This window comes from Pomacea canaliculata, linkage group LG8 (assembly GCF_003073045.1).
Source record: "Pomacea canaliculata isolate SZHN2017 linkage group LG8, ASM307304v1, whole genome shotgun sequence".
Classification (NCBI taxonomy): domain Eukaryota; kingdom Metazoa; phylum Mollusca; class Gastropoda; order Architaenioglossa; family Ampullariidae; genus Pomacea; species Pomacea canaliculata.
The window spans coordinates 27,718,474-27,840,369 of NC_037597.1; the positions used below are offsets into that span (position 1 = coordinate 27,718,474).

Genomic DNA, 121,896 nt, shown 5'->3' on the forward strand with positions numbered 1-121,896 from the left:
CAGATGTAAGCTGTGGGGGGACTCACCCAACACACGCACTGGTAACACTTAGTGATGTGGTCTTCGTCTACACCGTCTGCTGACTGGCACAAAACATCTCAAAGATCTCACGAAAGTCGTTGCGTGTCAACTCCACGCTGACTGGCTGCGGAAGTGGGGGTCAGCCAGTGGGGTCTTGTGAGGTCGCAGTGTGACCTGTGCAGACTGAGGCAAGATGTCGTCTCTCGCTGGTTCTCGCTTGTCCCTCCATTTGTCGTCTCTGTGTGCTGGTGGAGAAAATCTCTTTGTTGGACCATCTACCCGCCATGATCCATTCAGCAGCTGGAAGCCCCCATGATTGTTGTAAATGTAGACATGTTGTCAAGTTTACTACATGTAAACATCTTGTCTTTTTTGAAGGTGAGACATAGAAGGTGAGACATGGATAAGTGTAGCAGACATCGGAAACACGATCTCCACTGGAGCTGGTGTACCGACAGGGTTCGAACTCTCCACACACCGAACATGTCCCGACATTGAGGTGAGGGTGTTCGATAAGTGCACCACGAGCTTCACCGAATTCCTGCCACTGTTGTCAGAGACGAGTGGCACTACAGACAAGCATGACAACACTGACATCGAGACCCCAAGCTTCTCAACTCTTCAACTATGACCTATGACATGACCATAAAGCAATGGCGTCTCTGCCTCGACGGTCCTTCTGACACCGACGCCGACTATTACAGGGCTTTCTACTTTATTTTATTTTTATCTCCCAACTTTTATGGTGGTGGTGACATCTACTACGATGTCATAAATACTGGCCACCACAGCAGGCAAGTCTCAAGGTTTACTTTTCCTATTTCATCACCTCAAGTGTTCAACTGTCATCGCACCTTCATCGCGATTTTGGCCGGATGGACCTGAACAAACATAAACTGGACAACAAATGGACTGGTGGTTGACTAACTTTCTTTTTCTTTGTGTACAGTTTTAATTGTATTTCTACCGAGGGTTCAGAAGTTGGGTATAAAAGGATGATAGCTAAACCTTTAATGATAAGCAAAGCGTGAAGCGTCCTGCGCCGGCTATAAAAATGTGAAATAAATCCATCATCTTTCTCTTTACAGTTTCCACAAAAGATTTCTCCAAGCAGAGAAGGAAAGAAAAACGAAAAGCAGTTTCATAAAGACCTGTATTTGGTATACTCATTTGCAATTCGCCTGTCGTCATGAATTTTAAAAAGAAAACCTCAAGACATATCTGTGGCTGTCTCAGCCTCGCCCGAGGTCTCAGTCCAACTGTTCTCCTTCTCTAAGCCCCTTTGACAGCCAGAGAGACGAAGATCATTCCAAACTCGGGAAGGGAAAATAGCAGACGGGGTATCCCTTACAGGAAACCCACCCGGGAAGGAATATTACCGGACTGGGTATTGTGTTGCAAATTTCGCCTCTTCGTGATCTGAACAACCGTCACACTTGGCCATAATACCGAGCTCGTGTAATCCTTTAATCCTCTACCACCCCACAAAAACATTCCTATAAAATAGTCTCCAAGCCACGGCACTGCTCGTTTGCCTCTGACGTAATTCGATCTCCTTCGCCTACCCCGGGTACAGGAGCTCGCGAGACTACGACGAGAGATTGATAAGTGTTGGACAAACAACAGGCCCTCACCCTGTCTTCGTCCATCTTCACTCCAACACACACACACGCACACACACACACACACTGACGGCTGGATGTGCACGCAGACCGCTCTTCCCCTTGAGAAGTGTGGAGAATGTTGCTGATGGTCTGCCTACTCACCTTCTCACCAACAGACCGGCAACAACAGAACTCAAGAGGAGACACGCAGACTTAAAACCTCAGCAAATCGTTCAATATTTGTTTTTCTAATGCACTAAGTTAGCACAGCCATTAGGCTTTTGTCGAGGGTACAAGCGAGGGTGGGTTCGCTTCCACCTTTTTCTTCTCCTGCCAAAGGTCCAGGGCCACCAGTGAGGAGCGCCACCTACCTGAGATGGTCTTGGTCTCCTGACTACCTGGACACATGGACGGTCGCTTCTCTGTCAGAAGTTTGTGTTTGTTCTTCTGTGAGTTTACTTCTGAGAAGCTGCAAACACTTCTTGTAGAGGGAGGAAAGCATATGGAAACCAGTCTGTGCGGACTTGCTGAGGTCATCTTGATGAACTGTGAAAGGAACAAATTGTTAGCGCTGTGTGCGGCATCATGAAGATATAAAATGTTTTAAAGAGATTTTAGAGAACGTGAAGTACAGATCGACAGGCTTGTGTATTTCTTTCTGTCGTTCCGCATTCATTCCCTCTTTCTTTCTTTTCTTTCCTTTCATTATTTTCCTTGAGTTAGTCATTGGATGCTGATTTTTGTTTGTTCGTTTATTAGTGTCGGGTATATCAAACAAAAAGTCCAATAATACATACACTAAAGTACACAATAATTTATATTTGTATGCACACACAAAAAGAGAAATAGAAGAAATCCCGCTAAGCGTAAAATAAGAGAAGGAAGAGCGAGCGCAGACGAGAACTTTGAGAAATCAGTGAACTCATTAACCTCTTGATTAATTAACTATACACAGGATTCCACAACATCCCATCAGCCTGAATGACAGACAAAGCAAACATTCAAATTTAGAACATAATCACTATACAAGCAAGACATCTCATCAAACATGCAGCAGTTTCACAAAAGGCGGCCATGCTGGTTGTCTACGGGAACATTCGTGACTGAAATACTTGCAGACAGACAGGGGGACGGACAGGGGGACGGACAGTCTCCTGCTGTTTGCCGGCAAAGGCCGCAGCAAAAATCTCTTTTGCAAATTGTTTTCCCTAGTGACTAGCGGAGCAAGCACAGAGTGATTTAAAGCTTTCAATAAAGCCGCTAAGTCCACTCACAGTGAGCCACTCACAGCCTCACCTCGTCTAACCCCGCGTCGTGCTGGCGGCCACATGCACAACTGTGCTCTAGCGCTAAGTCCGTCTTAAACTGGCTTGACACTTGTTGAAGTCCTCCGACTGCCCTCGTCATGTCTGTGCAACACCGGGGCGATGTGGGCAAGCAGCTTTGTGTTGCTTAATGTACAGAAACAGCTGGAACACTCAGTCGCCTGTGACACAGCTGGGCAATTATACTAGTTTGACCACAGTTACAGCTGGAGAATTATACTAGCTTGATCACAGCTACAGCTGGGCAATTAGTGGCGAATTATATTAGTTAGACCACTGTTACATAATAAACAAAATAAACAAAAAGGAATCGGGCTAAGTATGTGGAGCAAACATTAAGACTACATTAAGACTACTTCATGCAGCCCCTGTGCCCCCCGCAATACATCTTTGCCCACATTGGTGAGTGAGTTCCTCTGTAGAGGTCGCCAGATGGAGGTCAATCTGTCGGCCGGCACCGGAATGTCCCGCGCTTCGACCTCAGACCCCAGGGGTCAGCTCGAGCCGCGGGGGTCAGAGTGAAGTGAGGCTGCTGGCTGTCGGTGTTTGCTTCAAGTCGGTGGCAGTGTTTGACGAGTTGTGTCAGTCTTGACTGTCGTCAAACAAGCAGCGCTTGTCAAAGGTGATATTAAGCATTTGTTTTCTTTTCTCGTTCTGTTTTCATTTTTCATTTTATTCTTTTCATTTTTTTCTTTTCTTTCTTTCTTTTTTCTTATTACTATTCTCCGGATTTATAAAAAAAAAACATTTCTTTATCTTGACATTTCCGTGAAGAACTTACATCATCATCGATGTCTTTGACCTTGTCAGTCAGTCCACCAGTGATGTCAGTCCAGCAGCTGTCAGACCTCACCTCAGCTCCAGATGCAGTCACTTTAACCCCAAGTTGCCTAACCCAGCAGCCCTGGTTCTCAAGTCTCTAAACCCTCAGTAAACATTGGTTTATTTGTCAACCGTTTAGTCTCAAATTCAGACCTACTTGACAAGGAAGTAGGATGGCACACAACTCCTGTCAACAGTCTTGTCCTGCTCCTATTTGCAGTTCTACACGCTCCCACAATGCCGCGCGACTGCCAGGGTTAATCTGGGCTTTAGGGGTCAAGTAAAAAACATGGGTTTTCACTTTCTTGTTTAAACAAATCTTCACGGACCACCACCACCCTTCCCTGTCATAGTCCACCGCCACGACTACTGGAGAGTACGACATGCCCCCTGCCCCTGCCCCCTGCCCCTGCCCCTGTCCCCTGCCCTCTGTGAGCACTGTTGTGCTCACCCCGCCCCTGGCTCCATGCTGTGGTTGGCCATGTCTGAGACATCACCGCTACATGGTAGCCGCATGGAGACCTGGTCTTCTGCTGGACGGGAGGACAGTTCGAAATTATTCCTCAGTGACATGACAGCTTACATCCTCTCAGTCGTCTGGTCATCCATTCCCCTCGGGTAGCATCCTCCATTTCTTGCCTCACCCTCCCCACACCTCTCTCCATCTCCATTTCTGTAGCTCAGTGTCGTCCACTTCAGCACGACGATATCAACGATAACAGAGGTCGCTAACCTTGTTGGGATGTCCTCTGACCCTCGCTGCCACTTGCATGTTTCGTCACGTAGGCAGCTGTGACGTGCCGCGACCTTCGTGCTTTATCACGTGACCTCAGTGCCTTACCACTCTACCTGGGAGCTGCTACCCCGGGACCTCCATGATAACCTCCTCCAGCCACAACTCAGCCACGAGTTTCTCCATTCACGCAACTGAAACCACGAGCTTAGCCGCTGACCCTCGACCTCCCCGCCGCTTCTTTGTGCGTCAACCGACGAAGATATTATCTGACGCGGTGTCTTTCATCTCATTTGCATGCTGCTGAACATTCATCGTCTTCACCTCAGTGTAGGTCTTCATAGACGATCTTCAGGGCTGAGCTGAAGTTCATCTTCCTCACCTCAGTTTATGTCTTTACAGAAGGTCTTCAGGGCGGAGCTGAAGCTGCAGTGATGCATGGAAGTGAAAACACCTTATCTGGTGTCTACATCTCGACCTCTTTCTTCATGCAGAACGGAAGTGCTTATGACCATCTACTTTGTCTACTGGGTCCACTGGAGCTGCTCGCGAGACAACAGGGACCTGGGTTTGCATCAGGGGTTTGCTACATCCATGCTGGGCAGTGGTGACGAAATGACATTTGTGACATACCCGTGAAGGCTCATGGATGTGCTGTGTGTGGGTGTCCATGTGTTTGTCTTTCCTCATTCGCTCTGTCTGCTGCTGTCGGTTTGATTCTGTCTGTAGTCTGCATGCGATGATGATGGATGACCCAGGGTTTCCATTTCCTGGAGTACAGCAAAGTCCATGATCCCCTCTTTTATCTTTTTAATTATTGTTATATTTTTGTTATTAGGCGGTCAAACTTCTGGAGGGTGAGCTTCTTGCCGCGTATTAAAGGTACCCGCTCGGATGTGGCTAGCTCATCGGGGTGTCAGATACTGTCTCTGGGTCATCTGAGGATCCTATTACTGGTATCCGTTACTGACCTGCTGGTCACTACACAACTGTCTGCCGGGTGTTGAATGAAGCTCACCAGGTGATACGAGAGGACTGTCAGGGTTCATGGTGGGATGATGAATACCCAGACACTGGGTCTAGCAATCTGTCCACCGGTTGTCCACAGGAGGGGACAGCATGTACTCGGGGTCATCGCTGGAAGCTGAAGTGACCTTTTGTGACCTCATGCAGCGCCCCCTGTTGTTGTGGTTGGCGTGTTTGATATGTCAGTAGTTACACCGGCGCACCCGGCTATTAGCTGTTGGTTTGTTTGATGTCAGTGTGTCCACCTTCTGGCGATTTCACCATAGGGGAGAGGAGTAGGGAATATTCCCCCACACACCAGATAACACCATCAGCTGCAGCGTGCGGCGTCGTCCCTCCCCCAGGTCCCCATGCGCCTGCGCTGCCCCCAGAAGGACAGGGTGTAGGAGGGGGAGCAGCCATTATTTGACAGAAATGCATATGAGGAAATGAACACCACTGACAATACTGTGTATTCTGTCACAGTGTTTACCTGCGGGGGCAGCTCCTGATCCAGGTGAGCTGTTGGCCCCAGAACAAACACCTGAAGCCCCTGCAGGACAAGAAAAGCTCTTGTGCAAACGTCTGCACGGGACCGGGGGGCAGGGCCCGCTCCCTGACTTCATTCAAACCCACATGAATCCCATAAGCCACCTCGGGCTCCTCTTGTTCTCGATACATGTCAGGGTGTCGTCTGCTGCCGTGCTGGGTACACACACCATTTTGGGGGTATGTTGATTGAATATTTCTGCCGGCCTGTAGAAATTAATAAGCTGGCTTTCCCTCCGGTCCTTTAAAAACTTCTTTCTGTGGCGCGCGCAATGTTCCGGTGGGATTCAATTTGGACAGACGGACACCTAAGCCCATGTAATGCTTGTTATTAGACAGTTCAACACGCGGGACCACAGGAATTTCTCAGTTATTCTGAATTAGTTTTAAATCAAATGCTTACATCAACATTGTGCGGCAATATTTCATACCAGGAGTAAAACAGTATCACAGAAAAAATACAGTATCATGGCTACGGTGACCACACTGAACAGGTTAAAAACACAATACAGCAAATAAATAAAATTATTATAAGTTAATTTCTAATAAAGGAACACAGAAGTCATATATCAAAAGCAAGTGACAGTATAAAATAAAATTAAAAAGAAACAAAAAGTGGACAGAGAGGAGTAACCAGTCAGGTAAAATCTCAGGTGACTGCCGTCTCCTAGGAAACCCAGAGCTGAACATTATCTGACTTGGAGAACTGAGGACAACGGGGAAACATTGTTCGACAACTGGGAAGATTCCAAAATAACTGTGCAAACACGGGTAACGATCCCAGAATTTCAACGATTTCACGAATGACTAATTTTCCTGTTCAAGGGCGGATAACTGCATTGGAGAACATCTGCACAAGGGCCGATAATTCAAGAAATTTCGGACTAAACATTTTTGTGGTGCAGAAGTTGTCTAACTTATTTGAGAATAATCCAACATAATCTGATGCTTTACGATTTGGGAGGCAGGTTAGAGAAGGATGGGGTTTGGACAGGAAGAAAAGCCAGGAGGATCAACTGGAACTCGACCACAGATGGTGTGAGAGCTCGACCCTGTTGTAGTCGTCGTCTGACTCTGTCCACGCTTGGTGAGTGTGAGGTCTCACCTTCTTGCACTCTTGGCAACTGACTTTACATTTACCTAACGCGCGCGCACGCACACACACTACATCGAGATTCTTTTCAGCGCCGTTCGCAATTTTTTCTTTTTTTCCTTTTGCAGACCTTGGAACAATTATTTTCCCTCCTGAGAACTCCAGTGCCAAAAATAGATGAGTGGAGATAGCTTTGTGCCCATCAGCACGGGGATCACTAAATCACAAGGAACTGAAAACCTTTTCTTGTTCTGTGCCTTTGCCATCGGCAGTCAGGCGTGAAGAGCTTTTTGTTCGCTTGGTTGGTCTCGGGGGGGCATTCACATGACCTCTGATCTCTGTGCGACGGGACTAAGCTCCCCTGACTCCCTCATAATCTGTCTGGCACCAGCCAAGGGTTGTGTGTGTGTGGGGGGGGGGGTGAGGGCACCACTCACTCTGCTACACACGTGACTGCTGCTATAATTAGACCTACACAAGATGAAGAACACACGTGTCCAGCACGTGTAAAGAGCTACACACATTTTATGCCAGAAAAACTTTTGCTGTTTGTATATTAGTGAAGTGCTGCTCAGATTTTCCCGAGTAAATAAGCAGAAACCATGACAACAATATTACTGGTACTTGAATAAGCGGGTCGTCCGTGCGCTGGTCTGTCTGACAATATTCCTCCACACATCACCGCTCAGGAATCCTCATCTCGGTCTCTGGACTGCCAGTGGGGTGGGACTGGACCTCGAGTCTGTGGGTTGTGGTCGAGTCGTCTGGTCAGTCACCGACACCCATCGTCTGTGATTCTGCTGCGGGTACTTATGTACTTAGGTTATCTTCGCTGGACGAATCCTTGACATCCCAGAGGACTGTAGGCGCAGTGGTCAGCTCGACACACGCACGATGATAATCCAGTGTTTTCTCAACGATGAATTCTTGGCGAACGTATGAAGAATTTTTCTGTCGCTATGGTTTCCAACAAAATAATAGCTTATATTTCTGCTCTGAGGCTTTGGAGATTGGGTATTTTGTGGGTAAGTTGTGTCAGCCATGTGGTCAGCCATCTTGCCACCGGTACTGACGTCACATGACCTCAGTGGAGGTTTGGACAGGCCAAGAAATCACTTTTATTTCATTTCTCTAGAGTCATGTTTCTCTTCGCGAATTCCGATGGAGGCCACAATAAATGACAGTAAGGAGTCTTTTGAGTGTTTTAGTGTCAGCAGGCGGGCAGGCCCCTAGGGGCAGGCTACCCTGTGGGCACAGCAACAAACATAATGCAAGCAGCACAACATGTACAGTTCGTTCCTGTGTGTAGCTTCCTTTGATACTCTTAATGTTAACATTTACTGCCGTTCCCTTGTGCACACCCTTAATACCGAGGGGTGGCGTTGTTTCCAACAGTTTGGGGCTGTGACGGCCCCAATGGAAGCCTTGCTGCACCCCGTGAACGCCCACCCTGCACAGAAATCACAATAATTGTTGTTTCGGATCTTTTTTTGAAGCCGTAAATCTTGTAACAGGAATAAAAAATAGCATTGAGTTGGAGCGGGTATTCACAGACGAATGCACGAGCACGCCGGGTGGGTATCTCGGGTACTAGACCCCGATCTCGGTTCCTCACAGGGTATCGGTACGGAGGGTAGGGGTCTCGCTCGCAGTCGTCGATCCTAAACTCAGCATCATTTGTCTCGCTCATTGTTTACTGTCGACAAGCCAGTGACTTGTCCTTTGATTTATCTTCTCCACCCGATAAGACCTTAAAACAGCTGAGTGCACGGCGATTTTTCACCTGTAACCTGTCGTGTGTATTTGCTCTTTCTCTTCACAACCTGTTTTCACAATATGTTTCTCTCACGTGTTTCAACAGGTCTCGACAAAGCTCCGACAATAAGACAACATTTCCCGATAACACTTTTATTTCTGGACTCTCTCTCTCTACTAAACTCTCTCCCCCTGTCCACCCCTCGTGGGCCAACATTTCTCCTTGACAACCTCTGACACCGCTTCCCTCCTCGACCATCTGATAGTCTTATTTCTTGGTGTTACTGTCTTACTCCCGAGGTCTGTAGTCCTATTGCCGACGGTATGTCGATGTGTTTCTAGATGTGTCTGTGTCCTCAATCTGTCTCTCTTTTCTCAACTGACATTCTTCGTACCAGAACTTGTTTTCTTAACTTCCTTTCGTGACATCGCGGCAACCAAAAAAACCTCCAGCGGTTGTCTCCCCCAGCCCGCCTTACACAATGCTGATGTCATAAAAGATGCATTCATTTACTTGTTCCCTGGTATCTTCCTTCCTTCAACTGCTCATCAGCACTGTCTCCGTATATAATCAGCGTATTGTGCGCGCTCTCCCCCTCCCTGTCATTCCCAGCATTGCTCGCGCACATAAACGGAGCGCTCCACGTGCGAGTTGAATAAACATGAGAGTGGAAATCACCCGAGTGTGGCATTGAAGCCTCTCTTTGCTGTCCCTCCGGTGTCTGGACCCCCAGTGGAGCAACTCTCGCAACGGTTGCGTCCAACAGACGTTACAACGTGTGTGTGTAGCTAGACACAGGGGTAGGGTAGACATAGGGGTAGGGTGGACATAGGGGTAGACATAGTGGTAGTTGTAGACATAGGAGTAGGGTAGACATAGTAGGTAGACACAGGGGTAGGAGTAGACATAGAAATAGGGTAGATATAGGGGTAAAAGTAGACTTGGGGGTAGGGGCTAGACATGGGGGTAGGGGCTAGACATAGGGGTAGGGGCTTTGCAGGAACTGGCAGGGCCCACCGGATCCCTGGAACACGACGCGGGGCGACGAGGGAAATAAAAGTGTTTGCGAGTCGCCGCGCCCCCTAAGGTCACAGGCACAAAACATTCCTCTTGTATCAAAAAGATATCATCTTGCCTTAGTGAATATTTCATACACGTGGTTGCCGCACCCTGACACTGCAACACTTCAGGAGTGGGTGAGAGACGCTCCAATAAAATGTTTCTCAAAAAAGTAAAGCTTTTGGAAGTAGGGGTAAGAGAACAGATAAAAGGGAAGTGACAAATAACAGGCAATAAAAAATAAAGGTACAAAGGTAAGGTGCAGGTCGTCCCCGAACGTTTGTCGGGTGGGAGTGATGCGGTGGAGACCTCGCTTTTCTCGGGGCCATCTTCACGTGAGGGCGGTGCCCGTCTCCTCCCTCTCTCTCTCTCTGTGCCTTACCTTCCCCAGCTCACAGCAGTCAGGAACCCATACCCGCCATGGGTCGACTGGGGAAGTGAGCCGCGCTACACGGGTATCGAACCTGATGCCTTTCGATTTGGATGCCGGTGCTCTGATCACTCAAGTAGCCAGCATCAGAGACGGATGGCACCCAGGTACCCATACACAGCTCAGTGGATCGAACGACTTTTACAATCACCGGCCCGAGTAAGTAAGCCTCGAGTCTACTATTGACCCCAAGTCGAGTGCAATGACCCCAGGGCTCGGAATTTCTGATTACATGATTGTTAATTACGCTTGTCCACGTGATTGTGAATTGAACTGATTCACGTGATTATGAACAAGACCAGCATACATGGTTATGGTCTGTCCTGCTCGACTTGCGAGCAGCTCTTAAGTCTTGTTTTGTTTTTGTTGGTTTGTTGTTGTTCTTGTTTTCTTGTTTGTTTGTTTGTTTGTTTGTTTGTTTGTTTGTTTATTTGTTTGTTTGTTTGTTTGGTGTTTTTGTTTTGTTTTGTTTTGTTTTGTTTTTTGCCAGCAGTCGTCCACTCCCACTCCGCCATCACAAAAGGGAGATTTTACTTACTTTTGAATGATACTCTGTCATACTCTGTCTACACGCCGCAATATATTTCAAAACGATACATTAATTTCTTTTCACCCTCTCTCCCTCTCTCACTCCCTCCCCCTCCCTCTCTCTCTCACGCTCATAAGAATGGCTGAAACAAAGAAGAAGACCTTCGCAGGTTCTCTCCTATTTCTCCATCCTTTGTTTTAAGATAACGAGCAGCTTCCTTGTGTCGTGAAGTGTTGTAACAATGGCCTCCTGGCACTAACTGAAGTGAACGAGGCACCTGGTGCACCTTCACCTCTCCTCCAGCAGACGGGAGGGGCAGACACATCCGACTAGAAAAAACAAACAAAAAAACAAACACGACACTTGTCGTCTGGCTTCTTATCTCACCTGCTCGCCTTCCCGCTTCTGTGGCCGCGTGGGTATCCGTGTGGCAGGTAGGTAGGAGACTGTGATCACTGTGGTAGGTAGGTAGGAGACTGTGATCACTGTGGCAGGTAGGTAGGAGACTGTGATCACTGTGGCAGGTAGGTAGAAGACTGTGATCACTGTGGCAGGTAGGCACTAGGCGGCTTTTCTTGTGTGGGGTATTTCCAAGGGTATGTGTAACACCCTGACTCCTTGATTGTACATGACAAAAGTCTCCACGCGCATGCCCGAGAGGACCATAGGAGATGCTGGCGACATGTTTGTTCCTGTGATTTCAGGTTGTTTGTTTACAAATACAACCATTCTTCATCCCTCCTGATTTTCTGATGTACATGGTTGCTAATTACTCTTGGACACATGAGAATGAAACTGATAGAGTAGATATGTAGATACTGAGAGGTACATGTGGGACTACAGATGTGTAAGTGCAAGAGTACGCCGGTGGGGTGGGGGAAGGGTGGCCGAGGGCAGTGTAACACCCGGGGTGCGCTGTGCGCGCTCTGTACTCGTGTGATGATTTAATTCGGGGTTGCGGACAGCAGGCTGCCATTTACAGGCAGGAGCTTGCTTGCTTTGGACTACTTTTTTTGTAACAGAAAATAAAGCCACTCTCGCAAGCACTCACGCTCACACGCACAGTTGATTACACACACACGTATGCATGAACACACGCGCGCACACTTACACACACACACACACGTGAAGAGGAGGTGAAGAAAGGTGCGACCCTACAACCTCTGACCTGTCCTCCTGTCCTCCTGTCCTCGTGTCCTGTCATCAGTGTCTTGTGTCTTGTGTCTCGCTGACACCACAGACACACGCACCACCCGACACACAAGCCTTCACCTGCTGTCAAGGTCGTGTGAAGTAGGTCGAAGTTTGTAGACATGCAATTTAGGGTGGGGCTGAGCTCCTCTGCCCTTTTTTTAATTTGTACTTCCCCTTACTTACCCTCAATCTGGAAAGTAAGTCAACCTCCGCCCCAGCTGCGAGAGGAGGAGAAGAAGATGTGTGTGCGTGTGTGTGTGAGAGAGAGAAGGAGGTTCAAGGATGAGTGTCACAAAGCTCTGAGAATCCATCTTGACAGGTGAGAACTGTGAGATTTTTGTGAGGTCTGGTCTCGCGAACTGAGACATTGGATGATGTTATACAAAATAAACAGCCATGACCATCAGAGTAAAACAACAAACCAGAAAGAGAGAAAGAAGGACGAGAAGAGAAGTGTTGAAGCTGGCCAGCAAAGTGGTGCAAGAGGTTGTTGGACTGGTTGGGAGTGGTTCACTGTGCCCGGTATTTGCCTCAAACATGCGAGTGGAACTGTGGGGCACAGCGCGCGTGGCGGGTCCAGTTGAACCAGTCGAACACCGTGGTACAGCTCACCTGGGGATTACCTTTATGACACTTGGCTTCCACTAGCGGGGGGACTGCCAGGCCTCAGTCTCTTTCTCTCTCTGCTCCCCGTGTGTCACTCGATATTTTATATATAAATAATCTCGCAAAATCTCTCGCTCCGCAATATCTCGAGCTCTGTCACTTTGTATGTTGCTCCCATTTTTTCTCTTCTTTTATCGACAGCCGTCTGCTCTCCGGTTGAAGACCTTTGACCTGTGTAGGTTGTTTTGTTTGTTTGTTTTTGTGTTAGCGGTGTTTTTTGTGGCTACGTGGAGCCCCCCACTTCCCCTAGCGGGCCTCGCTATCAGCCAAATCGCCGTCCATCACTGGAGAAGGAGGAATGAGACAGATTACCTGCTACAGCCTTATGACAAATCCCCGATCTTGTTTTTAAGTGAATCTGATGAAGTGCGATAAGCCACAGGGCGGGCAGGTAGCTACACGCGGGTCTGGGAGGGGAGCTATAGACACTAGTCCTCAGTTCTGGCCCTCCTTCCCAACCTCAAGTGCTATCATGTTCTTTCTTTCGTTCTCATCAAATTAATCAGTGCCAGACCACTCAGCCACTGTCTGTCTCGGGTGGTCCCATCGCGAGCATCCAGAGTTTGAATCCTGCAGAACACTACACCTGGAGGGAGAGATAAAGAAAAGACATTGCAAAAGGACTTCCATAATCGAATGCAGGTGTCAAGTGGTGTCTCATGCTGCTGCTGCTGCTGAGGATGATGATGATGCTTGATGATGAAGAAGAAAAACAACAACAGCAACAACAACGACATCAAGAACAAGACCATTGAACACTCGCACCTGTACACTCAGGTGTGCTGTGAACATGCCTTTGCCCTCAAAGATTTGAGCAGAGCTCCACCCTCGGTCTTAACACCTAGTGAACTGGAGGGCGTGTTCATCTGACGATGTGTCTGCTGCCAGCCAATATCGTCCCTGCAGTCGCCCATTGCCGTCTGGTGAAGACATGAAAGTGGGCTGAAATGAAAACCCGGTCTTGGAGTGTCACGTGACATCCTCCTCGCCACTGGATATGACACCATGCAGGACTATTGTGCGCACAATGGGGCCTGTCCTCATCTGACTCCAGGTGGGGGGAGGACAACATGCTTAATCATTTGTAATGACAAGACAGCCAGACGACCGTTTCACAAAAGTCGGCAGAGCCAGGACATGGCAGATGACTGTCGTTGAACTGTGCAGCTCGGCGACTACAAAAAAAAGAAAAAAAGTTTTGCTGCTGAATGAAGTGAAATTAATCTCTGATTATCGATAATGGCGCTGACAAGAAACGCTGAACAATTCCAGCGTTTCTTCGTTCCGCGATCGTCTCCCTTGACGAGTCTGATTATCTGCCCATCTCCGGCCTTTGACCTTTTGCTGCGCTCTTCTCTCAGCCGAGGGACGCTGCGCCGGAGGTTTGTTCATGCCAGTCCGTCCGCATGCGCGTCCATCCAGAAATGCAGGCACAAGAACTCAATGAGAGAAAAAACATTGCTAAAGTCGTGAAGGGGGGTAGAGGAAGTGAATCCAGCAGACCAGGACGGGTGTTCTTTACGATTCTCACATTTCCACAGGCAGCAGAAGTCACCGGATACCAGATGTTCTAAAAATAGTGCGAGGTATAAACTAAACAATGGCATCCAATGTTCCCCCGTCCTACATACATGACATGTGATTAAATTACAGCAAACTGAGAAGTGACAGTGTTTTTATAGACTACCACATTAGTCGTTGCTTCCGACATCTAACGAGCCTTATCGGTGACACCACAACTACAGAGTTGAAGGTCAGGTTACAAGTTTGGGGAAGTCGGTCGTTAGGGGCCTCGTCAGCACGTCACCCTTCCTCTAACAACGATGTCGACACCAATGTTCACCCTAAGGAAAGAGGGTGGGAAGACACTGAACGGACCTCTGTGAGGACAAACGTTGATGCAATCAGTGTGTCCACATAGATACAGACATACATGTGTACACACATACATACAGTCTGTATGTCCACACACTTACAGACACACATACATGTACAGGCGTACCTACAAACACACATACACACGGCCCATGATGTGTGAGTGAGAGAGAGAACTGTTCGTCCGCTAATGTAAAGCACGAAAGCCAGATCTTACAAAGGGATTCCGCGCTGTGCAATCATCTTTATCAACATCATCATCTTCGTCATCATCATCATCATCAACATCAACAAGCTCACCCAGTTTCACACACACACCAGACGGTGTCTGCACAAAGGTCTGTCAGGCCATAAATCAAGGTCGGGTGTTGCCGAGGGCCTATGCGAAACACGTTCAAGCAAACCGCGTTCGTGTTTTGAGAAACATGTTTCGTGCGACACGTCGATGTATCTCGCAAACCGTGCGCTCGTCTGTAGATGAACAAGGTGACAGCCCCTACTGCCTCTGCCCCCTTCTCGCCAACAGCCCCGAGTGTTCATGGACACAGTGCTGCTTGTCTCACAATCCACCTGCACCGTCGGTTTCTGTACTACAACCCCACTCTCCAGATTCATAACATCAGGTCGTCCAAAAGTAGCAGTTACAAAGGACATGAAGAAAAATGTGGGAAAATAAATCCCCCCCTCGATGGCCTTGCGCATCAAAGTCGTCTGGAACGTGCGTCCGGGACAAAATAAGGGGACAGAAACCAGACACAAGGCCTCTTACGTCCCCTTGTGCATGACGAGGGTCTCACGAACTTGTATGACTGGACTGCTGGCAGACGACTTTTATTCCAGTGAACTACTGAAACGAGGCAGGAGACTACAAAGCTTCCGGTCTGGTCACATTCGTTGTTTCGGCTCGCCGAGACTAGCAGCGGAGAAGTTGGCAAGAGGCTAAGCGTTGGTCTCGGCAGACAGACAGCAATCCACCTATATAGTATATACATTTATATAGTATCCCTAGAGCATGTTCAGATAGGTGACATCTGAAATGTGTCGAGAGATATCTATATATCTATGTGTTGAGCTGTGAACAGTTGCCTGCTGTCATGTAGGGAGAGATATCATCTGTGTATTACCTGAAGAATGTAAAGAGGAATACAATCTGTGACATTGTACCTGACCAGGCTAGCCCCTGTTACTGTGTGTATATATATATAAAGCCTAAGTCTAATGGCCGTGGACAGAAACAGATGGCTCACCGTCTCCAGGCCATAGTCGCATGGCAGTTGGAATGCCGACCTCAACCTTCTCCTTCCGCCTCCTGCACTTCCCTGCTAAGTACCTCCGTGTGCCAAGCAACTGCTGGGTGGACAGCAAGCATGTGGCAGTCTGTAGTCACAGGCACGAGCTGGCCTCCATCTGGGACAGGTGTGGGGGAGGTTTCTCTACACACGGAAAGGTTCAAGCTGGTCGTGAACCTCGAGTAGTAACGTCTTGGATCGCCTTTGAAATGTTTCCTGGCATTTTTTTTTCGTGTGCCTTTTTTCTAAATATAAACATCATTTTCTGCTGCCCACAAAAACTGGATGGAAGTCTTGAAGTGGACCCTCGATGTGGTTATTGCCAAAATGAGGTCAGCTGAACCAGAGGCGAAGTCTGTGATGGAACTTTTTTCACTTTTTAAGAAACTAGTGCATACTTCCAGTTCACCCTTACATCACCATCTTTTCTATTTAAAAAAAAGTTTAAATGTGCATAATCTCGCTCCTCTCTTTCTCATTCACACATACACATCACAGAGAGAGAGAGAGAGAAAGAGAGAGAAACACACAGGACTTACAGTTGCTTACACTTGGCGCTGTTTACTGTTCATTATTAATGACAAAATGTAATATTTCCTCTGTTCCATTTCCTACTAAAAACAAAATATTTCTCCTCCAAGACTCCTTCTGCTGTCTATTTATTTATCTTTCCTCCCATCAATGATTGTACAGCTTTCATCGCTGACCCCCGTCTTTCTTTCTTCCCTCTCCCCTTGCCCACCCCTGCCCCCTCTAATGACGGGATATTTACGGCGTGTTTACGGCATGTTTACGGCATATTTACGGCGTGTTTACGACATGATTTTTATCGCCGAGTGTGTCGTCGCCATACATCTTGTGTTGTCAGAAGATATGTCCGACTAGTCAGCGGCAGGTAATTCGCCCGGCTCACCTCTCCGGACTGGCCGGAGATGGAAGGAAGGAGGGGGCAGAGGTCGAAGGTGGGTGAGGTCACAGTGGCAGGAGGACTTGTCTGTCATGACAGCACATTGGTGTCTTTGCTACCAGACAGGCGGAGCTGACGGAGGATCTTCATCTTGCGGTTTCCTCCCTAGCATTTATTCCTTTCCTCCCTTTTCCTGACAGAAGCCAGCTTTTCTCGCCAATCAAACTCAGATATTGAGCAAGTGTTAAAGGTCAACTCAGGATAAAAGTTATCTTAAGATGACAGCGGGTTAAAGTTCATTATTAATTTACCATCAACATGGTATTGAAGAACTACTCATGATTTAGTGGATTAATTATCAGTTATTGTTTCCCTTCTGCAGACAATAGAAGTTTCAACAATAAACATCCTCCCCCAGAACCAACACGTGGAAGTACACGTGGCTGTCATGTTTAAAGCGAGACTGTAGTCTTACCATCGGCCACATTCATACAACATACAATGTATTTTATTCATACAACATGCTTTATCAAATTTATGACAGTCTCGTGAATCTGTTGTCCACGAGAGATAATTGCAAAACTCTATTTTCGTTACATTTTTATCACATGTACCCCACCCAAGCTTTGTGAAATAAAGTTTGTGTGAGTAGTGTTCAGCTCAGTATCCATGGAGACTGTGATGCGGACTGTTTCGCCATTTACCCAAGAAGCATTTGTCTACCTCACCTACCTTTATTCCCAAATATCTCTTTGTTGGTTGTCACAAAATACACGGAGCTGCCGAGGGCCTGGCGACACTGGCTGCCCGCCATGTCTACAGCGCATGCGCCCTGACGACAAGCGATCCAAAGTCGTAAACAGGGATTAAGTGGAAGGCATTTCTCTCCACCCGATCTTCATCAGCAAGCAGGTCGGGGTAGGCCATATGTTAAGTTGGTGACGGTACCCGACCGCATGAAAGACAGAGGACAAAGAGCTTTTTTTTCACTCTCTCTGTTGGGGGGACATTAGTGCTAAGAGTTCACACCATGCCTTGACCTCCTCAACTTTTAAGTCCATCTGGCATGTTGTGGTGTTCATTAGGTGCACATGGCTGCACAGGTCTGTGTGAATTGTGAACTAATCACAGACGACATGTTGCTGAGTCGTGTGTGGCTGTGTGGCGAGCTCCACAATATGTTAGGAGGTGACAACAGGTTGACAACAATGTGGAGCTTGAGACTCGTTATTACCTGTGTCCTCTTACAGGACAGCTGTATACAGGTTGTACATGGCAAGGAGGTGTAGATGCTGTGAATTGTAAGTGGTTCATCTTGTGTAGACACATCGTGTGAAAGGTGGACCTCATCCTTCTCCTTCTGTGGCTTTTTTCTTCCCTGAAAAAAAAAATCAGTTACAGTATACACGAAGAGAGGGTTAGTGGCTGCCTGTGGGCAACATGGAGAAACTGTGATTACTGTGACTACTGCTGTCATACTTGCCGCTGCCCTGTGAAATTCCAAACACTGTTTATGGCCAAAATAAATAAATAAATAAACAAATAAATAAATAAATAAACTCAACTAACAGGGAGACACCTTTATCCGCCGATGGCGCAGGGATAAAAGCATGTATCGCCGAGACAAGACTGTGGGTGTGAACCCAGCCTCCACCACCCGTGATTTGACTAGTAGTTCAGTTAAGGTCTCCGTCGTTTAACGGTCAGATTATTTTTTAATGGATGTTCTTGTATAATTTAAATCCCTCGTCCTCTTAGCACAGCCACGCGAGAAAATACTGGTTGAGAAGACGGCCTTACCTTAATCTGCCAGGTACAGGTGAGTAGTCACGGGGATAGTAGTCACAGAGGAGAATGGCGCCTTTCAACCTACCTGTGTCTGTGTGAGATTGTTGTCACCAAAAAAATCTCATTTTGTAGCCGCAGGACTGCGAACTTCTTATAGACATACCGAGGTTAGTCGACCAAATCATCTTCTCCTCCAAAACTACAAGCTAGACATAGTCCCAGGCTCAACATTCGCTGGCAGACTGTGGTAGACGAGAATTCCTACCCCGGGTACGATATGAAATCATAGGCGCCATTCTCATCTCGACAGTCTTTATGTGTTCACTCATGCGTGACGACAGCAGATTACATAACCTCATAGAAACTACATTGCAACATGCCGGCTTCTCGGGTGTCAGGCCAGTAAACATTTCATGACATCTTGCTTCAGCTGCTGCCATTAAAGCCATTCATCATGTCGACACAACATTTCGTGTTTAGAAAAAAACTCTTTCATTTACGATAAAAAACTGAAATTGTTGGCGCAGTGAAGTTTGTTTTATTCTCAGCAAATGTACTGAGTGTTGCTGCGGCCGGTAGGTGCTTGGTGGGTGTCACGTGGCTAGAGATGTAGAGGACAGAGATGTAGAGGACAGAGATGTAGAGGACAGAGATGTAGAAGATAGAAATGTAAAAGATAGAAATGTAGAAGATAGAGTCATAGAGATGTAGAAGAGCAGCAGCTTGGGTGACCCTCGCCGCGCTGTGACAGTCTGAGCTCACAGAGACGAGTGGACTCTGAAGCCGGGTAGCGGACGATCATCGTGACCTCAGCCCGGGTACTGCGCTGTGCCAACCACCGGACCGTGGCATTTGTGGTAGGACATCTTGCCCGGCACGACCTCCAACCTTGTGACCTCCAGGGAAGCATCACCACCTTGGTCACGTGACTACCGGGGGAAACCCCAGCAAGGGGGGGGGGACTTGTTTCCTTACAAAGAAAGTGTGACTGGTGACACAAGGATACAAGAGAAGAAGTGTTGTGGGAATAACAATCAAGAACTGTGAGTATGAACTTTGCTACCAGGGTTGTGACAAGGCAACTGTGTGATCTTGATGTGATTGACAGGTCAAGACACAGAGTGGGCGTGGCCCGAATTTTTTTTTTTTTTTTCAAGTGGAAGATGTATACATCGATGTTATTGAGTGTTAGTGTACATGTATGTTTTATACAGCATTTTTGTATTGGTTTTATAGTTACATCGTTTGTTTGTTTATTTGTTTGTTTTGATTTTGATTTTGAAATTATTGGTTTGTGGCTATTACAATGTCTTGTCTTGCTTTCTTACAGATGTATCTCCCTTCGTCCAGACGACTGCTACAGCTGCCATCTTTACATCAGCATCGACAACAACCACTCGAGCCTCACCATCAGTTAATGCCACGTCCCCCTCCTTCAGCCCACCCCACCTCCACCCTCACGGTCGTGTCAGCAAACTGTCAGCTGGCAAAGTTCACGTCACGGGTGCCATCCTACCCGTCCGCACCGGTGCCGGAGCGGTGCCACACGTGACCCTGGCACGTGACGTCTCAACTGGCTGACGTTCAAAGCCGGGTGGCGCCGCGGCTGCGCGGTCCTGGCCATGCAGCACAGCACGACACCTGCCAGCCCTATAGCGGAGCCTGCAAAAGCCTTGTCACGCCAGTCACCTGCCACCAGACAGCATCAAACCTTCTCCCCCGCCCCCTGCTGCGCCACCTGAAGGCCGCCATTTTGGTAGTCATGATGAGAAAACACTCGAGGCTGAGTGCGGGGCAAGTAGACAGCACGCGCCTCTCACTCCAGGACAGGTACCAACAAAGTCTCGTCAGTGTCATGTCATCATCACGTGATGTCAGCGATGTCACACGTCGACAATAACTACTGTAGATGAGCAGCCCGTGGGAGAAATCGTCTGCAATTATCGCTGATGAAAGCGTGAGTAGACCCGATACAATGCCCACGTACGGTTGGCTGGACCCTTGACAAAGCTCGGGGTTGAAATGAATCTGAGAAACGCGATCCAGAAAACAGGCCACGAGAAGGAAGCACAAGAAGAGGACAGGGACCTCACTGTACAGAACCAGACCCTGTATAGCAGGTTGGTTATGTTTACAGTTGGGGTAAAGGTTTAAATTCTGGTGTAGCTTCAGTTTTTAAACTGAATAACCGAGCAAGAAAATAAAACTTGGATGTGGAGGTTCGTTAGGATGCTAATCACGTTCAGCTGCTCACGCATGCGTAGAATAAGTCAGCGGTAGAAGTCAGCATCAAACAAATAAGGGCAAGCCGGTGTTCTGGAGAGATGGAAGGAGGAGAGAGGGAGGACTAACACTTGTCGTGGAGCCGCGAGATTCACCGAGGGCTTGTTTGACGGCCAAACAGTTCAGATTCTCTCCCTTTGTGTCGCTCTTTTTGATGTCGGAGCAGTTTGATACTGAGGACGGCGACTGTAATTTCTTCATTTCCTGACAACGCCAGGGCGTTTCTATAAAAGGAAAATAGAAGACAAGAGAGAAAGAGAAAGGGAAGGAGAGAGTGAGGAAAGCCGAAAGACAACTTTTCCTCAGCGACCCGACCTGCTCCTCCCTCTACAGGGGCAATAACCCTGAGTTCATCAAGGACTACGCTGCTTTCTCAAGCGTCGCGAGCTTTGTGTATTATTTCTGAGAACTACTACACCTGTTCACTTTTCTCTATGGTCTGTCTTCCGAGAACTGTGAGTATCCTGATAACTACTACATTCTTCTCTCCTTTCTGTGGCTTCCGAGAACTGCGGTATTTTCATTATTCGCGGACACCTCATTCTCTCCCTTGAATCCCAACGTCGAGTGCGATGGGAGGGTGTCACGTGAGGGTGGAGGGTGCGTGTGTACCTGTGTGATTATGTCTGTGCCGGTGTAAGCAAGCAGACGTCGGATTACACAAATAATAAACGGCCTTTGTGTTTAGAGATTATCACACAACACTGTCTCGCTGTGTGAGAACAACAAACGAGAGAAACAAACTTCCTGGGAGACAATCAGAGCGAGTTCGATGACTTCGATCAACCTGCAGACGAAGTCCTCGGACAGTTGTCTTCCCTTTCCCCGTCTGTCATCACCTGGCCTTACCTGGGGGAGACTTTTAGTGCGCGTGTTGCGTCCTCCAGGCCTTGTGTCAGCCAATCGCGGCTCTCGCCTGGGATTATGTCCGGGTCATCACAGCTTTATAACAGCTTCTACGTGGGTGGCTTCCCTTGATGTCCTATGTCTGGTCCTTGCCTTGCATAACAGAAACTTCGCAAAACCGCCGATAGCACAGTAATTAGACATTCTCGCGAGATCTGTCGCCATGACGACGGGAAAAGCCGTTACAGCTAAATCCTCAGCCACAGAAAGTGCATGAAATGCGGTTCAAGTCTTAATCACCGACTGCAGTATTCATGCAGACAAGCGGACAAACGCACATACAAGTACTTTAGTGGAACAGTAAACTACAAGCGATGTGACCCCTTGTGGGGTCTTTCTACACAAGCACCTTTGTTCTCCCCCCGTCCTGGGGTCTGTTGGCACGTGCTGGACACGCAACGTTGCCTTCATGGGAGCTTTTCATCTTTGTATTTGTTTTGTATTCATAAAACAGCTTTTGAATCAATGCAGAGAAAAACATATTTGAAAACTGTTCACACAGATTTGAAACAAAAACCCGTTTTTTTTCTCCTTTTTTTCTCTCTGTTTTTTTCTCTTGCTGTGTCCATCCTTCTTTGTGCATCTTTGTCATCCTTTTTTTTTTTTGTTTTTTAGTATTTCCTTCTCATTTTACAGGGAGCATTAACAAAACTATAAGCGGAACTTCCCATGGTGTCCCTGCTGACCACAGGTAAGCAAAGGTCGCCTGGTGGACCTCATCAACCGCCGCATCCTCCCAGTCCCGCCCCACCCTCGCCCGACGACCACTTGAGGTGAAGAAGGGGGAAGTGGGTTGAAGAAAGACGAGCGCAGACGCTGACAGGCAAACACTTTGATTCAGCCCTCCACCCTTCATATTCTGTGTACTTTCTCTCCTTCACTAAGCTGCTGAACATGCAGTAGCATCGCTTGTTATGTCAACAGGACAGGTAAGATGTTCACAGCCAGCCTTTCGTTTCACTCAAAAACCACAGGGTTGCCCCAGATGTGTTTTCTCTCGGCAAACAGACGACAGACAAACGATAAGCCTGAAATGTCTTCTCTGTACTTAGTATTTTATTTTCAGTATTTTTGTGATCAAAACCCAAGAATCTTTTTCAATTTATTCAATTGTTTGTTGGCTAGCGATTATTTTAGTTACTTTGGTCAACTTGTCACAACTGTGATTGTGACAAGGCAATGATGGCCAGTGAGCTGACATAAAGTAAACATGGCACAAGTAATGCATATTAATATTAATTAACTAATAAATATTAATTATCCTGAACCCAGACCCTCGCAAGTGACAGGCAGCTCGCTGTCAGCTCACCTTGTGCGCATGACGGAAGTGGATTAGCCTCGATGTCTCCAAACGACTCAGGGACAGAATTATTTGTGAGAACCTCACAGTCAACATGTCCAAGTATGTAAAGACAGCGATGAAAATATTCACAAAAAGACGAGGATACCCGTAAACATGGAGGTGATAGTTCAGCCTGATAAACACTCACCTGTCCTGCTATTTCTTTTTTAGTCTTTCTCTATTTCTAGACTCGGGGAGATATAAATAGCTGTGTGTGAGAGAGAGAGAGACATCACGTGATTATGCATCCATGATGAAACATTCAAGACAGAATGACAAATGCTAATTTATTTCAGGCTGTGTCGCTCATTATTTGACTTGCAAAACATGTGCAAGCTTCCAGTTCATCGCCAGCACGATGAGGACGAGGAGGAAGAGGAGAGGAGGAAAGTATGATGAGGCTGGAGCTGAGAATCGTCCACAGGATGATGATGATGATGATGATGTAGTTTTATAGCGCGCCAGTATCCGCATCACAAAGATGCGCTCAATCCAGGAGCAGGGAGGGACCGTTAGTGACAGCCGCCTGGGGAGGGAAAGTCGTCTCTTCTCTCAGATACTTCCTTTGTAATGATGAGGATGCTGTACAACAGCAATGTGTCGGTGTAATGCTGTGGATGGCGAAGATATGTTAGAAAACAAACTTATTTCCTACGTTTACATTACAAAACATTATCAAGGTAAGCCCAAACGTTGGTTAGAAAACATGAGAAGACAAAATACTGAGGTGGGTGCCGAGAAAAGTGTGAAGAGAATCATGACATACATCTTTAGAAAACAAACTGCAAATAAATACTGAAAGACAGAAAAACAAACTGACAAATAAATACTGAAAGACAGAAAAACAAACTGACAAACACTCGTGCAAATAGAGAGACAGATCTTGTGGCTAAATATAAAACTGTATTATAACAAATAACATCTTCACCCGTTCTTAATTTATTTGCAGTCTGTTAAGATATCAAACAACATGAACAATATGAACAATGTATGAACAATGTATAAACAATGTATGAACACTGTATTGCTGCCTGGGACTAATGACACTAACGCCTCAAACAGCTTTTCACAGATGACCAGATGTCCTTGTCTCACAAGAAATGTTCGATGTTTCACAAGATGTTAGACAATTGTAGAATACAATCAACCTTCGCTAATTAGGATGACGACATGAGTGTACCTCTACACCGACACTACACCGACAGCTTCACGACTGGTACCAGTCCTGTGTTTGGTGGTAAGGTTGGCACTGCTTCTACTTGTGAAATATCTGTAAACAACTGTCAACACTACTTGTGAAATATCTGTAAACAACTGTCAACACTACTTGTGAAATATCTGTAAACAACTGTCAACACTACTTCTGAAATATCTGTCAACAACTGTCAATAGTCGCAGGTTTCTCGCCCTCGCAGTAAGTTTACCATTTTTGAGTCTCGCACCGCAGATCACGTGCATGACGTCACTGGAGTGTGCGACACGGGACACGATTGGTGGTTGTCATCGCCCCTCGGTCACGTGTCATACTTAGCACGTGCCCATCACACCTGCTCTCATTGCTGGCACAAACCCTTTGTCTTTCAGCCGCAGTCTGCTTGATATTTGGCGATTTTTGTAACAGAGAATCGTGGAGCTGTGGGACGTTCTGTACACGACACCCGTATACTTCACACCGGCGGAAAACGTATTATACATCCGGGACATTACTGCCCCATAGAAAAGTAGTTTTAGTTTTTTCAAGCACATGAAGGCTGAACTCAAACATACACTTTTTGTTTAAATCAAATTTTTATCAGTTGTTGCAGGAACTAGTCTTCCTCCCCAGCCACAGATGCAGGGTGAAGGGGACGACTCGGGGTCATTCGGGTCATGGCATGTCACGTGGTATCACACAGTCGAACTGAAACTTGCAGCAGTGTCTTTACCGACTTTACGCCAGGACCCCAGTCAGGGTTGACATTTCTTGCCGAGTCTTTAGCGAAGCACCTCTGAATGTCCCTACAGGTGACGTATGTAGAAATCCTCAGAAACACTCCAAAAATGTTAGACGATGTTGTTGAGGGTCCATCACAAGACATCGGCCACAAGCTCCAAGCAAAGCTCCTCTTCTGGGCTGAGAGTCAAGGTCAGGTCGGGTTCCAGGAGGTCAGGGGTCAGGTCAGGAGACAGGAAGTTAGCGACGCCATAGTACTCCGTCAGGTCCGACACCGTAGCTTCCATGTCCGACGACAGCAACGACTCTTCGTCCCCAGACGTGCCTGTCGTGCTGGCCGCGCTGGTGGAGGCAGCGTCAGAACCGAGGTCGTCGCTGCAAAGGTTGTGGCTGGTGCTGCTGTTGTTGTCGTCGTATCCCAGCAGCCCCCTCAGCGCCGCGATGTAGTTGATGGCGACCCGGAGCACCGCGACTTTTGTAGGTTTGTTGTTGCTGCTGTCGGTCTGTCTGCTGCTGCTTGTCCCGGAGTCCCATGTGCTGCTCTCGCACGTGCCCAGCGCCAAATGCGGCAAAACCTTCTTCAGCTCCTCGTAAGCTTCATTCATCTCCTTCATCCGACATCGCTCTCGAGCGTTGGCCGAGCGGCGGCGATACTTACTGAGGGGCGGGGGCCTGCTCTTCGGTTTCTTCTGTCGGGGCTGCTGCTGCTTCCGCTCCACCTCCACTCGGATTCTCAGAGAACTCTTCCGCAGATTGTATTTGTCGCCTCTCAGTGTCCCTACCTGGATACCGGTGTCGCAGGGTGAGGAGGCACTGTTCCCCCCCGCAGCCCTAGTCTCCGTTGCTGACCCCAGCGATGTGCTGGAACCTTCGTCGCCTCCCCCAGAACTGCTGGACTCCATGGCCTGTGGAAATATCTCAGTGAATGTTGAGGCTGTGGTAGGGTCTTTGATGCAAGTCCAAACTAACTATAAGAGCGAGGCTGATGGCCCCTCTGGTACATCACAAAGATGGCAAAGCCTGTCTGGGGGATAGTTGCACGAGGACTCGTGGTGACAGTCCAATGTTTCCAGTCTGCTGACAAAGCGAGAGAGGAATGCCGCCTGCACTTTGAAGAACTGGCCTCACAGGTACACTGGCCCGTCCGTGCAGCCTGCGGTGTTTCTGTCCGTCCACCTGACTACCTGGTGGTGAACCCCACAGCTTCTTGCTCGACTTGTTCACAGCTGTGTGCAGCGTGGTTCACTGGCCCAGTTGTCACAATTCTGTGGGGGTGAGGGAGGGACCATCCAATGCCGAGGCTTCTTGCCGTCACTGTCCTCGCTAGTAAAGGTGGGCCAAGCCGTTTAGGGACGGAGAGAGAGAGTTGTGAGTGTATGTACGGAGAGGAGGGAAGGGGTCGGGGCTTTTATCTACGAGAAACTTAAGGGAGGGAGGAGAGAATGTGAGGGTCACTCGTGAAGGGAGGGTTGTCGGGGGGGGGGGGGGATAACAGTGAACTGTGTGTCGCCACCGTCACCGCCAGCCACAAGCCCGCTGTCCTCACCAGGTAATGCGCTGGCGAGAGGCGGGAAGGCTACAGGTAGATATGACAGGGGGAAGGGCTGAGAGAGAGAATGAGAGAGGATGGGGGTGGACGAAGCACGGGAATGGCTGTTAGAGTAGTGACACGCATTTGTTTTTAAAGGTTCACATTAGAAAGGAGAGCAACAAGCAAACAGGGGTGGGCGAGGCGGCGATGAGGAGAGTGGAGTGTGGGGATGAGGGGGGGGAGGGAAGGTGTGTGGAGGAAAGTCGGTAACTATCGCACGAAATTTGTAAACCACCTCCTTCCCCTCTCATTCCCCCCTCTCCTCGCGTGACCCACTTTCTTTCATTCATGACTTCGCGTCAGTGGAGGCTTGGCACGAGGGTCGTATCCACCCAAAACACGGCCAGACGCACGTGGCTGTCTCCCCATCCACCCTCTAACATCCTCCCCACCATTGTCTCCCACTGGCCCCGAGCTCCCAGAGCTCACCCGAGCAGGAGGTGAGCTGTGTGCGTCCCTCAGTCGACAAGCTCTCTAGTCTCTGAACTGATCCTAGAATAGTCTGACATTAACTAACCCTGGAATAACACGTGGAGGTTTGACATCCATCGGTCGCTTGTTAGTTGTTTCGAGATAATTGTTCGATGCCTGTGGTTATCGTTTGACTACAATGTCGATGTCTAAAGTCACCTGAACTGCATGTCGATGTTTGATGATGTCGCTGTTAGTCGAGCCCTCGCCTACATAAAACAAACATCAGAACCCGTGTGGTTCCACAAATGACTCAGTAAATAGAAACGGAGGTGAGCGCAGGGTGTGTCGGGAATAGGAGGGCAATGCCCGCTGTCTCTACGTGATTCCAATACCAACCATGGCTAGGAGAAAATCACGTCATCTGATCGTGTTTGTGGGTGTGGTAGTGGTGGTGTGGTGGTAGTGGTGGTGGTAGTGGTGGTGTGGTGGTGGTGGTGTGGTGTGGTGGTGGTGGTGGTGGTGGTGGTGTGGGCAACAGACAGCTCACAGCTCTGTGTAGAACAAGGAAAGAACAACCCTTGCCGTGCTGACGAGTGCTGACGAGTCATTTCAAGTGAAGAGTTCTACTACAGGTTGCTTGTCACTCAGTGTTTCCGTGTGTTCACACCCACGTGTTCACATTTCCATTGTCCACATCCCGCTGCTAGTATCTTCTACAAATCCACGATTCGACAAAAGTTTCACTTTACTGAGTTAAGTACGAAACGGGGACATCCTGACACACGGACTAGGTGGCAGCAAGTGACTGACAAAAGTACCCGAGCAAGCGAGACACTGAGAGAGAGACAGAGACGTCACACCGCTAGTAGCACGATACCCCTGAGCTATCGGGAGTCCTGGACAGGTTGTGCCGCGCCGCGCCGCGCCGCCCACCGTGCAGCGAGAACTCCGCTCGGCGACAGACGACAGTCACGTGCACATTCTGACCAACTCCATCAGGACCTGCAGTCGAGCTCTCTAGCAATATATCTGAAGTGCAGGTCACAGCTCGGCCAGCATGTGTGAGAGTGAGAGAGTGTGTGAGTGTGTGAGAGAGTGTGTGAAAGACAGAGTGAAAGAGAGAGTGAGTGTTTTCCACTGACCTACAATTTGTCTGTGTTTATTTTTATTGTCCTTTTCCTTTCCGCTTTGTGAACAGACACGCCTTCTATTCATGCTGTGCATCTGTGCAGGCGTGAGTTTGTTGTTTGTGTGTCTGTGCGCACGTGTTGATTGTCCCCTCCTGTGTGTTACCTGCTCTCTCCGCGGCGGTGGACAGGTGGCGCGAGCTTACCTGGAGCTCAGGTAGGCAGTTGCACCCTGCCCCTTTAAGTGCCGGGACGACCAGCAAAGCGCATGTACCCGGGACGGCGATGTGAGCGACCTTCGGGTGGCTCGCCTGCACGAGGTCTGTGCGGAAACGGGTGGAAGTGTCCACACCTCGCTGTGATTGCTTCCCTTTGTTTGTATTTACCCGTGACGCTCGTGTCCTCATTGTTGACTGTCGGTCCATGTCTTCTACTTCTTATGGCGACATCTGTCATCTCTGTCTCTCTTCTACGGGTGGCAGTCAATGGCAGCTGAGACGATAACAATAATCGTCACCATTACTGATTATCATCAACATCATCATGGCGACGACGGCGTTGTAAGAACTTTCGAAAATAAACATTGTAAACAGAAGTCATGCAAGTTGGTCTTAAGTAGAAGACAATGACAACCAATGACCGTTATTAACGGGTACAGGCGACAGACGTTGTAGAGGGGTACACGAGATTACAATCACTGCCCACGACATTGTCACTAGAGGTCGCCATCGTCTTCTGACTCAGAAAACCTAAAAATCTTCCGTCATTGTATTCCTTCCGGGACACGTCAACCTCACGAAGTGATGGATGTTGCAATGTGGTTTCCTGACAACTGTTGGCCTCTAATCGAAGAAGTTCACGTCGATTCGATGAAAAACGAACTACAGGCTGATGAACAAAACACATACCACGGCCCACGACTAGGTGAGGGGTGAGGGTTCATCATCTGACCTCTTGTACACCAGTCTACGTCTTTCTTGAGCATAGCGGTTCACCTGAAAATGAGTTTCCCTCAAATTTTTTTCTTTCTGTTTTTCCTTCCCACTCGGTGCGTCTTCTCAAAGCTCGTGATTCGCTGCACGTTCTTCAGCTCCTCTCCAGAACTCCCCCCCGGGGTCTGACCTCGTCGTCCACGAGAAAGCAGGTTCTGTCCCCTGCAATAGTCATGCCTCCTCCCCACACTCCCTCCCCCTCCAGCCGTTGGCGATGATAAAGTTGAGGAAGAAGTGGCCTGGAGTGTAACTCGTGCACAGGACCCAGGGAAGATATGTCACGTGACGTTCTTGCCCTCGCAATGTGAGCAGCTTATTACACTGTGAACGTTCCTCCTGGACGTCACCGGGGGCTCCCCACCCCACAAAAGACTCGTTATATGCGCATGAACTGTTTCACAAGATATTAACTCCATTTTAAAGCACTTCTTTATTCTCCTGCTTTTGAAACTATTTTCAAGACGATCTTTTCAAACTGTGAACAACAGCCACACATGGCTGCTCGCTGGAAGCGAACTCGTCCCAGGCTGATACTAGGAGCGGAAAAATCGTCTTCAGTCGATAACATGGACCGTGAGGGGTGGGGAGGGTCGGGGTGTGCTCGTCTGATATTACCGAAAGTTGTAAGTCGACCAGCCTCTAGGATTACAACTGAAATCTCGCCTCCTGCTGTTACTGGAGACAACAGAGTTCTGTTGGTGTCCTGCTCTGTGTCCACAGTGTGTTCTAGTAGTGTTCTGCTTGTAACCAGTTGTGGGCATTCCTCTCAGCCCACGTCAGACTTCCTGTGGCAACAGCGCCCTCTTTCTCATCGTCTTTATCGTCAAATGTTTGCCCCACCCAAGGACCGAGAACAGGATACCGTTGGGTAACCACGTGGACCGTTTTACACTTTTCACCACACAGCTCTATCTCCGCGGCCTGACAATGACACCCGCCTTACCTCACCCACCCGCTTTACCTCACCCACCCGCTAATCAACTGTTGTTCCGTTGGTAGGTTCACTTCACGTCACGGTGCGTTGTTTAACCGTCACTGAGCAGTTCATTTCCACGAGTTCACAAACACAAACACAAACACGCGCGCGAACCTCGTCCATCAGAGGTCGTATCATCTTTCTCCTCACCAAACCTAAAAGTCCTCCGTCAATGTGTTCCCTCCGGAACACCTCACTCCCCCAGTCGATGATGTTCAACTGTTGTTTCCCATAAATTCTTGCATCTGAACTAGTATTCACTTCGATTCGACCAAAAACGAAATACAGGCTGATGAGCAAAAACAAAAAAGAAAAGAAAGCTGAAAGGTTGGAAGGAAGGCCGGGTGTCTGTCTACAAAGACCAGGGGTGGATACAGGCTTACGGGTGACGACGCAGTGGATGATACAACGTAATCTCGGGGAATTACGCTGAACCCGAGAGGTTCGCGCGACCTGACAGGTGTGATTTATGGCGACACCTGTGAATCCTCTCAGGCCTCCAGCGATTGTCTCCAATCCCCTCAGCAATGGCTTCCTTTGTTTTGTCGACTCGCTCCTTGCTGCGCGATTGTTCCTCTGCGCAGTGACGTCACTGGTTCCGCTATGTGCCACGTGACTGGCTCCGTTCTTGAGGAAGGCAACCCAGGTTGTGTTTTCCTTGGTCTAAGGAAAATGGCTTGAGTTCTGGAATGTGCGTTGAAATGTGACTAAGGGTCTTAACTGTTGCAGGGTGACTGGGCAAAGAAGGTTAGAGGACAACAAAACCCAACAACTGGTCATCGCCGAGGTCATCAACAAATACACAAGTGCAGACAGTTTAACCCCCTAACCCCTTTTCTCGTGTCAGTCGTGTGCCACAGGGGGATCCTTCACCATCTCTGCTCTCCCTTGGCGTGCGATGTCAGAACATCACATGTACACCTGTCGGATGACCGTCTGACAAACAGTCTTACAGTGCAAACTGGGAAACGGAGGACTGCCATCCAACACGACCACAAACAGTCTTTTTCGTGGGGGAGAGGGAGGGAAGCAAAAGAAACACGATCGCCTTTAAGAAAGAAATAGTACAAACAGACGATACCCCACTCCCTCACATACCCACACACACACTGACACTTACTCTGTCTACCCTGATCTCGAACCCTCTCCACCCGGAGGTCAAGGGAGTTTTCTAAAGGCACGCGAGCGTGATGGGGCTATCCGTTACAATCTCATTCTACTAATGTTGAGGTTGTTTTTCTTCCACACACAACCAAATGTTTGTCGGTGACGCAGGAGGATGTGAAGGATGTTGGGTGCTAGAGCGGTGTCAGGTAAATACTGTCTTCACCCTACACCTTCCTGCAGTCACCTGCATTGCTGACTCGAGACTAAGACATTCTTTCCTTCCAGGGACTGCATTCTTCGCTACTTGGGTGGAGTTGCTCTTACTACTTGTGCCACCCGATGCCCTCAGATGCTGGTTCACCTGTGGCGACATCTCCCTGGCTGACTCTCAGAATAATAACTAGAATCTTTGGTCCTGTGGGTGTTGCTACCTATTAGTCTCATGGACAGGCCTTGTGTCTGGCATTAGTTTGGAGTGTTCATGCCTAGCAAACAATTCCAATCCACGCAGGACTCACAGAGACAATCTACATATCGGACTGTTTACACGTGTCAGTGCCAGTCCGGAGTCGTGGCATCAGGTGCCGACTTGTATAGTTTTCCTGTTTATACATCACGTGACATCACACAACTACCTTCCTCAGCCCCTAGGGACTCGGTGTCTACAGAGGTAGGATGCTTGACCACAGCGCAGGATGTTGTCCTCGGGGTACACTGGGAGTTGACAGCAGCAAGAGTCGAGAACTGCACACAGGCATCGAGAGGTCACCAGGTCGCAGATGCTGACTGGTGGTGGTGGTGGTCCAGTCTACTACACACACCCTCCTTCTCCTCATTCTAAACATCGTCCTCTCTTCCTTCCCTGTTCATTAATAAGAAATCTCGGTAAACAACAATCGTCTTAAAGTAAACATTGTGGCAAACATGTGACCAGTGATTCAGTAAACAAGCGCTAGGACATTCCTTGCCCGGTCCTACACTGCGACTGTAACAAACAAGTCAACAATGAGGTGATTACAAATAAACAAAAAGCGGAAACATTCCACGTGGCTTTTGTCGCGGCACCCTGCCGTTCATGTCAAGTGCACGAGGACAGCGCGATGCGCAGTAGATCACTTCCGGTGTCGCCACTTGCGTCCTGCTGGTGACCGTCGGAGGGGGGAGGAGACGTGGAGGTGAGCCATGGCTGACACTCTCATCCCCCCCCCATCCCATCACCCCCCCCCCACCTCAATGCCCCCCAGACTCCCCCTCCCTCACCTGCGCCTCGTACCTGTGCAGGCGGCGCACCTTGCAGGTAGGAGGCGCGACAACATTCTTGACTCGCCTTCGACGCCAGCGCCATGTTGCAAGAGGAATGCACTCCTGCTGGCTTTACTCTTCCACTTCACAATTGTCGGTCTTGTCCACAAGGTTTTATTGCTCACTGGAGCTTTCTTACTTTCTCTCTCTCACACACTCACTCACTCAAACAACGCGCATCTCGCAGTCGTTTAAATGCGGGCAAACATACACTGTAAAAGCTGGTCGTGGAATTCCCAGTTTATTGCCAAGTTTATTGGTAAACCTGTGAGTTATTGCCACTGCTGAAACACTCGTAAAAGTGAAATCACTATGAGGCAGGTAGCAAGGTGGTCAAACCTCCAAACTGTGGCAGAAAAGAGAAGTTTGTGAACACGCCGAGCAGGGAGGTGTGGACTGGGATGCTCTGAGAAGACAACATGAACATGGCTCCTCGTGTTTAGAGAGTCGAGATGCAGAGTTGGTGACCAGACTTGATTGCTGTGTTCCTGGGCCATCTTCTTATACAAATACCTGTGTGGCCTGTTGTATGTGTGGTTTTGAGTGAATTCTATGCAAATTCGCTGTCTGACTCTCACCAAATATTCCTGAGGTGTGTAGCAAGGTTGTGGACTATGTCTGTATCTGTATGTTGATTAGGAACATGTTTATTTTCTTTGTCTTTGCTGACACCTGCCCTGATTATTTCTCTGACCTGCTCTTTCCTTACATCTCAGCTACACAACTCCGCTCCTCGTCTGATGATCGTCTCCTGACTCTTGCTGTCACCACAGCACAACGATGTATTGAGAGCATCCTACGAGAGAGCGAAGGACAGAGAAAGAGTTCAGGAGAAGAAGGGGTCGAATGGGTGACTGAGCGGTTCCACAAGAAAAGTCAAGTTAGGAAAGGAAGATGAAGAGGTTTATTATTTTCTAAGCTCAGTGACTAAGCTGACTTCAGGGAAGACACGAAGGTGGACAACAACATCGCAGGTGGAAGAGCGGCAGACGTCAGGTCAAGCGAAGCCGGTCACCAGGCTGTGACGACTCGAACTCTGTGACTAAGACGAAGTTTGGCAACATGGGTGAGGTGGGTCCCTGTGGCGGGGAGGTGGCAGAGACGGTGGCCTAACGAGAGAGAGAGACCACCACCACGGAGTTATCTCCTCCGTGACTGCCACGGTTGTCTGCGCTTTGCCCCAAACCCTTTGATGTGACCACAGATGGCACCGACTGCTGACAGCAACACAAGCGACCGGACAGGCATCCTCCCTGGTAATAAGCACGACAAACACATTCTTGGAGGGTTAAATAAATAAATAATTAAATGAGGCCGTTACGAACTGTTTACCTACATCAGCAGCTGACGATCCAGTGTGGACTGGAATCTTTATAAAGGATTTGAAAACACTTCGTTATCCTTTTCAATCTTTCTTCTAGAAAAAGAGAGTATTTAGGGGGACTGACGACGAAAGGGCCTTGACCCCAAAGCCACTGCATGACATCTTGACAGGTCAAGGTCGGGTGCACCCCAGAGGGAAAAGATATATTGTTCTTGTTCTCTCTAGATGAGTCTAGATGGTCGGCATTCAGTTTGGCTGTAAACATGTTCTGTGGAGCCCAGCGCCTGTGTTTGCTCTGCCTGCGCCACTTAATCACGAGAAAAACAAAAGTTGACCTGACATTTGTGTGGCCGCACACTTACTCCTGCTGACGGAACACGGTGGGTGAGCCTGTCCGCCGCCACCCGAGTGCTGCCCACCTCCTACCCCTCCTTCCTTCCTCAGTTCCCGAGGTGGGAAGAGGAGGGGCGGGCATGTTCCCCAGCGTCGTCTGCTGCAGCTGGGATGTTGTAGCTGGAGTAAGGCAGCTCCTCATTGACGGATCTCATTTCTCTCGCCGCGTGCCACATCGTCCGGAGGTGAGGCCGACAGGTACTGAGTCCGCACTGCTTGCTCTGGCGGTCTGATAACATAGGACATCCACCCTGCACCCTAACCCTAACCCTTACCCTAACCCTGGACTGAAAGAACCAGTCAAATGCCGGGAAAGAGGTAATGACCGAGAAACTGTGAGATACAACGTTGAATAAAACTTGATGACATCTACGTATGTGGTTATTTCCTGTAAAAAAAAAAAAAATAGTTTTACAATTGTAAGCCGTTGTCAGACTTTCCACGTACACTCGAGTTTCTCACAGCCAAGCGAGGGTTAAAAAGCTGGAAGGATATGCCGTGGGACAGTACTCTCAGTTCCTATCAATCCCTCTCCAGGCCAGTCGCCATTACTTTGTTCTCGGAATCACTTTCTTGTGTCTCCTGTTTGCACTCTGATCGGGGTGTACAGAACGTGTAGCAAGTGCCTCCTACCCCACCCAATGTCATCAAGGTGGAGTCGATCCCACGGCCAGGGCAAAGCGTTGAAGTTGGACTGGAGCTTGGTCACGTGTCTCGACTTGCTTCCGGTCTGCACTTACAGCCCTTTGTCGAGTTCATGGTTGTTTGTGGTGAGAAAGGTGGGTGGGGGAAGAAGCTGAAAAGATTGCTTATTCCGGGTGTACGTACGACAAGCAGACATACTTCAGTTGGTGCGTCAACGATCTGAAACTCCTTCCTCGTGAGACTGAAGGTTTTGTCTGGATGTTTGTGGGTGTGTACAACATGCAAATGCTGAGTGAATTTTCTCTGACTTCTGTCTGAGTGCCTGACCTCGCTGATCTGTGTTGAGTAGAAAGGCCGGTCGACATCTTGCTGGCTTCATCGACATTTCCTGCTTGTCACCTGCTTCGCTACGCTCACTTCTCCAAGTCCTCCGCCCTCGGAGCGAGCCCAAGGACTTTGGTTTTCCTCCATTTTTTCCCTTAATTTGCATACTCCAACAGCTGATTATGTAACTAATTTATCCTGTGAGACAGGAGCTCTCAGTAACTAAGGTCAGCATGCCACTCGTGTCCACAACAGACACAAACTGACACAACCTCATGAGCCTCCCTCTGACTCATGACCTTTGGCCTCCCGTCTGGTGAGTGCAAGGATGGCATGGTCACTCTAGCGGCACAGGGATTTCCAGCACAGGGTCTGGCACAGAGAGCACCTGTGATGGCCGCCACAGTCCAAGTCTGTGGTGAGAGCCACGGCACTTAAACTAAAAACAACCAGCGGCCCGTTACTTCCAGCGCCACTGTGTGTCTAACGAGTGGGGGGCTGAGGGCTCGGGGCTCGGGACAGGGCGGCTGTTGACGGATGGACATGGGGGACAGGACGCGGGCGTGAAGATGGCGGTATTGTACTTGTTATCGCCTGCAGTGTTTCACGAGCAGCACCCATTGTAGCCTCCCTTGTCTCAGTGTAGGCATCCCATCAATTGCAGGCAGGTGGCGGCCTGGGCTGAGGTGGAATCCGTGGCCGACGTCCTGCTGATGGTAGGAGAGAGTCAGGGCTGTGTAAGATGGTCAGAGTGACAGGACGAGTAATGCCATGTAACACTGTCTTCATGATCTTGGCCCAGTGTACCTGTCTAAACTACCGACACCCTGTCCACCCGAGTCGGTCTGCTTGTGTTGCCCTCGTCACGGAGCCAAGGCATCAGACAGGAGAAGCTCACCACACGCTCCTTCTTCTCTCGCCCCGCCACTGACACACGCTGGAAGTTGTGCCACCCGGACTCACAACCCGGCTCTTTTAAAAATATCTTTGTCTCCTCGGTCTTCTTCGTCCGCAAACGTCACCTATGTTTGTCAGGGGGTTATCCTACCTGCTTGTCACCTGTTGGTTCGTTGGCACCCAACATTGTCCTTGTCCATGCTGTCCTCGCTGTTCCTGTCGTCCTCGCTCTTCTCGCCATCTTGCTGTCCTTGTGCTCAAAGGGAAAAAGAGGAGTGGGGCGCGAGGTGGAGAAAAGGAAGAGAGGTCAGAGGTCGCATCAAAGCCTTCATTTCTCTCTGATTTCTGTGTGTTCTCCAACGCGTGTATAAACACGACCTACCCGTTAAAAACACTTCTGTGGTGTTTAGGATTAACACTCTAATCTCGTGACACCATCCTTAAGGGGAACAGACCAACACACACACACGTATATGCGCGGTACGTACATAGAAAGAAGGGAGCACAGAGTTATCAAATAGAGCGAGGACACACACACACAGACACACAGAACTGAAGGAAGTAATGGAGGGAGAGAGAGAAGGAAGCGGGACGGACATGGCCGACTCAAAAGCATTGTGTGCGGAGTTTGTCGGTAAATATATCACTGAAGGTAAAAAAGCCATTGACGACCCTCCCTGTACCCGTGTACCCGTATCAAGTCTGACTGGTGCTGTCAGCAGAATATTGTCAACACGCACAGCAAGGGACGTCACTTGCCTTCACACTTGCCTGCGCCTCTACCCGGGGTAGCTTGGGAAAGGCATCGAGGATCAACTGCGCTTTGTATATTCCTGAATACTTTCAGGAAGTAATGAAAGTAATGAGTTATGTGTCGCTGAATGCTGTAAGAAAGTAATGAAAGTAATGAGTTATGTGTCGCTGAATGCTGTAAGAAAGTAATGAAAGTAATGAGTTATGTGTCGCTGAATGCTTTAAGAAAGTAAGGACAATAATGAGTTATCCCCGCCAAAAGCAATTCATTTTATAGAACCTCCAAAACTGACTTCAAACAAACATTGCTAACCTTTGCCTTCCTCCCAATAACGTTCTGATGTAGGGAGAGACGAGACAGAGGGACTAGGGAGGGACATAGAGAAGGCAGAGGGGCAAGGGAAGGACATACAGAGGGACAATATAAGGACGTAGACAGAGGGACTAGGGAAGGACATAGAGAAGACAGAGGGACTAGGGAGGGACATAGAGAAGACAGAGGGGCAAGGGAAGGAAATAGAGAGGAGGAGAAGATCGTGCGAATGTTTCCCAAGTTCCGCCATCTGCAAGCTGCACGACGGGAAGTGGAAACACATCTGTCGCTGTCAAGGACAGTTCGGGTCGTTCACGCCACCCGCTTGTCATTCATCCTTTTTCTCGCACTTTTGACGTCTGCTCCAGAAATTATGTAGATGTGACGATAAATCATCGCCCCTGCACTCAGGACTGTGACCTTTGCCATCAAATCTCATTCAGGTGCTGCAAGCTCTCGCCACAAGCTGCGGCGGGGGGACCCGTTGTCTCATGGACCACGCATCACATGGAACACTTGTAACTTGGACAACTCATCACATGGACCTCTTGTCACATGGACAACTCATCACATGGACCTCTTGTCACATGGACCACTTGTGCGGCTTCTCATTGACCCAGGATCAGGTCTCTGGACCACACAGAACCAGACGTCTGGATTACCTCCAAGGACACGCTCTGTGTATCGTCACTTCTTTTGCAGATATGTTTGTACTGACCTCATCTTGACCTCAAAGGTCGCTCCATATTTATGCTAAACTGCACGACAGTCACACACACAGATGGGCATTCACGAATCACGATGTGTAACCTTAACACAAATCATACAATGGTACAGAGGATACCTTGCCTGACGAGGCAGTGCCAGACTGTCACGTGTGTTGGTTCACCTTCGAAACCAAAGTCGGAATCCAAGACAAACACACGAGCAAGATTAGCTCAAAGTATTCAATTATAATGATTGAATTATCTGAGGTCTGAGGGGAAGTTTGACTTACAGGACATTAAATGCAGATTGCACCTTCTATTTACACTATATCTCTCCTGTTTCTCTCCGTTCTTTTTCTTTCTCTCCCACTTTGCGTCTCTCCCTCTGTCTGTGGGTGAGTGAACGTGTGTGTGTGTGTCCCTTCAGTCCTCCACCCGTCACTAAACAGATCTTGTTGTTGACTTTGAAGCCTGTGACAAGACCTGTGATACCTGCACACAGCCCTCTGTGTCTGTAACAACCCGTCTACCCGTGGCAGAACCTTCTTACCTCTGGTTTACCGTAGAAGCCCGGGTGCTGGCGGTTTCTTTGAGCGAGCTCAGCGTGCGACAAATGGAGGTGGAAGATAAGCAGAGAGTTCTTACAACCTCCAGCAGGGGTCTTTATTTGACTACACCCTTCACGTCTTTTCAAGCAAAAGAATGCTGCTAATGAAAGAGGAAACTAGAGCGCAAAGTCAGCTCCGACCCGGGCTACTCGAGCTGAAACAAAAATGAGATGCTAGCTTTCTGTGGCAAGTGGAGCTGACTTGTTTTCGTATCGCCACCTACAAAGGGTGGATACTCCATGGCACGCCCAGACCCGCGACGAGAGAGAAGTAACTCTAGTTGCTGGTGATCACGTGAATGGCGGCATCGCGACAGGGGTTGGCGAGAGGAAATGAAGTTCTTTCACTTAGATGTGTGCACCCGGGGTAGCAGCAGCCACTCGTGTTCCTCACGTCGTGACGGCGGATGACTAGGCAACGCGACACCCTGGGTGAACGAGACTCCGACATCAGACGATGACGATGTCTGCGATAATGATGATGTCGACTTGATGCTAGCCTACAATTATCTATCACGTGCAGGTGTGTGCTGTCGGCGATGTCGAGCGCACGTCACGCCAGTGCTACGTAACACATCGGATCCCCGTAGTTTGTGTAGGTGAGGAAGACATGCGGGAATAGAAGGTGTAATCACTTGTGGACTTTGGCTGGACAAGGTCTGAAGGAAGGTAACCATAGCAACCGTTCCTCTTCTCAAAATTCTCGTTGTGACGTCGCAAAACGTCTGAGGTTCCGCGCACCATCTGACGTCACATCAACGGCTTCTTGCACCACACAGAAACGACAGACAATAATTTTACTTGCACCACACAGAAACCCAGACACAGACATGCACGACAACGTCCTCCACGATCGCTCTACACCGATGGAAGAGCAAAAACTTATTTTAACAATTTTTGTCTGAGTCTGTTTCTGACACTGAGTCGCGTAGTGTCCATGGCTGAGGTCGCGTCAATGGCGCGAGGCCCACATCTGCGGTCGACCACCGGTCAAGTCGACCGACCGAGAAAGTCAGTGGCTGTATCCTAACAAACTAAAAGCATTTTAAAGCGCATTTACCCACTTTTTATAGGGGTGGGAGGTGAGAGGGGCGGTGGCTGTTTGGAGACTGCGCTGCTTGTGTTTACACTCAGCCCCGCGCAGCCGCCAGTCTGTGCCACCCGTTGGTCATGCATGATTATTTTTCTCTAGCCTCTCGTCAACCTTAATGAAACTATATCTTCATACAAAACGAAACTTTATCCGTCTTGCCTGTAGTTCACCTTACACCCGGCATTCTTTCTCTCACCCATCGCTCTCCTTACCCCCACCACCACCCCACGTGTACCACCACCCGACTACCACTACACAACTGGTTGACGCCCACCCCCTCAGCCTTTTACTCTCACACCTCGCTGCATGAAACCATGTTCCCTCCCCTCTCTCAAAAGACTTTTCCTTATCATATAATGGAGCAGAAGTACGTGTGGAAAAACTACCCGAGTTTTAGCGCCGGGAGGCTCATCTCACACACCAACGGTTCCAAGCTTCACGTGTGGTTTTCAGGACAAAAGTTCGAGATATTTCGAGTTTGTGACAAGCAGGAAACGGGTGAGCCTGCTAGCAAGCCTTGAAAACTGTTGCAAATGCATTCTGTTCTATTATTTGTAGACGCTCCGGGTGGCTCCCCCCTTTTCTTCTACAAATGGTTACGTACGTTAAAAATGTCTTCTCCTCAGTCAAATGGGGTGAGCACTACAACCTGCTGCAAGTAATTGATGCAGGTGAATAACAACAGCGATGACAATCCGGGAGAACAAGGTGACCAGACGCTGAGGGACGCATGTCATCGACAAAGAGCCCTGAAAAAAAGACGAAAAGCGGGGGGGGGGGGGGTCCTTTGAAAGGCAGTAAACTAGGAGACACATTTCTAACTTATTAATCAAATTTACTAATTGTAGGCAGTCAGTGTCTACACCTGTCTTGTCGTCACCCTCGTCGAGTGGTGAAAACTTCTCCCACCGCCAACCGCCATGGTCAGGAAGTCTTCTGCTATTCTCAGATTCTTCGGTCTCTCGAGGTAGAATTTAAGTCTGGTGAGTTTTGTCTTGATAGTCATTTTTAAGCTACAAAAGACATAAACGATGAATGTTGTGTTTTTGCTTACTAAATCCGATTGATAACCTTTACATAAGCCTGTACTGAGTTGGAAGAGGGGTGAAAGGTTAGCTGATTGGTTGACTTATCAATCAGTAGGTTGGCTGGGAAGAAGTCGGTCATCTCGGGGTGTGCTACTTGTATCCGTGGTATCCCATCACACTCTCTGCACATCTACACCCGCATCCGAAACAAAGGTGTCGCCACCTGCACTCAGACTGTGAGGTGTGCACGACGGTGTTCCTGGTGGTGTCGTCAGTCACCACTTGTCTGCATATTTACGACTGGAGTTTCCATTGAGGTTCCCCAGGATAAGTGTTTACCCGGGGGCAAGATTATCAATGTTGTCTTAGCGGCATCGTGGCACACCCGGGGTACGTGTTGATGATTTACGACCTACCCGTTCGTGCCGGTCAGTCAGAGTAACCCGGCGCCTGCGGTGCTTAGGGGAAACTGGCCTTGACCTCAGGGGTCAAGAGGACGGAGGGACTCGCGTGACCCTGACACAACATCAACAAGGACAACATACAGTTGATGCCACAGGAGGGAGATGAACACAGCAGCCTGCCATTGCGAGATAAACACACAACAGAAGGGAAACACCAAGTCTGGCACAAACCTCAGGCTGGACAAATTCGAAACAGTTTCAAAGTAAATGAAAGATGAAGAGACGAGCATGTAGATAAACACATGATGATGCTGACACAAGAAAGAGACACAAGAAAATGAAGATTACAACCACAAAAGTGTTTTTTAGTAAGTGATTTAGTCAACAAAACTTAATGCTTATTGAGGCAAAGTTTACTTCTGAATAAAATTGAGTTCCAAACTCAAAAACTAATTGGTGGAAGAGCTCTGTCCCTAAAGCAAAGTGGGTAAAGGTCCAGGAAAAGAGGTTTGATTGTCAACACATCTTGCTAGTCAAGAGTAAGGGCTTTGTTCTGATGGCGGGTACATAGCAACACAAATATGGAGAGGCCGCCACAAAGTGCGAAATAAAACTACGGAAGTAGAGTTGTTGATGAGCTGACCATCAAATGCGCAATAACAGGTCAAGACTGGCACAGGTGGGTGTGGGTGGATGTTTTACACCGAGCCAGCAAGACTACATCATGACAAGGCAGTCATCCCTGTAAGCAGATGCCACATGCAGAGAAATAACAGAATGCCCAAGACGAGATCTGAACCCAGGACAGCCAACCCTCACTGTGTACGTGAGGGGCGCCAACCGTTGCGCCACCAGACAGCCAACCAGGTGCGAGCAGGTAAACTGTTAATATTACAGAGAAGTTTTCAACCTGGACCAGTCTCGGTCCACTGCACCGCGTTTGTTGAGTGGGTGGCTTGCCTAGCTGTCATGGCAGCTAGAGTAAACATGCATTTCCATTCCCAGCTCAGAATATAATGTAGGGGTAATGATCAACAATAACAATAATAACAATAATCCTCAATAAAAAGTGCACAGAAGATTCAGAGTGCAAGCACTGACCCGTGTGGACAACAATGAGTGAGGTTAGGGATGGAGATAGTTTGGACGGGTGGCAGGGTAGGGTGTGTAGATGGGGCACGGGGGATCGTGCTCATGGCCAGGGGGAAACTAGTGTTGACTTTGACAGCTTGCAGGTCACCACCACAATGGCGGCCCAATCTGTGAACAAATACATCACAGTCGTCATTAATGTAACAAAGCGCTGCGGAGCTGTGTTCAAAATCCGATCCACCTTTTGCTTTTTTCTTGCTGTGGAGCGTTGGGGTGGCGGAGGGCGGGGGAGATGGGTTTCCCATAGGAAATATTAAGGATATTTGAGATGTTCGCCGTTCTCGGCTTGTCGGGGTTTGTCCTCACGGGGGGCGATCTGCCACTTGACCGTGTCCCTGTGTCAACAGAGTTTCCTCCTTCGGCATGAATAAATAACTTGTAGAAGGGGAGTTGTATTTCACAGCAGGCGTCTGTAGGTTTGCAGGGGAAGGGATTTCTGCGAAATTAAATTCTCTAATCCTTTCTACCGCCGTGGTGATGTGACCTACTCCAAAGTGGCCAACTGAAGTGATTTGAAGATCGTGTCAATCCCGATTGTCAGCCTCACAGACGAGAATGTGCACCTCGCGCACAATGTCGGCCCCGCATTTCCCGGCGCTCTGGGAGGTGGGTAGACCAGTCTTCTTTCATGCACAAGTCGTCAGAAAGATCAGTTGTCCGCTTCAAAGACTTCCACGATTCGAATTTCAACTGACCCACTTCTGTCGTTATTCATTTCTTTTCTCTCGCTCTGTCTTTCGGGACATATATCACATATTAATTGTTTAGATGTTACCAATGGCCATGACAACTTTTCAGATGTAATATTGCGCGCGATAGTCTGTGGGGCTTGAGAGAAGTAGGGAAAGAGAGAGAAAGAAAAGTGATGAGTGGGAGGTTTGTTTATGGTGTACAGGAATTTGTGTATGTGTGGATGGTAGGCGGTGACAGTTTGTATGCCTTGGGTTTTGTGACTGTGGGTGAATGGGGGACGTAGTTTGAAAACGTTTATTTGAAGAGCTTTGTGCACATGTATAGATAGAAATTGATGTTTACTGGTCTTGTTTTATAATTGAATTGTGTGTACAGAGGTTTTGTGATGTTTGAATTTGTTTAGATACAACCTTGCTGAACCTAAGCTATTGAAGCAGTAAAGAATCTGTCAGTTAATCAGTCAACCAATCAATAATTCAATCAATAATGCACACAGCCAATCATTTAATTAATCTCTCTTTTTTTTGACAGGTGGTATGTGTTAAATTAACTGTTTCCATTACTCAAGATTTGGCTAAATTTTAAAATTTTTAAATATTATTATGCAAACATTTTTCGATCTGCGTATTTTGTGGAGGTTACGAGCGAAGGAATGTAAAATATACTGTGTATGCATGTTTCTGTGCATGCGCCAACATGTGATGCGGGCCTGTGTGTAAAGCGCTTTGAGTCCGGTTGATGTTGGGAGTCCGACTGATGCTGGAGATATATAAATATGGTGTTGAGAAGCGAAATGTAAACTGTTTCCGTTTACACGTTCAAACACGCACATGCAGGCTCATTCACTCTGGCGGACAATCAGGAGTCGCTGAACCTGTGTAATTATCAGGATGAATGTTACGGCATCTTGTCGATAACCCTCTGGTGGTGGAAATCCTGCAGACACCTATTGAAGGGAGACTATACCGAATCTGTGCGATTCCTTTGATTGGTTAACTCCCCTGATTGGATTCTGTATTTCCTCAGAGGTAAAATTAATTAAATTATCGTTATAAATACAATATTTACTGATTTCAAATGTACGAATATTTTTGATATATTTACTTTAGCCTCAAAATATACAATAAGGGTATTTTTAATAAAACTATAAATCTAATGAAAAATGTATATTTGGCAGAGGCTTACGATGTCCTTCAATGTTACGTTGATATATTACTAATTTTTTTTCCATTTTTGATCTGCTTATCGTTACTATAACGCTTAGCCTTTTTATGGCCAAAAGTTTTTCTTTTGTGTGTGTGTCATCAAGATCGGAAGAGCACCGATGTGTAAGTGATGATCAGCATTCATACAGGGAAGTGGCACCTGCTTATTTCCCTTGAACTGTACGTGTGGGAGTAACGTCCCTTGTATGTGGTAACTTCTCGCTTTCAACTTGTTTTTATTTTTGTTTTTGGTGGTGCTTGTTGGCTGGAAGGTTTAAGTAAATAATTTATTAGTACCTATATGATTGAATTGGTGCACAGTGTATGTGTCGGAGTAGCGTTACCTGAATCATGCTGTGAATAAAAATTAGACAGCAAGCCGGAATTGGCACGTCGTCTGGACCTGTGGTCGTGTAAGGGTTAAATGCCAATGCTATTTTCGGAAACTGTTGAATTGTTTTGGCTTTGTCATAATTAACTTAATAGTCTATTCAATTATATTCTGCTGTCCTAGAGATTATGTCATAATTCTGTCACTCCAACTCAGTCATAAAATGCAGCATATGCAAAAATTAGTCGTTTAAATTCGTAGTAAGTATAGTACGATTAAAGCTTACTTCTTAGTGACATAGTATTGGCTCATATTGTATCGTTCCATTCAGCATTTTGAGTGCTTTGGCGTGAATACTAATGGCGAGTAACATGATTCAAGGTATCTGGTCAATAAAGATAGAAACAACTAAAGGATTGTCAATTGGCACATTGATAAAGCTATGATGTTACAGTTCGCTGCCGCACTGTATAGGTGAATAGCTTAGAAAGAGCTAGTTGATATGTTTATACATATCAGGATCTTTAAGAATGCAGATACCTTATACAGCATATGACTGTCAGTAGGGGTGGTGGGGTGAATAAAGCCTGTCATGTACATTTTGTGTGCCCTCTTGCAACTCTTAACACTGTTAGGCTGACAATAATGCTTTCTAGTAGAAGTGGCATGTGCTTCTTTATACAAATCTTGTGTAGGATTAGAATTGAGTATAAATATTAAAGTTTATCTGTGCGGTCTTATATCATACAAAAACTTAAATGGTTATATTACAAGATATTAAAATAACTAGTTTTAAAGTATACATTCATTTTTAAAGTATACATTGTGAATAAGATACTCATTTATGGGAATGTCTTATATAACTCTTTTTCTTATTCAGCTTTCAGTTGACCACACTTTCCACAAACACCTGTTACAAAAAAAAAAAAAAAAAAAGGCAATGCCCCGCAACCCTGAAGAGGAAAGCTCTGGTTATAAGAAAGGTTTGCATAATATCCTGAAATTAAAGGCTGGATATTTGTCGCATTGATGCATTTGTCACTTTGATGTATCATTCAAAATGATACCGAAGTTGTACTTTTATTTTGCAGATGGTACATAATGTTTGTGGCCTTTTAACTAATGTTATTTAACTTACATTTTTACCAAAAAACAAGGTAGAAAAGATTTGTAGTTTTTAAGAGCATCAGCAAAAGTCCGTTGCATATTTAATCAAGTGCCATAAACTATACCTTAAGCCCTAGACTGATGAGTTTTCCTAAACTTTGCACTCTACGTTGTCTCTTTTTTTAGTCAAATTGCCATTGGCAATCCTTTTTGCAGCATTTCAAAGCTGATATTGTTTAAATGTTGTGCCTGTGTATCTGATTACTGCTAGCATAGTGTTCACTGATGGTGAATGTTTTAGTGGTCAACTTTTACATTTATGTTCTAGATTATTCAGTCTTATCCAAACAGAAACAAGTTGACTGTCTCTGCAAGATTGTATGTTGAATAACTTCACAGTTTATAAAAAAAAGACCTGTTTGTTACAAATGTGAGGCTACGCAAAGAGCAGGACAATGTGTTGGATTTTTCTCCTTACAATCGTTTTTGTGTACAGGCAACAGGAAGCGATCACATAATGAAAGCTCCTCTTCAGAATCAGAGTCCAGTTTAAGAGATGAGATCAAACATCGCAGAAGCCAGGATGGTGCATCTGTGCAAAAGTTAGGTGGCCACAAGCACAGAGATACATCCACTGACAGCAGCAGCAGCACAAGCTCTTCTTCAGGTGCAGATCTTTTCTGTCATGGCAGACTTTTCTGGACTGTTTGTTATAAGTTATATATTTCATCACCAGTTTATAGGAACCTTTTGATTCTGTTTCTTGTGAGGGGGAGGGGGCATTACAAGAGCAGGTATGATGTTGGGGTGGCCAGTATATGTGCATTTGCTGCATGTATGGGATTCTGTGCATGTAGCCCATCTCTATAATCTGTTGCACTGCATAAAATTAGTTTCTTTGCTGTTTAAGTTATGATCAAACTGAAAAATACCAGAAAATATGTAATTTATTCCAGCATATGCATTTTTCCTTTAATAAATTCCCTGTCAGTTCTATTTCTAAGTTGCCTAGCCATCTTTCGCAATTTATTTTCAGTGGTTATGCCATTGATAATCTCCATTATCTAATTACCCCAAATGCTCTGTATGTGTATGACCATGCTGAACAGTTTTAACATTTGTGTCATTAACAGACTGCAAGAAGAAGAAGGGCAAGCAAAAGAAATCCAAAGACCATAGACAGAAACACAAATCCAAGGTAAGTTTACTGATACATGCCACATGTTGATATTTGTAGTGTCGGTATTCTTTGGAAATACAGTAATCTCTTTCTCCTTCATTTATTTCATCTCAGACGTTATATACACACATCTATATAGCCTGTCTAGCCTATGTTAGTGAACCTTTCTCAGATATTTTAATTTTAAGGCCCATTGCTCTATGTGCTCATATAAAGTATACGGCCTTCCTGGTGATACCTGATGCTGTTTCATATGCGTGGTATGTCATTCCATACATTACATGTCCATCACAGCTGTGTAGTGTATCACTTCTTTTATTATTATTAATTGCTTAGCACAAGTTTCCCAGATGAACTTCAGCCAAAAAAACAATAAAAAATATAGACAAGCTACAAAGATACTTAGTCTCCTGTCTCATTGGCAGCAGCAAGCACAAACCAAACTGAGTAAGCTAGCAGAGAAGACTGGCTTAAAGGTCAATAGAAAGAAGACTGAAGTGATGAGAATCAACAACAAAGAGGAATTTACAATCCAACTTCAAGGAGATAACATCCTGGAAACAGATTTTTAAATGTATCTGGGGAACATTGTCAACAAGGACGGTGGAGCAGAAGATGACATCAAAAGCCGCATCAACAAGGCCAGACATGCTTTCAACAGCCTACACCCCATCTGAAACTCCCGAGTATTATCCTTCCGCAGTAAGATCTGCATGTTCAACACCAACGTGAAAGCAGTCCTGCTGTATGCTTCTAAAACCTGGAGAGTGACAAACACAATTAACAACAAGCTCCAGACCTTTACCAACCGATGCCTACACCATATTCTGGGAATAAGATGGCCTGAAAAGATCTCCAACAGCAGCCTGTGGAAAAGAACCAACCAGAATGCCACTAGCCAAGACTTCACAAAGCACAAATGGGGCACACCCTGCGCAAACCAGCTGACATTACTGCCAGGCAGGCACTTGACTGGAACCCTCAGGGGAAGAAGAGAGTTGGGAGACCAAAGCAGACTTGGAAAAGAACAGTAGAGAATGAGGCAAAGAACATGGGAACCACATGGGCCCAACTGAAGGGGGCTGCCGAAAACCGGGTCCACTGGCAAGGTGTCACTGTAGCCCTACGCTCTTTGAGGAGTAACAAGGAATAAACTGAACAAAGATACTTGTTATAGGTAGTTTAAACTGATTGTTTGTCTAAGGAAAGCCTGTACTGCGTGTAAAAACTAATCGACCTTCCTTTTTCTTTAAACTGGCTTTGCATCTGGACCTTCAATGAATGAATGGATGGCCCTTGCACGACATATCCGGTGAATCATGTTATGACATCTTGAATGGCACTGGGATCGATTCTTCCCAGAAGGACCACAAAAGCATAAGGGAGACAAAAATGATGCAGGTCCTGTACAGTTGTCAAAGGTAAACACAGAACTCAGTTGTCTTGCATGCCGTCTTTCACGACAGGAAGGTATAAAAACAATTAAACCTTTACTGTAAAGCATGCGTGCTTGGAGGAGGAGGTACAGTGGTGGTGAGAAACAGATGCATGATTAAGTGCAATTTATGCTTTTTTTTTTTGGGGGGGGGGTTTGGCCACTTATTTAATTTTGTATAAATATGACTTCTTTATTACTTGAATTTTGCTGTTTTGTGATTTACCTGTTCTGACAGTGTTATGCCATGATCTCATGAGATGATAAAGTTGCATAGAGTCTATTCAGAACAACGATTTTGACGACATGAGTATAATATGTTTTTCATTCATTGATAGTAGGGTTGGTTTTTTTGTTTTTTTTCAATTCCTGGTGCAGTTTTTGAACTCTGGCAAAGGACATGACACAAACACCAGTGACAGCGACAGTGATGAACCCCGGAGAAGTGCCATTTCTGGCAAGAAACTGAAGCTTAAAGTCAAGAAATCTAAAGCCGACAGAGAGGTAGGTCAGATTCTCACCTTTATTTTTTAACAAATTTTTTTTAGAAAAGATGCAGCCATATTGCAAATATCTTGCAGTCCACATTGAAAAGTGCATTTTCTTCAAAAAAAAGAACGGCATGATGCATTTATGCTGTATTGAACATATACTGATCAAGATTATTGCTAAAGAAAGAAATTAGGGCTTGAAGGGAAGGATTTTTTTTTAAATTCCTGCCACATTTGTTGACATTGAAAGTCATAAGTATAACAAACACTCTATAAGCATATACTCTACTATCTGTAGACCTTTATGTACATTTCATGCTTAGTGCATTGTAGTAAACTGCTAAATTTCATTTTTGAGTAAATTGTTCTTTGCAAATTTTTGGTGCCCTTTGTTACTTTTTTCTTGTGTGTTTGTGTTTTCAGAGAGATAAGCAACGGGCAAAACTGCTTAAGTTTCTTAACTCCACCATGTGATTGGTTCATTATCCAGGTCTTTGAGAGTAGTTCAGCCCACAGCATGATTAAAATAATGTACAGATCTCTGCCTTTTCATCTGTGGCTGTACTAAGTGTTTTCTTTGTTGTCATAAATAAATAAACTGATTTGAAACTGGTCTTCTGTTTTTGTTTGCAGCTTATTGAACAATTCCAGCACCACATTACTGGAAATCTGAAACTGTAATCTGGGCAAATTATACAACCATACCTATCTTGACAAATCCTCACCTAAATTATATATATAATTAACTATGAAACAACACTGAAGATGTAAACTATGTAAAAAGGAATTGTTTTCTAAAATACACATTATCTTAATCAAATGTTGTTTTATCTTTTAAAAATTATTGGCAAAGTTCAAAAATAAATGTAATTCCTAATATGGGTTCAGCAGTTTAACAAGCAGCACACAACAGCACAATCAGTATAATCGTTATCATCAGCACATCATTCCGCAATTCGTCCCTTGACTGGTACTTGTTGGTGAAACACAGACACAGCAGCTGATAAGGTCCACCACTCACGCCTGTTTTGGACTATAGGGAGCAGGTCCTGCATATAACGACCAGTCCATTCCAAGTTCATAAGCCCATCTGGCCACCAAAGGGTCATGACAGTCTTGGACAAGGTGTCATGCCAGACCAGCTTGCATCACTTTACTGTTGCAAGAAGAGGTTCCTGGTGTCCTAGAGTGTGACAACTGTGCTTTGTACTAAGTCATCAGTTTTATGTTCTTTGTATGAGATCTGGAGCAGCCTCAGGCACATGCTGTCAAATGCCTGGATCCTCTTCTCCATGTCAGCAAGCAGGCTATCTTTCACATCCATAAAGCAGGATCAGTACTACAATTGTACAGATTGTACCATGCAGTAAACTTGATGCCATGGCTGTGCCAGATCCTGTCCAACCTAACCACTGATGTTGTGGTTGTGATCCTGATGTGAGTATCTGTCATGGAGCTGCCATCATTGTAAAGGATGGCTCCCAAATACTTGAAGCAGCTTGCTTCTTTAAGCCTTATCTCGTTCATGTAGATCTGCTTTGCCACTGCTTGTCGTCATAGCTTTGCTCTTATCAGGGCTGATGTCAACATGTGCATAAAAATTGCCTTTTTTGTAGGTTTGTTTTCAACTTGTTAAAAAAAATGCATAAAAGTTTTAGCACTCTCTTGCAGTCAGCCAAATCCCACTATACAGCTATCTCAATCCAAGTCACAAATCTAATGATTCTTTATTACATCATTAAACAGCTTTCATGTAAATGTGAATCAAACAGGCCTGATTCGAACAATACCTCCAATAGCATTTGTCCAAAATGGTTCCACTTTCGTCAGTCTTTAAGCTACCACAGAAATCACATTTGAGCACACAAAATTCATGCACACGTGATGGTCTTACAACCCTTCAATCGTACACTCATACTTAATCGTACACTCATACTTTAAATTTCATGTTACTTTTAATGTGTTTAACTTAATTGTGTTGCCCACATTTAGGATTAATCAATCACCATATTCCATCTTTTCTACCTCAGCACAAACCAACAAATTTTTATCTTCCTATAGCAGTCCTCATCTTGTGACAAAGCCTTAGTGCTTCACCTTTTGAGAACAGCAATACAAGAAGACCTCTAATTAACCAGGATCTTAAATGTAATTGTTAGTGTAATGACACCCCTGATAAGTTCTATTGGTAAAGAGAAAAATTACAATCCTTTCAACCCGACTGACATTTTGTTATGGTAACCAGTCTGAGCATCTTGAAATGATACGCCAAGACCAATGTACTCGACTATCATCCTGCTTCACAATTGATCTTGATCAAACAAACTCATAATTCTGTTGCAAAACTGATGAATTTCTTCACATGCATGAAATAGTGCCTGCTTTCTAAGAAATGTGAAGTCTCCATGACTTTCGGAAAGTTAAAGCCCTCCCTCTGTTTCGATTCATGAACTCTTTTTATTCTTGTCATCTTCAATGCCTGCTGTTTTCTTCAAAGCAGCCATTAAGTCTTTATTGTTTTGCCTGGTCCACTCTGAGACATTGTTTTCTCTACGCAGTTTCTGTGAAAAGAACTTATTTTTATGATCAATCCATCCACCTCTTTAAGAAGTCATGGTATCTAAAGATACTTTAAACTGCATGATCCACAATCAACCAGTCAATAAAAACTGCAGAAATTTTTTGGGGAAATTTAATTGTGTGGGTTTTAAACGACATAAAATTTAATAATTTGTTTTAGCTTTTATTTTGATCTTATTCTCTTTCTTCACTAATCTAAAAATGATTTACGATCGGCGTTCTTTCTCTCTCTCTCTCTGGTATCGCACATTTTTACACACAAGCGCCTCTGGTACCTACTTCACGTATTTGTTCTTCCGTAGGAGTGATTGTTTGCATCAGACACCATCCCACGCCAGTGAAACCAGCTATCCAAACAACACCTGTTATAATTTTCGACATTCTTGGAAGGACGCTAAAGGTTCTCCGGATCCATTAGGGAGGTATTGTTTAACGATCTTCACAAACCACCAAAAATAATTTACTTATTCATTCTACTAATAATTTTTTACATTTAATAGTAAAATAGTTCATATATAGGCTTATCTGTGTAATGTATATATGTGTGTATAAGTTTGAAAACATGTAACGGACAATCATTTATTGCATGCAAGGTAATCCTCCCACTGGGACAAGAAACACTACTCTCATGGCGCAAGATCTTGGTCTCATGTCAATAAGAAAATTGTGAGTTGTGTAGGTGCACTTGAACACTCACAGCATTCATATAGACAGTAATAATCATTTCTTTGGTAAATGCGTAATGTACTGTGTGATAGTTTGCATTGTTCATAGAGATTTTAATGGGGTAAAAACGAAATTATACTAAATGCTCAAAATAACTGCATCTGCACAAAATACCGTGATGCCATGTATCGCCCTCCAAAAAAAAAAAAATATTAAATAACAGAAGAAATAATATTCATTATTATCGAATCCAACTAAAGTTTTTACGTTTCTAATCCTTGTATCTTCTGCTCTCAGAATCACTGTGTTTAATGTTGATGTTCGCAAATTTCCAAATTAGCTGTGAGACAAACTGAATTCTAGTCATAGAGTGAAAACAAATACAGTTTTCCCTTCTCATGTTTCTTCTTCACAGGGTAAGAGTTCAAGAGTAGTCATCATTCATGTCCAGTGAAAATCCCAGTACACAGACATTAAAAGGTCATATTGTGGAATTTATCACTCAAGGAATGTCCAAAACACATGTTGAAAAGGAACAGCAGTGTATCTGCCACTGGTTTCAAGGCTGGAGTTTTTACCAGAAACAAGATTTCCTGCAGTTTCTCTTGGATCAAGCTATTCCACAGAACGTGGAGACCTTATTTGATGCCATGGGAGCCATGAATGTCCAAGATCGACCACCTAGTATATTTCAATGCCAGTTGAAGCTTTTTGGTGATTGGTTTTCTGAATGGACAGACAAGGAAAGAAATGATCTGATGGTGTGGTTAGCAGCTGCAGATCCTGCGTTCATGGAAAAATTTAATCAGGAAGTGGAAAAAGCAAAGCAAAAACAAATGGGTTCAGCATGAATTTTATGTTTAAGTTATTTTGAAGGTTGTCATTTAACATTCTCTTCATTTGTTGCTTAGAAATAAAAGTTTTAGGTTAATATGCTTACTTCAGGGACATGATGAAAGAAGATTAGTTATAATATAGTTGTATCAGGAATGTGAACAATACCAACCATCTTTATGCTCATTTGGTACTTGAATATCCTGGAAAGGACTACCTGGAGCAAACATTGAGGGAAAAGCTTAAAACCATGAAGCAAACAAAATGTTATTGATGGAAGGATGGTTTTGAAATTTTAGGGAGAAAGGGAATAAGACTTTTTTCATTTGCCGCCAGGTTCTGATATAATGTTGAGCTGTCAAAGGACAACTAAAAATGAAATGCCATTAGATGGCACTCACTTTCACATTTACACTGCATTTTCCTCATTCTTTTTCTGAACACAAGCTACACAGCTTCTTGCATCACTGAAAGATTTTTTCCTCCAGGATTTTGAAACTGTTTACATAGTACCATCTCAGAGACCAGAGCATTATTCACACTGAAGTATTTTTATTGCTGACTGGGTATGCAAAGAAGTCTCACAAATTTCACATTTATTGACCAGTATTTTCTTTGCTTAACACATTGCTAAGCAAAATAAATAGTATGATTAATGTATTTTACTAAACAGTGAAAGTATGAGTTACAAATTAATTAAATTGTATGTTTTTTTTAGGATTTTTTTTTATTTCCCATTCATTTGTGTAATGTTACCATATGTATTGTTGGCTTTTGTTGCCTAGATATGACCAGACAAAATTCCTGTATTAACCACAAATTGTACACATGTGAAATTGTCAACATGCTCTTGACATGAGGAGGACTGGTCAAGACATGGCATCTCTATGAGAGTGTTGAAGGAAATTATAGAAATATCTGAATTTGAGAATTTTGTTGGAACCAGTTGGTTGGTTTAAACAAATATTTTGTGCTTTTAATGTTTTTCCCACAACAATAAATGTTTAATGCAACAAATCATCTATCCTTATAAACTGATCATTGCTATCAATAATAAAACATTCGCGAGTACAATTTCCATTTAAGTTAAATGCCCTTTACAATCATGGTAACACACATCCTAAGGTAGCCACCCTGAGCTTAGTAAGATAAGAAATGCATACTAAATGCCTTTACTTGACTTGGTCAGCATAGCATTGTTGCAGTAGCCAAGAGTTCTACAAGCCCCAGGAAGAATAATTCTGATCCTGTATATCAGGGTGACTCCTTTAGTCTGCTGCATATCTGACATATCTCCCTTCTGGTGTGAGCTATATTCTTCAGTCAAAAACATAATGTCACCTCCCTGTTGGGAGGATGGGAGTCATGTGACTTACGATACTATTTTAACCTTAACAAAACTCATTTTGCTTGAAAAAAATGTTTCTTTCGGTTAGAAGTGTATGCTAAGTGCATAGTCTCAAACAGTAGTGCCATCGATGTAGCTAAAGCCCAGGAGCAGGATGGCATCAGACTAACAGTGCTGGCACATGCACCCTAAAGACTCAGCAAGGCAAGGAACTAGCATCTGTCCTGCTTCACCATCTTCAGCTCTGCTAGGCATGATGGTCACAGCACTAGGTTTGTGTTGGTGTACCCCTGCTTCACAGTGAGGTGGTGTTGCCAAGGTACAAGACATAGGGTAAATCTTGTCCTCTTTTCATCTGTGGCAGCTGGTGATGTGAAGGCAGCCACTGTGTGCAGCCTGGCAAGCATGGACTTAGTATGGGTGTATTGGCACTTTTTGCCGAGATGCTGCTATTAGTGCACTGTATTTGAATAAAGGCACCCCTTCCGGTGTGACAAAGAAGGGAGATCTGTGAAGGTGAGATTCTGCCTTCACCACCCAACAGATCCAGGTGCTGGTCTTGTGGGGGCAGATAGGGGAGAGAAAGATTGTTCAGTAGATACAAAATAGGGTCATGCGTGCTCCGACAGGTGCCTTGTCCTAAGGACTGGGCAAGGGTTGGTGGTTGGGGGGATGGGTATTTTACACTGACCCAGTAACAAAAGCCATATCATGGCACACCAGCCATTCCTGTAAACAGATGAAACATGCAGATCTGAATTCTGCGCACCCAATCCTCACTGTATTAGTAGTGACAGGTGCTAACCGTTGTGCCACCGGACCCCCTCAGGCAGGGGTTGGGGAAGGAAGAAGTGTTGTACTGGATGAGAGATAAACAGTATGTGCAGAATATAATGACAAATAAACAGTCATTTGAGTTCTCTCACCTTCACATTCACAATCGTTTCAGGAGTACACAGAAATCACATGCTTACAAAGATTTGGCTGGGCCAAAAGATGTTCCCACCACACAAGAGGAATTGGTGTTTAATGCCGAGCCAGCAACTAAAGCAAATCACGACAAGGCAGCCAGTCCTGTAAACAGAAGCTACATGCAGAGAAAGAACTGTATGCCTGTGACGGGAGCTGAACCCAGGACAGCCAACCCTCACTGTATTGGTGACAGGTGTTAATCGTTGCGCCACAAGACCGCCCTCCCACACATACACAGTAGAGAGGTCAGAGGTACATGACCAGTCGATACTTCTGACGTTTGATGGCTTTCTATAGATGGTGATCATGTAGCATTGTATCTCAAGAACAAAGAGGTGTTCAGATTTTGATGAAGAGTATGATGTCCAGAGCTCAACCCTGACACTTGAAAACAAAATCTCACCACCAGTCCTTAAAGACCCAGGGACAAGATAATAGAATAAGTTTTTGTCTCTCTCAAGTTTAAAATACAAAACACTTCTGATACAGAAAAGTGGAAAGTTTGAATTGAGATTGAAAGCTAAAAGGGAAAGAAGATAAAGTCTGCAAGCTACAAAAGTGGAAATAATAGACTTCTAACCAGGGATCATTGGTACTGCAGAAACCAATACTTTCATGCAAAATCATTAATGAAATAAGGACACTTGGTTAGACATTAATACGCACACAAAGCCATATCTGCTTCAATTAAACAAGCCGCTGGAACAGCTGCACACTACAAAATGGTTGCAACAAGCATGTTAGACTGTTCACAGTGTGATCATCAATACACACAAGAAGAATCAAAAGCACTGTACTGCTTCCTCCTCGGTTCTTCAAGCATTTAGTTCTTGTTTTTCTCACAATATCATCTGTTTACTGACACTTACCTGTCTTGTACGATTAACTGTCGCTTCATTTGTAGTCTCTCATATGCAAGGCATTGAGCTAGCATCCACATGGGGAAATGCATTTTATGAATTATTATTATTAATCAGCAGTATTTAAAATTTAAAGGGAAATGCTTCAGCAAAGGCCTCTTGTCTTATTTACAGATGGGAAAGGGCGATCATTTCCTGTGGCAAAAAGAAATATAGACTGATTTACACTCACTTCTTTATGCAGGAATACCTATTGGATGATAATTTACAGACACAACAAAACCTCTTTATTAAGAAAATCCCGATTATGATACCCTCTGTTACGATCCGAAACATTTTCACAAACGTATTTCGCTACATAAATGTCATTTACGCTACCTTTTGTGTGTAAAAGTTGCATGTTGAAAAAATTAGTATATTTCCTGTTTAGCCTGTATCATGATTTTCTGCAGAAATCATGTAAAATAAGTTCCTTTTGAAGGAGACTGCTAGTTCACTGGGCCACCAGTCATTTCGACCTAAACCATATTGCTGCAGTCACAGCTAACATATCGCTGCAACACTAAGCGTCTAATCCATCCCGACTCAGAATACGAAATGATTTCAAATGATAGGAGTAGCTATTAACGTGACATATTATCAACAGAGCCATGCATTCTTTGAACAAAGTTTAGCTACCATCATTCTAAACAATCTCTTAAGTCTTATATATATATACATGTATATATAAAAGCCTTTGCATTTATTTTTTGGCTTGGAGCTTTTTTTTTTAAATGCATGTGCAGACGTTTGTTTCATATCAAATAGTGTTACTCCTTGGGCATTCATTTAGCCTAGGGGTCTGGTTCATCAGACTTTTGATGTTGTGACGTGGGACGATATGGTCATGGCGGAGTTGAGTCGACTGGTGAAATGGTTTATGGTTGAAATGACCGCCCTATGCGCCCCACCCACTACCTTATTGTCTCTACCAGCGCACAGATTACGCGTCATTAATGATCTTTTACAGAAGTCACCTGTCTATAAAAATAAAATTGCGACCGTTTGTTTTATTATTGCAACTTTCAAGCTCAAAAATATAAGTAATACATTTTAAGAGAGCTTCTTGGTCTGCCATGGAACTACATTTACTACAGACTAACATTCGCAGGCGGCCCTATGCTCCTCAGAGGAGCAACAATGAATAAACTAACTAAACTAACATTCGCAGAATAGGCAAGACCAATTGAAAGCGAAACCGACAAAAAAAAAAAAAACAAACAAACAAACAAACAAACAAACAAAACAACAAGCAAACAAACAAACACCATGATACGGTTTTAAGAGCATTATTTCAACATTTTAATACATGAATTTATAGGTGTTTGAAGTCAATTCAAGGAATGACAGTGGACTGGTTGATCTCCCTACTATGACCCGAATTTGCTTTATTTCACCGAGTCTTGACAGAGAGTTTTTACTGTACTGCAAACACTTAGGTTATTAAAGAAAAAAAGTACTCTTTAGGCATACTAAGTAACCATATTGTCCTGCGGCTTTCATCGGCACCTGTAGAACTTACAGATGTCTGAAGGCTGTTAGACATGTGAACCGACCAGCAGTCAGAACGTACAGAAGGTTGAAGTCAGTTATGTCAACCGACTAGTAGTCAAAACTTGTAACAAAGCATCAAAGAATGCATAAATATAGGGTTAGTGGGAAAGGGGGTGTTTTAATATGATTTGATCCTATCACAAGGCATGAACTGAGAAAAAAAAGGAATATGGGGCCTCCTCTTCCCCGTCGCTGTATATTTTAAGTTCTTTTCCCACAAAGTATTCTCCTCCTTTGCTGCTATTTACTTTCTTCACAAGAGCTCCATCGGTTGTATGATGTGCCAAATGTTACAAAGGAAAAAAAAAAACAAACCCTTGAACTGTGATACAGGTATCTCCTTCGGACCACAACTCAAAATACGGCTTTCGTTTGCTGAATGACTAAAATGTTCACAGTCATATACATGTGAAAATGTGCTAATGATGTAGTCCATGTAACATCTTCAACCTTCTGAAATGTCTCCAGACACCAGCATGTAAACATCCCTGTCAGACGCCAACATATGCTTCACCCGTTTGGTGCCAACAACCTCGCACAGCTTCTGTGCATCGTATTTTGAATAGATGACTACACATGTCAAAGTATCTGTTGCAACAGCGACCTGCGTCGTGGATCTTCCAACATGTTGCACAACTCAGAGTAGAAGTGGCCATACTGAGGCAGTTCATAAAAGATCAAATGCTTGGGTCCCCGTAGTTTGAACCTATGGATGTAAAATCAAGTATATATATATAAATTCAATTAAAACTGTGGTCTTTGAAACAAGACATAAAACTGACCTAGAACAATTGAACAAATTAAAAAAAAAGGTTAGCTTAATTGTAAATCCGCAAACAAAAACATGTCTATAATTAAGTACAACACACAGAGGCTTAACTGACTTAATGAAGAAATATCTACAATACGCTTAAGGCAAATGTCTTCACCCAACAAGGTTAAAGCATGTCATCATGAGAACTAAACAGGGAATTGTGGAGATGTTATGTTCAGTACTTTAACACCAATGGTTATAAGAAGTTAGAACCTTACTTGGCAGGAAAAGTTTTTTTTTTAAAAGCTTAATATTAAGTCTTCACAATGTGATGATCAGAAAAAGTTTACACACCTGCGGTAGAAATGAACTCTCTCAGTGTAAAGCATAAACTGTGCTTTACGCTTATTAAAATCAATTCTGGCTCGTCTGATACCTTTGGAGGTGGCATACCTGTGCACAGACAAAATCCCTTACAGTTTATTTGCACTTCTGTAGCATGCCCTCTGTGTTTTAGTGCCAAAAATGGTTTTTTAACTGATGAATAGTTTAAACAAGTTTAAACCAAAATACTAATCCTGCAGTAAAATGTATGTGAAAAACTTTTTCTAAGAGGGCAACATCATTTTAAGTTTTCTCCTGCCTCTTGGATAATACTTCACAAAATGCTTGAAATCTGACTTCTACATCACAGTAGGCATTTCTTCAACTGGATAAGAAATTTAACTAATTTAAGACATCAGATTGTATATATTGGCTAATGTTCATCTTCACAATAGCAAAACATCCTGAATGAATATCAGATCAAATAAATTTTCAGCATGAAAAGCCACAAATCCTAAGCATTTTTTTTTTAATGTGATTGGCATGATTGCCCCAAAGAAATGTTTTTAATCAATACTTACAAATGCAAATCCATTTTAAACCACAGCATAAGCATTTTATACTATGATATTTATTGAGATTCAACAAAAAGACTTGTGTTCTAAGTCACGTTTATGCACCAGAGTGTGTTTCAAGTCACAAAATTACTTATGTGTTCTGTTGTGTCATGACTGACTTACTCATTTATGTGAACAAAGCTTATTTCTTCTTTCTTGAAATAGTTGCGCATTCGGACAAAGTCAAAATATGAAGGGATGTAGATAAGCGTCTGCTTCATGTCTTTCTGTTTATGCTGTGGCAGCACCTAGTTTCAACAAACAAAATATAAAGTTAAAAAGTTTTTCTAATATTTAAAAAAAAATCAGCATACAACAATATAGCATCAAATACTTTTATGCACATACTTTCCCATTTCCACCATAACAAAGCTATGAAAAATGAAACACAAAATTCTACTATAACCACATAAAAGACATTAACACAAAGCCCCAAACTATTCCACTCAATCTACTGGCTATACCAAATACGCATTCCCTTATGTAATTTCTCCAAAAGGGCTTTCAAGGTTTCCAGAGTCAGGTCCTCCCCTCCAAAACTCAAAGAAAACCATTTCTAAACACTTTTACAAGTGTGTACCCATATTTTTCATGTTGTTAATTTTACTAACAGCGCATTTTGGATCTCTTGGGAAAAATCAGGGACCGGTTACACAAGATGTCTCTAACTTTAAACACTTTAAGACCTTAAACCTTTTAGATAACCAGTTTTATAGAAACATTGCACACAAGTTTAGAACATTTTAACACTGTTTTAAATAAAATGGTTCAAGCCAGGCTTTCATTTCTGTCTGTATACTTTTTTGTGTGCACTTGCACAATGCATGTAAATGGCTGTTAATGGAGGTGGGTTAAGTGCATTATGCCATTTCAGTTTAACTCATCGCAATTATGACATCGCTCTGAGCAATCAGTGTATATTATTTCACTTCATACACTTTGTTTTCAAATGTAGTGTTATTCTTTGTTGGAAGGAATGATTGAAAATATGAAAGGGTAGTGAGCAATCTTTCAATGTGTGTAGTTAATAATAATGTATGATGCGATTGGACACTAGTGATCCAGGCAATGGCATTTTTGAAGATTTGTGTTTTAATTTTTGTAAAGTGTTTTCAGCCGGCATTTTTTGATGAGTAAGGCACTGTATAAATCCAACAAAGTGCTTTGAGTCCAGCTGATGCTGGAGAAAGGCACTCTATAATATAAATGTACTTATTATAATTATTAGTGTCAAGAAGAGTTATGTTCCTTTGCCTAACAAGCTGAAGGGTTTGGTTGTCGTTGACTTTATGTGTTGTCATGTTTCAATCTGGGTGAAAGTGTTGGATCTTTATATTTATATTTATGCTGCCCTCTTCTGTTTTGCAACAGGATTGGTTATAATATTCTATTTTGAAGTGCACGTTGATTGGATCTATTGGCACATTTCACTCTGGCATAGTCCACTTGCTTCAGCAACAACCTTAAATTTGCTCATTTAGAACACCTCTAAATTTTAGAAACATTGCATAAGTAGCCCCAGGACAAGCGAGCCTCAAGAGGCAACCTACCTCTTTCACAAAGAACTCAAACCTTGCATCAGCTAGCGACGTAATGCTGGAACACTGGATTCGGTGAAACATCTGAAAATAGAAATCACATGCCCAATGCTACATATATAAGCACTGACATAAAAGCTTCAAGAAAAAAAATTCAGGCTATAAAAAATAAATAATGGAATATATGGCCAGGCAATGTACATTTTACAAATGTTCAGTAATAAACATATTTTGCAGCCACCTTTTGGTAATAGATATTTTCTTTGAGTGTTTACCAGATGACATGACTTTATGGAGATCACACCTATTCCAGCTATCCCCTCCTGAATGGTCACAAATGACCAATGAATTGGAAGAACACAAAATTAAACAACTACCTCCCATCCCTTCCTGCCTGGCTGGTGAGCTCACCTCTCAAGCTTTTTAGCCTGAACAGAGAAAAAGATTCACAATGGGGAGGTGGGAGGGAACTATCTGTCCTCTGGTAAGTGCTCGAAATAAATTTGATGACCAAAAATAGCATTTCTTCTTTGTACTTAACCAGATGAAAGGACTACATGGAGAATAAATAACAGGTAGAGGAAGTAGCTGCATAGGAGGCAGCCTATTGCCACTTTAACAGAAATTTTAAGACAAACCTCAATCCACCCAAACTGCAGAATGCAGCCAGCCTAGAATGAGCTATTGAGAAGCTGATATAGGGTAGGCAGAATGAGTCAAGCTGCTTGCAACATGTTGAGCTGTCAAGACATTACCAATTATCCCCAGAAAATCAGAGTGAGCTGCAAAGTCTCTAAGGTAGGATCTGGCAAACATGAGTTAGACTGCCAGCCTATAGCCTAGATGACCTCTTTAAGCAATACAAGTCTAGAAGGCTAGACTAGTAGCTACAGCATGAACCTCATGCTCTGAACTGGACCAGAGATTCTGCACATTGAAACAAGTCAATGTAAACTGAAAAAGTATTAAATGTATCTGTACATCAACACTTATGACACGTCATGTAAATGCAGCTCTAATAAGCACAGTTAATGTCTGGATCTACCTTGCTTTCTTTTGGAACAGGTACACCTAAGACAGCTATCAAAAATAGCCTCACTATTTAGTTAAGTACAAATTTATAAGGGCAAGGCAGCAGATGAATGTGTTTGTCATGTCAGCTGATCCATTTGGGAGATGATCTGCCATAAGAAGTATGGATGAAGAAGAAACAGACAGCATGTCTGGGTCTAGCTACTCCCACTAACGGGAAAATCTATGAAGGTCAAATCACACCATGGCAGAAGAACTTTCCCCAAGAAAACACAAAGAGGTAAAGTGGGAAGCATTGTAACCAATCATCAAAACCAGGGCTGGGTGTATAACTGTGCCTTGTCATTCTGTGTTGGAGTTATCTTTAAATGCTTGTAGCAGGCAGGAAAAGATAAATCCCTGCATATTAACTAATGGACATCTGCCAGTTGGAAGATACAAAAGAGTGTCCACTGTTCTCAAAGCATCATGAGGTCACTTTCTGAAGCCAATGCACATGCATCTCAAGCCAGATACAGGCTGCAAACCTGGTCATTTCTGGCCAACTAAGAGTGTGGACAGCTGGAATTAAGAGATAACTAGTAAGGTAATTTCCACATAGTCATGTCATCCAGTGCAGCATGAAGAAAAAAAAAATGTATTTTTCTGCATGGCAGTATAATTTTTTTTTTCATAAACTTTCTGAGCGATGTCACATTAAAAGAGTATCCAGTAGTTGAGGTCTACCTGAGGCAGCTGAACCACAATGCGGCAAACAGAACCATGAGTGCTTTTACGGTGCACTTGAACTTTGCCAGCAAAGTCTAACATCAGTTAAGGAATATTTCTTGTAATAATTTACCAGGAAGCATGGAACAGAACAATAACAATAAAGGCATAGCATTATATACCCTACCATTAATCAAAAGCACAAACCTCCCAAAGAAAAACTAAAGTCTTAAAGAACATGATCTATGAATGAAGCAGAAGTAAAAACAACTCGGTGAACTCATCCCTGACACAGCACCAGTCTAGAAGAGCCAGTGATATGTCTAAGCCAATCATAATGAACATTTTCCCCCATCCCATGTCTTTAATTGAACTCCTCTGCTGGGCAGCAGATGAGTATGGAATGGAATGAATATTTCATGTTACAGAAACTAGGACTGTAGTAGCTTCGTTTCAAAGGATACTATGGCAGTGCTTGTTGTAAACAGACATCAACTCTGGCACCATAACACTGCTGAAGATTAGTGTCTGGCGGTAATGCTTCGACCTGATGGTAAGATTCAATACTCTGTCACTTGACACATTTATGGTGAAGGTAACCGTGTGGACAGAAATCCCAACACTAATACCATAAACACACCTAACTGACAGACTGCAGCAAAGGATGCACACATTTAAATGTGCTCTTGGAATATATTAGCTCCAATTACATGCTTACCAATCCTTCATGTCAACTTTCATCAGAAATATAGAGGTCTATACAATATTCTGAGATTTTTAGAGATGGATGTTACACTTAAGTGATATACGATCATCACATTACCAAAAGGCACTGAAAAACATTTTAGGTGTCATTTGTTTTCTTTCCCAGTGATATATAAATGCTGCATTATTTCTTTAGTTATCTACCCTGCACATTGTCTCCATCATTTTCATATGCCACTTCATTGTGAAAGCTATAAGATGGTAAGCAACACTATATAAACATCTTCATGAAAAAAGCATTACCATCCATTCAATGACCACAAACGCACACGTGCAAAGTCCACACCATGTGATTCCCGGGGTTGTAAATGAAGGTGGTCGAACATGTGCTTTAAGGATAATAAAAAAAAGCAATTCACTCAATTCTTTCAGATAAAACAATGCCTTTAGTCTGCTTCTTTAAATGTGTTATCGATTTTTTTTTTTTTTACAACCACAAGATCAAGGTTTATCCTTTCAAAACAAAACATTATTTTTTCAATTCATAACATTTCTATGATATAACAAGATATTATTTTCTATAAATCATTTTACTGCTACAAAAAAGACAATATCAATATGCTCAGAAAGTATTACTTAGACTGAGAAAAGACCATAACTTACCAGGACATGGTCCCAGTTCTGCATCAGAAAGACATCTGCCTGGTCCAAAATGAGCAGGTCTATCGATGACAAAAAGTCATAATCACGCTCTTTATCACTGCAAGATGGAGAAAACCCAATTTTAAAAATACTGTAAAGTTGATTCTATAAAAGAGCAGATCTCCGCAAAGAAAGAAACAAAGTTCAACAAAAGAATACAGACAGCATACCCTTGTGCTCCAATGACAGTTCGTAAACCTAATGGTGAGGCAATGATAATGTCAGCCATGTAGAATGGACTGTATAGTTTTAGGCTTTTTTTTGAAATGCTTATGCCAATGCGGAAGTGTTCATCAGTGTTCCCTTTGAACAGTGCATCAAAATCCTCTGCAAAAGACATGCAAACTCTAATTCAGTACCATAAAAAAAGCATTTTAATATCGGAAAGACTATTTTCAATCAGCTTTTTATGCCATTTACTCCTTGGTTTGATGCAACGGTAATTCCCTCTTAAATGCATTATAACAGTGAAACAATGCTTTGTTCTCCCTTTTATTGGTAACTGTCCTTATTACTAATGCTGCAAACAGGTATTTTTGCTTGTCATACTGGTTTTTTTTTCCCACAACCAATCTTGATTTCTTTTCCTCATCATCCCAGTTTTTTGGATTTTTTTTCCCACAAAATAAGCCAGTATGTGTGTGTTTATATATATACCAAAGTAGTTGATCCTACTATATGCTCCATATGTACTAAATGCAGACAAGATAAAAATTTAAAGTCTTAAACACTTTTGTCATACATGCCTAGAAACAGATACAAAGCACAGAAATTCAGTCTCAGAGCATATTGTTTCAGATATGCATTCTGATGGTGTTTTTCTATGCAGTAAGACATTTAACGGCAGAAAATTATGCAAAAGTACCTGGTTTTAACCCCTTCTTATCCTCGTCATGACCCTCATCTCCATACTCTGTCTTAAATCGCTTTCTGTTGCTGACAAGCCCCTGACAGCAAAAAAAACGTTGACAAAGGTTAATCATAGCACATTCATGTCTAAATCTTTGCTTTTAATATCTTAACTGGTTGCTGAATCTTTCTTTCCAAAACTTTGAGCAGAACAAGAAAAAGAATTCATTTATTAAATTAGGAATTTAACAGGAGGACGGTCACCAATTATTCAACAATACCAATCACACTCACAGATGCTTTCACTATTGGTTGTACAAGCCCATAAATTTCCTCCACATACATATGTACATACAGACTGAACCCCTGTTTCCACCACGGAGTGCGTACTGCTCTTGTGGAGAGAAAGATTGTGTGACATTTCCTAACCTTGTATACATCCACTCTGCTCTCCTACTAAAAAAGCCACTATATGCAGAACAGCTTGAAGAAGGTCTGACTGGCATCCTCAAGATAATATCAACACAACAATGAATTAGCTTACAACCACTACCTGTTCTGAAGCAGCCAGTAAACTGGTGATGACTGACACAATTCTGTAGGCAGAATTTCTCAGAGGAACTACAATCAGCACCTTTGGTCTTGTAAATCCCTGATCCCGAAACTCCTGACTGGAACTAAAAAAAAAGAGACTCAACTAGGAAAAGAGCAAAAAAACAAATCTGATGGGAAACTGCTGAACTTAATATTAATTCTTTTAAATACATCAGTTTCCTCCCTTTAATCATTAATGTTTTGAGCCATTGCAATGGAATTCAAAATAAAGTACCGCAATGTTTGCTATCCACTTAGAAAAGAGAAGCAACATTGATCAAAATATATTGTTAGCTCTAGTTTATGTTCATGCTGAATCATAATAAAATGTTTTAACTAACTCTTCACAAATTTTCCGGACTTACTTGGCATCAAAAGCTGTACCACGTCTGGCCTTTATTTTGGCATTGTGGGCCACTACTCTACTTCTAGTTCTGGAATAGCAGAAAAAACACTGAAGTTGATGACACTGTGTTTATGATTTAGCAAAAATCTTTATCCTTGCAGTGATTCTGAAGGATCAGATGAGGAAGTTTTATACCAACCATAAAAAAAATTAATGATAATGCACAGGTGTCTATCACGAAGATGCTCACGAAATACAGGAAGAATCTTAGTAAATAACTTAAATGCGGAATACAGTGAAAAAGGAGCGCAAGGAACTAGTGGAATGACAATTGATAGTTTAGCTTCAGCAGCTTGCAAAAGACTGATGCAAACTGCATGCTACATCACTAAAGATCCAGTGGAGCTACTGCATTCTGAAATGTCCTGGTCTCAAATGCTTTAAGCTCCCTTTGAAAAATAAAGACAAACTGTACCCTCAAATGATACAAAATTACTGAATTCAAGATATTTTAAAGACTGCTCTAATGTTTCAATTGCTCTTATTAAAATCTGTCTTTAAACTTACTTGATATCACAAGGAAATCTCAACAAACTTACTTCAAAACATGGTTGACAGCATGCAGACAGTAGGTAAGACGAATTTCCTCTAAATTTGAGTGTGATTGTCGTGGGTAAAACAAGTCCTAGTAAAATGAGAAAAAGGGACATTCAAAGTATCATAATAAGCCAATCATTTCTCCATAAAAAGTTCAACCTCAAAATTAAATGCTTTCTGACATCTGGCAGAGACAAAATGTTGACTACTATTTAATAACTGCCACATGATTCACATATAGGGAGACTACTACTGTCAATGAAATAGGAGCAAAAGGTCAAAAAAAATTTTTTTTTTCAGCTGAATTTCTTTCTCTGAACCTGGGGTCTACTTTGTAAACACTTCTCAACAAAACTGTGATACGTTGTAATACACTGCATCCCTCCCACTCTCACACACAGAGCTAAAGCATGCACCTCACCTGGTAGTTGTTCATGATGCCAAACAGACCAAACTGTAATGGAGTCATTATCTCTGCAAAACATTGAAACCAGTGGTGGTCAGGCTCACCACCTATAAACTGCTTTTAAGCAAAAAACTGATCATAATGCCACCCTATTTGTAGTATAACATTTTACAATACCCTCTGCCTTCATAAAAGAAAAGAGGATTTCCAACACTCTTTCATTACTATCCTTATTAGACTGCAAAAGTTTTACCACCACAATTGATGATGTCAACTCACCACCATGACTGATGACATCAACTTTGCCTTCTTTTATGTTGGTTGCTGCTACTTGGTCTACTAGCTTGTGTTTTACCTGCAAATGGGCATTTAACTTATTTCTTACTTTTCTTATCCTTGATGTCTTATTTACAGACTCAAACACACAGTAAGTCAAGCCATCAGTACCTTGTTACACAGGTATGAGTAAACTGCCTGCATTGTTTTTAGCAAGCTACATCAGCTGCTTCGTATGTATACCCCACTGGCATGCAAATATTACACACTGTTAAGAGAAACAGCTGGAAACAGGCGATGTAGGTGCAGAAAGCCAAGGAAACCTCCACATATTTTGACAAGGAATGCTGATCATAGGAAGTTAATGTTGTGACACAGCAGCCTGAATGATCTTCAAATTTTAAAACATAATCAGCAGCAACTCATCTACAAGAACACTAATTTTCCTTACCCCAGCTGTCTTCAAATCTTTCTGACCAAGTTTCTTTTGTGGTACACATGCCAGATCTTTCCACATCAGTGTAGAGTCTCCAACAAATTTTAACTGATTTTGCACACATGTGCACACACACACACACAGAGAAAACAGGTTCATTAAAAAAAGAAAAAAAAACCACCGTTACAGTAAAGAGCATTTTTCTCTCCTAAAGTTAGGGTTAAACTAATGTTACAGAAAGCATAAAAACATTTAACCATATTTCTTTGAAGTTATCCGTTCTGCACATCAATCATTTAAGCAGCTGTTAAGTGTGCCTTAGATTATGAGGAGCAAGTTTATCTAAAAATAATACTTATTGGTATTAATAATAGCCATAAAATCTTGTTTAGCTATCAAGAAAAGTTTAACCTGCACCTATACACTGAGACCATCTGATATTCCAGCTACAAGCATAGGCACTAGAAAATCTTTAATATGCTTGCAGATCTGTTCTGCTATCTTATGCTGTGTTGAATAAGGTTAAGAGAGAATAAAAGGAGAGAATACACTAGAGCATGATTTAGTCCAAAAAGCAATAGAAGCAGAGAGAAGTGACCATCATCCCTCCTCGAATGGAAAGAACTTGCCCTACTTTTGTATCTTTTTTGCTCCACACAGTGGTTGCTGACAGCTTTTTTTCTAGCGTCTCTGGCAAGTCTTGCTCAAAATGCACAGTAAAGGGATCTGAAGCAGAACACAGTAGCAAATATATCTCCTATATTTAAATGCAAATACAGTTTGTGAGCAAGGTGCATGTAACAACCAGTTTATTGAGTTTTGCAGGTCATCTAGTCAATTTAAATATGACAAGCACTAGGAAGCCTCCCTGTTCCTGATTCTGAAACTATTTCTTTCACTTTGATGATAAGTGATGAAAGTTCATTTAAGCATCATCATTATCATTAATTTTTTTTTAGAAAAAGATTTTTAAAAAAAAGAGAAAATAGTAATGCTAACCATCTTCTTTCAGGATATGTTCTTCGTCATCATCTTCACAATCTTCTTCACTCGCCTCAGCAGTCAACTCATTTTCATCATCATCATTTTCTTCACCATGACTTGCTTCTCCTGTATCCCCCTCCATATCAGAGCCTGTAATGATTCCAGCACCTTCCTCATTATGGTCACTACCATCCAGGTCCTCTCCATCCTTGTCATGAACATCACCCTCGAAATCCTCTTCCTCTTCAGAATCAAGGTCACTTTCTTTGTCCTCTTCCTCTTCACTATCATCTTCTTTGCTATCATCATCTTCACTGACCTCTGAAAATGAGAAATAATTTTACTTACTCATCACTGCTGTTAGGGTCAACATAACGGATTAGGTAAGTACTAGTTAATATTTGTCCTGTAGACAAACTATTTATTAATTTAAATTTTATAAATTAATTACTAAATTAAAGATTTATTAAATATAATAATAACAACTGCAAAATGTGTAAAGCACATACTCACACTCCTAAAGTGTATGCTGTTAGTGCTTTGAACAAAGCATGGACAACATACGAGGGACAGGAAAACAAATAACATATAAACTATAAAAGAATAATATCAAATACAGAAAACATAAATAGAAATCAAATAACATGAATAAGAACTGAGAGTAACATCATATTGCAAAAGGACACTGCTTATAAAAAAATTACAAAGGAAAATCACTTTACCTCCAGTGTATTGATCTCTACACCTATAGCTTTACCTCCAGCTATATTGCTATTTACACCTATAGCTTACCTCCAGCTGTATTGCTCCCCACACCTATAGCTTTAAGCAGCTGCTGTACAGGAGTTTCATCCTCACTGTCTGATGAGCTTGAGTCTTCCTCCTATCCAAATAAACATCGGTGCCATATAAATAAAAGATAAAAAGGTAAAGTGAAATGTTTACATTATTCATCAGATCACAGAAGAGATAAAGTTATTTTGAATACCATAATCATCAACATTTTCTTTCCACTGATACCAAGAGTAATGTGAACAATTTACCATTTCACGCAATGCTTGCTAGTATCTCATACCATCAAACACAAATCATACATGTCTCATTCAGAATTTGTAAGTGAGAATATTGCTTGATAAGTACATTTTTTCCTCATATCAGAAATGTAGGATCTGTTTATAATACTCCTACTCCCTTTCCCAACCATGAAGAAAAACTGAATTTTTGTAATGTCCACACAACAGGTTAATATCATTTACACAAGCAATAATTACAACCTGTTTATGAACCTTGTGAGCTCTTATTTCTGTTATATGCACTGTTTGCTTTCACCTTTATTCAACACACACTTTCTCCTGCCACTCTAAACCATTCATCAAACCCTAAATGCCACGCCTTACATTATGAGTCTCTGCATTATCTTCAACTCTTGTATAATTCTTCACTGTATCACTGCAACACCACGAAAGTATATTAGAGACAATCTAACATAAAATGTACCACTTATCCATAACCCGCGGCACTTAAAAATGCAGCATTTCACAAAACTATCACAAAACTAATGATCCTGTGTGATGAAATATGCTAAAAAAAATTTTTTTTTATTATTATCAACTAAATTTAAGGGCTATTTGCTTTTGAAGATCTGGGATATAGTTTTCGGGTTTGTCATGAGCTTGTTGGTAATGTAAAAATCAGTTAATGTAAAGTTAACATTTTCAATCTCTTATTGCAGGTCATTAAAACAGCTGAATTGTGCAGTGTAAAATTTAATTATAGGTATGAGGCCTGAGAGGTTTTTTCCTGTGAATGAAAGTGACTTGCATAAACGATTTCATAAAAGGAAACTGAAAAACCAAGCACAAAAAGAATTATAGAGTGCATTATCTAGACCCCAAAATAATGTAGCTATCTAAAACATGTTAAAAGAGGTTTGGAAAGAACACTTTTAGTTCCCACCTTGCAGTTAAAATAAACAAAACATGGAAACATTATTAAAGTAAGAGCTACATCTTTATGTAGCACTTTAGAGTAATTAAGAGCAATGTATCGAGGGATACATCAGTGGCACTATATTCAGCTGATAATTTTCCCAGTGGCTTAGCTAGGTAGTCCAGTCTTATAAACACAGTGGCGTAGGAACCAGGGGGGCAGCGGGGGCAGCCGCCCCCCCAAGGAAAATACAGGGGGGCAGGAATATCCTTTTGCCCCCCCAATATTTGAGACGTAATTCCTCACAAAGAGCAAAGAACTGAAGAAAGGTAGGGGAGCGTAGAGAGGAGACGGTCATCACAGTCACAAAAGCGGGCCCTGAGGCAAGTGGAGGCCCTAACACCTCTGACGATCAGATCGGGGACAGTCCGTTGGTCTTGTTTGCCATGCTAATTGCAGGCTGTGTTGAAGCCTGAGCGAAGAAAGCAGCCGGACAGTACATCGGTAATCGAGTGTCGTCTCCCTCCATATGGACGCTTTTCTTTGGCGGTTTTCGTTTGACAACATAAAACATCCCCACCCACTCGCTGTCACCCACGGTGTGTGACCGAGTGTGACTGCGTGGCCTGTGCATGCGCGCATGTGTGCATAAGGTGTGTGCGCGCTGGTGAATATGTGCAGAGCTGGAATGTTGATCGTTGCTGTCACGGGGGTTTGGTGTTTTCTTTTTTAGGCTATAATGTTTGGTAGTGTATTTTGTAATAGAGGTACTGGAAGGGCTGACCAGTAGGTAACATGGGAGACGAGGGGATTGCTCTTGGCCGGAAGGTTAGTGAGAAAGATGTTAAGCGAGATCGATAAGCTTTTGAAACTGTATCTTACTATTCCCAGTTACCACGGCAATGCAGAACGCAGTTTTTCTGCCTTAAAACAAACAAACATACCTGAAAAGTTCCATGACAAATTAACGCGCTTGAATAACTGTCTCATTATGCATGTATTTAAAGAGAGGGTTGATCTTCTTAATCTGGACGAGATGCAATGGAGTTCATTAATAGAAATCACCGAAGACACAGTTTTTTTGGCACACTGACTTGCCAACCTTGATTAATATGATTTATATGATTATAACGTTTATCACATTTCTTGTGAATGCGTTAGCCGGGAGTCATTCTTTAATTTGTTTTTTCTTATTTAATGCTGCTTGCCTTTTAACAATAAGCAGCGTGTTGTGATGCTACCGCTGTGTAGTGCGTGCTCTACCCCCCCCCCATCCTTTTTTTTAATGTGCGAGTGCGAACGCCGTTCAACTGTCAGCAGGGAGTTTGCCCCCCCAACGCCGAACATCTTCCTACGCCACTGAAACAAACTTACAAATATAATTTTTGGTTTCTTTTTTTAACTTTTAGTGTTTTTGCATCAAAACAATTTTTAATTTTTAACACTAATTTATCATTATTTTATGTTTGGATAAGGCTTATGAACAAATTTTTTCACACTGAAGTTAAACTTTACCATTACTATTATAACCATCAGGTCTTTTTTTTTTCCAAAGAACATCTTTTATCCAAACAGCCTTTCAAATTTTTGATGGAGATATACACTGATTTACTTAACTGTTGCCATTGTTTAAAGCCTGGAATGCTACAAATATTTATCCATCAGCAATATGACTTTAAACGACAATTTTCATAACAGTAAGTTAACCGTCTGTGGCCCTATGCTCCTTGAGGAGTAACAAAAAATAAACTAAGTTAACAGCAAAGGTTTAATTTTAATTACTATAGCTTCTCCCTTGATTTGTATGCTGATACATATATATGAAAATACAAATGATGACGAACTGTAATGATGTTGTATTAAATTTGTTTTATTTGATTATGTTTGTTAAAAGAAGCAGAACAGGAACACACACACATCTCTAGAATGCATTGTTCATATGTATATTATAATATGAAATATATATCAATGGTGAAATGGCTTTGTTGAAGAACTAACTGAATGATTTAGGTACATGCAGCTCCCTATCAACAGTTTTAAACATAACTGATGTAGATTTGCACTTTATCAACAGGGTAAGCATAGGGATTATTTTTTAAAAATTAATAATGCAAATGAAATATTACATTATTTCTATGTTTAGCATAGTTCACCACCCATTAGGCCTGACTACCTAACATCTGGCTGACGATCACAACTGATTTCAACTGGGATTCAGAATTGGTATTTTACGATGAGCCAGCAACTAAGGCTATATCACGGCAAAGCTTGCCCTATAAACATATGCCAAACGCTGAGAAAGAATAGCGTTTGCCCTAGATGAAAGCTGAACCCAAGACAGCCAACCTTCACTGTATTGGTAGCAGACGACAACCGTTGCGTCCAGAGACTGCTTTAGTGCACTGACCACAACAGTGGCGACCATCGGCATCAGTTTTGAGATTTACCTTGATTCTGAGGGATGAAAATCCCCATATGCCTTGAAGTGTTTCTTCTGTTTAGCAGACAAATGTAACTGATCACTTTTTCGTCTTTTGGATGGGGGACCATGTTTGCGGCCGCGGCCGCGACCACGAAACCGTTTACCCATTTCTACTATTTACTTGTTTGTGACTGAACCTCGTGTTGCTACATCCGCCTTCAACATGCGCATGCGCCTCAGAAGTCTAAGATTTTACGACTTAAAACGAAAGACGAAATCTGATTGGCTGGTAGAACAAGGGAACGAATGTGATTGGTGGTCACTTGATTATAATTTTGTCTCCGGACGCCATAGTAGTGGAGCCAAAAGAGAGAGAATTATCGAGGAAAGGCGACGAATTGCTATTCAACCTCAGGTAAGACGCAAGCTGCAAGTTTAAGTCTTGTGATTTATGTCTAAAGGAGTGTAAAAGTATATGAAAAGTTTACTTTAAAGATGCCTGTGAGTAATTCAAACTACGTTTTGGTAGCTGGGCAGGAAACCAGATCACGAGCTCTTTGTCCTCTGGCTATTGCCAGTTTGACTTTATATTGCGTCGACATTCATTAATAGTAATAATTTGCTTCGATCCACATAAATTAGATTAAGTCGTTAAGTCTTATAATATATGGTTTTCTTATGCGTTATTTAAATGAACGTGCTGTAATATAATTTTAAACGCCGTTGTGGGAAACACGTGACACTGCAAGGCAATGCCGCCTTCTTCAGTCGCTGCCGAACGCGACTGTACTAGACCAACTCACAGCTTCTGAGGAAACCTTTTTAGTGGTGCAGAGGTAAATTAAGTTTAGTGTACATATTTTATTAGTGATCAGTTGCAGTGCCTATGCTGTCGAGCGTGTGGGATATCTTGTAGATTTCTTAAGTTTCTGACGATTAACAGATTTTTCACCTCGTGCATACGACCGGGCACATTTCGCACCCCCACCTGGAAACGAGGTCGAACGCAGCTGACGAACTTGTCAGATTTATGTTAACATTTTTTAGTCAGAGTGACATAGCATACATAGATATCACTTTAGCTGTGGAATTGTTATTCTAGTAGTAAAGTCAGTAGTCGCGAATTGCGTTGCGCATTGTTAATTGCGATTGTAATGACAAACGTGGAAAGCATGTGCGACTAACCCCGTAACCTAGTTTTTGTTAAAGGCCGAAGTTTTCTGTCAGGACAGAAGACAGTGGTATCGCCCGTGCGAGGGAAGGTAGGAGTACACGCGATGCTATTTGTGTCCAGTCGTCTCAAATTACTACTGTACCTGGACAAAGGCGGGGTTAGAGATCCGAGGACACCGCCGACCCGCCTGCAAATAAACTTCTTCCTCCTCCGACCATTGTACTTGCCTCAGGGTCTGAGCGCTGAGGCGAAACGACTTCTATGTGAACCTACTGTCACAGGCTCTAGCCTAGCAATGCAATGTCTTTCTGAGCTGAGCTTTGATACTCTTAGCGACGTGCCACCTCTCGTTGATGTTTCTAACACCTTTATTTTTTACTAACTTATTTATTGTCACGTTACGATCGTGAACGTGTTCTTGAATTCTAACACCTGACTCATTCATACTTGCATACATCCTCTCGCATTCCCACTGCCTCGTGCCGCTGGGTGCACACGTCGTCCTCTTTGGTGATATGCTGGAGGTTTACAACCTTGTGAGTCGACAGTCCTAAAGTAACATGATCAGTGTGATACGAATTTTTCCGACAAGCGTGCCGTGCATCTGTCATCACACTGATCCCGTCGTCCACAGGAGACTGTTCTGCTGCAAGTGCAGCTCGACGGACTGGCGCTTCAAGACGTCAACGGACTGCAGAAGAAAACCGTGGCAGCCTTTTCCTCAAAATGTATCGCTTCACATATCCCAAATTGGCAAAATTAGAAATTTTTTTATATTGAATGGGGATGATCCCGACGTAATGTACGCAAGGTACATTCTTCGATTTGCATCAAAATAACGGGTGTCACCTAGTGAGGGACGACGAGCTCCAGATGATAGTATGTCTGTTATGCACAGCCCAAAGTGATGATCAGCACATGCCCATCCATTGTTGAATTATTCACTTCGAGCGAAGAGGTGCACGAGACTGAATGTGCATGAACTTGATCAATAATATCCTTCACCTTGTCGTGCTCAACAACAACAAACATGGGATTGCTGATGATGTTTGTTCTTGCATGGGTACTTACCACTATCTTGACTGCATGAGGGAAACTCAGGACTTTCACCGCTCAAGAAATTATCCAGTAGAGAGGACACAAAAGCAGACCGTGGAGGGACTTACATCCCGATTTTTTTTAGCCAAGTTCAAACTTATCATATAAATATTTTTCTTGCTTCTTCGATCATCAAAAAACAGCGTGTATCTTTTGTTACAGCATTATACTCGTAGGTTTTTAACAGTGCCGTCCGCCAAAGTTTTCTTACTGCGTTTCTTCAGTGGCGTTGGGTTTTTCTCCATTGTAGACCGGTCACACTGTTTGGTAAATCCAGGTAGCGAAGTTTTGAGCTGAGAAATCACTTCGATGTTCCTCCCCAAGAGTTGATCGCAAAAGCCTCGAGTTTGCCTTCAAACTCAAAATCGAAACATCTGGCACGTGGCATTCATGCATTCGATTGGTCAGACATACCACGTGTCCTACCATTACAACCAATCACACACTTACAGTTTAGTGTATGACGTAGGTGCCCATCAGCCTCTGCGTGTGTTACGTTAATTCAATTGCCTAATTGTCTTAGTTATTCCGTTTCTAGTTCGCGTTGCGTAACATTGTCCTTTCTCTTCACGTAATCAAAGTACGTAAGTTTCGCTCTAAGACTTGTCTGTTACGACGCATAACACCTCGTGGCTACATCTCACCCTGCCTTACGTCACCGTCATGACGTGGAACGGCCACGTGACTATCTGACTCTTCCAGGCTCGCATTCTGTCCGCGTCGTGCTAGTTTGAGTACAATTTTTTTTATTTCATTCACAATGATTTCTCTGCGATACTGTGGGTCGATACTACCACAAGTAACATCATCAGTGTGATGTGAAGTTTTTCCACATGTGTGCCTTGCATCTGTCATCACACTGATCCCGTCGGTCAGAGAAAACTGTTTTGTTTGAAGTGAAACTGTTACAGACTGGCGCTTTTCACAAATGTATCATGTTACATGTCCCACATTGGCAAAAAACATTTTGAAAATATGAAATGGCGATAATCCCCGATGTAGTGAAGGTAACATTCTTTCACTTGCAAAGATAACTGTCACCCTAGCGGAGACTCGTTACAAAATACAAACGAATATTATGTCCGGTAGGACAACCAAAGATATCAGCACGTGATTCCACCCATTTTTGAAATGTTCACTTGAAGCAAGACGTGCACGAGACTGAATGTGCATGAACCGTGACTACAATTTTCTTCACCAACAGACAAACATGGACTCTGAGTTACAGGTGTTACAGGTGTTACAAGTGTGAATTGTTCCCCATTTGTAAAGGTACGAACATTGCACTCAAAACAGATGTACTTTATGTCAGTCACCAGATGAATAACCTGAATATTGTGATATTATCAGACCTTATGAGTGAAAGAAAGATATAGAGAGATTGAAAACAGATACACGAAAGCATCAAAAATAAAGTTTTAAAATTCAGCTTGTCTTTGGGTTTGTGTATTTCCGCTGTTCATCTCTTTCTCCCTTATTTTCTTTTTATTTTGATGGAGAATACATTCAATTGCCGGTCCTAACTCTGACTGTGACAGTATGTTCAGTTGCCAACCGGTTTCACTCCAGCTTCTCACCGCCAACCAAGTACTCGGCTGAGAAAGACGGTTATCGCCTGCGATCTCCACCCTGCCTCGGGCCAGGGTAGCAATTAGGGAAGACTGACCGCTGGTACTGACCCCCGTTACTTTCTCTCTTCCCATCGCACGGGCGAAAACCATTTGAAAACACGCCCATTCGACTTCGGCCTTTAAAGGCCGAAGTCGAAATCGGGCGTGTTTTCAAATGTTTCGCCGTGCGATGGAAGGTAGGAGTACACGGGTCAGTACCCAGCGGTCAGTCTTCCCTAATGCTACCCTGGCCCCGAGCAGGGTGGAGATCGCAGCGATAAACCGAGCCATAAAACGTGTTTCCGAGTACTTGGTGTTGGCGGTTAGAAAGCTGGAGTGAAACGGTTTGCAACTGAACATACTGTCAGGGTTAGGACCGACAATTGAATGTATTCTCCATCAAATAAAAATAAAAATAAAAATAAGGGAGAAAGAGATGAACAGCGGAAATTACACAAACACAAAGACAACCGCATTTTAAAACTTTATTTTGAATGCTTTCGTCTATTTGTTTATATCTCTCTATATCTTTCTTCACTGATAAGGGATGATAATATTCAATATTTTCCCCTGGTGACTGACATAAAATACATCTGTTTTGAGTGCAATGTTCGTACCTTTACAAATAGGCAACAACTCACACCTGTAACACAGAGCCCATTCACCATCTACAACAGCGGCCCCACGGTCCATGTTTGTCTGTTGGTGAGTACGACAAGGTGAATAACATTGTAGGTCACGTGCATACAACATTCAGTCTCGTGCACCTCTTGGCTCAAAGTGAAGATTTCAAAAATGGGTAGAAAAGGTAGAAAAGCGAACCTCTGCAAAGACCTTGGCGCCCTCAGCTCAGTGACTTTCAGTGGAATCTGAATGTTACGTAAATCATGAGATGAAGGGGATCGAATGTGTTTGAAACTGTACAAATAAATTAAACGAGTTTCAGTTGCAAACTATATTTAGCAATAAAACGCCTTTCTCATCCGACTAGTACTTGATGTAGGGTCTTAAGAAAAGTGAGGCGAAACGGCTTCTATCTGAACATACTGTCTTTCCTTACATCTTTCTTTTTCTCATAAGAGGGATAATAATATTTAATACTTTTTAGTTCATTCCTCCTGATAACTGACCTAAAGTACACCTCGGTTTGAGTGCAATGTTCAAACTTTTACAAATGGCCAACAATTCACGACTGCAAACATAGTGCCCCCACGGTCTCTTCTCTTCTTATCTAACCCGCCATTGTGCTGGTGGAGGTCATCGGTGCTTGTGTCTTCCTGAGTCCACAAAACCGAAAAAATGAAATAAAAAAAAAAAGTGTACTCAAACTAGCACGACGCAGACAGAATGAGAGCCTGGAAGAGTCAGATAGTCACGTGGCCGTTCACGTCATGGCGGTGACGTAAGGCAGGGTGAGATGTAGCCACGAGGTGTTATCGTCGTAACAGACAAGTCTTAGAGCGAAACATACGTACTTTGATTACGTAAGAGAAAGGAAAATGTTACGCAACGTGAACTAGAAATGAATAACTAAGACATTTAGGCAATTGAATTACGTAACACGCTAGAGGGCTGATGGGACCTACGTCATACACTAACTGTAGTGTGTGATTGGCTGTAATGGTAGACACGTGTATGTCTGACCAATCGAATGCGTGAATGCCACGTGCCAGATGTTTCGATTTTGAGTTTGAAGGCAAACTCGAGGCTTTTTGCAATCAACTCTTGGGAAGTGAGTTCGCAGCTCAAAACTTCGCTACCCTCTGGTCAACCGTTACGCCTCAGACAGAAAACTTGGGAGAATAGGGACGCAAAACCAGAAAAGTGAATCAAAATCCACTCAGAAGACTGACTTTTCTCCGTGTGAGTCGGCGCTGATTTTTACGTGAAAAAACATCAGGCCCACTGGTAAAAAATAACTGTTAGTTCAAGGACTATTTTAACATATTTTACAGGATCTTGGATTTTACCAAACAGTGTTTACAATGGAGAAAAACGCCAGACGCCACTGAAGACGCAGTAAGAGAACTTTGGCGGACGGCACTGTTAAAACCTACGAGTATAAATGTTGTAACAAAAGACATACCTTGTTTTTGATGTACGAAGAAGCAAGAAAAAATATTTAATGATAAGTTGACTTGGGCTAAAAAAAATCGGGATGTAAGTCCCGGTCTGCTTTTGTGTCCTCTCTACTGGATAATTTCTTGAGCGGTGAAAGTCCTGAGTTTCCCTGCAGTCAAGATAGTGGTAATGTACCCATGCAAGAACAAACATCATCAGCAATTCCATGTTTGTTTGTTGGTGAGCACGACAAGGTGAAGGATATTATTGATCAAGTTCATGCACATTCAGTATCGTGCCAGTCTTCGCTAGAAGTGAATAATTCAACAATGGATGGGCATGTGCTGACCATCACTTTGGGCTGTGCCAACAGACATACTATCGTCTGGAGCTCGTCGTCCCCACTAGGTGACAGTTATTTTGCTAACGAAAGAATGTACCTTGCGTACATTACGTCGGGGATCATCCCATTCAATATAAAAAATTTTTCTAATTTGCCAATTTGGACATGTGAATGATGCATTTTTGAGAAAACGGCTGCCACGGTTTTCTGCAGTCGTTGAGTCTTGAAGCGCCAGTCCGTCGTAGCTGCACTTGCAGCAGAACAGTCTCCTGTGGACGACGGGATCAGTGTGATGACAGATGCACGGCACGCATGCCGGAAAAATTCGTATCACACTGATCATGTTACTTTAGGACTGTCGACTCACAAGGTTGTAAACCTCCAACATATCACCAAAGAGGACGACGTGTGCACCCAGCGGCACGAGGCAGTGGGATGCGAGAGGATGTATGCAAGTATGAATGAGTCAGGTGTTAGAATTCATGAACACGTTCACGATCGTAAACGTGACAATAAATAAGTTAGTGAAAAAATAAAGGTGTTAGAAACATCAACGAGAGGTGGCACGTCGCTAAGAGTATCAAAGCTGGATGAAAAAAAACTGGCGCAAGGTAGTAAAAGTCAACATCGGCAAGACGTGGCATCCTCAGCTCAGCGACAAGACAGCAGCGGTCAGAGATCATGTGTACTGGTGTATAGATCATTTGCGATGGCGACCCTGTGAGACTTAGGCACTTGTTGGATGGATGTATTACACATTTCCAAAACATCCATGACCAGTGTAAACCAAGCCTCACCTTGCAGGCATCGCTCTATATACCATCTCTAATAGTGCTGACTGGATCCTGCTGCTGTCAAGCTGCTGAGCGACTTTTCTACACGGCCATGTCCTGTATAAACATCCTGAGGACTACGTGATGTCTAGGGACACATTTTATGTTGAAAGTTTTAATAATATATGTCTGATGTATCTGCCTAAGCGTGTTCATATTAAAAGCCCGATGCACTATGACATGCGCATGGGTCTCGCTGTTTTAGACTGGAATGAACATGTTGATAGAGACTCTACTTCCAATTATAACAAAGCAAGTGTACAACACAATCGGAGACAGCTTGGACAACGCACTTAAAAAAGAAAACTTATAATTTAGTAGAGGATATCTGGAGATGTTTGTCGTTGAGCAATACAAATTTGATTCCGAACATGAGGAAAATATGTTAATTGAAACAGACAGTAGTTCGGATGAAGATTTGGAAATTAATAATAAATTTAAATAACAAATTGATTAATGAGATAATAATTTACCATCAATGTTTGTACTTTCAAAACTGAATTGTTGTTACCACGGTACAGCTCCACACCGATAAATGTATTGTCTATATAGACATGTTCCTTCCAGTCTAAAACTGCAAGACCTACTCGTCACTCGCATGTTATAGCTGATTTTTATCTTGTTCACTTTACATGTTTGTTATTCTGTGATATCAATTGAAGGATCAGTAATAGTGTTAAATTCTGTGCTTCCATTGTTATACTGGTGATTTTGCTTTGTTATGTATCAATCTGTATGGCCTCCAGCCACTGATTTTGTTTGAAAATTCAAAAATTCAGTTGTTTTTATGTTCGTGTCATTTTCGCTGTTCATTCTTCTCTTCTTTGTATATTCTAGTTTTGTTTGTTGGTGGAGAATACATTCAGTCCTAACCCTGACAGTGTGTTCAGTTGGAAACCGTTTCACTTCAGCTTTCTAACCGCCAACACCAAGTACTGAGCTCAGCTCAGAAAGACATTGCATTGCCTTAGCCTGTGACAGTAGGTTCACATAGAAGTCGTTTCGCCTCAGCGCTCAGACCCTGCGGCAAGTACAATGGTCGGGTAAGAGAGACGTTTTATGGCCATGCTACTCGGCGGTGTCTCTGATCTCTACCCCGCCTTTGTCCAGGTACAGTAGTAATTTGAGACGACTGGACACAAATAGTCAGCACCGCGTGTACTCCTACCTTCCCTCGCACGGGCGATACCACTGTCTTTCCTCCGGACACAAAACTTCGGCCTTTAACGCAGGGTGGGGATAAGTGTTAGGTTGCTCAGCTTTGATTTAGGTTGTTTGACTTTAACTCACTGGTCAAATGCAAATGCATTGCAAAAGTAAACGTGTATACTAAAGGACAATGAAATAAGCGATACCAAACAGGAAGCGCTGACATTTAATGTCTGAATTTATTATATTTTTTCAACGTGGTTTGATAAATGATGAACATCAAAGGGAAGAAATTAATTTTGCTTTTAGATAATTTTTAGCATATAAAGCTTAAGTGAAATCAGATGTCTATTATTCATATTTAATGTGTGTTAATTTGATTTGGGTTGTAACAATAAATTTTTCTCATGTAGCTGTGTACTCTCCTGATGGCAAACAAAATGAAAGTTATAAGAAAAATGAAAGAAAACAGTATATATGATTGCATTTTGAAAACATCTTTAAGCGTAATTGCCAGGATGATTACATTTTGTTCCCTTACTTCATTTTCCTTTTGTACACAATGGTGGCACAGAGGTTTTCTGAAAAACTTGACACTAAATTTGACAAATTATGCTAAAACATTCTAAATTGAATAAATTCTTTTACTGCCACAATTAAAATGATAGCACTCTTTGTACAAATTTATGGAAATTAAATAAACACAATTGCACGTTTGGGTTGGGGGTGGGAAGATTGGTGTTTTACAACTGAGGCCATATGACTAAGCAGCCAGCCTGTCAACTAGCAGTAATCAAGTTCTGATTACGTTTCTTAGTCAGGGCTAGTGGTCATGATTTAGACAAATAATTCCATTATTTCTGTTTTCTTTGTGATCATTTTTTTCAGAAATGACAAAGGAGTCCTCTAAATAGAAACTTTGAGCTTTGGGCTGAAAATAAGTACTTCTTTAGCAGAAATGTTAAAGTTTTCGAATAAACTGAGTGGCATTTTATAGTGGGCAAAGTCTGCGATTCTATTTTTTTGGAATTCAGGGGAGTTGTATACATGTATTGAATGTTAAAAGGTAGCAACATTAAATTGCACTTCAAATTTTTAAGATGGCTAAATTTAAATGAGGAAAATTGTTAGTTTTTACTATTTTGAGCCAAGTTTTGAGGATAATTATGTCAGTGGGTGGAAAAGGTAAAACTTCACTGCTATATTGTTATATGTATCTCTGAGATTTACATTAAATTTTATACATGCATATAACCTACTAGCCAGTGCACCTGTTTGCATCCCACTTTGTCGTGGCATGGTTACTTATAACAGCTGGAAGTTAGTCAAGAGTTATGAATCCATTTTACGCTTGCTAAGTTTCGAATTTTTTAAAATTGAATATACTCTGTTTCAGAATGACTGTTAAAATATTCATTGGAAATCTCAGCTCAGAGACACAGGCTGAAGATGTGCGCGTACTTTTTGAGAAATATGGCACTGTAGCTGAGTGCGATGTCCTTAAAAACTATGGATTTGTTGTGAGTAAAATTTTCATGCTGCTTTTTCTCTCTTTCTACTTTTGACATTCTGGGTGTTTTTGTTCTCAGCCTAGTTTTTCTACAGCCATGATCCCCAATATAAAGGTCAGCATTTTTAAGATCATTAATAATTGCCACAGTCTAAGCAAGGTCCTCTCAAAGTACAGCCCAGATCATACTTTTATCCTGCTCAGATGTTTCTCCAGCTATACTCATAGACAATTCACAGTAAAGTGCTTGACTTTGTTTTCAGCACATGACAGATAAAGCTTCAGCAGATAATGCCATTGCAAATCTTGATGGCTTCAATGTGAAAGGGCAAAGGATGAGAGTGGAGGTAAGAATTTGATGGCAACTTGAGCAGATCATTTGGGTATGTAAGGAACTGCACAGAAACCTTAGTTAAAGTTTGATACATAGTTATGCAGTTCCCATTGGAAGAATCTTCACGGTATTGAAAGTGCCATCCCACTTAAAGTGTCACAAATTGACCTTTCCCCAAATGGACCAAAGTCTCCTCCCAACAAGCGGGTTTTCTTGTCACCGGCCGATCGTTGGAACCGGAGAGTGTTTTTTTTATATATATATCGTGTTGACCGTACATGCGCGGTCTTTTCTGTTGGTTGCAATAAAAATGTTTAGTTTTGAAAACCACTTCGTGCCTATGTTCATTACAGGCTGTGGATTAGTTTTCGGTGATATATTAATTTGGTGAAAGGTCAATAGTCTTTCATGACAGTGAAGGTCGGTTGCGTGCGTTCATGATTTTTTTTTTTAACTAAATGCGTGTTACAAATTTTTTTAATCACATTCCTTACATGACGTTGATTTTAAAAATTGTTTTGGCGGCTTTAATAAGTTTCAGGTTCGGACCGATCCTTTTGGTGCACAGTGCTGAAATAGCGTTTACTATTTGTTGTTTGCGTGTTCAGTGTTTCTGTGTTGAAAAAAGAAAGTTGCTTGAGGTACTCCTTGGCACTAGAACCTAGTAGAGAAATATTTGTATCAGACAGTTTAAATTTATCATTGGTTTCTTATTTTAAAAGTTCGTTCAGTAAATACAGTCAAGCATAGGCAATTGTGACCTAACGGTTGCACAAAACATTTAATGTTTTTTTCCTTTTTATTTAGAAAAAAAATGTACGCTTATTAAAGGGAAAAGTGAGGGGGAAATGTAAATTGGGCTTTCAGACAGCTGGCATTCTGAAACATTAAAAAAAAATTCTAAATGGTCATTCACTTGTTCTCAGAGATCTGAAGTAAAAATTAGGCTGCTAAGTTGCATTGTTAAGTGTAAGTGCTTCGAACTAAATGGTCATCAAAACACTGGAATCCTGAAATTAAAGATAATGCAATAAAATCTACAAGCACTGTAAACATTAAAAATTGGATCTTTGACTGCTTTGCTAAGCTTGCTTCATCACTTAAGACTGGTCCAGTTGTTCTGTCGCAATTTTTGGCAGTGCACATCAGGTTTTCTTTCATCAAAGCGTATGCATAATAGCTTGTGTGAATCATCACAGAGTTTTAAAAGGTGGGTGTAAGCAAAAAAAATTCATTTGCAGCCCAACATTATTTTGAATGTTTCAAAATGTCAGTATCAGCTAGTCTAACATTTCATTTCCCTTGCTTTTTCCTTTTAGTTATTGAATGCGGGGTGGGGAATGTCACTTTTTCTGTTATACCCATAGACTTTAGGTGTTATGGCAAGTCATTGCCAGACCACTAGATTTGGGGATGGGAGAGGTTTATGTCACATTAAGCAAATAGTTGTAAACAATGCATCATAGATATAATATGCAGAAAGTTGTATTATGAGTCACTTGTACTTGCTTGGTGTTTTGTGTTCCGTTTGTGTCATTTTCTTGATGTGTGTATATTGACCAATCGATGCGCAATGCACATCGGTGCGATCAGCCTGTACGGTTTGCGTGACCCAACCAGGGTCAACAAGCCCCTCCGCCAGTGACATCGCTTACAGATCGCTTACTACGCCTTCTTTTGCACTCTTTGCAGCTCTCGACTGGCAAAAAGGGAAATCCGAAAGGCGACCGCAAAGGGTAATTACCGAACTGCCATTCCGTTCGTTCAGTAGTGTATCAAATGTTAACCTACACGAGACGCTGGCTCCTGCGTGGTGCCGTCCGTTACCAGTTCTTCCGACAGGCCGTTTTGATGCCTTTAAGAGTAGGCTTAACACCGTGAAGGAAGACTTTTCTCCCGAATTTATGTCCTTACTAACATCTGTGTGGTCCAATCTCTTAGCTTTTTTGTTTTTTTTTAAATATCCTAGCATAAGATGCAGTTTAAAAGCATTTCTGTTTAAGATTACAGGTTTCTCATGTATGAAAGTTTTTGGTTATTCTTATGGCTATAACTGTTTAAGTGGGAAAGTCCACCCTGATTTATGCTTAAAATCTATCTTAGGTATTTAGAAAAAAATGGCAAAATAAATTTAATTTCAGTATTATAATGGTAGGGGAAATGCATTTTGATGGTTTTATCATAACCAGATCAGCTTATAATATACTACCTGAAATGTTTTGTCATTTTTTTCTGTATGGATAAGTAAAGGTGAGTGTTTTTATTTTCGCTAAATTACTCAAATATTAAGTTTAGACATTGTATTTGAAATAACTCCACACAGGATTGCATGTTAGCATGTTTATAGATTTTAGAGACTGCATATTTGTATTTGCTTTTGGTAATTATAAATATTCTTATCAATTTTTAAAATAATAAGATTTCATGTTATTGCATACTTAAGATAAATGTAGTAATGTGGTATGCAGAATTAAGGAGAGTTAAAAGTATTTGCTTGCCTTAAGAAACATTATGTTTGTTTCAGGGGAGGCTCGCGTGGTCGACCTTACCCCCCAGGCCCTCCTCCCAGGGAACGCTACTTGCCACCACCAATGCCTTACGATCGTTACGACCCTTACTCGCGCTATCCGTACCCAGAGCGTGATCCATATTATAGGCCATTGCCTCCAGGTGATCGCTACCTTCCTCGTCTCCCACCACCAGGTGATCGCTATGCGCCCTTGCCCCCTCCAAGAGACAGGCTTATGCCAGAGGAGCGTCGGCCATATCCTGATCCACGGGACCGCATGCTTCCACCTCGGGATCGCATGCCACTATATCCAGAGGATCGTTCTGCCTACGACAGGCTAAGGCCAGTAGAGCGATCACCTTTATCCTCTGACCCTTACTACAGGGAGAGGTCTCCACCAGCTCGTCCACCTCCCGAGTACTATGACAGGTAAATACTGGTTGCTGTGCTATAGCTTGTTAGTGTTGGCTTAAATTCTTGGCAGAGGTTGGCCTTCCAGAAATTCCACATGTACATTTTCCATATGTACAAGTTTCTCACAGGATGCTGAGGGTTTTATGGCTTATTTTCTTTTTTACAATTTGCAGAAAACCCCCACTGGCTCGTGCCCCAGCTGCTGATGCAGCAGCCAGCCGTCTGAATACCACCGCTTATCCTCCTGCTAATGGATATGATTACTACCGCCAGCCCCCAGAGCGCAGTGATTTTAGAGCCACATCGGCTTCTGCTGGAGACTATTATGCTCCATCTCGTGCTGGTGCTGGCTATGATCGTGGTGCAAGTGGCGCTGCACAGGCTGGCAACACTGGTGGTGGCTTTGGTGTGCAGCAGTCACAGGCCAACAAAAGTTACGACAGTCAGTCAGCACTGCAGACACAGCCCATTTTCTTCTAACATTTTCTCCAAGTGGCATTCTTTGCAGCTGCTGAAAGGAGTGTTGTGTTCTTTGTTTGCTGTCCTTTTTACCTCTCAAAGTTTTAAGTGACACAAGATGCGTAGACTGGATGACAAAGGCTTAAATATAAAAGGGAGGGAGGGAGGTAAAACAAGCTCATTGGCTTAAACAATTGATGATTCTATTTGGAATGTTGGGGGAAATGGAAGTAAGGATTTTTTGGGCGGATATCACAATAGTGATTATGGGGGGAACTGGTATGAAATAATCAGCCTGGATAGGCAGTGGTAAGCTATTACAGCCTAGCAAAAAGTTAATGACAGATGAGTTTACACATGCAGAACCAAAACGTGGAATTCTGAATTAAGCATCTGGAGACAGAGCATGGGTTTTTGCCCGACAAAAAATTAGGGGGAAAAAACATGCCTCTTCAGTTCACTGTAAGTCCCTTCTCAGGTGAAGATAAGAGGGCAGTGTATTATTCCACAAGGTTCTGTCATTCTGCTGCTTTGCAACTGGCTAAAACAAAAAATCCAAGGTAGTATGGTGTGGGGGGAGGGCGGCTGGTTATGGGATGGTCTGATATGAAATAATGCACTCGGGTTGTAATGAAAGAACAGTTTTGGGAGCAGCATGCTCGAGTCTTCCATAATCTGCTGCATCCACCATTAATGCTTGGGAAGTTTTCAGGTTTTAAATTTTTATAACATGACTAGCATTTTTCAGCAGCTTTGTAAAATCATGTCAGGATTTAAAAAAAAAGGTGAACATGCTTTTAGTTCAACATTTGTACATCTATCCACTTTTTGTAATGTCATCGAGCAGACTGGTTGGCAGGTTATACAACTCCTGTTTTCTTCATAGAGATTCCAATCGCAAAATTTAGTTGTGGCAAGGCAAAAAGTGCTAGGGTCAGGATTTTCAGTAGCTACTATATTCACAATTCTTGCCTTTTGCCAAAGGATTAGAAAAGAAAGGATTTCAAAACCTCTCATTGGTATTGAAAGAGTTTATGTTTCTGGTAGTGTCTTAATGTATTTTGTAGACAAAAGACTTGATGTCTTTGAGTTTTTCCAGTTCTTGATGCCATTTTTTCCATTCCTCATTTAAAACCAGAAATTTGCCAGTATGTGCTTCATCTCTTCATAGCTTGCTGTGCAACAAAATCTTTTTCTGCATGCTTCTTTTATAAGTTTGAAAACTGTCGTTTGTAGACCATTGTTAACGCATCGTTCCAAGTCTGCCAACAGTATAAAAGTGAGATTTGAGTTGATCCATTTTCCATATCTTAAACGTGCTTTTGGACCAAACCATTTTTTTATGATTTACTAAGCACAGTTTTTACATGGTAGTTGTGACTGATGGTCCCTGGTCCATGCATGTTCACAGTTTTATGAACAAACCAAGTAGTTCATTCATCATGTTGCTCATTATTTGGTGTGTCATGTCATCATTTCATGTGTACAAAAAACTACTTAAATTTTTTTTTTGTCTGTTCATAGTAGTAAAGTGCATATCCTTTTGGATTAAAATCATGATTCGTATGTTGAGTTTCTTCGAATATTTTTTAAGTATGCTGCTGTTTCATGCCCTGCAAATTTATTCTACTTGACATATGCTGATAGCAATGGTATAAAAAATGTTTCAGGAAGTATAGCTCTTTTCAAAATAAGCAAAAATAGTACAATCTGTGCTAAAAAAAATCCATTGCACTCAAAGGGATTGAGAATGCTTGGATTATCTCTGAATTCACACATTCAAGGGGTTTGCAAGCATGTACTTTTGAAACAAGCAAAAGCCGACTTGAGAACAAAGGAAAACGAATTTATTATGCATGAATTGGTGTAACCAATCAAAAGGGTTTATTTAAACATTGCCCTAGAAACAAACTTTTTTAATGGCACTTGTCAGCAGTATTGATGAGCGAGTGGCAAGTCCTGTAAGTATTCTAGTTGACCCCCTAATTATTGAACAAAAAACATTAATCTTTAGAGCTTCATAATGATTGTTAACAATAGTTTTATTAAAAAGTGCAAACACTTGTTACAAGTCATTTTGCTGCAAACATCTAGGTTAATGTAGGCATCGTATATTATAAAATCATGGCGTGTGCACTGTTGTAAATACGTAGACCTAATCCTAGTGCAGCAGGTTCTTATTCCATTCACACTTGAGGTTATATTTCCAGCAGTGGTTTGCTTAAACCATATATTTTTTAAACATCTTAAATTCCTTCCATGGTCATTTGGGTTTTTCGTATTACTTTAAACTGAACAAAACTGAGTTAATGTACACCTTAACATTCCAAGAATCTAATACAATACTGAGGAAAATTGCATCTGCTGACAGCTGGTGAAGTCGATGCAGTCACAAAACTGCTTCACTTTGCCTTAAATTTAAACATTTGCTGGCTACTGTAATATTGAACTAAACGTCGCTTTAATATTGACTGAATAGTTAATCGAGAAGCAAATGCCTATATAGAACGGTGCCTTGCTGACTATAACAGTTTTTGTTTCATAATTTGTCGGGAACCGCATAAGCATTTGGAAAAGTGCGAGATGAACCAGTTACAACATCACAATGTTGCTGTCCTCACCTCTCGCAACACCGAATGGCAGTATGGATCCTGCCGCCCCCAACCTGGTTATGGATCATATACACTCTTCATGGGGTACCTCGCCTCTTGTCCAGTATTTATGTTCGATGGTATCGAGACTGTAATAAAGCCAGGAATGAAGTAAACAGCTTCTTTCCTCATTCGCACAACCCTTCTCCCAACCTCACCAGCAATACAATTCCGATTACATCAGCATTCTGAGGCTGCTTTGTCGATGCTGGAATAAGCACAAGGTACATCATTGTATGTTTTGCTTTTTTCACTGGCAGTGATAACAGATTGAAGAAACATGAAAATAACCACCACTTTTTCCGCAGCCAACATATTCACAAATCCTAAAACCCACCTTAAGTGTATGCACTTACACGTAGGTCCTTCAGTCTCTTGAAGAGCAAGTCAACAAACATGAACAACAAATATATTGTTTTCTACGCACACCGTTTAGCGTGATTCAACTATTGTCTTTGATTGCAATTTCACTCATTCACCTGTCTCGGATGGGATCTTTGGAGTCTCTATAACTCATCTACACCAAAAACATCCAAAAGGTCACTTGACAAGTACCTCACCAAACACCGCTTTGTGTCAGCAGCCCCCCATCCTGTACATCCCCACTACAAATGTCTGAGAAGGCGCTGGTCAAAAGGATGTCTCTTCCAGAAGTTATTTCTGGACTGTGAGTCAGACTGTACACAAAGTTCACATTTCAGGCTGGAAGGTTGTCCGTGCACAGTCGCAGACCATTACTAAATGAACACAGCTTTGTGGAAGGTGACCAAGCATCAGGCGTACAGGTCATTACGACCAACGGCCGGAGCCCGTGACACTTTTTAATTTTGTAAGCATTGATACATAGAAGCTTTGATTAAAAAAAAAAAAAAAAATGAAAGTATGCTGCTGGTCGCATCTCATGCATACTGTCCATGATAAGGGAGGGGTGATGGGGAGTCAGCACGAGGACACGTGACACAAAGGATTTGGTGGCCAGTGGCCCCATTCTGATCTCAAGGCCAGAACATAAACTTTTGTCCTTTAGGACCTTTTGCAAAAGCCGTCATCCAAACCTACATCTTTCACTGCAATTTAGTTCCTTGCCCTGCAAGCTTGAATATCGAGAGTGCCGTGTGCAGTCTCTTCTCCCTCAGTATCACAGTTCTGTCCTTTTATGTCCTCCTTTATTTAAAAGATGTGTCTTGTGAAGCTCGAGTGCTGCAATGTTAAACATCTACAGAAGATTGGTATCTACGATGTGTTTCCCGTCCACAAAGACGTACTTCCGGTCCACGAACAGGTGTCTGACCACAGACGTGTAAAGGTGGATGGCTGACTGTACGCCGAGACCAACGCTCGGCCTCTCGCTATGTTCTCCGCTTCTAGTCTCGGCGAGCAATGGACAGACTTCCGCTTCAAACAAATTTTGGCTCTCAGTGGCTTTAAACTTTTGTCTGAACGGCCTACAGCATGAATGACAGCCGCTCGCCACTCTTCTTGCTCTTTCGATATACCTGTCCGCGGAATCGAAATAAAAACTTACACCAAAACATTTGACACTTGCAACAGTACAAACCACCTCCTGACTGTTTATTGTTGTGACTCTCGCAGACTCTGCCGACAGCCATTGTCGTCGTTCGCTATACCGGAAGTTGTTCTGTCGATAGCCTCAAAACATTGTCTCCGAGGCATCCCGGGGATACAGATTCCTGTGTCTGAAGTAACCCTGTTCACAGTGCAGGGACACAGTGGACACAAACGCAGTAATTGTAAATCGACATTTTAAATGGTTTAAAATATGATGTAAATCGGAATGGACTGAAGAACAAATGCACATAATGAGCGAAACTCTCGTAGTAACTTTCGGCTAAATGCTGGCTGGTTGGTCTTGGAGAATCCAGAAGATAAAGTGCTTTTTTTTTCAGCAAATATCGTGAGATTTTTTGTCTTCTTTCCGCAAAACTCCATTCCCGGCTGTGCGGTCCAAGCCATTGGATTCTTCCATACTGCATTTTCTTCTGTGGACAGTTAAAATAAACATTTACGACTCTAACTTCAGAGACAAAATAAGTAATTTACAAGATACTTTAAACACAAACTCTAGAAATTCTTCTCAACACCCTGTCTCATTCTTAGAAAAGAACTTGAGCTCTTGACATTTTAAACGATAGCTATCATTTCCTGTCCTGTTGTCAGAATTGTGACAAATAGTATTATCTGTGCGGAAAATGTGTGTAAATCTTTTGGATTTCATAGTAGCCGAAATCAGAGATAAAACACTAAAGAACATAAAAATAGTCGAGGGAGGTGCCGACGACTTTATTTTTCTCCACCCCCAGAACTACCTTGACCTTGGAATGTAATCTGCTGAAAATGCCACGTGGCACTAGTCCTGTGATGGCACTCAGTGAGTAGGCCCGCTAGTCGGGTCACAACTCCATGTTCACACCTCCCCAATCTACCCTCAAGAATCTCTTACATGGGTACGCCAAAGGTCATGTTCTCGAAGGCCGTTTCTTTCTGGCACTTTCCGTGTTTGCGTCGCCAGGTGACACACGCCGCTACGACCGCAGCAGCCAGAAGCACAAAAGCTGATGAAACCCAATGATGAGTATGAGACTCAGATCAGAGTAATCTGAAAATTAATAATAAATATATAGCTATTCAAGTATAGTTTCAACCGTCTGAACATTAACTTGAACGAAAAGATTGATATTTATGATGAAAGCAACCGTTTAGATTTCCGTTATCATAAAGTTAACCTGATGTAGGTAAGACCGCCATTCCAATTCAAAGAGAAGAAAAAGCGACTGATTGCTCAGTCCTGTGGTAATACGATTTGCAACTTTGACTCCCAGTAACAAAGCTGCCGGTAACTACACTTGCATGAGTTCTGTTTCGTTATTCTTTCATTGACTTTTTTTTCTTTTCTTTTTCGGGGGCGGGGTACCGAAAATGGTATTGCTCACCTTGATACGTTGTAGTTGTAACAAACTCCACGGATGACATGGAGATCCTGTCTGTGGGCAAGGCTAGCGCCACCAAGCGGGCGAAGTACTTGTGATTGGCCATCAGATACGTCACACGATGCGATGTCGCCGTTGGCAGCATCAGCGCAGTGGCGTTCCAGTCCTCCGTGACGTCATCGCGATACTCGATGACCAACCCGGTGACGTAACTGAGCGATTCGTCATCCAGCGTCGGCCAACGGAAGGAGGCGGCGTCATAGGAAATGTTGTACACCGTCAGCCCCACCTGCTGGTGTGAGCGGTGTGTGGACGGCGGGGGGCTGGTCACAGCGGAAACTGAAATGCAGTCATGCGCGTGGTTGAGGATTGGCGAGCACAATGGCGAACTATGATGTGTGTTCTGGTCACCGTCAAACAGGATGTAGAGTGTTTACGTATACACAAAACGAGGGGAGGGGAGGAGTACTTTCCTTTTGGAGTATTGTGACGAGAGCACGGTGCATTCTGCAAGGAGTGTTTTCATCAGCAATGGAGTGTGACTAGGGTTAAGATATGTGAAGGACTCGAAAGTTGTCATGGTTTAAACACGGCCATTTTCGCTGCGAGATGAACCGGACCGTGAGATGGGACGCCAAGGAAGAGAACTCATCCCACACAACTTTTGACCAGTTGGAATCGTCGGCAAGTAATGTAGACTACAATAGTCACCAAGAGAAGGTTATGTAAGTGACTTATTAAAACTTAACATCCTGCGCATAACGTTAATTTCTAATTAAAATTGTTTTTTAATGAAAGCGACCAAATTAACACTAACCCAGCAATATGAAACATTTTTATGCATTGCAATATTTGACATTAACATTTTCAGTCACTAATTATTGCTTTTTCTGACACTAGGGTCTGTATGTGGTCAAGCTCTCTTGCAAGATTTACCTTCTTTTAAGGTTGTGGCGGCCAGAAAGCCCAGCAAAATGGTGGCGTTAGAACTCTCCTCTGTCACACCCATGTCACGAGCCGTCACAGGCGTGACGCGTATGTAGTAGGTTGTATTGGCTTCCAGCTGATCCAAGGTGACGTACACCCGTTCCCCCACCTGGATGGCGGCACTGCGATGCAGGAGGACGGAGGGCGAGGAAGAGTTCTCGTCTATGTCCACCCGCCGGGGCGCCACCGTCGTGCTGCGCCACGAGTGCGGGTCGGCGCCGGAGTGTGACGTCATCACCTGGTAACGGTCTTGCGTCACGCTCCGCCAGGACGCCCGGTCCACCTCGAAGCTGATGGTCAGCGAGTGCGGCTCGTAGGAAATGGCCATCAGGCGACTGATCATCGTCTGAGCATCTGGAAGCCACAAAAACTACGTGAAGATTGGAGGAAGGAGCACACAACGGAGAAATGATTGAATGTAAATAAATAAGGGAAACAGGGATGAAAGAGTGCAGGTATGAATGAAAAATGAACGAAAAAGAGGTGGGAATAATGTCGAGTCAGACGGGGAGTGTGTGAAAGCCATCACGGGATAGGGAAGGCTATGTTTGGCAAGCACTAGGAGAAGGGTTGCTAAGGGTACAACACAAAAAAAGACGGGAGGGAGAGAATGAAGGAGGAAAAAAAATGCAACGAAACGGAGAAGAAAGAAAAGTTTTCGTTCTGCAGGAGACTGACCAATGTTCTCCTCCAGACACTGCACGGTGTCGCAGCAGACAGTACGACGCACGTGCGGGAAAGGGCACAGGAGGGTGGGGAATGGCAGGTACACAGGTGGGCAGGTGCTGATGCAGGTCACGATGCTGGTGGCGTTACACGTGCACAGGCCGCAGTCGTCGTTGAAGACGTCGCCCACAGCGTAGGTGGTGTCGTTGTAGATACACACGTCTGCACACCAGACAACACAGCTTACCTTTAATCACCTGACATGATCCCACAGAATCCGAGTACACGAGAAGACAAGCACAGAACTGGACATGATGAAGAAATCTGAAAAAACGCTCAACTAGACAGACCCATCGATGCAAATTCCTGTTTTTTCAGTGACACGTATAGTAAAATTATTAAAAAGTAATAAAATATATTCGTCAACATCAAACAAGCTTAACTTGACAAACAAAAAAAAAAATCAGGGATGTAGAGCTGAAGTACTGCGCAATATTGTCACCACCATCTTGCTGAGAAGTGTTGTCTTTTAGTAAGGAGCTCACCTTGCGGATCGCACTCAAAGGTCTGACAGCAACCATCTGTAGAACGCCGCCATACTGGGTTGACACACCCAGGTGGCGCCACGGTCTCCTGGCACAGCGAATGGCAGGTCACGAGCCCCCAGTGACACCAGCAGTTACTGCAGTTGGTGACATCCGTCCAGTTGGTGCCGTGACTGTAGGCAGATCCATTGTACTGACAGGGCAGCGCCTCGCTGGCTGATGACCCTGTCCATGGTGACCCGGAAGTGCCTGGTGAATCTGAAAATCAGAAATTCCCTTCTGTGTTTGGCAACTGTAGACACGTGACATTACACTTTCTGAGACCTTTCTACAAACTACATCTTCGGCCTCAGAGGGAAAGGTGATTCAAATAAAACTGAAATGAGAGATGCTGAGGTTTAAAATCGTTTCCGCTAAAGACGAACCGTTTACTTCACATTCGTGTCTAACAAGATTCGTAACCTTGGAGGCACCAAGTCAGTTTAGGGTTTTTGCCTACTTTTGAAAGTTTTAAAACCTCAAAAGATTTTTGTCACCAACATCAACAGTTTAGGTGCACACAAAACAGTTTTGGCGAGCCAGATATTGTTAATTATATCCCCAGGGTCGAGGTGAAAGTTTAATGTGTCGATGTAGTCCGAGAGGAAATCACGAGGTCTGGACAACCATAAGAAATATTCAATCACTAGAGGCAGAGGTCTTACCACGTGCTGTCAGTCATTAGAGCGAGCAATCAGTCTTACCACGTGCTGTCAATCATTAGAGGTAGAGGTCTTACCACGTGCTGTCAGTCATTAGAGCGAGCAATCGGTCTTGGACAGTGCTTCGTCGTTCTTTCCTTATCATTCATCGCTACAACTTCGTTCACAACACTGCCAGCCACTTTCTCGCTAGTAACTGTATGCTCTCTCGCACACACACACACACACACACGCACACTATAATTCTCACACTTGCAGACCTGTTGTGTCCTGCTGCTCCTGGCACAAGACAGTAAAGTTACAGGAGCATTCCTCCACCTGATGAACCGTGCAGTTGTCGGGAGCCTGGGGAGGTGGGCATCTAGGCTGGCAGGTGAACTGTCCGCTGGCTTGGCACGTGCACACTTCCTCGCAGTTTTGGGTCACGTGACCCACCTGTATCTCTTGCCCGTTGTGAGTGCAGTGCCCTGTGGCTGCGGGAAAGAAGATGGAACATCCTGGTTTAAGTCATGGAATATGTGGTGATCGTGACAGGTCATGGTGTGTAACAACTGGGATTTATTACTGTTGTTATTAGTAGTATTGGTTTGTATGACGGGAAGAGAAGAGAGGAGAGATGTTGTGTCATGCTGCAGATGTATAAAACTGTCCTCCTGTTCGGCGCAGCTCACAAACAAAATTAACAGGAAACGTGTCTCCATACGGTGAACTGCAAAAAAAAAAAAAAGAACTCACAGGCAGTGGTCGCCCACACAGCTTCTGACATCGTTCCCAGGATTCCTTCGTACGCGTCCTCCCATATGGCCACCCGAATGAAGTACAGGGTACCAGGAGAAAGGTTCCGCAGTGTATATTCTGGGCTGGTGCCGATCTACGGTCAGAAACACAAGTCATCACACAGCATATCAATCATGGTGTTATCACCTCGCTGTTGTCTGTCTGTTTACCTGCCTGATTGTTGTTGTACCTGTCGGCAATGACGCACGTACCACCATTTGTTGTTGTTACCCAGTCTTCTGATACATCGGAAACATCCGCCTTTTAAACACATGTTTTTTTGGCTGTTTTGTTTGTTTGTTTGTTTGCTTGCTTGCTTGTTCATCATGTGCTGTTTCACTGAAGTATGCTTTGACTAGAGTATCGTCCAGCAGGTTGTAAAGCTCGTGACTTACTTAGTGTGTTGTGCCATGTAGAGCTCATGGAGAGATGAGTGTGGTGCCAGCAAGAAACAACAAACATGACAGTAAATATACAGCTGTACTTACATCCACTGTGGTCCAGGTGGACAGGTCAGTCGTAAAAGAGTTCCGACAGTACAACAGGGCATATTCGAATTCGTAGTCTTGCGGCCTGAAGTCCCTCCACTGCAGGTCAAGGCCGTCCTGCCTGACCTCTGTGACATTCAGGTCAAAGGTGCCTGCAAGAGAGAGGAAGGGGGGCACCCTGTGACAAACAGTTGCAGTGAAAATATACGGCCTCAAGACTGACCTTCGTTGGAAGTAGAAACTAATTATTTCTCGGAGTTTATAAACGTGTCAGTGCATGTGGCAATAAAAGCTCCAATTTGTCGATGGAAGAGATGGCAGTGCCCCTCTCTCCCTCCACTCCAAATCCAAGGACAGCTGGTACAGAGGGATGCCAGTGTTAAGCACCTTGGTACAGTGATAGACAGAAGGATCTCTAGCAATCACTTAGTCATAGAAATAAAGTTTTGTAATCCGCCTGAAGACTAACCCTGTACCGTTAAAGGTGAGTAGTCATCGGCAAACGGGAGGGCGATGTTGGATAATTCCAAAATGTAAGGAATACGCGTAAGATTACACAACATGGGTACACAGTGTTACAATGTGTGTGAGTTAAGTAAGTAAGGGACACAGGGTGGGCTCGCGACTGTGAAAACGCCTCCACGCGCGTCTTGTACAAACTCGACACCTCTCAAAACAACGCAAGGACGACCACCATCAGGCGTCGGACATTTTTGAATGGCCTGCCTCCTCCTACTGACCTGTGTCAACTGAGATGGTGGTGTGGGCTCACCAAAAGCACGTCATTCTACTGACCCTTCCGGTGTGTGTTTGATAAGGCCCTCCGTTACGAGCATCGAGTGTGGACATATTTCGGGAGGCAAGCGCGTGGGGACAGACATGTTTGTTCCAGTTCAACAGTAGAAGTCACTTGCTGCCAGACCAAGCGAAGCCGGTTACAAGGCCAACATCGACTCCTGGACATGCGGCTTTGGAAGTGAACTCCGCTTTCTCCCCCGTCCTTCTTTCATAGTGTGAAATCACCTTTAGGTGGAAGCACTTGCCCTCCAAATGAAACAAAACTAAGTGCACCAGATGCAAGTAGGAATACAACCTGACAAGGTGGTTAACGAGGGTCATTTCTTAAAGCGGATCGGACTTGGCTCAGGTCGGCTAAACAACTTATTTACACACACACGCGCGCGCGCGCGTACGCACGCACACACAGATATCTCACCTTGTCAATGCCCTAAACAAGGGGTCTCAAACTCATATTAGCATGTGGGCCGCAGTGGAAAGTAACAGCCAGTCAGCGGGCCGCACCACGAAAAGAAAATGTTTTTTCATTAAATTTTACGAACACTACTGTCACTGCAGTTAAATGCTAAACATTTAGTGTAGTTTATTACATGCACAGGTAGTTTAGTTTATTAAAATAAGTTGACGTTGTCTCTTCACTAATAACGGGGTAATTTCACTGCGGGAGTTAATCACAAGCACAACATACATATACACCGCGGACGTGGCGAGGGCCGCACAAAAATGTTTCGCGGGCCGCATTCGGCCCGCGGGCCGCGTGTTTGAGACCCCTGCCCTAAACTCTTATCCCGCCAATCACAAAAATAACGGGAACAAATTATTCCAGAATGAGATGTGCTTTCACGAACAGCATATATACTCAACGGCTTTCATGGACTAGGTCAATATTCGGCGACCTAGCATTATGCCACCCCGAATAGGAAATTCAATCGCTGGGGTACACAGGCCGTGGCTGGCACGCCGCGGCTCCTGCTGGGTGGATCTACCCGGGCTTAAGATGTGGCGGCGGAACTCACCTGAAGCTTGTTTTCGAGAGATTTCTGACGCCGTGCGGGTGAGGCTGGCTTTGTGTGGCTACCCTGCCTGTAGTTGGGTACACAAGCCAAAATGCCTGCCGAGTCCCAACTGGAGTGAGTGGGGGCAGAAATGGTGCCGAGCCAGCGACTAAGGGTATATTATGGTAGAGCAGCCTTGCAAACAAGTGCCACATGCAGAGAAAGAACAGCGTGCTCGACACGAGATCGGAACCTAGACCAACCAGTCCCACTGTATTGGTGACAGTGTAACTGTTGCACCACCGGACCTTCCACCTGTCAGGCAAAGAATTCAACCACTAAAGACTAAACGAAGTGTTGTACGCATCCATCCTAACGATCGGGGCTGGTCTAGGAAATGAAACAAGAAAGCGGAGACAAGTCAGGGGAACAAAGCGAGTAACAAACATGTATTGTGTGTGTTATGATATGCATAACCTGCCAGTAGCCAGCTAATTGGTTATCAGCGATCAAAGTCACGCGTGACACCTGCCAGGCTAGCCGAGACAGCTGCAGCCTTTCCACAAGGTGTGGGACTGACCCTGAACACGGGGTCAGTCGGTAAGCGTTCCGCCTAGAACCGATGTGCCACTCAAGTTTACAGTGAGGTCTGCGGCTGACTGACAATAATGAGGGACTGTATATACTGACTTTCTCCACCAATAATCTAGCCTTATGGTAAAGTGTAGGGGCGTGTCTGTTCATAAAATATTTTCATGTTTATATTTAATAATGTAGTTTCCTTGAGGAAAATCCTATTTTATCTACAAACAATTTCTCTTCATTAACTTTTATCTAATTTAACTGCTAATCCAAACGTGCCGCCTTAGTGACTGACCACACTGTGAAGAGTAATATAAGTAAATGTATTTCATGATATGTTAAAACATATTTTAAAATTACTTTAATCAGTAGAATACTAGTTACAAGCTATAATGGGAAACAACGTAGGTGCGTCTAAATATCGCTGTTTACTATTCTACATACAGTCAACATACAGTTATGTTTTTGTGTAAACTGAAGAGAAAGAAGTTCACTTTGTTCTTTACTGTAACTGGTACCTTAAAGGCGTGAGTTTATCTACAGAAAATTGTATATCTTGCCGATTTCTGTTAAACTCAGTTTCTAGGTAGCTTCAATACAAATGTAAACGTGTGTGCATTGTATCTCAACCATGCATTTAAATTCTAAAATAATGTGACACAAGTAGACTTGTATACACACACACTTATTTATGTATATCTAACAGTGGTTTGTGCTCTGTATTGTTTGTAATCATATTATCGCTTTCTCCATACACCCTTCTTTAGACCACAAGTATCAATCAATACGTTTTTCTATTTCACAAACACACAGTTGTTTTTTTCTCTCTCTCTCAAGGAAGTTGGTTGTACAAGTCCGCTTAGCAAAAGCTGTTTACTGAGTGGAGAGAGAAAAGAAAATAGTGGCCAAGCTGATGTCGCTGAGGTAGGGTACAAGGACAGGAGGGTACAAGGAGAGCAGCCAACCAGTGAAGGGGGAGAGGAACAAGGAAAGCTTTCTTTATTTTCTGAGAAAGAAATGTTTTTGTCACAAAACTGCTGCTGCTGCTGCTGCTGATGTCGTCGTGCGCCGAGTTGTGTTAGGTTTCCTCCACATTTGTTCATTTTGCGCGGGGAGGGTGGAGGAGTGGAGGTGGGGCTGGTGGGTATCTTTCACTCATTCCTGATGCGGTGTGAGAAATAAATTTCAAGGTGTGTAACTCCGTGCGGAATGTATTCCACCTTTGAATGCAGTAATTTATTCTCAAAACAATGATAGTTTTTGAGTACAGAAAGTTTCAAAATAACTGGATATCCAGCTGCTAGCCAGCAGCCAACTTAAAATACATTTAATTATCATATCAGGGTCCACAAGGAACGTGCCAAGGTAATACTCTCTCTGCCTGTAAGTAGATTTCTTTGCTTGCTTGTTGTTGTTGAGTATGTGTGCGGGGGAAGGGGGATGGGGAGGAATGAGGTAAGAGGAATGAGGTAAGAGGATTGCTATTATCAGTGTCGGCGACAATTGCCCCTTCAAGCGGTTTGCATGTGACAAGGTCATTTACAAGTCGGTGAACGTGATATGAAGGAGGCTTTGGTGCTGACGAGGGTTAATGAGATTCAGACATACAATGGCAGCTGTGACCAAAACATTCGCTGTGGTGTGGCATTGTTCCCTCGTGCCGCCTGTCGGCTGCTTTCACCTTCCTGCCACTGGCTACAGGGGTATCATTATATCATTATATAGTGTTTAGAAATAGAGATATACTGATCTACCTTTTTTATCTGTCTGTGCCTGATGGCATTCTTTGTCTTTTTGTAATTGTGAGAAATAGAGAAAGTTATGGAGTGGCACCAACATGTGCACGCATAGAAGACAGAGTTACAGAAGTAATAAGATATAATGTAGAAAATAAGTATTAATGTATATGTTTGCCATAACATGCACAGCAACAACCACATCAAAGTACCGAGTACACGTCTGAAAAATAAATGCGACTTTCTATAAGCCAACGACGCACGGACGCACGCGCATACAGTTTGGATGGAATATTTTTGCAATAAATGAGATTACACGGAGATGGACCCACATGCTGAGTAGAGGAGGATTGTTAATCGGGGACAGAGCCACCTCACAGCATCGTCAGAACGGCCAGTGGGGTTCCTACAATTAGAGTTTATTTGTTGTCTTCTAAAGACAGATGACCGTTGTCTACACTGCCCTTGTCATTACCATCATGCCACAAAAAGTGGCAATTTTTTTGAGTATCTCCCACATGCCCAGAAAAAAGAATCTGCCGAACAACGTGGTAATCTTTTATAGATTATGATGAAAACAAAGAAAGTAAACTACCGCTTTCCTCCCTCACACCCCGGTCGTTCACCACAGACAGAGGTGGCCCTTTGAAAGCAGAGAAACTCGCACCAAACTCTGAAAACTGACGAAAGGGATGAAATGTGTGGGCGAAGGTGAGGGCCCGAGGGTGGTGTGCGTGCATGTGGAGCACAAACATGATGGCTGTGTGAACATGCATGCTGCCTTTCCCACAGTGAGATCACCACGTTGTTTGTCAAGGCTTGTGATGGTTGAGAGACCAGGTAACCACCTGTGTCGCTTCTCTCCTGTCGTTGGTGCAGCTCCCTTCTTCAATCCCACTTCCTTCACCTGCGTTTGGCTTCTGCCACCCGTGTGACGTGTCCCACCCTAGACACGCCGCTCCTCGTGCTCCTGTCGGGCATTGCGACTGTTTACTTGTTTACCTGTGTCACCACCTGTCCTATTCACCATCTGTAATAGTTTTTCGGCTACATATATCAGGTGTGCTTACTACCTGTGCACTCCCTCGCGAGGAAGGTGTTCCGGAGGAACGTGCCTAATAAAGCATTTCGCACCTGATTACAAAAACTGTCTTCAGGTAAAGAAATAAATCACCTGGTCATCCTAGTGTATACACAAATCCATGTGTATCTTACAAATTTTCAGAATTTAGAGAGTGGCAAATAAAAATAGACGCCGCATGCGACAAATAGAAAAAAGTTAGACTAAATAGTTAACAAGAGAAGTAGAGTTTAACGAGTGTCCTTTCTGTTCTTAGTACCAAGCACAGTCTTCCATTTGATCGACTAAAATGCTGGGCGAGAATTTGTTTTACTATCTTCCTGTGAGATGTCTTCTCTACTTTTCATCGAGAAATGACATGCATGACACGCTCGTGCTTATAATATACTAATATAGACTTGGGTGATATTCTGAAACAGCTGTCTGAAACTTAACCAAATGTTTGTACACCTCCATGGCCGTCTTCACTTGAGTAACACTTGGTCATCGTCGTCGTCGTCGTCGTCGTCGTCATCATCATCAATCATCATCATCATCACATTTCAATAACCACCACCATTAGAAACACCAGAAAACAAAAGACCATCATGCGGTATCTGCCATGATATTTCTCTCACCTGTGCACACTCCCTCGTCGCTGACCGTCACGTTGCCGTCGGCGTCCATACATCGGTACCCGAGCTCTCCGTCACACGCTGCACCCGTCCTCTGTCCGCAGACCTGCCCTGCCCCTAAGGGACAGCAGCCCCGCGAGTCCGGCGGGCGGCCCCCAGCACAGGCAGTCTGCTGACCACAACTCTGCCCCCGAACCGCCGAGGACAGGAGGAGCACCACGACCACGCACAAGACGGAGAGGGTTCGACTCTCACAGCTCTCAACACATGGCTGGCACCGACAGGAGAACACTGTCGTAAGTAGAGTGAGCATCTGGATGTTGCAGGTAGACACCCTGACTGTCAGGTCGACGGCGTTGTGGTGACGATGGACAGGCAGGCAGACCGCACTGACGAAAGTCTTACAGGTTTCAAGTAGATATTCCGAGGACGAAAAGCGCTAAGTGTTGCAAGTAGACACCCCAGTCGATGATGATGGAGTCAGATACCCTGGCAAATATCCAGATGTTCAGGCCTGGCTGCTGCAGCTACCCCACCGTCGGGTAGTAAGTGCCAATTAGTCCACCCAAGCTACAGCCGGACGCCTCCACTGCCAGGGTAAGAAATACTTCTGAGAATGTATATTTATCCTGCGACAAACTCAATTTCACACAATCTCATCTCTGGTCTAGATATTTCTTTGCCGATTAGTCCAACTCCAAACCTGTCAGGCGGGTCGAGATGTTGCCTTTACAGCCGAATACCGCCGACTGACAGCCGTGCACAGGGAAAACACTGAAGACTGACAAGAACGCACAAAGTACTCGAGTTCAACTGTCCTCGGGCAGAGTTTGCTTTGCGGCTGCCGTCGTCTTCTGTCTCTCCCACCCTTTTCCTCCCGCGGGCCGAGTACGTGACTGTGCGGGCTTTGGTGTCCACGAGGTTGGTGTGCGTGTCCCCCAGAAGCTCTCCCAGAAAAGTGAAGACAAGGCAGCGAGATTTTATGCTTTGCTACAGGATCTCTCTCTCCTCCCCACACCCCAACTTTGCGTGTTGAGGTCAAGAAATTGTACCGACGCTTGTGATTGGTTGACACCGGGGCCGGCTGCAGGTACGTGGCGCGGGGAGGAGGCGGACCCCTCACGTCCCGTAGCTCCGCTGGTCACGTTCAGATGACGGTAGGCCTGCGCTGGGTTAAACAATTCTTGTCCACACTGCCCCTGTTAACAGTAAAAGAAAGAAAAAAAAGTGGTTGCGTGTGAATTCAAGTTTATATAGGACAGAGAGGTGTGACTGCTGGAGCTGGCGCTAACTTCTGTGGCCACACTAACGGTCAAAGATGGGGACTTAGCGATCAGCTGTGCAGCGGCCTGAGGTTTCCTCCCTCAAGGTGACGGCGGTTTGCCTCCAGGGAACCTAAGGAATTGTTTGAGTATTGACAAGAACTCACTGTCTAGGTATCCTTGGCTCTCACTTTCTGGATTTGGTTTACTTGGTTTGTTGTCGTTTGGAGTTTTAGTTGTTTTTTGTATTGTTTGTTTGTTTGGAAGTCTGTTGCCTTGTTTTATTTGCTTGTCAGTAGGATTGAGAAGGACTTCGAGGCACATAAATTATACTACTAGGTCTTAACATTCGTATTCAGAGTGACAAAGACTGACGGGTAGTCTGTTCCAAGCTGATGATGCTTTGTAGGAGACAGACCTGTCATACGTCTTTGTCTTTGTGGCTGCATCCGTCAGTCCATCTCTCCACTCCCCCAACTCCTCATTCCCCTTTGCCAAGAGTTTTCCCTGTAACTCTTTATACAGATTCACTTATTGGGAGGAATTTTAAAAGTACTGAAGTTGTGAGATTGGTATAGTGGGTGCGACATACTCGCCTCCACACATGGGAGAACTAATTACCGATCTACATCCTCTTTCGAGTCATGGAGAAGGAACGTGTCAACATTCAGACAACAGAGCATCGTGTCTTGGGCAAAAGATCCGGTTAAAGGGACCTACAGTGCGATGTCAGCCAGTCTGCTTCTCTGGAACTAATCTTTTTCTCCAATTACAAGGTTCCGCACTCAGTAAACCATGCAGTTCCTGCAAGCAAAGAAATGTGTGGGAAGGATGCTGAAAGTAAAGCTGTCTCAAGAGTGGAATTTCAATAAAAATCGTCAAATCATCACAGGTGTGGCTTTCTCTGAACAGAAATTCTCAGATTGACTTTGAGTTCGGTCTCATTTCTTACTTTTTGAGGAAGTTTAATGTTCTGCCGCCAATCAAGGCACATTTCTTCTACTTCACATCATTTCGAGGATGGTGGTTGTTTTTCTTTGTGGCACCAACGGCTATATTTCTTCGTTAAGAGGTGTCTGAAATGAATGATCCCTCCCCAGTCTCATCCTTCAGGCATCCGAAGCTTATTTCTAAATGAAAAGCCGATCAAACGCAACCTGGCTTAGTATTGCCCCCAAACTTAGTATTGCCCAAACTTAGTATTGCCCCCAAACTTAGTATTGCCCCCAAACTTAGTATTGCCCAAACTTAGTATTGCCCCCAAACTTAGTATTGCCCCCAAACTTAGTATTGCCCCAAACTTAGTATTGCCCCCAAACTTAGTATTGCCCAAACTTAGTATTGCCCCCAAAGTTAGTATTGCCCCAAACTTCGAGTATGGCTGGTCCTACGGCATGAGTGACGTGGCACTAACTCTTCATCTTGTAATTAAACCAACAGAAAGGGATCAGCATCTGGAGTGGACATGGACCTTTCCAGCCGCTCCTTCAAGTACTGGCAGATCACACATGCCGAATATAGTTATAGAGATTTATTGATCACTGTATTATTTTAAGTCATCATCATGATGCTTCTCTGACTTCACTGACTACCAAGTTCCGATTATATTATATGGACTGCCTTTGCTACACATGACTGACTGTGCTGCTGACGACCTTTCTTCCTGCCTCACCGAACACTTATATTCCCCCATACTTATCCCATGTCCCCACACACGTACCCCATGTCCCCACACACGTACCCCATGTCCCCACACACGTATCCCATGTCCCCACACACGTACCCCACATCCTCGCACCTCTGCTCGGCATACCAGGGCTTTTCATCTCCTCTGGTCCATGTGTCTGGGATCCTGTCCCTTTGCCCTCCTTCTCCTCTTCGAACAGTTGCAAGAAGCAGCTTTAAACTCATCTCTCTCAAACACTTTAGTATTTTCGAGCAACTCACCTCCTCAGCTCCTTGAACTGTTTCACGGTATCACTGCCTCATAGAAGCCTCATAGTCATCATCATCGTGATCATCATCAGAATAAAGTATACTACTTACCTTTCTTTATGTTTAAAGTATTATAAACATTCATGTTTATTTTGTTTCACAAAAGCAGCCAGGCATTCTATTTTCGCATTTTCTGGAACATAGTTCCTGTTTTTAAGGTGTTCTACAAAAGAAAAAAGCGTGAATTGTTTCCCCGCCTGATTTGTAAAGTGAATGGTTTCTCTGAAAGTGAGACTTGGCAGCCTCCACACATCCTCATTGCTTTGTCGACTGCGGATATCGGGGCTTGGGTGAGGAGAAGATAACACTGTGATAAAGGGAACAACAGAGCTTGTCTGTATGTACCATGCCAGTGCACCTTGTCAAAAGCTTACTACCTGCCTTTCAAAAAACTGCAGCATCGTATATTTTTCCCCAAAATTATTTTTCGAAAATATTGTACAGTCATCAACAATATTTGGTTTATATTTGCTCGGTATCACCCATGATCCATGTTTTCTCTGACAGTACACATAGTTTTACTGCAATCTATTGTTCGTGCGTGGGAAAAGTGATAGCTCTGTCTCTCGTCTGACACTTCCATCAAATCCGTTCTTTGACTTCTTTCCCAGTGACTAGCAGTATTTGTGTGTCTTGGCGTCAGTTGTGTTTGCTTGTTTGTTTGTTTGTGTTTTTCTTTTCTGTTTTGGAACACCCGATGGTTTCAGAAAACAAACTTCGTGCGCCGATTATCCGGTTTACAGATGGGAATAAATACTAAACAGCAGCATATAACTTCTCTTTAATCATTCATACAACTTGAGATGAACAATTGCTTTTCGTGAATGGAGTGGCGGAATGTACCTGTTAACCAGTGACCAGACATTCCCCTGGCATCAAGAAGCAGGTAGCAGTAGTGCTGGCATCATCTGTGGTTAGCTACACCAGTAACACAGATTTCTCTTTAATAATTCACCAATCTCATACTTTCTTACGGACATTAGAACATACAGCATGCAGTAGATACAGCCATACTGTATGCAGTACATGAATTATTTTAAAAATAAATCTTTTTTGTATTCGATGCAAACCTCCTATCTTAGGATGTATGTAGAATGCCAGTAAATGAACTGAGTGACATGACTGTATCACATAGTTGAGGGTCGTGTGTGTAGAACACATGATTTGAATGAGATCACACACACACACACACACACACACACACACACACACACACACACACACACACACACACACACACACACACACGAATGCACGCATACAAGCTCAAACTTAAAAGAGATTGACACGAATGAGAGAGAAATACGGAGGGAGCAGGAGATAGGAAAGAGATGGTCTCAGAGTCCTTCCAGCCAGCTTGTCAGCTCAGTCCTAACTCCCTTCTTGAACATTTCGTCTTCTGAAGTTTGACAGTTATCTCTAAGACAACCCCGACTTTCACACCAAACCCTGACACGAAAGAAGCCAGTGTGGATACAGTGCAAGACAAGACCACATCACCTTTCTGGGGACAAACGCTTCTTTGAGTTTTCGCCTTAAAGCCATAAACACGGCGATCTGCTCGAACTGCTTCCAACAACAAAGATGTCTGCATGCGGCTTACACAGGCCTTGTGCCAGCAAACGAACCAGGAACTACCATCAGCAACACCGTCCCCCTCCCTGCAAGTCACGGGGTGCACTTCTCAATGTGTTAAGGCCAAGACACTGAGAAGACAGGAATGAAAGGGCCACCGTCAGGCGTATTCTCATGCAAAATTGTCTTTTACCCAGTCTTAACACAGATTAGCTATTGTCATGGTGAACTTTGAACTATTTACTTGTATAAATTATATCATGATCATCAACAGAAAAGTGCTTTGTCCGTTAAAAACCTAGAATCGCTGCGTGTCCACCCTTGGAGAAGCCACCATACCTGAATGTTAAAAATGCTGAACTATGATATTTCTTTATAGCGATTTGAGTTTTGACCAGATCGTGTTTAATTAAAAAGCTAATTAGATTGAAATAAATGCGTGTTTCCTAACAATAACAATAACAACCAACTTTATTAGTCCCAATGGGCAATTTAAATGGGAGGTGTCAGTCAGTGAAAAGTAATGTATTTGATGCATACTCGTCATTAAGTCTGCGTTAAATATCTCGCTGTATATTAACCGACTTGTCATGCTCTCTGGCAGTGGCAGGAACATAATCAAACACCACATCTCACACCACGAGAGAGAGGACAGGTAGGTTGGCCAGTAAATCAAGTGATGCTGCCCAGTGTTGTCCAGCTGTTCAAACATTAGCCGAGTAGCCAACAATACATGTCTCAACTGAAGCACCGGTCTTAAAAGAGACAAAAGTGCCACAAAACTTGAAGTTGAGAAAACAATAATCAAAGTATTCGCATCATTCGCTTAAAATGTGTCAGTGTCCAGATAAACTTGCTGATCGGCCACTGCAAATGCTTCAGTGCTACAAAGCCATGTTTATGAAAAGGTCCATGTCCAGCATCAACACATGCCGGGGTTTGGACATGTTCACCTTCAAGCAACTGTGGTTGCTGACGTCGTAAAACAATTATGCTGGTTGTTGCAGTCGACCTGACACAGGTGAGCACGTTGACCTTTAACATTCGTACATCTCGCGAGTACACAGGTGGATTGGAAGGCGAGGGACAGTGTCTAAATTAAGTTAATCCAAAGTGATTTTGCACGCTAATAAGCCTGTCATAATTTTGTACTCTTACAAGCCTGCAATGCTCTAGTGTCAAATGATTCTCCCGCTGGTGGCAGAAGAAATACCCGAGGATTGCGGTACTCACCGTTCATTGGCTAAGATGAAAACGGCGATAAGTTTTTAGGGAGGACGAAAACACTTAAGGGAGGGCCCTCATTCGCATCCTCCAAAAACAAGAACTCACTAGCTTTCCACAAGCTTGTGGTATATACTGAAAAATCTGACAACTCACAGGTGCAAGATGACGTATACCCAAAGTGGTTTCATTCCCCTTGAAGAGGTGGCGCTGGGTTGTTATCTCCTTACGTCTTCGATTACCTGATACAGTATTCTATCTCAGTAAACATTTAGGGAAAGTCGAGGATCCCGGAATTTTCGAAAAACGAGAGGGCGAGAGAGAGAGAGAGATTCCAAACAGCAACCACAGCCCTCAATGCAAAGTTATAACGTCCACACAAATAATAGACAGTTTGGCAAGTCTGTGCCTTTTTATAAAAATAAAAAGGTTTATTTGGGGATAGTCTATCATAATTCTTGAAAAATACTTTATAGACGAACAGCTAGTAAACTGAAGAAATAAGTATCTATCCCAGTTCTCGCAATGAAGCTCGTCAAAACTTTGATCATGAAGAGGAGGAAGGAAATGAAAGCTACGATTTACGCTCCCTCTTTCTCCCTCCTCCTCTCATATCTCGCTCTTTATTCCTCCCCATCTATCTTTCTCTCCTCCCCTCTCTTTCCTTTAACCCTCGTGTTTACATGTTCAAATCTTGACGACATTAAGATCGTTAAATATGTGTAAGATATATGAAGCGTATCAGCATTGTGAAAGCTGAAAGTCACGCAGAGTGTTGTTGTTGTTGTTCATAAAAGAGCCTATAAAAAGAATTATGTAGAAAGACACGTGATAGGTGCTTAGGAAAAACCGACTGGGGGACAATGGTAAAGAGTTTTGAGCGACATGCCTGTCACCATCGGTAAAATATCCCGCAAGCTCACAAAAAGCACGCTTCCTCAGCCTGTTGGAGGTTTGTTTAAAAGAACAGGAAATGATTTTAACGTCTGTAACTGTCATCCCTTCCGTGTCATAGTCAGCGCCTCGTTACGGTTTATGAAGCAGAGATGACAGCTCATCAGGAGCATCAGCAACGAGGGTTCGGTGTCCATTGCCGCACGCACGTACATAGTTCGTGAGCGAGAAACGCGCATCTACGTCACGACGGAGGGCATCTGTTTTCCCCATCACTTTCCCTTCAACTTAATCTGTTTTCTTATCTGCTGGTTTTTCCAGTAAAAGCTAATTCTGGAACGAAACTGCAACGATTTAAACCTTTCCAGACCCGTGAACCCTGCTCAAGAAGCTGCAGCGCAAAGATTTAGTATAGTATATACATCAGATGTGTAGCTGTCGGTTCTAGCTATGGTTCATGTAATACGATCTACAACCATCTAACTCAACAAACCTCATGAACTGTAATACAACTTGCGCAGTACGCGGCATGCAGCAAGCACTTTTTTTTTTTTGTCGCAGGGAGTTGGTGAGGAAGCAAAGAAACTTACTACTGCAGGCGTTCATGGTGTCTGGACACAAAGTTGTGGCGGAGGCGTAGGTGGAGTCGTTCCCAGTCCAAAATCGTAACCTACAGTTCCTCCAGGCGTTTCCATCTCACAGATCGCTGCCCCCTCCCTTGTCAGGAATGAAAAAACGACCATGTTGCGGATGCGAGAAAGCAGGCAGGATATGGCGCGGAGAGCCAGTGACGCCGGCAGGAGCTGAAGATGTCGCTACGTCCCTCACTGGCGCCCGCATCGCTGGCGTGTGGCTGGCGGGGACAAGATGGGGTGGGCTGCACATTCCGCCACTCTAGCTGCTGGCGTTGATTTTATCTGCTGGAAGCTACTGCAGTCAAGTGGCTGGAGAAGGCGAGATGCTTACCTCGGGTGGCACGTAAAGAGGAAAAAAAGAATATACATGCCAAGGCTGAGAGGTTAGCGCACGAAAAGTGGGTGGTTGACAGTTAAGTGTGAAGGAACGCAGCTAGTGTAACTGTAGAAAAGTGATTCATTGGCACATTGGATGTTTATGCAATAAAAGTTAGTGTGTATGTGTGTGTGTGCGTTTGCGATTTCGTGCACAATCCCTAAAGCCAAACTCTGTCAAATACCTTTTTTAAAGTCGATGAAACTATAGAAAAAACACAAATCTCTCGGGTGTTCTAGGTGTTTCTCTATCAGGATGCGACTTTTAAAAGATCTATTCAACTGTGCTCCTGCCTTCTCGGAATTCGGCTTGCTCTTCCACTAAGAGCTCATCGGCAAAAGAGTTGAAGTGATCATGGGGGACCTTGAACAAGAAGGTATACGTGTAGACGTGGAGGAGATCGGTCCACGGGGAGGTGGAGGCAGCTGGGATGACACGGACTCTTCTCGGGAGGGACGACCAGAACCGGATTCCCTGGCATGGTGTCGTTGCGTCCTATGCTCGGGTTAGGACTAAGGACTCAGAAGAAGAAGACTTTTGGTGGCTAATGAGGCTTAAATTACAGTTCTGTAGTTTTGGCACTGTTGATTGTGGTTGCTTATTGTTTTGGGGTTTTTTCCCCTTTGGAAGGGTAGGACAAGTGACTGGTTCCATTCTTTGGGTCACTCTTTGCTTTCCCAAACCTTAGGACACTTCATTCCTGCCATCATCGAGCAGCTCATCTGAGACGTTGTCGACATCATGTGACTTCCCTTCAGCCTGTCCACGGCCATGTGAAAACACACACACGCAATGCAAATTTAGCCATCATCATGTTCTATCTGTGTGAGCAGGATGCACAATACAAGAAGCAGCTTTCCTTCGACTTCGCTAATTAAGTTTCGTTATGGAATACTTTTCGTGTTTTTATTGTTTAAAAAACCAATCAACAATGCAGACACGATGATGATGTCATAGGTTACGTCAGTGATGTGCATATTACATATACCGTGTACCACGACGTCATGAGACTATTGAGCACACGCGTTGTGACGTAAGAGCTAGGCGTTTGACGTCAGATCAAAAACAGATGTGCTCGTCATGTGACTTACCATTTATTTCCCCAATTATTTTATCGTTGAGTTGTAGATTCTTTGTGAAGTCCATGTGTTTTCATCTCAGTTAGTATAGATTCAATGGAAAGACTGGTTTCACGATACAGTATGTGTTGACTGTTGCTTTGTTTCATGGAAGCCTTTTTTTCTTTCGTCGTCGTCATCTGTGAGTAGGCATTCATTCTTGACACAGTTGTTTGAACCGCTCGTACATTCTCTAATGGAAAACGATAGGAAGTCTCGTGTTTAATCGAAACCTGTCTAGTGCCTCCTGACATAGCGAAACTAAGGTCTTGGTTAACGACGTGAAATGGTTGAATTACAGATTAGATTCATGGTGGATGCTGCGTACACTACACCGCTCATCGCGCCAGGCCTGTACCGGAAGTTGAGCGAGTGACTTCCCTTGTGTGTAGGTGGCGTGGGGGGCGGAAGTTGACAAATCGACCGACGTCTGTCTTCTGCATGGCTAATGTTCACAAATACATCAGCTCTACCATCGCTGTCCCATTATAAGTAGGCAAAAAGTGTGATCTCGGATCTTATCAATACCATGGCAGACAGTGAGCAAAAGGGAATGCAGCTCATGCAGGAGGCTGAGAAAAAACAGAAGACCACGAAAGGGTTTTTCAGCTCTATGTTTGGGTGAGCTAAGAAAAGATTTCTTGCGTGTCGAAACTTTCTGTATCACGCAGATAAAGGAATGAGTCATTTTATCACAACATGTGACATTCACATGTGTATATGTGTTGTAGAAAGCAGTTGATACTTTTACAATGTGACATAAAAACGCAAACAAAGTCATCTAGGATCATTCTTTTTCCAAGATTCAAAATGTGACTTAGAGTTAGGACTCGATTCTGGTCTGTAGTCAGCTGAGAACAACTCAAGTAGGGCCCTCTATGCTTTTACATAGGTTGTTATGGACGCTGTGACATACACCGTGAAACCGGAAAAAAATCCTAACCCAAGCTGTAACAATAAGACAAACCCAACCACTAATCCTATCCATAATTCTAGCTCCTCTTTCCCATCGTGAAAAGAGCTATGTGTTCATGGATCTCCCTACAGTTGTACCATCAGCTGATAGCTATATAGCAACTCATTGTCCCCCAACACTGTGTATCACCACACTTTGTTGCAGGACGGATTTTTCTCAAAGTTACATATAGTTACTGATCACATACTCCTGTTATGTTGCCACCCTCACCATTCACACTACAGTTGTGATGAATACATATCGATGAGACAGTAATCTGGGATTGTATATTTAAGTCCTACTCTGTAATGTAGAATTAATGTCTGCGAGTAGCTATACTGGTTGATGCATCCCCAAGGTAGTCCAAATAAAGCAGTAACTAAGTTTGCTTTTTATATATTAAGAAATTTATTCTAGTTCCTCATACCAGAGATGTTTACCCATTTAATTTGTCAGTATTTTGCATAGACAAATCTGGAAAATAGAAAGTGAAATAAATTATTTTATTATGACGATAGGATTCTTTTAACAGGGGTGGATCTTCGAAGCAGGAAGAAGCTGCTGAGTTGTATGTGCGAGCAGCCAATGCTTTCAAAATGGCAAAGAAATGGTCAAGTGAGTCTTGCTTTTTGGATTTCCTGTTTAGATGGAAATTTAATATATAAAGATAAAAAAAAAATAGTTCCTTACCCCAAGATTGGCATATTGTTTTTTTGCACAAAGATGTAATTGCCTATATACATTTCACATTCTCTACGGTGGGCTGTAGGACATTGGAACTTTTGCCTACATTTTGGAAAGAAGTTAAAATATAATTTCTCTTGAGATCAAAAAGAAAGTGTATGTGAAACATGGGGAGCAGATAGCCTACAGTGGCCAACCCCAGAGTTGCATGCACTAGCTGTTTCATATGTGATGCAGCTTACTGCTCCAGTTGACCCATCTGTGGAGTTGCTAGCAGACTGTATGGTTGGAGGATAAGGAAGCCCTCTTGGGAAGGAGGCACTGTTAGCTTAGAATTTTGGGAATTAGTATTGTGCAGAGATGTAAACTAACCACTAGGAAAAGATATGATTCACACTGGTGGGTGTTTAGTAGTCTTAGGATATTTTTGCTTGGGTTTTTTTTTTTGTTTTTTTCACGTTTTCTTCTATAGCTTGATACTTTTATACATGCACATCTGGAAATTAAATTTATGGTTATTTGTGCGTAAAATAATATTTTTTTGGTGTTACAGTGGCAGGAGAGGCATTCTGTCGTGCAGCAGAACTGCAGCTTGCCCTTGGTAGCAAACATGAAGGAGCAACACATTATGTTGATGCTGGCAATTGCTATAGAAAGGGAGATGCTAATGGTCAGGAAAATTGTTTTTTATTCTTCTTTCACTTTGCGGTAAACATTTCTGTAGAATAACCAGTGACATCATGTCAGAAAATTTTTGATGTTTTGATCATATAATAGTAATGATTTGCCCTTTTGCGGCCCATTTTGTTGATTATGTGTTTAAACAAGTTTAGAGGTAAACAGGTAACAATTATATGAGATGTTGGCATTAAAGGAAATCCACTGCCATGTATACTGACAGTGAATTTTTTAACAGAACAAAAGTGGAAGAATGTGTAGATTTATTTTAAAGGTGAAAGTTTTCATTATTTAGTATTTTGCTACTTTCAGAGGCTGTCAGATGCCTACAAAAGGCAATCGAAATTTACACAGATATGGTAAGTAAAAACTGCTTTAATAAACATATTAAGCTTAATAATTAAGCATATATAAACTCCAAGAATATAAAAAAATTTTCAGCAAGCGCATTTTTCAGTAAGGTATTTCTGATAATTTTCATGTAGCTTTAAAAAAATAACTATAATTTCAAAGGAAATTTATTCAGAATAGTAGAGTTTAAAAAAAATTGTCTCTATGTGTTAGTAGAACAAAATAAACCACAGCATTACAAATCAATATTATTGTGTAAAACTATGAATGAATGTTAAAACCTTCATGTTCTGTTTGATATACTGAGCTCAGACTGGGAAGAGCCAGAAAAATCATTACATCATCTTGTTGGCATTCAGGGGGCTCTGTTTCAGTGTTTGTGTTAAGTGTGCAACACAGGATTGGTTAGGAAAGCAGATATAACGCATATGACTGAATAGTTAAAAGAAAAACTCTAATAAGACCAGTTAGTAACTTTTTAATCTCACTATGACAAATAGTAACTTGGCGAATAATTTGGTTTGTTTCATTTAAAGGGGCGTTTCACGATAGCAGCCAAGCATCACATCTCTGTTGCTGAGATCTACGAAACAGAGCTGATTGATATAGAAAAGGTAGCACACTTATCTGGCCTTCTCATTTTTCTCTTGTGCTTATGTCCTTCTGCAGCTTCAAATACCTGTATCATTTATAGTGGTGCCTCCCTTTCTGTGGAGTAAAGTATCTGATTTTTAAGTGAACCAGACTGTGTCTGGAATATTATTTGACGTTTAAACAAGGTGAAACAGACTGCATCACTTTACATTGCCCATGGTAACAAGGGTTGATTTGGCAAAACAGCACCTGAAGTTCACAAAAATAGCATTTGAATATTCTTCTAGTAGAGTTTTGATGTTTTCCACTATATGGCTTAATGAAATGATTTCTGCACAAAGAATATAATGTCATGTATTTCTTATTGTTCTTTTAGGCTATTGCAAACTATGAGCAAGCAGCTGATTATTATAAAGGAGAAGAATCTAACAGGTAAAACTAATGTCTGGTACATTTCATTTAAGAGGGAAAGAGAACAAGCTAATCATTGTTGTCATTCTTTGTATCCAACAAGTCATTATTTCTGCAGAGTTGGACCATGGCACCAAAAACAATCAATATTTTCCGGAGCCGTGGCTCACCTTATTTAGTTTTTGCTTACATCATAATTGGCAGAACATTTTGCATTGTCTGATGTATTTGTACATGTTATGGTGGTAACTTTAGGCTTCATGCAACCTTGCTTACCCTGTGTATACACTACACATAGTGTTCATCATATGTATAGATTATGGCCTTATACAATTTGCACAGGCATGATCAAGTGGCTTCTCTTTCAGTTCTGCCAACAAATGCCTAGCCAAGGTAGCAGAGTTCTCTGCTCAACTTGAGAACTATGAAAAGGCCATTGAAATCTATGAGCAGGTACGACTTACTGTTCCATTTTAATATTCTGTGTGGGTATGTGTGTGTCTAATTGAAGAGTTCTAAGTAAATTCCAAAGTAAATTCCTTTTGGTTCATAATCAAGTAATGAATATCCTTTAAGCCATTTAACAAATTTAATTAACCTTGTAAATAAATAGTACCAATAGTTTCTAATATAAAGAGCATGAAAAACAGTTTGGTCAAGAATTGTGAAATAAAATATAATTTTGCACAAACTTGAGTGATGTTTCAATGCATGTTTGCCATGGATAACAGTGCCAGTGGATTAATGTGTGGTGTTTCAGCTGGGTATGTTTGCCATGGATAACAGCCTGCTTAAGTACAGTGCCAAGGATCACTTCTTTCGTGCTTGTGTTTGTCACATGTGTGTTGACCTGGTGAATGCACAGTTGTCAGTAGAGAAGTACGAAAACATGTTTCCAGCATTTTCAGACAGCAGGGAGTGCAAGTTGATCAAGGTATATTCTTTGTTTTGATCTAGCTTTAAAATTTTTTTACAAGTTTTTTTCATTTTATTAACAGACACTAAATTGATGGCTTTTTCTTCACAAAAGAATTTTGGATAGAAGATTACCTTGTTATGAGTAATCCTTGTTTCTGGACTGTTTTTGCATTCCCTTCCTCAGTGCCAGGATTGTGGTCTGTTCTCAGGTGTGTTGCTTTAAAACTTCAAATGTATTCAAAAAAAAAAACATCTGTCTTTTTTTACTGGGCTAAATTTGAAATTGTTTATGCTGATCCTCCCTTTGCGAAGGTCAACTTGACAGGAGAGTCCAGTGCTGGGAAGAAGGAAGTGAGTGTAAATATTGGCAAGAACTATTCAGGTCATGTTTCCTTACAATTTTATGGTTATGGATGCCTCTAAAGCCTACAGCATGTAGATTTCTATGACCATATTCATGGTTCTTAATCCTTGTGTCCATGGCATCTGTGCACTTCGAGCAAACTTCCAGACATCTTTATCCTGAGAAAAGTGTCACCCTTGACCTCTACATCTGTGATTGTGTCATCAGCTACGAAGGTTTAGCAAGGCTGTAGGTCACATACATGCTGATAGTTTTCATTCTGTTTTCAAAATAAGTAACTACTACACTAATAGGGCTCGGGGTCAGCTCTTTGTTTTTGGGACCATCTGTGTTTGTTTTCTTTTCTCAGGCACTTTGAGCCTGCCTTTGATGGTGGGGTAAAGTGTTATATAAATTAACAAGTTGTAGTTGGTGGCTCACCTTGCTTTAGAAGTCACACTGGACATATGTATAGTGCTTTTATTATTCTTTAATTTGCGAATTGTTAATGGTACAGGAAAAATATCTTATTTTAAAGCTGAATCATTTCTCTATAAGTTACTTTTCTGGGTTTGTACGACAAAACTCCCTATCTTTTGAAAATGTAAGTTCTTTGTGGTATAGAGAGCAAAACTTGGTAGAATACGAGGTCGATGTTCCCCCTGTTTTCTGTCAGTTTTCTCAATCAGCCGAATTACTGTGTATCTTGTGATTTTCCTGATTCTGAGAAGTTTACTTGTATATTAATAACTGGAACTTTTTACGTACATACCAAACTTTCACTATAGCTCTACTTACAAAACATGATTCTGAAAGGCAATTTCAGATATGCTGATATGTGTGAATTTTCTATAAAAAAAAAAAAAAAAAAAACGAACAAAACATAGTCCTCACTTAAGGTAAAACAGTTCATTTCTGCTAAATGTGATGTTTAAAACTAATTCAAAAGTTCTGTGACAGTTATTTTTGTATAATTTTTTTTTTTAAATAGCCAAAATGTGACTACTAATGGAGGCATTTTGTTGGAAAGGGAGGTGACCACATTGAGTTAAATAAATTTGCTAGCATTTCATTTAAGATTAGACTTTTAAAGCCTGTAATTGTTTATATTGCTGGACCCATGTGCATGATTTTAGTGTATGTGTGTGTATGTCAAAGTGCAAAGTAAAAGTATGTAGGATGTATTTGTTTCTATTAGTTTAAGATGTTATTTAGTGTAATGAGCTGTGGAAAAGTCATCGAGGTACTGAAGTATTGGTGTGTTCTGCAGAATCTTCTAAAGGCCTGTGAGGAGGAAAATGTTGATGCCTTTACCGAGGCACTGCGTGACTTCGACAGCATTTCCAGGTTGGACAAGAACCTTACAGCTATGCTCCTAAAAGTCAAAAAGCAGCTGAGCTCAGAGCCAGAGCTGTGTTGATTACATGGCAGCTGAAGAGGGCTGTGATGATTGTTGTCAGCATGATACAGTGATGGTTGGTTGGGTGACAATCAGAACTTTGATCACCTGGCTGACGTTCTCATTGAACATTTCAGAAGAGTTTGGTAGAGTTACGAGTACAGAGCATCACCTGATGAGATGGCTGAATCTAAAAACATTGCTACTGCTTTGCGAGTTTCACTTTGGTTTTGTTTAGCTACATTTCCCTTTCCTGCCCCTCATTGTTGCTCCAGATCAGAAAAGTATTAGCAAAATCTGATGGTAAGGTGTTTTTTTTAACATGTTAAGCAGATTTTCTGCATGTTTAGATGGAACACAAATTATGATTCCAAAGTAGAGAAGTGAGCTATCCACATCTCACCTGTTTGAACGTTTTGATAAAAGACATCCACTGAAAGATTTTTTGTGCGTATGAAATTATATGATTTCAAAGCAGTAGTCCTATCCTGATTTCATGGAATTAAACCATCATCGGCTGAGTAGTCTTTATTTCAGTCTTTTTTTTCTGACACCATTTTCATCAGAACATATTTGAATGGTTTCATCACCTTGCTAGACTTTACTAGCATGCACTTCTGCCTTTTTCTTTTTCTCTTCAAAAATGTGTAATTGAGGAAATAAGCAGAGAAAAAAATGCTTAGAACACCCACATTAGAGTGGTATAAAGAATGCAACTTGGTAGGAAAGGAGTGATTTATTTTTTAAACATGCCAGTAACTTCCCACATATCCTATATTTGTCACAGGGACAGTTCAGTTCAAGTAAAGTGTTTCAGTTCACAGAAGTAATTCTTTTTCAGTTTCACATAATTGAGTTAAACGGTTTTTATAAGAGAATCTAAAACTATAAAAAAAAAAATCTTTGTTATTAAAGCGGTAAAACTTGCTGTTTACCTACAGTTTATTCATTGTTCCCTTTTTTTGGCAATGATAACAATACAGTGAGACTTTTCATAAAACTCTTTTTTATGATACTCTTAACTTTGGGAAACAGGATGGTCTAGCAAAGAAAATGTTCAAGCACTTATACAAGTTTTGTGGTGTTTTCTTATGTTTTAATTTTAAAATTATTATGACTGTGTTTAGGAAAAATATTAATCTGGTCTTGGTTTTTTTTAAAAAGGTTTTTCTCCATTTTATTGTTTTCCCATTTGAGATAAAGTGCATGCCTACATATGTACCTGTATATGTGTGTGTGTGTTTTGAGATAAAAAAAATATGCAAATGGATGGACAGAAAATTGTGTATGAAGTCTAAACAGTCATATAACAAGTATGAAAAGTATGCAAAATTGTCTTAAATTTTCATAATTGCTTACATTCCTTTTGCACATATTAAGGCTTTTCTCTTTTTTCCTATTCAATGGGGAAACCTTTCAAGTCTTGATCTTTCACTTAACAGAACATTTTCAGCTACAAACATCTTTATGATAAAGAATTTTTTATATACATCATTTAGTATACCCAAAGCTATGAAATAAAAAGCATGTAGAGCTAGTGATCTTTACAATTAAAGCTTGGAGCAGCGCTAGCAAGCCAAATAAACTTCTGTTTCTAGTGCTGTTCAAACTGAGTTGCATTCTGCCAACAGAAAGTTTTAGCTTGAGTGTGCTGTTGTGTGGGCTTTTTTTTTTCTTCTGATTTTGTTGCATATCTGTACAGACTTTATGTAATATTTGGTGAGTGAGAAACTTACAGTTGACCAAATCCTTTTCTTGAAAAATGCATGATGTATTTGTACTGTGTGTAATAATATGTGTTTTCTCTCTCATAGCATGTGTTATTAAACTTGAGCAATGTTATGGATAGCTCAATCTCCTAATTTTCATGTTTTTTCCCCTGCAAATTCTCAGTATGTGAGAGAGAAAAAAAGTATTGATTGTGATAATTGGGGTCTAGATCAGCTTTGTTTAAATGGTCAAACAAAGATAGTGAAAGAGACAAAAGTGCAAATTTGTTAATTATGTTTTTAAAACTGGACCATATTAAATTGCAAACTTTAACCACCTGAAATTTTGTTCTGAAACTCAATATATCTATTTAGTATTAAGCATACAGTTTGTTTGTGTATTAGATCAGTGTCATAAGCATTACTCTTCACCTTCATCTTTAACAGTTCCCTGTGTATTGTGTCTCTTTGGTATCAGTGGTCGGATGTATGTGGAGTGCTGGAGGGGTTAGACGATTGGTGTTTTTAGTGGGTTAGGACCAGAAACTATGTTTGTTTATTATCTTTTTGGGGGAAGGAAACCTTTGTGCTCACAGTTCTCATTACACCAACCCTTACTCACAGGCCAAGGACTAAAATATAATACCTGGAAATCAACATTAACTATTTAAGTACAGATATAATACCTGGAAATCAACAGGACTATATAAATACAGATATAACAAGGGTGACATGTGAAATGGGGGAGAACCACATACATCCTGCTTGTCTCATTGACAAACTAGACACCTCATAACTAAGCTGACAGGGATAAAAATAAAAGTCTTAATAATTTTTGGTATTTACATTAACCTTTTAATTTATAACTCAGCTGAATAAAGAGAAACTAGGAAATAAGGTAATATATTGGTGTTGGTATGACTGCCTCACTTTTCGTTGTCACTTTATTCTTTTTTTTTTGTACGCACTTCTACAAATGTCCTTAGTCTCAGCAGACTTATTCCTGTATAATGCGGTATGCAATGATCTTGACATGCACATGATATTGCATGCATGTAGAGTAATGCTAGCACAGAGATTCCATCTTCCTGCAAGTTCGACATTAGTATTGATGCACAAGCAAAGGTGCACATACATGAAAATAGACATAGACGTGGTTAGGTCTCATTCTCTTGTACACACAAACCTTGTCTATCATCATAGTAAGACACAAACATGAACCAACAGCGAGCACGACTAAGGGGAGGGAACAGCGGGTGGCATGGAGTTTGCTCCGTGATTCTCTCCCCTTGTTGCGTCCACCGCAGCGGCATGCATGGTGCTGCAGAACACAGTGCAGCAAAACTGTCGCCGCTGAGCTTAGGAAAGGTAGTGGGGCGGGTGCTATGATGGTTTCCATATACGAGTTTGCTACTGAAGAGTTTCGTGTGTTGTAGCAAATGGATTACATGAAAGTGTCCGCAGTGGTGTGGCGTACAGTCAACAAAGTAGCACACGCTTTGCTGAATTCATGGTAATAATTAAAGTATGGTGTGAAATAGCTAAGAAAATAAATATACATTTTTAGTAAAATTTTGCTGGTCCAGAATTCGTAAACCTGCTGGCAAGAATAAGAAAATTATTTTGGTGTGGGGTGGATGGAAGGAACCTCCTTTAATGTTAGACTATTTCTGGGGCTGACTTTTTATCTGTGAAATAAAATGTCTGCTGGTCCAGAATTTGTCCGGAATAAGACAGTGATATATCTTTTACTTTGTTACTTTGTTTTTTTCCAGCGGGTTGCATATCTGACAGATTGTTTTATGTGAGCAGAAGCTTATTTTTATTTTTTTTTAAAAGAAATATAACGCCTTGGGCTGTGTAAATTATCAGTCTGTGTCTGCGCGGCTGTGTTTAATGACCACTCGAGAATGAAACATTGAGCAGGTGTCACAAGCTGATTCACAGTTAAATTATTTCAATTGTTCACAGTTTCTCAGTCTTAACCTGTTAACGTAGTTGCTGTGTCCAGTGCCGGAGTCGGTCTGGTGGCACAGCGGTGACTTGTCATCAAGACCACGAGAATCAGGAGTTCAAATCTCAGGCACGCTGTTCTTTCTCTTCATGGGCACATGTTTACGGGGCCCGCCGTTTTGTCCTGATATAACCTTGGTTGCTAGCTCGGCGTGAAACACTCCCTTCCTGAAGTCTACTCATTTCCACTGATATCACAGTGAAAGGCATTTACTCCGAGGTCACATTCATGCGCATTTACTCCGAGGTCACTTTGATACGCATTTACGTTGAAGCCACATTGATACGCAATTACCTTGACACTTTGTGGGCATTATGTGCTGTCCACAAATTTGGTTTTTTTTTAAATAAAACTTTCTTGTGGCTTGATTAGTTTAGTTTCCTTTATGCTGGACAGCGATTCGAGCGCGTTTTCCTGCAGTCGAGCTGTTGACACAATGGACCCTGTCCCCACCCTGGGTATGTCATTAAGTTACTTCGTGTTATGTTTGCACCGAGTTTTCCTCTAATTCCCGTCAGTTATTTTTGGAAGGCAAATACAAAGGGTTACTAGAAAACAAGTCGTCGAAGGCATTATTTCCACGAAAAGGCGAGCTTTGGTTCCTGCGCCTTTTTTCCTTCTCCTATCCAGCTGTTAAATTTTTTGTATTGTCTATAAATAGGAGATGGCAAACAGTGCGTTCATCTAGGTTAGTTCTGTTTTTACTTTCAGCGAACGGATCTAAGACTCTTTCCGTTATATTCCGTTATAAATGAACAAGGTTTAGGTTTACCCTGCATTGCTGCCATACGATAGCCTGATGTGTTTCAGTCGAGTCAAATGAAACAAGTGGCCAAAAGTTAGCAGCGATCAGGAGAAAATAAATGGGGAAAACACCGCATGTTGTTTTCTGATTCCCCCTGAATTAAAATCTCTCTCTCTCTCCC

General features: G+C 43.1%; 6 protein-coding genes and 2 long non-coding RNA genes across 12 annotated transcripts; 4 read left to right on the top strand and 4 right to left on the bottom strand.

Moving 5' to 3' along the window:
- Window positions 1-24,102: 24,102 nt before the first annotated feature.
- LOC112571170 (neurogenic differentiation factor 6-like) lies at window positions 24,103-26,540 on the bottom strand. Its single transcript, XM_025249989.1, has one exon. It carries the CDS (start codon window positions 26,009-26,011, stop codon window positions 25,244-25,246), a length of 768 nt encoding a protein of 255 aa, XP_025105774.1. The 5' UTR covers window positions 26,012-26,540; the 3' UTR covers window positions 24,103-25,243.
- Window positions 26,541-44,319: 17,779 nt separating this feature from the next.
- LOC112570959 (ADP-ribosylation factor-like protein 6-interacting protein 4) lies at window positions 44,320-49,314 on the top strand. Of its 4 annotated transcripts, none has more exons than XM_025249718.1 (7): window positions 44,320-44,360; window positions 45,368-45,470; window positions 46,091-46,261; window positions 46,728-46,792; window positions 48,137-48,195; window positions 48,588-48,713; window positions 49,124-49,314. In XM_025249718.1, exons 2-6 carry the CDS (start codon window positions 45,428-45,430, stop codon window positions 48,592-48,594), a joined length of 345 nt encoding a protein of 114 aa, XP_025105503.1. In that variant the 5' UTR covers window positions 44,320-44,360; window positions 45,368-45,427; the 3' UTR covers window positions 48,595-48,713; window positions 49,124-49,314. The 4 variants fall into 4 exon arrangements, with proteins under 4 accessions (XP_025105503.1, XP_025105501.1, XP_025105500.1 ...); XM_025249716.1 differs by having other exon boundaries at window positions 44,334-44,367; XM_025249715.1 differs by having other exon boundaries at window positions 44,354-44,434.
- Window positions 49,315-50,408: 1,094 nt separating this feature from the next.
- Window positions 50,409-51,701, bottom strand: LOC112570960. Its single transcript, XR_003100726.1, has 2 exons — window positions 51,560-51,701; window positions 50,409-51,261 (listed from the first exon to the last, which is right to left on the bottom strand). It is a non-coding gene; the product is annotated as an uncharacterized LOC112570960 (long non-coding RNA).
- On the top strand, window positions 51,563-52,609 carry LOC112570962. The gene is made up of 3 exons (XR_003100727.1): window positions 51,563-51,702; window positions 51,874-51,946; window positions 52,362-52,609. It is a non-coding gene; the product is annotated as an uncharacterized LOC112570962 (long non-coding RNA).
- Window positions 52,610-57,277: 4,668 nt separating this feature from the next.
- LOC112570955 (digestive organ expansion factor homolog) lies at window positions 57,278-72,989 on the bottom strand. Its single transcript, XM_025249709.1, is given in 22 exon segments — window positions 57,278-58,148; window positions 58,151-58,259; window positions 58,662-58,760; window positions 59,372-59,496; window positions 60,799-60,870; window positions 62,545-62,621; window positions 62,991-63,073; window positions 63,535-63,620; window positions 63,895-63,991; window positions 64,104-64,260; window positions 64,799-64,880; window positions 65,336-65,459; window positions 65,742-65,810; window positions 66,322-66,407; window positions 66,741-66,793; window positions 67,005-67,080; window positions 67,453-67,545; window positions 68,072-68,163; window positions 68,437-68,742; window positions 69,214-69,304; window positions 69,819-69,870; window positions 72,798-72,989. Coding segments are annotated over 22 exon segments (2,322 nt in total). The 5' UTR covers window positions 72,941-72,989; the 3' UTR covers window positions 57,278-57,998.
- A 66-nt stretch (window positions 72,990-73,055) lies between these two features.
- LOC112570957 (RNA-binding protein 14-like) lies at window positions 73,056-87,832 on the top strand. The gene is made up of 6 exons (XM_025249713.1): window positions 73,056-73,187; window positions 82,437-82,560; window positions 82,814-82,897; window positions 84,577-84,620; window positions 85,409-85,822; window positions 85,981-87,832. The coding sequence occupies exons 2-6, from the start codon at window positions 82,438-82,440 to the stop codon at window positions 86,285-86,287; spliced, it is 972 nt and encodes a 323-aa protein (XP_025105498.1). The 5' UTR covers window positions 73,056-73,187; window position 82,437; the 3' UTR covers window positions 86,288-87,832.
- Window positions 87,833-88,091: 259 nt separating this feature from the next.
- Window positions 88,092-111,028, bottom strand: LOC112570956. 2 transcript variants are annotated; one of them, XM_025249712.1, is made up of 12 exons: window positions 110,888-111,028; window positions 109,376-110,555; window positions 101,839-103,034; window positions 96,030-96,181; window positions 95,500-95,635; window positions 95,025-95,237; window positions 94,064-94,321; window positions 93,531-93,740; window positions 92,802-93,206; window positions 91,869-92,204; window positions 91,379-91,534; window positions 88,092-90,917 (listed from the first exon to the last, which is right to left on the bottom strand). In XM_025249712.1, exons 3-11 carry the CDS (start codon window positions 102,146-102,148, stop codon window positions 91,461-91,463), a joined length of 2,094 nt encoding a protein of 697 aa, XP_025105497.1. In that variant the 5' UTR covers window positions 102,149-103,034; window positions 109,376-110,555; window positions 110,888-111,028; the 3' UTR covers window positions 88,092-90,917; window positions 91,379-91,460. The 2 variants fall into 2 exon arrangements, with proteins under 2 accessions (XP_025105497.1, XP_025105496.1); XM_025249711.1 differs by lacking the exon at window positions 110,888-111,028 and having other exon boundaries at window positions 109,376-109,746; window positions 109,981-110,720.
- Window positions 111,029-111,397: 369 nt separating this feature from the next.
- LOC112570958 (alpha-soluble NSF attachment protein-like) lies at window positions 111,398-119,300 on the top strand. The gene is made up of 9 exons (XM_025249714.1): window positions 111,398-111,535; window positions 112,402-112,484; window positions 113,107-113,223; window positions 113,544-113,590; window positions 114,119-114,196; window positions 114,553-114,608; window positions 114,956-115,040; window positions 115,348-115,521; window positions 117,119-119,300. Exons 1-9 carry the CDS (start codon window positions 111,444-111,446, stop codon window positions 117,266-117,268), a joined length of 882 nt encoding a protein of 293 aa, XP_025105499.1. The 5' UTR covers window positions 111,398-111,443; the 3' UTR covers window positions 117,269-119,300.
- The last annotated feature ends 2,596 nt before the right edge of the window (window positions 119,301-121,896 follow it).

Excerpts from the sequence above, each read along its gene's own strand:
- LOC112570958 (XM_025249714.1), top strand. The coding sequence starts at position 111,444 with ATGGCAGACAGTGAGCAAAAGGGAATGCAGCTCATGCAGGAGGCTGAG. Across the intron at positions 111,536-112,401 it reads TTTTTCAGCTCTATGTTTGG|GGGTGGATCTTCGAAGCAGG; the intron begins GTGAGCTAAGAA and ends TTCTTTTAACAG. Across the intron at positions 115,041-115,347 it reads CCATTGAAATCTATGAGCAG|CTGGGTATGTTTGCCATGGA; the intron begins GTACGACTTACT and ends GTGGTGTTTCAG.
- LOC112571170 (XM_025249989.1), bottom strand. The coding sequence starts at position 26,011 with ATGGAGTCCAGCAGTTCTGGGGGAGGCGACGAAGGTTCCAGCACATCG.
- LOC112570957 (XM_025249713.1), top strand. The coding sequence starts at position 82,438 with ATGACTGTTAAAATATTCATTGGAAATCTCAGCTCAGAGACACAGGCT. Across the intron at positions 82,561-82,813 it reads TTAAAAACTATGGATTTGTT|CACATGACAGATAAAGCTTC; the intron begins GTGAGTAAAATT and ends CTTTGTTTTCAG. Across the intron at positions 84,621-85,408 it reads CCGAAAGGCGACCGCAAAGG|GGGAGGCTCGCGTGGTCGAC; the intron begins GTAATTACCGAA and ends TGTTTGTTTCAG.
- LOC112570956 (XM_025249712.1), bottom strand. The coding sequence starts at position 102,148 with ATGCTCACTCTACTTACGACAGTGTTCTCCTGTCGGTGCCAGCCATGT. Across the intron at positions 95,636-96,029 it reads CCACCTGGACCACAGTGGAT|ATCGGCACCAGCCCAGAATA; the intron begins GTAAGTACAGCT and ends TTCTGACCGTAG. Across the intron at positions 93,207-93,530 it reads GTGTCTGGAGGAGAACATTG|ATGCTCAGACGATGATCAGT; the intron begins GTCAGTCTCCTG and ends TGTGGCTTCCAG.
- LOC112570959 (XM_025249718.1), top strand. The coding sequence starts at position 45,428 with ATGCCCCGCAACCCTGAAGAGGAAAGCTCTGGTTATAAGAAAG. Across the intron at positions 45,471-46,090 it reads AAGCTCTGGTTATAAGAAAG|GCAACAGGAAGCGATCACAT; the intron begins GTTTGCATAATA and ends TTTTGTGTACAG. Across the intron at positions 46,793-48,136 it reads GACAGAAACACAAATCCAAG|AAGGACCACAAAAGCATAAG; the intron begins GTAAGTTTACTG and ends GATTCTTCCCAG.